The 144,179-nt window shown below is 38.8% G+C and overlaps 1 protein-coding gene across 1 annotated transcript; it reads right to left on the bottom strand.

Moving 5' to 3' along the window:
- Positions 1 to 72,671: 72,671 nt before the first annotated feature.
- On the bottom strand, positions 72,672 to 141,331 carry AEBP2 (AE binding protein 2). Its single transcript, XM_088025932.1, has 9 exons — positions 140,524 to 141,331; positions 118,108 to 118,315; positions 109,647 to 109,754; positions 90,929 to 91,115; positions 86,888 to 87,012; positions 81,309 to 81,376; positions 78,172 to 78,285; positions 75,732 to 75,758; positions 72,672 to 75,183 (listed from the first exon to the last, which is right to left on the bottom strand). Exons 1-9 carry the CDS (start codon positions 141,180 to 141,182, stop codon positions 75,138 to 75,140), a joined length of 1,542 nt encoding a protein of 513 aa, XP_087882058.1. The 5' UTR covers positions 141,183 to 141,331; the 3' UTR covers positions 72,672 to 75,137.
- Positions 141,332 to 144,179: the final 2,848 nt, after the last annotated feature.

Genomic DNA, 144,179 nt, shown 5'->3' with positions numbered 1-144,179 from the left:
GCCAGGTGTCCCTTGGGATACATTTTATAATTTTAATACAAATCTAGAAATAATAGCTAGTTCTCTTTTTTCGTTCTATCTAATGTGAAACTTTATAGAAATGACATCCCGTTGTACATATACTTTTCCCTTAGCCTATGGGTTATTTTAATAACAGTAGTAACGGGCGCCTGGGTGGCTCAGATGGTTAAGCGTCTGCCTTCGGCTCAGGTCACGATTCCAGGGTCCTGGGATCGAGTCCCACATTGGGCTCCCTGCTCCTTGGGAGCCTGCTTCTCCCTCTGCTTCTCTCTCTCTCTCTGTCTCTCATGAATAAATAAATAAAATCTTTTAAAAAAAAAATAACAGTAGTAACAACAAAGTAAACAACTTTGTCCCCCCCACACAGCTTAAGGAAAGAACATCCCCATTACCACGGGCACCCCCTTGATTCCACCCTCCTCCCCGGCTCCCAGAGGTGATTCCTATCCTGAATGCTGTTTATTCCTCTACTTGTGTTACAGTTCCTACCACTTACCACACGTATCCCTAAGACAAGTATTACTCCATTTTGCCAGTTTATTATCTTACGTACTGTTTGTATGTATCCTTCTGTGACTTGCTTCCCGAAATTCTTCCACACTGGTTCACAAAGCAGTACCTCCTTCATGCGCACCGGTCTACACTGCAGACTACACTGTGTGGGAATGATGCGCCACGAGTTCATTCTGTTGTTGTTTTAACCCTTTTTATATCATGTTGACTACACCTGAAATACACATATGAAAGAACCCGCCTGTTATTTTTGGTGACACAAGTTTTCTGGGGAGTCACTTTGTGTTTTCTCAATGTAGATTTGAACTCAGTCAATTCAGGATTTGGGGCTCTGACTTTTTCATCGAAGGGGTAAAATGTAGTCTATGTGGCATCATGAGGAGTCATAATTTTGTACGGCAAGAAGGCTTCTGGTCCAGTCATACTCTGTCTTCCGCGGGCATCCTCTGGAACGGATCTCACACCAGTTTTGTCATTGTTTTGGTTTTGGCAATGTTCTCTGGTGGTACTCTCTGAGAGATGTCATAGATGCCTCCTGGGGGCAGGGGGAGAGACACGTAGCAGATGCCTTCCAGCACCACTCTGTGGCCATGAAAAACTGGAGTGCTGCCTCAGGCCCTCTCTTCCTATATTCACACTGGCCAAGAAACTTTTCGACAAGTTTTTGTCTCCCTTAGGGGGCAGTGAAATTTCAGTCTATCTTGATGGTCTGAGTTAATTAGCTTAATTCTTCTGATTACCTGGAAAGCAAAGACCGTTCCCTCTTGTGGAATAAACTAATGAGATCATCCAAAGGCTCAGTCTCAATCCCATAAACATATACTGCCAACATGGTAGCCACTAGCCACATGTGGAGATTTACATTTAAATTATGAATAATTAAACAGAATTTAAAATTCAGTTCCTCAGTTACACTAGCCATATTTCGAGTACTCAAGTAGTCTAGTGGCTACCCTATTGGACAACACAGACATAGAGCATTTCCATCATCATAGAAAATTCTATTGGACAGCATGGTCTTAGAGGATGCTTACATAAGAGAGAGCCAAGAGGATACTCTAAATAAAAGCATGAGATCCCCAAAGAGCAGAATTTTTTATTTTGGCACCAGGTGTCCAGATTCACAAACTAGAATAACCTCATTTAACCTCAGCATCCAGGACAACTAGAAGCCAGAAGGACTCATACCAGGGATAATCGGCAGTTCTTGAGAGACCCCAGGGATCACTCCTTCCTTGAACTAGAGGGACAGTCTTGGGCAGGTGCTATTGTCAAAGCTCATCATAGGTTGACCTGGGCTATGATGGAATGAGACTATCATAGTCTTTCACCCTCGCTGTTCCTCACACAGCTGACACCTGCTACAAAATGAAAGGAGGAAAATTCTCCTCTGGGAAATGTGTATTCTTTAAATAATATAATATAGGCCCATTTCACCAAGTCTAAATAATATCAAATGAAACTTTCATGTTTTCAATATTTATATTCCTTTTGCCATTCTCTACACTTTGATGTTTAACTAGTCACTGTATATTAATTGGTATACTTTAATTGAAAATCTAAACCCCTCTTCCTCTATGCTCCTTTTTAAACAACTTTATAAAAAGAACTTTGTGTAGTTCTTGGTTATTCAGTTCATTTCCATATTTTCTTCTCTTTCATAGTACCAAGCTTGAACCTGTGAGCCCTCAGAGGCCATTCCACTCCTGTTCCTGGGCCTGCACTGTATAGCAAGGGGGCTGAGCCCACAGGCTACATTTCCAAGGTTCCCCTGTAGTTGAAAGATCTCCAATCAGCCGGGGAGGGTCCAGGAGGGAGCCTGGAGACCTGGAGGAAAAGAGAACCCAGGGGATTCTCCCCTCCTTGTCCATCTTCAGCAGCATCTCCAACAGGGGCTCATTTTCTCCCTCCATAGTGCCAGCTCAGACCAGCCAGGCCTACCATGGCTGCATTTTTCCATGGCATGCCTAGCCTCCAGGCTCCAGTAATGCTAACACTTCCCTCTGTCAACCTGGCCCACAACTGACATTAGCTTGCTGCTATTGCTAGTATTAGGATTGGCTCACCACCTCCTGTTTGACTTCCCGGTAATTCCATTACCTGTGTAACCAATTCCTGCATTCAACTTCTCTAACTACTCAGAGAGGTTTCTGTGTTCCTGCTAGGGTCTGACACACCTCTTTGAAATCTGTTCAAGCTCACATGAGAAAGCTGACAAGTATCTGCCCCAGTTACTACAAAGTGCTCCCATCCCTCCCAGGAGTCTATCAGTCTGTCTATGAAAGCCAAGTTCACAAAATTAAATCCGTCCCCTAAATTGCAGGGACATATGGTTGCATGTGCTGTATCCTGTTTTGTTTTTTAGCTATAATCTTCAAAAGCAAGACTTACAAACACCTACCCCTAGCAGGCCACCATGTTTAATGATTCCGGTTGTGCTCAACAGTCTCCCCTGGCAGGGGCCACTGTGACCAACAACTCCAATCCCACCCTCTGACTCCCAGGCCTGGTGCCCTGCCCAGGGCTGATCTGGCTCACCCAGAGGGATACCTTTTTCTGACTGGTCTTCACAGAAGAGTGGAGAGGCACATTTTGCAATCTATCTGTCAAGAAGGAGTTTTTCTTTCGCATTTGCACAAGGTAATTTGCGCTAGAGTTGGCCCTCCACCTGTGTATCCATTTTCTGATTCAGATACATATGGTACTCTGGAGCTGAGGTCATCTAATTGTGCAAACTTGTAATGAGGAGCCCAAGGGGTCCAGGGATCTTACACTAGGAGGGTCCCTCAATCTTCTAAGTCCATAGCAATTTTTTACCTTCCAGATCAGACCGCATTATAACTATGGGTCCATCTGCCATGCCGAAAGATTGTTAGCTCCCCAGGGGCAAGGACTTTCAGCTCTGTATCTGCAAAGCTTAACAAAGTGCCTTGCACACAGCAGTGCTCAATATGTGTTATCCGAATGAAGACTGAATTCTATTTTACAGTTTACAAAGCACTTTCACATGTTACCACCTTTAGTGCTCACAGAAATACTGTGAGGTAGTCTCAGTGATTTTGTGGATGAGGAAATCAGGACAGAGAAGGCAAGGCCACACTGTTGGTAATGCAGGAAGTACTTAAACTTGGGTCTACATATTTCTAGACCCATGTTCTATCACACCTATCCAAGGACGACTCCTGGTCTTCCTTTATACTAACTCTGCACAGGACTTTGAATAAATTAGGGAAAAGCGCCCCCTCTGGGTGGATGACTTACAAAAACTTCTTTCCTCTGAGTTGACAAATCAGAAAAAGACTCCTTCCCAGCCAGGTGATTCTGTGTGAAGCACATCCCACCCAATCATACATGGGCATACGTACAATGCAATTTGTTATAAGCCATTTAGGAAAATGAAGTTCAGGGTTCAGGAATTCCTTTTGATTTTGCCTTTAAATTACACAGGGCTTCTTTTATTAACGCTACTACATATTTATACTGTAAAAATGCTCTTCGCTTTTTTAACCTTTTATAACATTCTAAGCTCAAAGCATTACTGAGGAAGCTTCTGATGGCAGCAATATTTCTATGGATATCCCAATAAAATAGCTATTTTATGTTAGCTACTTTCTTACCCTTTCTATCACAATGATCTTCAAATGCTTATAGCACTGTGCAAGACAACTTTGAATAGATTTACAACCTCTTTCCCTTAAGTCTTCCCTCCCTCTCACTTGAAAAGGTAATTTCCCTGCTTTGCCTGTTGTTTTTTAACAAGTTGATCCAGAGCTCTAAGAGATGTGAGTACACAGTCTTTTATCAGCTGTCAATTTTCCATAATTTTTATAACTTTAATTCTCGTATTTTCAAACAGAGAATACCAGACTTAACCATTTAGAAAGCAAATCTTATCCATAAACCACACATTATGCCACACCAGGCCTGCATTGCTCTTGTTCCAGGATCATTTAACAGACGTCAGAAAATGCCTTTCCAGTCTCATGAAAATGATGGTGGCTCTCTTGACATTAAACCAACCAAAAAAAAAAAAAACCCTCTGAAAAATTTTTATAACTTTCTTTGGTCTTCCTCTGAACTTCAAAAAAGAACCTCATCATTCCCTGGTGGGTTTTTTTTTTTTTCTAATTTACAATATCAGTTGGGGTTCCTTTCCTTACATCTTTTTAAGGAACTGTTAGAGACACTTCTGGGATTTATGAAATAATTTCCTTCACATTAATGCAAAAATTCTGTTACTTCCCAACTCAACAGAAACAAGTTATGACTCTAATTTTATTTTTCTCTCTTCTCTTTCTAATCTTTACCTCATGTGCCTTTTATCTTACCTTTTCAATTTCTAACCCTCAAGATCAATCTTTTTCCTCTATTTCTCCGTACCACCCTGTAACCCTTGCACAAAACAGGGATTCAGTAATTTCAAACAGGGTCTTGAGCACAACGGCTCTCTCCTCCGTCCACCCTCTGTCACTGACACCTGGTGAACACCGCTCCCCCCTTCCTCGTTTAGAGTGGTCTTTAAAAATTATACATTACTAACACCTTTTCCACTGCATGATATAACCTGGACATTGATCTGGGAAGATTCGTGTTTTTTTCCAGTTTGAGATGTAATTGGCATATATCACTGTATGAGTTTCAGCTGTACGGCATCAAAGTGTGACTTATACGTATCATAAAATGATTACCACATAAGTTAACATCCATCATCTCATACAGATATAATAAAAAGAAATGGGAGGGAAAAAAGGACAAAAAAACTTTCTCCTAGCAGTAAGAACTCTTAGGACTTACTCTCTATGTATATATCACACAGCAGTGATAACTAGACTTATCATGCTGTCCATTACATCCCTAGGACTTACTTGAGACTTGTGTGTTTGTTTGTTTGTTTGTTTTAAATCACTGTGGTCATCAACGATGAATGGGTAAAGAAAGATAAAATAGTAGTTGGGGACCAATTTGGGAGTAATTGCACGGGTCCACAGAAAATATCATCAAAGCCGATTAAGGCAGGAGCAGAAGCAATATACAGAACATGAAGTCAAGAGACCCCTACATGGCAAAACTGACCACTCTGTCTGGGATGTGGGGGTTGAGGGAAGACACACAGAATGACTTGTGAGTTGGGCTTCAGTAGCTGGGCAATGTTGTCCTTTATGAGAAAAGATGACAGGAAGAAGGGCAAGTTGTTTTTTTTTTAAGATTTTATTTATTTATTTGAGGGAGAGGAGCAGACTGAGAGAGGGAAAAGCAGGCTCCCCACTGAGAAGGGAGCCCGATGCAGGACTCGATCTCAGGACCCTGGAATCATGACCTGAGCTGAAGGCATACGCTTAACCAACAAAGCACCCAGGTGCCCCAGAAAGGCAAGTTTGATGAAAACATGATTCATTCAGTTTTGGTAAATATTCTTCACCTGGAAAACAATGCTTTGCTTCTGTTTTCATTCGATTCAAAGTTGACATGTAGTATTTTTTAGATAGAGTGAGTATGGGGAAACAGGTTTATGCTTAGCAGTTAATTTTCTGTGTTTGCTTTTGATATCCCCGAAGACAACCAAAAGGGGATGACTGATAAACAGAAATGCAAGCCTGGAACTCTCAACAAAGATTCTGGGCTAGAAAGATATTTTTTGAATATATTTTATTTATACAAAACATTTTTTAAAATTATATATACCCTTTGTGCCATTTTTTAGCTATTATCCTCCAACTCTAAATCCAATTCTGTACTGCATTTTGTGATGCTTGGGACAAAGATTCTGCAAAATACATTTCCCAGACTCCTTTGCCAGCTGGCTTCCTGTTAAGCCTTGCACTAGAGAGAGACTGGAAGGCAGATCAAGCAGACCAGCAACTTTCTCCCTCCCTTTGCTCAGTGTTCCTGTCAGGGCACTCAGTCCCAGCTGCAACACCTGGTTCTCACTGCAAGCACTGCCAGTACCCATAACCAACCTCCCTCAGGCCATCAGAGTTACTAGCTGCAACCTGGTCATAACCACGCCTCAGAGGCCTGAGCCCCAGCTCTGCAGGTCCCCTACTCTGAGTTCTAGCTTTTAAACAACCCCAACCTCGTCCCTGTCACTTCCTCCAACACCTGTAGAAACAATTCCCTATATGAAATTCTCTGTTAAAAATCTTTAGCATGGTTTCTATTTTCTGACTGGACAGTGACTAATATACTTTGGGCATATAAAAAAGGATAATAAACTTTCCTCTCCCTTCCAGGAGCTCACAAACCTGTTAGGAGATGAAAACAACCAATAAATGTAGTAGTTTCTTTTCAAGATGCGGGACAGCCCATCTTCCTTTCCTCTACATCCCAAAGTTCGGAGGTAAAAGACTTATAACTGATGAAGTAGAGCAGAGAAAAATCACAGCCTGGAATACACACAGAGGGGCTGTGCATAAGGATGGAGACAGTCTGCCCAGCAGAGCCCCAGAAGGGACAGAAACCAGAAACACTGATTACCACAGAGGGCAAAATGGAGGGACCAGGCTGAATTGAACGTGCATAGACTGGCTGCTTCTCCATCCCCACCCCCTTGAGGAGAGTGCTCAGCAGTCAGTCAAACCCCACCCCCCACCTCCAGGAATACAAAAATGATTTATCTCTAGTGAAATAAGATTAACCACCTGGGGTGAACCAGAATAGCCAGTGGCAATGTTGTTGCCCCACAACAAATTCTTCTGGAACTTCGGGAACCCAGCTTAACTACAAGGTCCCTAAGATGAAGCCTGTCAGTAAAGAGGCTTCACTCACATCCACCACTGAAATCAAATTTTTTATGGCATAAGTCTTCATTTAAAAAAAAATAGAAAGCAGGGCGCCTGGGTGGCTCAGTCGTTAAGCGTCTGCCTTCGGCTCAGGTCAAGATCCCAGGGTCCTGGGATCGAGCCCCGCATTGGGATCCCTGCTCAGCAGGAAGCCTGCTTCTCCCTCTCCCACTCCCCCTGCTTGTGTTCCTGCTCTCGCTATGTCTCTGTCAAATAAATAAATAAAATCTTTAAAAAAAAAAATAGAAAACAGTCACATGTTCAGAATCAAAAATCAAATAATACATAAAAAGAATACAGTTTAAATACTCTCACTTTTCCCCACCCACCCCAGTCTCACCTACTCCCAACCCAAAGATAACCTCTCTGATTAGTTTCTTGGATATCCTCCTAGAGTTTTCACATAAACACAAGAAAATATATTTGTATATTCCATTTCTCATTAAAATTAGTATACAATACATATTAGTTATTTGTTCAATATTAGCTATCCCAGTAAGTATGTAGTGGTATCTCATTCTGGTATTAAGTTTCACTTCTCTCATGTCTAATGCTGTTGAGCATTGTATTTTGGCCATTTGTATCGGTCTCTTACGGCTGCTGTTGGGCATTACCGCAAACTCGGTAACATAAAACAACAGAATTGTATTCTTAGTCCTGGAGGCCAGAAGTCCAAAATCAGTAATAACTGAGCCAAAATTAAGGTTCAGCAGGGCTGTGCTCCCTTGGGAAGCTCTAGCAGAGAATCCTTTCCTTGCCTTTTCCAGCTTCTGCAGCTGCATTCCTTACATTCCTTGGCTCCTGGCCCTTCCTCCATCTTCAAAGCATGTGGGTAGTATCTCCTGTTTCCTTCTGCCGCCATCACATGTGAATGAACAAAGCAGAACTTTACAACATTTTTATGACATACCCTCAGAAGCCACATAATATCACTTCCACAATATTCTGCTGGTCAAGGCAGTCAAAAAGGCCCTCCCCAAAGAAGACATACAGGTCACGAGCAGGTACATGAAAAGGTGCTCATCACCAATGATCAGGGAAATGCAAATCAAAACCACAAAGAGATATCATCTCACACCTGCTAGAATGACTATTATCAAAAAGACAAGAGATAACAAGTCCTCAAGGATGTGAAGAAGAGGGAACACTTGTGCATTGCTGGTAGGAAAGTAAATTGGTACAGCCACCATGGACAACAGTACGGAAGTTCCTCAAAAAAATTGGAAACAGAACTACTATATGATCCAGCAATCCCACTTCTGAGTATAGATCCAAAAGAAATGAAATCAGGATCTTGAAGAGATATCTGCACTCCCATGTTTATTGCTGCATTATTCACAAGATTCAGGATATGGAAACAACCTAAGTGTCTGTTAACAGATGAATGGAGAAGAGATTACACACACACACACACACACACACACACGGATTTTATTCCGCCATGAGAATGAAATCTTGCCATTTGCATCAACATGGATGGACTTTGAGGGCATTATGCTAAGTGAATTAAGACAGAGAAAGACAAAATACAGTATGTTCTCATTATATGTGAAATCTAAAAAAAATTTAACTCATAGAAACAAAAAGTAGAGTAACAGTTGCCAGGGAACCAGGAGTGGAGAAATGGGGAGATGTTGGTCAAAGGCTACAAACTTTCAGTTATATGTTCTGTGGATCTAATGTACAACATGGTGACTAATCAGTTAATACTGTATTATATACTAGAAAGTTGCTGAGAGAATAGATTTTAAGTGTTCTCACTACAGAAAAAAAAGGTAATTATGTGAGATGAGGGAGGTGGCAACTAATCCTATTGTGGTAATCATTTTGCAATATGTATGTGTATCAAACCACATTGTACACCGTAAACATATCCAATGTTTTATGTTTTGTGCAGAACTGGAAAAGAGAAAAAGGTCTTATGTATACCCTAAGACCTAGCAATTCACTCCCAGATATATACCCAACAGAAATGCATACATATGTCCCAAAAGACATGCCAAAGAATGCTCATTGCTGCATTATTTGTAATAGCCCAAAGCTGGAAACAATCCAACTATTTTTTAACAGTAGAAAAGGTACATGTCCGTATCATGATAGGTGTAGCCGATCAAATACAGAAGTAAAAAAATGAGCCAAATGCAACTATATGCCTCAACGTGGGTGAATCTCACAAACATACACACTGTACAACTGCATTTCTATGAAGTTCAAAAACAGGGAAATCTAAATGACAATGTTAAGAGTATTTCATTGTTTGCCATGTGTAAGGTGCCATGACTATAACACTGAATAAATTATGGTGTTAGAAATTAGGATAGTGTCTACCTTGGGGAGAAAAGCGGCTATTGACTACAGGGAGCTCTGGGGAGGCTTCTAAGTTGCTAATAATGTTATTTCTTGATCTGAATTGTGGCTACAAAAATGTGGTTGCTCTGGGGTGATTTACTGAGTTTATTGTGTACTTTTTTACACGTAGATCAACAAGCAAGTATTTCTTAAGCACCTAATGTGTGCATATAAGATTGTATGGGGCACTGTGTCTTCACCTCTTTTACCTACTTTGTTGGCATCACCCCACTGAAAGGAGCCCATTCTTACTCACTGGCTCAAGGGACAGGATGGCCAATGAGCGCGGTCAGGCTCTACGGGTCCGTTCTGAGAGGCGCCAGTAGACCCCAGTCAGGCTTAGGCCAGAGGTTCAATCACTTTGATTGGCAGAAGTCACATCAGTACCTCCCAGTTCACGACAACTCCTCTGTGCCACATTTACATTTCCAAAGATAACTGCACTGCTCAGGGCCAGGATACCCCTGTCCCAAAGCTCAAGTGACTCTTGTTGACTCAGGGACGCTTGGGTGGGGGGGAGGCAGAGCCAAATCTGAACTTGTAGAGAACGGTGCTCTGGCTACACACCCACTATGTGACTCATTTTCTCAGCTATAAAGCTGTAAGAATGGTAACACACCTATTAGTATTTGAAAAGGACTTACTTGCATAATTAAATTTTAAGAACATCAGTGTGCTTGACAGTCTTGCCCATACCCAGATGGAAATTTCAGTTATAAACGTAAAGAAATAAACACATTCTGATTTGGAGGAAAAAAGGCCCTCAAACTTCAAGGAGAGGAGACAGAAACTCTACCTCTTGATAGGAGAACGGCAAGTTTCTAGAAAGTTATGTGACTTGAGGAAATGCTAAGTAAAATATGCCAGGCACAGAAAGACAACTACTACATTACTCCACTTACACGAAGCACCGAAAACAGTCAAATCCGCAGAATCAAAGACTGAAATGGTGGCTGCCAGGGCCTAAGGGGAGGAAGACACGAGGAGTTGTTAATCAAAGGGCATATTAGTTGCAGTCAAACAAGATAAGCTCCAGAGATCTGTACCCACAGATCAACAATAGTATACTGTACACTTGAAAATTTAAGAGGGTAAACTTCATGTTAAGTGTTCTTTTCATAATAAAATAAATTTTTTTAAAAAAGAAAGTATGTGAGATAGGAGACCTCTCTTGATCATCTTTAGAAGATATAATCTGCTGCAGTGACCTTAGTATATTATTTGGAGATATTAAGATAACCACCAAAAGAATCAGAAAGAGAATCAGTTTAAAAGAATTAAAAGAGATTAACCCTGGAGGATGGAACTGGGGCTGATCAATAGTAGGATGGGGACCATGATTTTTACCTTACATGTTCTGTAATACTTTTTAATCAAATGCATGTATTAGTTTGATAAATTCTTTTAACACTGTTTTTAGAGGGGCACCCTGCTGGCTCAGCTGGAAGAGCATGCAACTCTTGATCTCGGGGGCTGTGAGTTTGAGCCCCATGTTGGGTGTAGAAATCACTTTAAAAAATAAAAAATCTTTTTTAAAAATTGTATTTAAAAAAAAATACGTATGTACTTAAAATATGAGCCATTCTCTGACCTTTACAAGCTGCCACTTCTGGTCTCACATCAGCCAGCGCTCAGAATGCAGCTTCTTCACTGGTTTCCTTTAAAAAAAAAAAAAGCAAAAATGAATAAAAATAAAATTTTTTAAATGTTTTAAAAATTACTCCAAATTTGGTGATTATTTGAAGTCTTTATGAAGATTTTTAGGACCATGGAAAATGATCACAGGAAATCAACTGTTACACTGAAGTTTTCCTATAGTTTTTTTTAAAAATATATCAAACCATTACACGAATTTGATTTTTTAAATTCAAACACTACAGGCTTGTGGTAAAAAGCAAACTGCCTTGCCCCACCTGCTTTCCATTCCCAGCCCATTCAGGAGGGCCAACCTCTTTTCATTTTCAACTAATTCTGTATTTCGTTCTTCTGGTGGTTTTTGCTTGAAAATCCTCCATTTGAAATTTCTGTCCTCCTTCCAAGTCTCCACTCTCTGTCTTCTCAATTTTGTCTGTCCCCCGTCCCCAAGAGGAACCCGTGCAGAGACTTGTCTGCATCTCAGTCCTGGGGCCTCAGCTGCAGCTCCTAAGCAAGCTTACCAAAGCTACCCCTCTTCAAAGGTTTGGATCTCCCAAGGAATTTGACACCTGCTGCTCGTAAAGGAAAATCTCTCCTTATTTTACACAAATTAGTAAGATATATAGCATAATCAATCATGTAAGTACATTCAATGCTCAGAAAAAACTCCAAGAATGGTTAACTCTAAGGAAATCCAGAAAACACCTTCCAGAAGGAAAAAATAGTTTGCTAAGCAGGGAAGGCTTTTCAGATAGATTGGAAGGACTGGAAATGGTAAAATCACAGTGTCTGAGGAGAACCTGTATTTTTGCAGTATAAAGTTCAAGAGGAGAAAATGTGAGAAATGAGCCTAAAAAAGTTAGTAAGAGTCAGATGGTCCTTATATGTGAGGCTAAGGAGCTGGACTTGAGCCCACAGTCCAGGAGTTGAAAATGTAAATGCCTAAAAAATGCCAAACAGATCATGTAAATGAGCAAAATGAAATCATGTAAATGAGAAAAAAGACAGGAAGTGTACAATCCTGTAGGAAACTAGGGAAACTGTGCCCTTCCAAATGGAACAGTTTAATTATTTTTACACAAAATATAAGGCCAGTGTTGCCAGAGAATCCAGTGTTTTAATAATAGAATATCCAGATTTTTCTGTCAAATTCTCCAATTTTTAAATGTTGGCAACTATTATGTGTTTTCTTTTTTCAGGCTCACCGTATGTGGTCAAAAAAAAAAAAAAATATATATATATATATATATATATATATGCTTAAAAGTTGGTTTCAGCCAACAGACCACAAGTTTCTACCTCTTTTAGAAGCAACAGAAAACCACCATTGTAAAACTTTAAGACAGGGTGGAGCCATGGTCAGATTCACAGGTTTAAAGATGACCCTGGGGGCACCTGGGTGGCTCAGTCGTTAAGCGTCTACCTTTGGCTCGGGTCATGATCCCAGAGTCCTGGGATTGAGCCCCGCATCAGGCTCCCTACTCCGCGGGGAGCCTGCTTCTCCCTCCCCCAACCCCCTGCTTGTGTTCCCTCTCTCACTGTGTCTCTCTCTGTCAAATAAATTAATTAAAAAAAAAAAATCTTTAAAGATGACCCTGGTGGCAGACTGTAGAATGGACTGATTGGGAGAGTGAGAAGTTGAAATTGAACATAGAGGTAAGTTTGAAGGCTCTTGCAATGGATTATTGATAGATGTGCTGACAGCTTAAGGCAGCATGTTTACATAATCACTTACTTTTCAGTGCAAGCAGTGAAATAGTCCTGAGCATTTCCATGAGAATTAGACCCCAAATGATCACAGAGAACTTGATTTCTGTACATCTTGGGTGTTACGCTTTCAGAGTCAGAATGGATTTATCTCTTCATTACTTTCCAGGACTTCCTTTTTTTTCCCCTCATAAAGGTACTTGCCAATAGTAATAAAGAAAAGATTGTACATCTGGCTTTAGAAAGACAGCTTGCTGAACCTCTACCCTCTGCTTCTGTATTATATCAATCGCAGAAGCAACAGAAATATTTTCTGCAAACGGTTCCCATGTGCTCACATCTCTGAATGTAAAATAAACAGTGCAGGCCATGAAAACAGTGTTTTAAACAGAGCATTCCAGCTGGGAAAACTGTCTAAACATCATCTTTATTTTTATAGTCATTTAAAGATGTCCTTCATCTATTAAATTAACTTTTAAAAAAAGGAGAAAATGGGGGAGAGGGAGGGGAGAGGAAAAGGAAAGAGGTTATTCAGCTGTTTTTCGGTGACACCTAATATTTCCATTTCTTTATGCTTAGATGTTAATATATATTTCCAGCACAAAATTATTATATCCAGGCAAAGAGAGAAAGTTTTTAGGTGCTTTCAGTGTATTTTTAAGATTTTTTTAATCAAATCTGTTCAAGACAGATCAAATGCTATCTTTGTCTCATGTTCTAACCAATTTATTTAACCAGTGAGAAGCAATGTTCCCTACTTCTGTGGACGGAATCTTTCAGGTGCTGGCCAAGCTTTCGCCCCCATCCCATGTCATGAATTCACAGAGTATGCCCAGGCGTCAAGTCCATCCCACTTGTTCCCAGAATGAAAAGGAAAGGAGATACTCCATCAGTATCACATTGCATGCCAGGCAGGCTTTGAAGATAGTCTAGGCTTGGGGCGCCTGGGTGGCTCAGTCATTAAGCGTCTGCCTTTGGCTCAGGTCATGGTCCCAGGGTCCTGGGATCGAGCCCCACATCAGGCTCCCTGCTCAGCGGGGAATCTGCTTCTCCCTCTCCCACTCCCCCTGCTTGTGTTCCCTCTCACTCTGTGTGTGTCTCTCTCTGTCAAACAAATAAATAAACAACTCTAAAAAAAAAAGAAGGAGAAGATAGTCTAGGCTTTAGTGACATTATCAACCATTCGCAACCTAAGCAGCACGTAAAGAAGTCAAGGGTTCACATGCGGGAGGAGAGTTCTGGCCTGCTTTCTCACCAAGTCCTGGGTTCTGGGTTCTGTTCCCACATTTCATAAAGATATGTATGGATAGGACCCTGGCATCAGAGGCCCTACTCTCATTGCTGTAAAATTCCCTTTCTCTGTGGAGATAAAAATCAACACTCCCACCCATTTGTTCCTGCTTCTATCTGTGGAGTTTCAGCTTAAAGAGAGTATAGTTCCCATCTTCGAGATCAGAATAGAGAGAAAGTGAAATTCCTGTGAATCTTTCTGGAGTTGTGACAAAGGGAGATGTGTTCCAGATATCCTGAGTTGAAAACTGGAATGCATTTTCTCATAGAAACAATCATCAGCTTCCCAGGCCAGTTCATAAAATCCTACTTAATTATATTCTCAGAATATTCCAGAAATTTCTGTTACCCATCTGCTCTGTTCCCATTCTTACCCAACTTATTTTTCTTTTTTAACTGAGTAGAATGAATATAACCCTGCTTTGCCAAATTCTCCAAGCTTCTCCACTCAAATTTACAAAGTTCCATTTGTGCAACCCACCAGATATTAAAAACCTCTGTAGGCTCTGCTGATGAGTTTTGCAGTTCCAGTCCCGCCTGCCCTACCTCGGGCCAGTGACAGAGTCTAGGTATGTTCCACAGTTCTTTTCTTTCCTTCTATCCTTCAGCTGTCATGGAAAATGCAGGAAAGTTTGAGGCCTGTTATTTTAGATGGTAGCCTGCCAGAGACAGGCCTATTTATATATGTAAATTGTATATGTGATATCAACTTATTAATGGGAAAAAGAATAGCTTACTGGATGGAGATGAGAAAATCATTCAATGTATGGCAAAAAAAAAAAAAATCAGGGGCGCCTGGGTGGCTCAGTTGCTAGGCGTCTGCCTTCAGCTCAGGTCATGATCCCGGAGTCCTGGGATCAAGCCCCGCATCGGCCTCCCTGCTCAGCGGGGGAGTCTGCTTCTCCCTCTCCCGCTCCCCCTGCTTGTGTTCCTTCTCTCACTGTGTCTCTCTCTCTCTGTCAAATAAATAAATAAAAATCTTTAAAAAAAAAATCATTCTTCTGGATCTTAAGATTCCTCTCCCTCACGTCATTGAAGAGAAGAGGGAAAAGTAGGGATAGAGGTGCACTGTCCCAGACTGGACAATTTCAACAAAGCTTATCAAAGCCTCTGAATAGACAGGTGACCTTCTGGTATATAATCCATACCTGGGACCTATGAAGAGGGATGAATGATCTACAAGGATCAGCTTGGCTCCCATTGGCTTCCTCAACTCAGGCACCAGTGAAACTCATCAGGCTCCTAAAGCTGACCCCCAGGTGAGGACCTCTTATCCTCCAACTCTGACCTCCTACAAGTAAGACCCCACCCCTCCCAGCCCAGGTGTCCTCCACTGGTCTCCTCAGGGATAAAGATCAGGAGATCTCATTATTCAAGTTTCTTGCTAATTGTATGACTACAGTATAAATTCTGTATCTAGCTTCTCTCAGGTCCTCATTTTTGACTCTCAAAACCCCACTTGGAGGAAGAAAAAAATCTTAGGGGCACCTAACCGTCTCAGACGGTTAAGTGTTTGCCTTCAGCTGGGGTCGTGATCCCAGGGTCCTGGGATTGAGCCCTGCATTGGGCTCCCTGCTCAGCAGGGAGTCTGCTTCTCTCCCTCTCCGTGTGTGCGCTCTCTCTCTCTCTAGCTCTCATTCTCTCTCAAATAAGATGTTTAAAAAAAAAAAAAGAAAAAAATTGTAAACCCTAAGATTCAGTTATTTCTTGCTCTCTTCTTAAGGCAATGAGAACGCCTTGGAATAACATGTCAATATAGCATAAGGAAGTGGGAAGCAAAGAACACAAAGATCATTGTTTCTAGATATTAAATGACTGCACATGAGTCATCCAGCACTATCCTTAAATAATCATAGAGAAAAGAGAGCTGGAGGTCCCCTCATTAAAAAAAAAAAAAGCTGAGAAAGTCTCTGATTGGTCCAACTAAATTCTCCCATCCCTGATGAAGCACTGGTCAGGTAAACAGGGTTCGGTGAGAAGCCAACCCTGTGGAAGGGAAGGACTTACCAAAACCATATATTTGGGCAAAGGAATCGTCAACAGTTCTCAAAAGGTGAAAGCACTTTTCAAATCAAGTAAGTGTTTACTACACAGGAGACTATTCTGTAAGTCACTGCAGAAATCGTTTCTAAAAGTGTTTAAACAAATGATTAAAGCAGATACTTAAAAAGAATGTCTTCCACAACTAGAGAGAACAAAGCCTATCCAAATACACACACACACACACGATTTGTATATATACATATATCCCTCCTGTGCTATATAAGTGAGATTTTTTTTTAAGATTTTATTTGAGAGAGAGAGAACAAGAGATAGCACGAGAGGGAAGAGGGTCAGAGGGAGAAGCAGACTCCCTGCTGAGCAAGGAGCCCGATGTGGGACTCGATCCCCGGACTCCGGGACCACATGACCTGAGCGGAAGGCAGTCGCTTAACCAACTGAGCCACCCAGGCGCCCTAAGCGAGATCATTCTTGAGAAAGTTTCCGAAGAATGATTTTAGCTCTCAGTGCCCCCGGCAGCACCGCAGATCTGTCCCCTCGCTTCGCCAGTGGACAAAAGAGACTCAGCGACACCCCTTCTTCCAGCCTCTGACCACCCTCCAACCTCTTTTCCAGTCTCAACCTCTAGGACCACCTTCTCTGCCATCCTCTGCCCCCAGGGCCGGCCAACACTGTTTTGAGCTTAGCTCCTCATCGCCGATCATCAATGAGCTCTCCACTTTGTCAGAATTATTCCACTGGTGGAGGCCCCCGTCTACATGCACCTGCCCGCCTCCCACACTTTTACCTCTCTCCGGGCTTCTATCTGCACCGAGACTGTGAGGCTCCAGGGGGCGTGGGCCGCTTCTGCGAATTAGCAGACAAGTTGGAGGGCGTCAGCTTCTCTTGAAAATGTCAAACCAGCGCAGCCCCAGCTGCGGCCTCTCCCAGCAAGTGGAGAAGCCGTTCCAAGATGAGTGGGGTAAAGCCCTGAACTCCACGGAACCTGCCGGAGTCCTGGCGAAGAACCGGAAGCCAGCCCTCTCGCTCCGCGTGCCCGGCTTCCGTCTGCGCAGACGCGCATCTCGGCAACTGCCCGAAGAACCACTTCCTGGGTGAGGAGGTGAAACTCATCAAGAAAGTGGCGAGCACCTGAGTCACCTCTGCAGGCCTGCCGGCACCGAGGCCGGGCTGGGCGGGTATCTCTTCCTCTTGGAAAGCCTCCGGAGCCCAGCGGCCCCTGAGGGGCCCCTCGGGCATCCCGCTGGTGCCAGGGCTCGTGCCGGAGCCCCTCCCTGCAGCCATTAGGCAGCATTCTAACCACCTTGGAGCCCTGTCCCAAGCAATGCGGAAACAAATAAAGCTTTTAGAAGAAAATTTTTTAAAAAGGCTTGCAGGCGGGCACCTGGGTGGCTCAAATGGTTAAGCGTCTACCTTCGGCTCAGGTCATGATCCCAGACTCCTGGGATCGAGTCCCGCATCAGGCTCCCTGTTCAGCGGGGAGCCTGCTTCTCCCTCTGCCTCTCTCTCTCTGTCTCTTATGAATAAATAAATAAAATCTTTAAAAATAAAAATAAAGGCTTGCAGACTATTTGCATCAAGAAATTTCTCTATACAGTATATAATCCAAAATACAATGATTCCACCAAGTTTAGTGACCCTATGACCACATTTAGACTGTTTTCTTGCCCACAGTCAAAGAAGGTACCAGACTTAAAGAGAATCAATCCACCTAGGTCTTAAAATCCCTTAAAATGCACATCAGCCTCACAAATAACCAGAGAGGCCTTGGTCACCCTGCAATTGGAAGAATACTTGGAACTGAACTTATTTCCTGGTAGAGATTCCATCCACACCCCAACCCATAAAATACAGAAGAAGATGGCATTCTGGAACTCTATGATATTATACTGAAATGCCTGAAGCCAAAAGAACCAGCTGATTTTCTTCTCGAGAAAGTCGAGAGAACTTTCTCTATTGTCCATTAAACTGGACAATGTATCTGCTCTAGGAGTCTCTGAATGTTCATTATTCTACTAATATTTTTGCTGGTAAAACTAGCATTTAATTCCCATGATTAACAACCAATAAACAATGGATTATTCTTCGGAAGTTGATTCAAGGTCTTCCTACCAGTCCCTGAACAAACAAGAAAATAAGATCAAGTATTTGCAGCATTAGTGATCTGTGAAAAAGGAATTTGAGGATAGGCTTAACATAAGATTCATAACTATATGCAGCTCTAGTAAGACTTGACAGGATTTACATAGCCCTATGACTATTCAACACAGGTAGTTCAGCTGAGACTTTAGAAGATCTTGTTCTGTAGGCAACATAAAAGGTGCAGTAAATTGCAAAAATGGCCTCAAATGTATTTCCACCAACCAAAAGGTAGAGTGTATATCTTCACTCTTGAATCTGGGTAGGTTATATCATTTGCTTTGGCCAATGTGATACAAGCAAAAGCTTGAAAAGTACGTTCACTTTGGAGTTTGTCACCTGCTGTTCTTAGAACTCTGCCACTGTGAGAAAAAACCTGGACTGTTTTGCTGGAGGATAAAAGACATGTGACCCAGTCACCTTAGATAGACAGCCAACTCATCAAGTGACTGGAGACACATGAGTGAACCCAGCCAAGATTAGCAGAAGAACCATCTAGTTGAGCCCAGCCCCAAACACCAACAATGGAATCGATGAGCTAAATAAATGAGTGTTTAAAGCCCCACAAAACTTAGCATGATTTGTTATGCATCAAATGCTAACTGATACCAAAGAGGTATTTAGGGGCGCCTGGCTGGCTCAGTCAGTTAAGCGTCTGCCTTTGGCTTGGGTAATTATCCCAGGGTCCTGGGATCAAGCCCCATTCATGTTGTCTCTCTCTCTCTCTCTCAAATAAATAAATTAAATCTTTTTAAAAAGAGGTATTTATAGGGCGCCTGGGTGGCTCCGTCATTAAGTGTCTGCCTTTGGCTCAGGTCATGATCCCAGGGTGCTGGGATCGAGCCCCGCATCAGGCTCCCAGCTCCACGGGAAGCTTGCCTCTCCCTCTCCTGCTCCCCCTGCTTGTGTTCCCTCTCTCGCTGTGTCTCTCTCTGTCAAAAATAAATAAATAAATAAAATCTTTAAAAAATAAAAAAAAAAATTTTTAAAGGGTATTTATATACTCTATAGTCTATTTAATTGAGAAGTCTTAGGGATCCTTTGTGAAGGGCTACTTTGGGGCTTTTGTAGGAATTAAAGGGCCAACCATGGGAGGATCATGGGGTCACTATGTTTTGGTATGCAAGGCACAGGCCGGATATCAGTCTTCATTCACTCCCTAGGCAGAATACTCTTATATAGTGAACCTACACATTTGTAAGAAGTCCTGTTCTTATGCCACCAGGGTATGGCTTGAGTTCAAAGACCATGCTCAAAATAATGTACATATGTTATTTTTATTTCCCTATATCCATTTCATTTTTCAAATGGCCCAAGAATATAGCCAAAAAGGACCAATAAGTTTCCTTCCCATAGATTATAGAGGAGAGATAATTTCCTCCTAATGAGAGAGTAAATTGTAGGAACCATGCAAAGCCCCTCCTTGCTAAGCACGAGTTTTCCCACCACAAGGAGAGAGCCTATTAGAGAAGGAAGTTAACACAAAGAAAAACAAAACAAATAAATGAAGAAAGAGTCCTAACAACAAAATTTGAGAAGTTGAATCCAATTCTACCTGAGACCAGGAAAAATTATTATACCAACTCAACTTGGATTCTGTTCTTTGCAATGGAAGTGTTCCGACTATTTTACCTGAGATAAGATAAATGTGGTCCTTGCTACCACTAGTATGGGTGTGCAGAGGCGGAGTCATGAGGTACCCATGACTACTTGCTTAGAGAACGGTGTTTGGAAAATAGTATAAATGCCTGTGGAAATAAAGTAACGATTTTCTGAGGGGCTGTTTTCATCTACTTAATGAGAAACTTTAAACTCTTAAAACATTCTTCTTTTCATTACTCTCTGGCAGCCTTTTTCAGAGTTCTACAAGAGACTAAAGTCCTGCGGTCCTACAGAAAATGATTTGAATAATGATTTTTTAATTCAGTTATCTAAAAGATGGTACACAGCTAGTCCTATTCTAGATAGAGTAGAGGAGGTAATTAATCACATACAAAAATGTCTACATACAAAAATTCTCTAGCAGAAACTCCTGTAAAAAGAGATCTATAGAGCCTTTATCTCATATCTGATATGGTTTGACTATTGTATTTAATGGCCAACCAGTATACTTCCAGATCCTAAAATGAACTTTTTTTCACATTTTAATATATCTTACATTTGATATAATAAGCATTCTCGTGTTTTCTTTCTAAATAATATGTATAAGATAGCAGTGTATCTTACAGTCCATGGCCTCTTGATTTATTGAAACATTTCATAAAATATCTGGTCACTTTTTTTTTTTAAAGATTTTATTTCTTTATTAGAGAGAGAGCATGCACAAGCAGGGGGAGCTGCAGGCAGAGGGAGAGGGAGAAGCAGGCTTCCCGCTGAGCAGGGAGCCTGATGGGGGACTCGATCCCAGGACCCTGGGATCATGACCTGAGCCGAAGGCAGACGCTTGACCCACTGAACCACCAGGCACCCCTGGTCACTCTTAAATGTATACATCTTAAAGGGAGATCTTTTTAAAATCATACTTCTTTTATTTACCATTCTTTCCTCACCACCCACTCATCCCCAACATACACATAATCCACAGCATAGTAACACCATATGGCTGTATTAAATTTTGTAATATGAGTTTTCATAAGATTTTATAATGAACTTCTAAAGCTGCAACGAAATACTTGTGCTTCAACTATCAGGGTCTAGCCTGCTGGAAAAAAATCTTTATTGTCTTGCTAAAAGGAAAGTTCTATGACATTGACTCTGTTGGCATACAAAAGAATGTAATTTTTCATTCTTGTATTTATTTTTGAGTTCATTTTCTTATTAGTCTGCTAGGGCTTGCATAACAATGTGCCACAGACTGCGGGACTTAAACAACAAACATTTATTTTCTCACACCTCTGGAGGCCAGCAGTCTAAGATCAAGGTGCTGTCAGAGTTGGTTTTGGGTGAGGCTTCCCATATTGGCTTGTAGATGGCCACCTTCTCACTATGACCTCACAGGGCCTTGCCTCAGTGTGCACGTGTGAGAGAAGTCTCCAGTATCTCTTCCTCTCCTTATAAGGACACCAGTCCTATCAGATTAGGGCCCCACCATTCGGACCTCATTTACCCTTAATTACCTTCTTAAAGGCTCTATGTCCAAATATAGTCACAATGGGGATTAGGGCTCTGACATATGAATTTTGGGGGACAATATTCAGTCCATAACAGTACTTTTTAAATTTCATTAATTAGTTGTAACAATATTTACTGATTATTTACCATGCATCCTAATCTATGTTAAGTGGTTTACGCATATTATCTCATGCGATATTCACAGCCGACTTCTGAGATAGGTATCCCATTCAAGGTGAGATATCAGAGGCTTAGAAAAGTTAAGACCGAGGGAGCCTGGATGGCCCAGTCAGTTAAGTAGTTAAGTGTCTGACTCTTGATTTCGGCTCAGGTCATGATCTCAGCATCTTGAGATCAAGCCCGGTGTCGGGCTCTGCTCTGAGCGTGGAAACTGCTTAAAGATTCTCCCTTCACCTCTCCCTGCTCACATTCTCTCTCTCTCCCTAAAAAGAAGAAAAAGAAAGTTAAGCCTTGCCCAAAGAGATGCAAATGGCAGATGGTAGACTTGTTCTTAATCCAGGTCTGCCTGAGTCTAGAATTCAAGTTCTCAACTGCTATGCCACACTGCTTCCATTTTGAACTGTTTCCATATACATTCTTCAGACTGGAATACAAAAAGAACAGTAACTTCCTGGAGTATGAAAACATAGAGATGTGTAAATGGTTATGCAAACAAGTAAAACCAACAGATCATGCCAAAAACTTGTGAATCTCTGTTCAATTAAATCCAACCTCTTCAGTCTAGGATTCCAAGTCTTCCAAAATTCACTCAACCCTCCACTTCCAATCATATGCCTCATTACACTTCACTGTCATCACCACCACCACTATCCACCCCACAGAGGCCCCTACATCCCATAGTAGACTCTCTTCCTCATCCTATGGATCCTCTACCTTCTGTTTCCTCTGCCTGAAGTGCCTCTCCGTCCCTCTTCATGTGTCCAAACCCAACGCTGCCTTTTCCAGGAAGCCTGTCTGATCTTCTTTCTCCCTCACATGTCCCAGCATTCTGAACTTGTATTAGAGACAGACTCTTCCTTACTTGCTTTTGTATTTTTCCTCTACATTTTTGGTTCCTTCTACTTGATTTTGGATTTCAGGAAGGGAGGAAATTAGCAAGGTGCTTTTGGAAGTCACTTAATCTTCTAAGTCTCAGCTTCCTCATGTATAAAATGGAGATGATAATACTGCCAGCAAAATGCGACCTCGGGGGGAAAGCTCAGCTCAAGTGTGGCTATAGCAACAATGTGGCTGCAGCTCGAGAGGATTATGCTAAATGAATAAGTCAGTCCAAGAAAGACCAGTACCATAGGATCTGACTCATATGTGGAATTAAGAAACAAAACAAATTAACATGGGAGAAAAAAGAGAGAGGCAGACCAAGAAACAGACTCTTAACTATAGAGAACAAACTGATGGTTATGCTGGGGCGATGGGGGGAATAGGTGATGGGGAGGAAGGAGTGCACTTGTCGTGATGAGCACAGGGTGATGTATGGAAGTGTTGAATCACTATATTGTACACCTGAAACTAATATTACACTGTATGCTAACTATACTGGAATTAAAATAAAATAAAATACCGTGGCTATAAGGCCCTTTGTTAAACCTCAGAAATATTTAAGTTGTTGCCTCATAGCTCCTCTCAGAAAGCCCATAGGAGTACTAAGGATCTTAAAAACATTCCTCCCACAGCACCCTGTGTCTCAGCACAAGGTAGAGGGCTTTGGCAAGTGTGGCTTTTGCCTAAAGGAGCACATTCTAACTTGATACACAAGTTGTGCAGAAACACAAGGAAGTATGTAGGAAGCCTACAAAGTCTTTGAAAGCTTGGGCTAACCAGGTCAAAAACAGTTCAAAATAGGAAGAGGCTCCCGAGCAGAAATCAAGCTGAGCATGCTCCTCAGATGCAAGCACATGCCGTTTCTTGTGGGGAAAAAAAGTGTGACTTAGAGGGTTGACCCAAAACCCAGAAGGCAGAACCAAGAGCCATAGAAAACTACTTTCTAGTAGCAGAAGTGAATCCTAATTAAAGAATATTTCCTGTTTCCAGAGTGAGCAGAAATGGTGGCTTGTACCCAGCTTGCTTCCAAAATTGCTACATGCCTGTCTTCCCCTTTTTGAACAGGCTTGTCTCATGGGTTATCTTGTCCCTCTGCCATTATTATTTGCTGGATCCATGAGTGTCAGACAACTTTTTTTTTTTTAACATGACTTTCCTTCTAAGGAACTACACCAAAGAATCCCAGCCACACCTTGCCTTAGCTCAGGCTGCTATAACAAAACACCATAAACTAGGTGGCTTAGCAACAACAGAGATTTATTTCTCATAGTTCCAGAGGCTAGAAGCCCACAATCAGGATGCCAGCAGGATCAGGTCTTGGGGAGGGCCCTCCTCTGGGTTTCAGACAACTGACTTCTCATTGCATCCTCCCATGGCAGAATGAGGGCAAGCTAGCTCTCTGTCCTCTTCTTATGGAGGCACTAATCCAATTCATGTGGGCTCCACCCTCATGACTTAATTACCTCTCAAATGCCCCAGCTCCAAATCCCATCACTTTGGGGACTGTATTTCAACACAGGAGTATGGAGGGCACACATTCAGTCTGGAGCACATTTGAACCTAATCAAATGGGTATTAAGGAGGGCACGTATTGAATGGAGCACTGAGTGTTATACACAAACAATGAATCATGGAACACTACATCAAATAAATAAATAATTAAAAGAAAGAAAGAAAGAAAGAAAGAAATACCAAAATCTGAGCCAATGCTGTAATAATATGAGACTTTTGAGGGATGCCTGACTCCAAGATCAAGACCTGATCAGGACACTCCAGGAGAGAAAATGTAGGCCACACAGGAAGTTCATGAAGAGATAATTCTAAAACCAATTTCTCCTGCCTTCCAAATCTGTTGAGGCCTTCCAACAGAATGGTTGAACAGACCTGTGTTCTCCAAATCATGGTTACATTTCAGAATTACTCTTGAACATGATATAAAATCCTGTTTTATTCTTTTGAAAAAGAGCAGAGGAAGCAATATGTTAATATAGAGTTTCTGAGAAGGTATTTCTATGACTATGTGGTATGTATGAAGCAATTTTTGATAAATTTACTCAGACAAATGATTTAGAGAATGTCTCTCTTCATATAAAACTTCACAAGAGAAAAGGCTGGTGTTGGAGCAAGAAATATTCATTTAAAAAAATTCTATAAAGAACAGGAAAGATCTGGCTGTTGTTCAGAGTCATTTTTCAGGTGGCAAGGAGGTCTGGAGACCATATGTTGTTTTCAAGGTGAGGAGAATGCTCATGGAAAGTGAAGCCTTAACATGGCTATACTCTCAATGGCAATCCAAACGAAAGATACCCAACATGGAGAGGTCTAGGAAATCATCCCTTTACCCTTTGAAGGACCCTTGAAAGAGGCGCTCTTTTTCTCAAAAATTTTTGATGATTAATTCTCAAGCAGATGGTCAAACATTCCATCAACTGCTCGTCTTGATTTCTGTGACAACTATCTTATTCTTTGGAAGCATAAACCAGTCTTTTAAACCGAATTGTCTTTTAAAATGAATATCGGGGCACCTGGGTGGCTCAGTCAGTTAAATGTCCAACTCTTGATCTCAACTCAGGTCTTCATCAGGTCTTGATCTTGGGGTCATCAGTTCAAGCCCTGCTTTGGGCTCCATGCTGGGTGTGGAGCCTACTTAAATACATACATACATACATACATACATACATAAAATACATAAATCTTAGGGGGAAAAACATTTGACAACAGGAATTTGATTTTATTTTACATGAACAAATGGGACATAAAAGGGAGAATAGTGACCTTTTCACCGTCAGACCATTGCAAGTTCTTTTTTTTTTTAAGATTTATTTATTTATCTAAGAGTGAGAAACAGAGTCCAGTGGGGAGGGGCATAGAAAGAGGGAGAGAGAGAGTCTGAAGCAGACTCCACACTGAGCATAGAGCATGACGTCAGGCTCCATCTCACGACTGTGAGATCACAACCTGAACCACAACAGAGTCAGTCACTCAACCAACTGTGCCACCCAGATGCCCCCATTGCAAGTTCTTAAACAAACTTAACGAAATTCATTATTTCAGTTTAAATGTCACCATGTGTCATATTACACAAATATTCAATTTACTTACTCAGTGTTTCCTGCCAAAGTTTCAAAATTTAGAGAAAAATATAAATGGATAAAAGGATGATACAGCTATCTTTTGGTAATTATGTTACCATTATTTGCACCATAGTAAAAAGACTATGAGCTTTGAACAAACTGCATGTTTTGCTTGGGCCCCTTGCCTTGGAAAACAAGTAAATATTTGATATCAGTTGTTAATTAAGCCAAAATTAAGACTCAATCCACCATTTAAAGGTCTTGAAAAACCTACCCCTTCATTTTTCATAGGCCTTAATGGGTTGTGTTTTATAACCTATTTTTCTTGGTTTCTAGATTTTAGAATCTTTTTTCACATGAGACCTACTTATATAACTTGCTCTGACCCTTTTCTCTTCACAAAAACTCAATAAACTTGTAACTAGCACATTATGCCTTTACAAGTGTCATGGCACTTTTTATCAGATGAAAGGGGGCATGGTTTCCCAACTGGAATCATAGGAAGTTTAATTGTGATTTCCATCAGCAAAACATGAGAACACTGAATATCTAATAAATGAGATACTTGGACACAGACATTACATTTTCCAAATCAGCATTCTTATGAATTAAAAGATGAATCTGAGGTTTGGGTGAACTTTTCTCTAAAATATGCATGGATTAAACAAAAGGAAAAAGAATTGAATAAAAGCATTTTAGGTTTTGTTCACTATTTGGACAGCTATTAATAAGACGCTATCATATCTGTTGACATCAGAATACCTATTTGTTCTTCTCAGGAAGAAAATATCTCCTTCAATTTATCTTTTTAAAAATATGCATTAACGGCAGCTTTTTCTGCCCACAGAGCCTGTCCCCGTGCTTTAATAAAACCACCTTTTTGCACCAAAAAAAGCATGCATTAATATCAAAGTAATAAATCTTTTTAATGAGAGTTTCAGTATTAAAATGTCTTCTAAAAAATTTTACTGATAACCAAGTTATGTAAGCCCTACTGATTACATTTCCATGACCCTTTCAAAATGTATTGTTTTTACATAAACTTAATCTTTATTGATAGAAAATTATCTTTTAATTGTTTTTACTTAAAATTCGTTTGCTACATACATACAAGTCTTTCGTTCTCTGTATATAAAACATATACAGGGGTACCTGGCTGGCTCAGTTGGTGGAGCATGTGATTCTTAATCTCAGGGTTGTAAGTTTTGAGTTCCCTATTGGGTGTAGAGATTACTTAAAAAAAAAAAATCTTAAAAAAAACATACATACAGTCTCCATAACTATTATTTCTAATGATTGCAAAATAGTCCATTAAGTTATCAGAATATAAATTATTTAATTTCCTCCTTTTTTAAAAAAAGATTTTATTTTTAAGTAATCTCTACACACAACATGGGGTCAGAACTCACAACCCTGAGGTCCAGAGTTGTATGCTCTACCAACTGAGCCAGGCACCCCCAACCTTTTTGATGTAGAATTTTTTTCTATAATAAATAGAGAGACTAAGATAATCTCTTTAAGCATAGTTCACTTATTCTTTGGAATTATTTCTATAGAATAAATTCTCAGAATTACAATTACCGGAAAAGAAAGTCTAAAATTTCTGTGGCTCATTGCCAAATTGCTCTTCAAAAAGGTTGAACCAGTTAATAATTCTCCCAAGAAATGGTGATTTGCCACTTTCTCCAAAGTATTATCAATAATTTTTTTAACTTTTGTTTATATTATTCTTAGCTTGCCTTCCTCTCAACAATTTGTAAATGTTAAATTAATATTTGTATATCATTTTATGCAATTTTCTCTACCACAGCCATCATCCATTTTTTTCCATTGTGAACTTAACAATTTCTTTAAAAATATTTTTCTTTAGGGGCACCTGGGTAGCTCAGTTGGTTAAGCATCCAACTCTTGATTTCGGGTCCAGTCATGATCTTCGGGTTGTGGGATTGAGCCCCACATCAGGCTCCACACTCAGCACAGGGTCTGCTTGAGAGTCTCCCTCACCCTCTCCCCTTCCCCCCACTCATGCGTGTGCACATGCACGCACTGTCTCTATCTCTCTCTAAATAAATAAAATCTTTAAAAATATTTTTCTTTAAAAATATTTTTGATAGGGGTCCCTGGGTGGCTCAGTCATTAAGCGTCTGCCTTCAGCTCAGGTCATGATTCCAGGGTCCTGGGATCGAGCCCTGCCTCAAGGCTCCTTGCTCAGCGGGGAACCTGCTTCTCCCTCTGCCTGCTGTTCCCCCTTCTTGTACTCTCTCTCTGTCAAATAAATAAATAAAATCTTTAAGAAAAAAAAAAAGATTCTCTCCTTCTCCCTCTGCCCCTCCCCCTCAGCGGGGAACCTGCTTCTCCCTCTGCCTGCTGTTCGCCCTGCTTGTACTTTCTCTCTGTCAAATAAATAAATAAAATCTTTAAGAAAAAAAAAAGATTCTCTCTCTCCTTCTCCCTCTGCCCCTCCCCCTCCTCCACTTGCGAATGGGTGCACACTGTCTCTCTAAAAACAAACAAAAAAACCTGAATATTATTATTTTAGATGGCTGCCTGGAGATAGTTAAGAGAGAATGGGAGGAGAGGATGTGTACACAATGATTATAAACAACGCTTTCAAGTGTAGACACAATGAATTGAGAAATGACGAAACAGAAGAGAGACCCATGGGGTCAACCAATAGAAGACACTTAGGCAGTTTATATGCTGACAAGAATGGTTCTGGAAGGACAGAGACAGGTGATTCAGGAGAGCCCATGAGAAATGAGAGAGACGGGCATCCAGAATACAGGTGGAGGAGCTGGCTGTGACAGAAGCAGGAGCATTAAAAAGTGAGCAAAGGCAGAGAGCGTGGGCACAGATGGAGGTGGGCTGGTAGATTTGAATGAAGGTAGGAAGATGAAGGAGTTCCTCAAGGGTTTCCCCAAGAGTATTTCTCTCTTACTTGAAACTTCAACTAATTTCCCTTGATTGTATCATAGGAGACCTTTCCTCACTTCTGAGGATGGAGAAACAGTATCCACATCCATCTGAATGTGAACCTGGCTCTGGGTCTTCAAAAACAGCACAAATGGATATAGAGGTTTTTACTGTGGAATCTCTTCTCCCATCAGGACCTTTTTCCTTTTTGCAAATCCCCCAATTTTTCTTTGAGTCAGAGATAGAGACTAACCTATGTAGTAAACTTTTTATCTGAATCATTAGCCAGAGTGGCTTTTCCTTGTTGCCTACTTAAGAAAAGGGCTACATGGATGTTTCCTAAAACTTCCCTAGATCCTGCTAGCCATGGCCTTTACCCTCTATGTTATATTGAATGTTATATCCATCAGGTCAAGTTCATCTCATCTAACATAGATTTAACATAATGAGAAACATATATTTTGATCTCTGTTGCCAGTTCCTGACACAGAGCTCCTAAAACTTTGTAGTTTACTGAGTGATAGGAGCATCTTTTGTTCTAGTGCAGTAACGGTTGGTGGGCTCATGGATAAATTCAGGATGGGAGCGGGTTGCCAGAAAGAGAAGGCCATGATTAGAAGACTGGGATTTTCAGCCCCACTCCCATCCTCTGGAGAGGGGAGAGGAGCTGGAGATTGAGTTAATAATTGATCATGCCTATGTGATGAAACGTCCATAAAAATCCCAAAAACTACAGGGGTGCCTGGGTGGCTCAGTCAGTTAAGTGTCTGACTCTTGATCTTAGCTCAGATCTTGATCTCAGGGCCATGAGTTCGGGCCCCACATCGAGTTCCATGCTGGGCATGGAACCTACTTAAAAAAAAAAAAAATCCCAAAAGTACAGGGCTCAGAGAGCTTCTGGGTTAATGAACACATCTGTGTGCCAAGAAGGTGGCGCACCCCCCCAACTCCAAGGGGAAGGAGCCCTCATGCTCAGGACCCTTCCAGACTTTCCCCTATGTATCCCTTCTCTTCTCCTTCCTTCCATCCTTCAGACCACCAATTCACATTTTCTTTACAAAGGAAATTTCCTCCTGACATAAGTAAAAGAGAATGCAGCTAAATTCGAGAGCCATCATTTTTGCCAAGTTATTTGGTGCAAATTAAATAAATACAGGCAAACCTGCCATTCACTCCCCAGTAAAATAAGCCGAGGAAAGACCAAGAAATGAAGGGTCCTCTCCTCCACGATTTCGAACAATGATTATGTCAGCCCCTGGGAGTTTAGAATCAGGACCTGGATGAGGGGAAAGGAGAAAATCTTGAGAAGGGTCTCCACCAGAATTGTTTAAACTGAAGCCGGCATAGACATGATGAGATCAGACAGAGGAAAAAGAAAAGGATGGAACTAGCTTGGACTAGACCAAGCAAGACCTTTAGGCAGGCTGAGAGCCCAGGCAGGTGGGAATCAGTCATTATACATTGGAACTATTTTTAAAGTGTCATTAAAAACACCAACTTTGAAAACACTGGAGACCACCATCATATTAACTTCTACTCAGGTTTCCTCGTTTTTATGCGGACCTTGAACTATAGCTTTTTTTTAAGCTATCTTTGAGACACATATAATACCCTGAATAGCTATAATTCTGCACCTTTTTTTTTAATTCAGACTTGCATGTGGCCTCTCCCATACAATTACACAGGGGAGTAAACTTACCTCAGCACACATTAATCAAATCTGCCAAATGCCTGATGAGGCTCAGATGCTTCTGCCCTTTGCTTGCTCTTGTCAGGAAGCCGCAGAAAGCCATGCAGCAAACAGGTAACACATGTCATGATAATTATTTAAGCTATTTTCTGTTTAAATTTTTTTTAAAAATTTCTGGTGAGATGAATTACCTTTAGAAGTAGAAATGAGTCATTAGTTTAAAAAATTAAGTTTAGTGAGAAAACATGATAAGATTGTGTCTCGTCATGAAAAGGGCCAATTTGACACTAAGTGATATTTAACGAATCGTCAATGAAATGAAAATAAGTGCCTATATATGTTTCACATGAAATCTTGTAAAGGCAAGAAAGTACAATGAGAGCAGTCCCCCAGTCTCATTTTAGTGAGACTAAAATTTCTCAACTTCCTATAATTCATGCAGTGAAATCTTCCAATCTTTAGTCCGGCTAAATTACATGATTTTGCAACAAAACACAAAAGGTCCAAAAAATAAGCAACTCAGACATTCCTGATTAATTGAACTACTTAGTGTCATCAACTAAAATTTTATATGAACAAAACTGAAATCTGACAATGAAAACTCCCTAACAGGCCCATCCAAAGTTACAAATGAGGAAAAGACAAATTCTACCCAAAAGAGCTTGTTGAAGTCCAAGTTACATTAAATAAGCAGATAGTTACAAAAACATAATCCCCCTTCTTTTCTGCTGGCATTTCAAGTGAGACAAGTGTGAGTCACTTAGCTTCCTTGGCTCGAGGAAACCAAGTGTCAGGTGTGCCTTTAGGTACTGAGACAACCCAAACTGCCCCCACATATTTCCAAATACCTTTGAGGGCCCATACCAATGCTGGTTCCCATCACTGATCTAACCCCCAAATACACAAAGTACGTATCTGCTGGATTCCTTCAAAGTTCAGGTTTTAAGATTCAGATAAATGAAAATATGGATTTTCAGTTGTCTGTGTTTTGCTTGTTTTTATACAGAGTCACACAAATGAACACAAGGAATACTCTAAAAACACTGGGGTACCTGGCTGGCTCAGTCAGTTAAGCGTCTGCCTTCGGCTCAGGACATGGCCCCAGGGTGCCGGGATCGAGCCCCACCTCGGGTTCACTGCTCAGCGGGGAGTCCGCTTCTTCCTCTCGCACTCCCCCTGCTGGTGATCTCTCTCTGTCACTCTCTCTAAAATAAATAAATAAAATTAAAACAACAACCAAAACAGGGGGCACCTGGCTGGCTCAGTCAGTGGAGCCTGCATGCGACTCTTGATCTTGGGGTTGTGACTTCGAGCCCCACGTCAGGAGCAGAGATTACTTTTTTAAAAATGAACACAAGGAAGACTTACTAGATAATACACAACTGGAGAAAAAAAATTAGGTTTTTAGGTTAGACTATATCATTGAATAACTTGTCAAAAAATGTAGCTACTCTGATGACATAAAAAGAGTTGCTCATATAAAAGCAGTGGCTGAGATATGCTTGTGGTCATCGCACATGTGCCAAATAGTTGTCTACCCCGCATTGCGAAAGAAGTTTGATAAGCTGTAAAAATTGTCAAATTTATTAAGGCATTAATAAGTCTTTTTTTATTTTATTTATTTATCTGAGAGAGAGAGAGATAGAGAGCATGAGAGGGAAGAGGGTCAGAGGGAGAAGCAGACTCCCTGCTGAGCAGGGAGCCAAATGTGGGACTCGAACCTGGGACTCCAGGATCATGACCTGAGCCGAAGGCAGTCGCTTAACCAACTGAGCCACCCAGGTGCCCTAAGGCATTAGTCTTTAAACTGGGGACTTTTCAGTTATTTTAATGATAAGGATGGTAAGTTCCAGAATGTATGTTTTTACACTGAAGTTTTCAGGAGTTCCAAGATAAGGTTCTGCTACAGATATTTCTAATTAAAATGTAAATAATTTCTGTGCTTTAAAAACAAAAACAAAAACCTCCATTAATTAAACGTCTCTCAAATGTGATTTAGTTGTAACCAGCTGGAGTATGTAGATGCTATTTTTAACCAGCTGAATGGGTTCATGCTGGTAATTCATGTCTCCATGTTCCTGTTCACAGCAGCAGAAAAAGTGTCAGCAACAAAACTGAAACCAAATTTAAGACTCAATACAATGTAACACTATTTTTACTCTTTTGCAATTTTAAGGAAATGTCGGAATATGCCACTAAGGAGATGTTTTGAAACGGCACCACTGAATAACTCAGGGTCTTATGACATTTGAAAACATAGTTTCAGCTAAATACAGTGATGATTTAAGCGACCTCAGGAATCCAATCATCAAGTCCTTTTAAAAAGTGAACCCTCGTTAGTTAAGGAAGGTGAGTCTTTTTAGGATATTTTCAGTAATTTAACATTGATATGTCAATTTCCTAATGTGGCTCTTTGAGACCTCTGGATCAGTTGAAGTGAAGAGATGGAGATTGGGATTGCAAGGTGACATGTTAAAAAAAAATTACAATTAGCGTGGACCAGTATTTTTCTCAATACTGTGCTACTAAACAAAATAAACACATTAATATAACTATATACTATATTCTATAACTCTTCCCCAGAATATGTTGAAATTCTAACCCCCGGTACCTGTGAATGTGACAGTATTTAAAAATACAGTTTTGCAGATGTAATCAAATTAAGATAACGTTCTACTCTCTTAACCCAAAGACTGGTGTCCTTATAAGAAGAGAAAACAGATATGAGAGGAGAACGCCAGGTGAAGACACAGAGCCGCACACAGAGGGAAGGCGGCCATGGGAAGATGAGGCAGGTGGGAGTTAGTTTACCTCGAGCCAAGGAGGGCCAAGGGGCTACCAGACGCTGCAAGAAGCAAGGAAGGATCCTGCCCTGGAGACTTCATTGGGAGCATGGCCCTGCCAGCACCTTGATTTTGGACTTCTAGCCTCCAGAGCTATGTGAGAATAAATTTCTGTTGTTTAAAGCCACTGGTTTTTGGTAGTTTGTGATGGCAGCCCCAGGAAACTACTACAACTCCCATTTCAATCACCTACAAACACCAAAATGGCATCCTCATTGCCTAACTTTTTAATAAAGGTTATAATTTAGAATTCATAAATGATCTAATAAAATATAGCTTTTATCTATATTACGTACTAGAGTTTGTGTAAGATTGCATTTGAAAAGAGGACACTGATGTGAAAAACATAAAGTAAAAAAAGAAAGTTCAAATTCACTGCCTCAGTTCAACCACATCATTCCACTCATCATTCCACCAAGGTGCAGAGGGAGGGAAAATGATGTGCTCAAGATGACAAAGCAAGTCTGCAGCAGAGATGGAGCTAGGACTTTTACATCTCTTGATTTCTAACCCAGTATTTTTCTCCTGCCTCTCAGGATGAAGCTTCACTCTCCAGGGCTGGAAGGCAAGAATGATTTGAAAAAGACAGGCTTTCCAGCATAAAAATATTTAAACAGCATGGTTCCCACACAATGCTCTCAAAGGATTGCCTCTACACATTCTTTACCATAGGCAGGTCTAGGGTTTGTCATAATCTACAAACAATTCTTATGTGTTTGGGTAGAGGACTAAATTCTGCCCTTTACAATGGCAGAAGCAAACAAACTTCAAACAATTGTGTTCTACTGAGTCAGAAAAAGAAAAAAGAACGAGAGAAAGGGGGACTTAGGATGGCTACCACTTCCCATGTGAACAAAATAATTACTTTTTTTCCACCCTAGGAGATTCCTGATTAAAAAGAAAAATAAAAAAGTAATAACATCCTCATATTGCCTGTCATGCTTGTGCTGCTGAGGGAAGTAACTTTTAGGGGTTGCTGAGGGAAGTAATTATTTGGGCCCTTATTCAGGAAGATAGATGCCCCAATATTGTGTTTTGTACACTCTTCAGAAGTTTGATAGTTTAATTTCTTGGCTGAGTTCTTGCCTTGGTTGAATTCCCTCCAAAGGTCAAGGTCAGAGGGGCTTCACAAATGACAGGCTGCCATTTCTCCAAATGGAGAAAAGACCCACATTGGAAAAAAGAATGCAGAGGCTGCAGTGCCTTCTTTGTGTCTACAAATCATCAGTGATATGGAAGGTCAAGAAAGCAGGGCTGAGTTGGAAACAATGTATTTCCGTGTTAAAGAGGAATGTTCACGGATGGGAAAAACTTGCAAATATGAAGACCAGTGGACTTTTACTGAGGCTTGGGAACAGAAGGGTGCAAGTTCGGGCACTTCCAACAGCATCGAGATGTCCTAAACAAAACATTACTTGTAAATGGAGCCACTGGTTAAGAAAAAGTTACGGAGCCAAACATAATAAAGAAAAGAAGTTCAGGGGCACCTGGGTGGCTCAGTCGTTAAGCGTCCGCCCTCGGCTCAAGTCGTGATCCCGGGGTCCTGGGATGGAGCCCCACGTCAGGCTCCGGGCTCCGTGGGAAGCCTGCTGCTCCCTCTCCCACTCCCCCTGCTTGTGTTCCCTCTCTCACTGTGTCTCTCTGTCAAATAAATAAATAAAAATCTTTAAAAAAAAAAAAAAGAAAAGAAAAGAAAAGAAGTTCAGTTCTTGGCTGTAGAGAAAAGAAAAACCCCCAAAGGAGACTGCTTTCCTCAATGCTGAACTGCCTACCTTTGTAGTTCTGAACTCAGAACATCATTACTCTGGGCAGCAAGGGCCGGTTACTCCCAGGCCAGGAGTACTCACGCCTCGTTTTTCCAAATGTGCTGTGTCTCTAGTCAGATCTAAAACTCGCCATAAATCTAAAAATCATCACCACCACTGGAAAGCAATCCAAATTAGCCAGAACGGGTATTACACACCATTTTGGCTGCATGAAAGAAGAGCTGCAAGGGACGAGTTTGTGTTTTTAGACCAGCTTTGCAAACTCCATTCGAAGGGTTGAGGGTGACTGCCACGAACAAAATTTTAAGTCATTTCATTCTTCCTTCAAGCTTCCAAAAAAAGCTTGCCACCAGATTTGTTTAAAAGAATTCCATCTAACATGAGCGACTTCTTGGCACAAAGAACCTTTCCTTTCATGTTATATTAAGAGCGTGTGCACCACATTCCTTCAAAAGGCAAGTTTTCCTTTCACGAACAGAAGGCAAGCTCATAGAACCTATGGCAATCCTAAATAAAGCTACATTTGGGTATTCCAATTCCCTAGACTTAGGAAAGCCTGCAGTATATCTACCACAAAGCCTGAAGTCTATCTTCCTTGCCTGGCCTGAATCAGTCAGGATTTTGTAATGGTACTTTGCTTTTTCTTCTTTCTTCTTCTCCTCCTTCTCCTTCTTCTTCTTCTTCATCTTCTTCTTCTTCTTCTTCGCCTGAATCAGTCAGGATTTTGTAATGGTACTTTTCTTCTCCTTCTTCTTCTTCTTCTTCTTCTTCTTCTTCTTCTTCTTCTTCTTCTTCTTCTTCTTCTTCATCATCATCATCTTCTTCTTCATCTTCTTCTTCTTCATCTTCATCTTCTTCATCTTCTTCATCTTCTTCTTCTTCTTCTTCTTCATCTTCATCTTCTTCATCTTCTTCTTCATCTTCTTCATCTTCTTCTTCTTCTTCATCTTCTTCTTCTTCTTCATCTTCTTCTTCATCATCTTCTTCTTCCTCTTCCCCTTCTTTTTCTTCCTCTTCCTCTTTCTCTCCTCCTCCTTCCACAAAAAAGGAAACAATTTTCTTTGCTTCTTGGTGCTAAAATCATAAATAGGCTTTCTTGCTGCATTGGAAAATACAACTATATCATTAAAAACAATGTTTACTGTCCAGCAAACATGCATGCCCCGATAGTCTGGAGAAGAAATCAAAGGCACTTCATGGCGTCCGCTGCCTGCTGCTGGACTCTCTCTCCAGCCAAACAAGAAGGTGGAGACACAGAGCAGGTCCTCAGGCAGTTTTCTGTTGATGCGAAGTGAGTTGATTTGTGAGTGGAAATAAAAATTGCTATCTTGCCCCCACACCACAGGCCATATTCCCTGTCTACTCACCTACTTACTGATGTGCACTGAGATCCGGAGAAATCAGCAGCCAACTCACAGCCACACAGATGCATCACTGTCCTGTTTGTTTTTGTTTTTGTTTTTGTTTTTTACCTGAACTCCTTAGTAGGCTCTGGAGGTCAAACAAAAGATTTGACGCAAAACACGGAGCAATGCAGCTCTCCAGGGATTTTTCAGACTCAGTGGTTTGAAATTAATTTTACTCCTCCACAAAAGATTGTGAGGCAAATGGTATATTATTCCATTTACTGTATCTGGTGTGGACAGAGAAGGAGAACATTTTTATTTATGAACCTGCTTTCTCCTCTCTACCTGCTTTTTCCAGAAGAAGGCTTAGCACATTAAGTACATAAGTAACCAGATCATATTTCACTTTTCTTTTAATGTATGCCAAAAATGAGCTGTGTGATTATCGAGGACTTCAAAGTAGAAGATCTTGCACCCTCTGTTTTTAGGACAAAAGAGGTAGCAAAATAGGGGACTTGTCAGATGGGACGGGGCTCAAATCATGGCTCACTCACAGACTTGCTGAGCTATCATGGACCCACTACCCAAACTCCAGCGACTTCTCTGTAAAATGGATCTTATACCACCTTCCTTTCAAGGTTGTTGCGAGAATTAAGTATAATGCATTACGTAAAGGGCCTATTACATTATTCTTGTCATTATTGCCCAAACTACTAATGCCTAATAAAAATTACATGCTTAAAAGATATTTGTTTTGTGGCTGGATGAATATTTACAAATGGTTCTGCTTAAAGCCCCTCAATTGTCTGTGATGTAATTAAATCCTAAGCAGTGCCTCTCGTACTTTGAGGGACTTACCAGTCACCTGGGAATCATGTAAAAATGCACATTCCGGGTCGGAAGTCTACGGGGGCATCTGAAACTCTGCATTTCTAACAAGCTCCCAATCCATGCTGACACTTTGACTTTTAAATTCCTAGATAATTCCATGATGGAGGAATAGACCAACCAGTTCTTTAAAAATACTCACATGACACCAAAATACATTCTATCCGAAGAAAAACTCAACACCAATTAGACACAATTGTTTTTTCCCCACCAGGGCAACTAATGATGGATTCTCAACAGTATGATTATCTTGGCTCAAGTGATCAAGGAGTTCAGCTCCTGTTCTCCCATCAATGAAATTATCACATGCAATGAGCTAAAACTCAAATTGCAGCTCATCCTTCTTAATAAGAGTTGGGTCACACCTACTCCCCCAGCTTTGTCTTAGAAGTCAGAAAACATCTGCTATTTTTCGTGGTAACTAGGAACTGAGTTTTGAACGTCTCCATAACAAAAGCCAAGAATACATGTGAGAATAACATTTATTTGTAATTCCACATCAGGTGGGTTTGTGCCCATTAGGTGCCAGGCAACATAAACACCAGAACGGGGGAAGGGGAGGACGTGAGAAATAAGGTTCCTGGTTCCAGGGAGCCAACAGTCTAGTGAAGAAGACACAGTGACACAGATGGACCCAAATATGATCAATCCTTTGGTGCTCCAGGACCCTAAGGTAAAACAGGGAAGCCTAAGTGAGATTGAGAGGCACCAAGAAAGGGTGCTATGATGCTCAAGCCAAGATCAGAAGGATGAATGATCAAAGCCAGGTATTCAAGAGGAAAGCTGTGGACAGTGCTCCAGGTCGAAGGAATAGCATGCTTAAAGGCACCAAAAAACAGGAGGGCAGGGACTGCTGGAAGAATAGAAATCAGAAACCACCAGCTAAATATTCCCATAGGGAGAATAAAAGGGTAGAAAAGCAAGAGTCTCCACATAATCCATATGCCAAGACCTGTCAGAGTTTTAATAAGCTGTTATTTATAAATGCTTACTGGCTTTATGTGGCCTATAATAAGTGCTATAAAAGTGCAAATAAGTAAATAAATAAATACCTAAACACATAAATGCATTGTGGGTAGGCTTCATTCTACCAGGGCACTTGAGATCACCTGGCAAATGAACATGCCAGAGAGACCTCTCCATCCAAAGATAGAGGAAAAAAATAAAGAGAACAGAATAATCTTGTTTCACTATAAGGCTGGAAATTACTGAATGAATACATTATATACTTGGGAGTGGGATTTTTTTTTCTTAATTAGAGAGTGAGAGAAAGTAATTAATCGTTGAAAAATAATACTTCAAAAGGAAAGTGCTTTGTAAAACATTGTTTGCAAAGCGATTTTTCATTTAACTCCCATAGGTTTTAATTATAAAGAGGTGAGTAGGTATGAATTTGCTTCAGGAGGTTCAGTAACAAGACTTAAAGTTTCATTTTTTTAAAAATTTTTATAAATCAAATTAATTTGGTTTTGCTCCCAACCTACCTTCACCTAGTAGGATTAGTGGACAATTCAATGTAACATGGTTTAGACGGAAGGCGGGTATTTGGGGGAAATATTCCCATCTGTTTCCCTAAGATCATACAAGAATTCCTGGAGATGATACGGGGTTTGGCAAAAGAGGGGAGGGGCTTTAGTCTGTAGTGGTTGCTGTGGTGACCATGTTCCTTCTACACTGACAATGCTGACAAACTGGTCACCATCACCTCCAGGCAGCTCTGAGATACAATCCCAGCTGTCCTTTCCTCTTACCTCAGGCTCACCTGGAGAGATAGTCAGTGATGCTCTCAAAACCAGGAGCCTCACTGTCCAATCTCCACACACAGTCTGGGGTGCTGCAGGCTGACTCTTCCCAAAGTCAAGGGAGTTTCTTCCCAGAGTCAGCCTTCAACTAACCCTGCCACCCTCTTCTTATTCTCTGAGTCGTCCAGTTTTTTCACCATCAATGGCCCTGAAATACAAAAACCTGGGGCATCTGGGCAGCACAGTCAGCTGAGTGCCTGACTCTTGGTTTGGTCTCAGGTCGTGATCTCAGGGTCATGAGATTGAGCCCCGTGGCCCGCTCCACGGTCAGTGGGGAGTCTGCATGAGATTCTCTCTCCCTTTCCTCCTCTCCCTCCTTCCCCCTCACCGGGTGCTCACATGCTCTCTCTCTTTCTCTCTCTCTCAAATAAATAACCTTTAAAAAATAATACAAAAACCCAACACTTTCCCTATGGCACTGTGAGGTAAAAGCAAGTTGCAGAACCACTCAGACCTTTAAGAAACAATGCTAAGCTCATTTTCTGAGTAGGAGTGGTAATCAGAGATATTTTATGCATCCTGGTAGCAAAATTAAAACCCAAGGCATCAATTACTTTTTCCTTAACAATTCACAACTGAGAGAGAAGTATTTAAAAAATTCTCTCTACTTAGGGCGCCTGGGGGGCTCAGTCGGTTCAGCGTCTGCCTTCAGCTCGGGTCATGGTCCCAGGGTCCTGGGATCAAGCCCCGCGTCGGGCTCCCTGCTCGGCGGGGAGCCTGCTTCTCCCTCTCCCACTCCCCCTGCTGGTGCTCCCTCTCTCGCCGTGTCTCTCTCTCTGTCACATAAATAAATAAAATCTTAAAAAAAAATTCTCTCTACCAAATAATTTCTCTACAAACCACAATCTATTTTCACAAGCGTATGGTCACAATTTAGTTCAACAAAGATCAACTCATCTTCATTTCCTCTCCATCTCAGCAGCCACAGCTATTGTACTCAATTCTTCCCACTGACGCCTCATTTGAGCAGATTTCATTCATCCTTTGAGACTTCTCTCCAGATACCTTTAGGAGTCCTGTTTTGATGCAGGGATCTCATTTCTAACTCCCTGACTCACCTAGGCTGAGTCTTCATCTCCTACACCCTTCATGAATGGGAGAAATCAAGCGTCTTGTCTACATCGTCAAGAATGACTCGCATCCCATCCCACTTATGCTAAGAAGGATATTCACATCAGTCTAAATCCTCATAATGCTGGAACCAATATTCATTTTCTCTGTTTACTCCCTTAACTGATACATGAGACCCATTTAGTGGGAGGAAAATGGGACCTCTCATATTTCTTAAGAAATAACCACTCAAGCAGGAGATCAAAACCCAAAATTCTGTACGATGAAATTCTTACGATTGTGAAAGGAGAAGAAATAAAAGAAAAAAGCACAGGCACTTAAAAACCACAAACTTTGATGCCAAGAGAGGGGAGCTTTGACTAACCCGGAATAAAAAGACTTCTGAGAAGAGAGCAGCCTTTCTGACAAAGATGGGCAGTTTTACAAAAACTTCTAGGGGCAGACAGCTTTAAAGACAGGGACTGGGTGGTCCTGGCCTATGTGAGAGAACACTGGTTTTTCCTGGCTAGCTCTCACGCTCAATCTCTCCAAATTTCCACACTTCCTCCATCAGTAGCAGCTCGGGAGTTGTTATAAGAGGGATTTAGGAGCAGCAATGCGATTGGTAAAGAGGCTAAAAGAATGATCTTGAGCTTGAATTTGCAGAGTCTCACAATTCATACTTAGGTTGTAGGTTACGTGTTGACTAAAGTCACAAAGCTATTCAAAGGTATTTTCATTTATAATATACGTAAGTTTCAAAAAATATCCATTGTCTTAGTCAAATATGTATTTTTTTAAATGTGAAGTAGTTTTAGGAGTGAGGGTGGATGGATTTTGGAAAAGCTATTCCTGTTGCACCTCTACCTTCAACCTCAGCAGATGACCTACCTCACCCTTAACTTCTAAGACAAAGTGAATTCACCTATCAAGAACTTCTTTAGTTTCCTCAACTGTAGGACGGCAATAAGAATATCTCTCACAGGGCGCCTGGGTAGCTCAGTCGGTTAAGCGTCTGCCTTCGGCTCAGGTCATGATCCCGGGGTCCTGGGATCAAGTCCCGCATCGGGCTCCTTGCTCAGAGGGAAGACTGCCTCTCCCTCTATTCCTCCCCACTGCTCATGATCTCTCTCACTCCCACCCTCTCTCTCTCTCTTTCAAATAAATAAATAAAATCAATAAAAAATAAAAATAAAAGAATATCTATCACATAGAAGTGTTGTGAGGAGGACTGAACGAGTTATAATTTGTGAAGCGCTTGGATCAGCAGCTGGGGTGGGAAGCATTAAGGTTTAGCAATTGTAACTATTATCCTTCAAGCTCCCCCAGCAGATCTATAAACCTACCTGTGTCTGCACCTACCAATTTTCCTTTCCTCCTCCTGTCTAAGCCCCTTGTGCTCTGGAGACCCCATCTTTTCCAGCCTTCTACAGGACATATTAGCCATTATTTTCCCTCATTTCCATATCTTCAACTTTGTCCTCTCCATAGGCTCCTTCCCATCACAAGAAACTAAACTCATTTACGTTTCCACAGCAATAAATCCATATTATAATACCTTTTTTCACTTTTTAGGCAGATTGTTGCTAATTCTTAGCTCTGGCCCCAAACTGAACTTGTGATCTCCCCATCTATCTGTTCTTGGAGACCCTTGGTTCAGTTTCTCTGAAGCCCCCAACCTCCAATATCCACCATGAAATTAATAAATTTCTCCTGTATTAGTCAGGAAAAAGTAGGTTACGCTGCAGCAAGAAATAACACCTATTGTCGGTAGCCTAAAATGATTGAGGTTTATTTCTTACTCAAATTATATACCTGTTGCCTGTCAGTGGGGTCTCTGCTCCATGCTTCCTCGATCAGGGACCCAGGCTGACACAGAGGTTCCAGCATCTGAAACATGCAAGTCATAGCAGCAGGGGGAAGGAGATAGAAAGGGAAATTTGGCTCCAGCCCTTAAATGTTTCCTTGAAACATCTCCTTAAATGTTTACTTGAAAGTATATGTTATTTCCACTCATATTTCACATGGCTGTAATTTAAGGAGATGAGATATAATCCACTATGCATGCAGGAGAACAGGAGAAACAGTGATGAGTAGCCCATATGTCTACAAAATTGGAAATGATGTGTCACCCTTATGTCTACTACATCTCCTTGTGGCTAACAAACAGGATGAATAAACTATTGTTGTTGTCTTTTGACCTTATCCAATTTTTTTCTAATAATTTTTTCTAATATTTCCAATTTTTACTAATATTTTCCTAAAGGACAAATCATATATACATTATACCCACAGGGAATACATTCCAAGACCCCCAGTGAATGCCTGAAAGCATGGATAGTACTGAACCCTATATATACCATGTTTTGTCCTATACATATGTACTTATGATCTAGTTTAATTACACGTGAGACACAGTAAGAGATTAACAACAACAATAATAATAAAATAGAACAATTATAATATTCAGTAATAAAAGTTCTATGAATGTGGTCTCTTTCCAAATTTCCTATTGAACTGTACTTACATTTCTTGTGATGATGTTAGATGATAAAATGCCTACATGATGAGATGAAATGAGGTGAAGGACGTAGGTGCTGTGATGTAGTGTTAGGCTACCACTGACCTTCTGACCACATCTCAGAAGGAGGATCATCTGCTTCCAGATCCTGGTTGACCACCGCTAACCAAACCCTTGGAAAGTGGAACCATGGATAAGAAGGGACTACCATATTTACACTGGCAATAAGCATGAAAACATAAAATGCTTGCTAAAGTCCTGTAGGACATCTCTCTCACCAGAAATTATGTTCACCTACTATGTAATATATGTTTTAGGAAAAGCCTGTTTTTTGAACCTGCCACTATGGGTCATCACCTCTACCTCCAGGGAAAAATGAAAGGTGTCAGAACCCCTACCCCATTTTCTAACAAGCTATATGTTGACTCTAAAATGTCTGCCCTCCAAAACCAAGTGAGCTATGCCAGACTATAGTTTCTAGAGTGTTTGGACTTTCAGAGTAATTCTACCTCAAAGATTGAAACAGAAACTAATAAAATTGTATATAGGCAGTGGATGAGAAAGAGGAACAAGGGCAAGAGATAGAACAGGACTGCTAAGTACACCTTTTTAATATCTAGTTTTGACCTCTGAATGATATTAAATTTTATATATTCAAAATAATAAAAATAAATGAGTAGGCAAAAAAAAAACCCAAACAACTGGAAATAGTAATTTTTAAAAAGTATCACTTACAATAGCATCAAAAACATCAAATACTTAGGGATAAATTTAAACATATACATAACTTAGCCAAAGAAAACCATAAAATTTAACCAAAAGAAATTTTAAAAACACCCACCCCAAAAAAGGAAATTTATGTTATATGCATCAGTTGGAAGCCAATACCGTTAACTGGCCATTTTCCCCCAATTGATCTATAGTTTCGAGACTATCCCCATCAAAATCTTAGCAAGCCTATTTGTAGAAACTAACAAGCTGACTCTAAGATGTATATGGAAATGCAAAAAAAAAAACCCACAAAAAATAAAAACAAAAACACCACAAAAACCCATACACACACCAAAAAAAATAAAACAGCCAAAAACAATCTTGAAAAAGAGGAACAAAATTGGAAGACTTCCACCACCTGATTTCAGAACTTACTTTAAAGTTACCATGATCAGGGCGCCTGGGTGGCTCAGTCAGTGAAGCATCTGCCTTCGGCTCAGGTCATGATCCCAGGCTCCTGGGATAGAGCCCCGAGTTGGGCTCCCTGCTCAGTGGGGAGCCTGCTTCTCTCTCTGCCCTTCTACCGCCTCCCCCCACCGCTTGGACACTCGCACACACACTCTCTTTCTCTCTCACTCACAAAAATAAATGAAATCCTTAAAAAAAATAAAGTTACTGTGATCAAGAGAATGAGATGTTGGGATAGGGATAAACATGGAGATCAATGGAACAGAAGAAAGAGTACAGTAATAGGTTCACTCATACAAGATCAACTGAGTTTTTACAAAGGGGTCAAGGTAATCCAATGGGGGAAAATAGTGTTTGCAACAAATGGTGCTGGAACAACTGGGTATTAAATAGAAAAAATGAACTCAGACTTCATGCCATACACAAAACTTAACTTGAAATGGCACAGAGAACTAAATATAAAAGCTAAAACTATAAAACTTCAGGAGAAAATCTTTACTATCCTGAGGTAGGCAAAAATATTTTTGGCTAGGACACAAAACACAAACCATCAAAAAAAAAAAAAAGAATCCATTGGACTTTAAAAAAATTAAACATTTCTATTTTTCAAAAGATATTATTAAAAAATTAAAAAGCAAACTGCATTACATATATATACATCTATCTGAACAATAAGAAAGTATATCCAGGATATATAGTAAACTCTTACAATCTAATAATTAAGAAACAGCCAAAAAAGCTAATTTAAAAATAAGCAAAAGATTTGCACACAAACATCAGAGAAACATACAAATGGTCAATGCATATATGAAAAGACGCTCGACATCATTAGTCATCAGAGAAATACAAAATAAAAGCAGAGATAACACAACACGACACACCAGACACCAGTTAGAATGATTAAATTAAAAATGCAAACAATACCAAGTGTTGATGAAGATACGGAACATCCGAACTTTCATTCACTGATGGTAGACATTCACTCATGGTGCAACCACTTTGGAAAACAGTTTGGCTATTTCTTCTTCTTATAAAATTAAACATACTTACACTTACCATATGACCCACCGATTCCACATGTTGTATTTACCCTAGAGAAATGAAAACCTATGTCCACACAAGACTTTGACACAAATCTTCATAGCAGCTTTATTTATAATAGCCAAAAAATGGAAGCAATCCCAATGTCCATTTCAGGTGAATAGCAGTATATCCGTGCAATGGAATACTACACAACAGTACACAGGGACAAATTATTAACAAGCTGAGCAAAAGAAGCCTGACACCAAAGAGAACATACAACATGATTCCAATTATATGAAACCCTGGGAAAGAATTCTACCTAACCTATGGTGACAGAAATGTGATAAGGATTTGCTTGGGACTGAAGTGAGGGTAAGGGACTAGACTTGAATGGGACATAAGAAAACTTGGGATGATGGAAATATTCTACATCCAGGCCTATGGTTTCTAAATACTCTCTCCCTTAAAAGGAACCAGGGCTCCTTGGATAAACAGTCAGGGAAAGTACAAAGTGAACAAAGTATAAATTGAGTCTTGAACAATTCCTTGTGCCATGAAGGAAGTGCTCAGCAAATGGGGACATGTCAAAAAAGAAAGGGAAGAGAGAAGACAGAAGAATGCCAACAAATAAATATATAAAGATGACGGAAATAGAGAACTGTCATTTTATAACTACCATAGTCATAACTGACTCAGGCCATAATTATGAATGGATATTAAAACCACTGGATGAAAGACTGATGGAAAACAGAATTTAATGAAACACAGCAGACAACAGCTTGCCAGATGATTAAACTCCAAAAATACCTGGACAAACTGCTATCATGTACCCCTTCGTGTATGGCACTGAAATGGCCAAAACATCACGTATGTATTACTGTATGTATTGCTGTAGGTAAATGTTCCAGCTGAATCTCAAGAAAACTGTTGGACAAATCTAAATTGAGGGACATTTTGTAAGATAACTGACCTGGACACTTCAAAACTTGTCAGTGTCATGAAAGGCAAAATAATAATAATAATAATTAAGCTACTAAACTATACTGGCTAGCCTAAAGGAGATTTAAAGAGACATAAACAAAGGGGTGCCTGGATGGCTCAGGTGGTTAGGTGCCCAACTCTGTTTCAGCTCAGGTCATAATCTCAGCATCGTGGGATCAACCCCCAAATCAGGCTCTGTGCTTGGGCAGAGTCTGCTTAGGATTCTCTCTCCCTCTCCCTCTGCCCCTCCCCGTTTGCATGCACATGCACGCACTCTCTCTCAAATAAATAAATGAATCTTTAAAAATAAACAAATAAAAGTAAAGAGACATAACAAGTAAATGCACTGCTTGCTCCTTGGTTGGGTCCTTGTTTTTAAAAACAGCTATAAAATTCACCAGGACAACTGGGGGAAATTGAACACAATTAGATAATAGTGTTGCATTAATATTAAATTTCTTGAATGTGATTAATTGTATCTTCTTAGGAGATATAGGCTGAAGTATTTAGGGGTGATGTCTACAAATAGCACTCAAATGGTTCAGCAAAGTGGTGTCTGGGTCGCTCAGTTGGTTAAGTGTTTGCCCTTGGCTCAGGTCATGATCCCTGGGTCCTGGGATCGAGCCCCGCTTTGAGCTCTCTGCTCAGCAGGGAGTCTGTTTCTCCCTCTCCCACTCCTCCTGCTTGTGTTCCCTTTTTCACTGTCTCTCTCTCTGTCAAATAAATAAAATCTTTAAAAAAAAAAATGGTTCAGCAAAATATATGTATATGAAGCCAGGGTGGACACAGAGAAGCAAATGGGACAAAATGCAAAAAAAAACAAAAAAACAAAACTGAAGAAAAAACAAAACTTCATTGTGAGAAACAAAAGAACATTTGTGGGGCACCTGGGTGGCTCAGTTGGTTAAGCATCTGCCTTCTGCTCAGGTCATGATCCCAGGGTCCTGGGATGGAGCCCTGCATGGGCTCCCTGCTCCACGGAGAGCCTCTTCTCCCTCTGCTTGCCACTCCCCCTGCTTGTGCTCTTTCTCTTTCTGTAAAAAAAATAAATAAAATCTTTAAAAAACAAAACAAACAAACAAAAAAAGAATACTTGTATAAATGAAAAAGATACAACATGTTCCTGGGTAGGAAAACTCAATATTGTCAAGATGTCAATCCTGCACAAATTAATATATTTATTACAACTCCAATTAAAACACTAATGGATTTTTTTATTATTATGTTATGTTAATCACCATACATCATTAGTTTTTGATGTAATGTTCCATGATTCATTGTTTGCATATAACACCCAGTGCTCCATGCAGAACGTGCCCTCCTTAATACCCATCACCAGGCTAACCCATCCCCCACCCCCTCCCCTCTAGAACCCTCAGTTTTCCCAATGGATTTTTACATAGTAAGAATTCTGTATTTCTCAATTAATGTGAAATGTCACTTTTCTTATATACTTTCTATATGATAAAAGTGGCACTTCAATGAAGAATTTAAGTTTATATTTTATTTATTTAAGATTTTATTTTAAATGATACTGGTTAACTGTTAGAAGCAGGGGACAAGAGGTGGACCCCAGCTTCAAAATATACATTAAAAAAAATCAATTGCATTACAGAGTAAAAAAAAATTTTTTTTAGAATTTATTTATTTATTTATTTGCTTTACTTTAGAGAGAGAGAGCATCAGCAGGAGGAGAAGCAGAGGGGGAGGGAGAGGGAGAGAGATTCTGAAGCTGACTCCAGGCTGAGAGCAGAACCCACTGGGGAGCTCAATGCCACAACCAAGAGTCAGATACTTAACTGACTGAGCCACCCAGGCTCCCCCAAAGTCAAAAAAATTTTAAATCCATTTCTTCAACAAAAAATGAGTGAAGGAGCAATCAGACAACAAAAAGAAATCAAAGGCATCCAAATTGGCAAAGAAGAAGTCAAACTCTCACTGTTTGCAGATGATATGATACTTTATGTGGAAAACCCAAAAGATTCTACCCCCAAACTGCTAGAACTCATACAGGAATTCAGTAAAGTGGCAGGATATAAAATGAATGCACAGAAATCAGTGGCATTCCTATACACCAACAAGACAGAAGAGAGAGAAATTAAGGAATCGATCCCATTTACAATTGCACCCAAAACCATAAGATACCTAAGAATAAATCTAACCAAAGAGGCAAAGGATCTGTACTCAGAAAACTATAAAATACTCATGAAAGAAATTGAGGAAAACACAAAGAAATGAAAAAACGTTCCATGCTCATGGATTGGAAGAATAAATATCATGAAGATGTCAATGTTACCTAGAGCAATCTACACATTCAATGCAATCCCCATCAAAATACCATCCACTTTTTTCAAAGAAATAGAACAAATAATCCTAAAATTTGTATGGAACCAAAAAAGACCCCAAATAGCCAGAGGAATGTTGAAAAAGAAAGCAAAGCTGACGGCATCACAATTCAGGACTTCCAGCTCTATTACAAAGCTGTCATCATCAAGACAGTATGGTACTGGCACAAAAACAGACACATGGATCAATGGAACAGAATAGAGAGCCCAGAAATGGACCCTCAACTCTATGGTCAACTCATCTTCGACAAAACAGGAAAGAATGACCAACGGGAAAAAGACAGTCTCTTCAACAAATGGTGTTGGGAAAATTGGACAGCCACATGCAGAAGAATGAAACTGGACCGTTTCCTTACACCACACATGAAAATAGACTCAAAATGGATGAAAGACCTAAATGTAAGACAGGAATCCATCAAAATCCTTGAGGAGAACACAGGCAGCAACCTCTTCAACCTCAGCCGCAGCAACTTCTTCCTAGAAACATCACCAAAGGCAAGGAAAGCAAGGGCAAAAATGAACTATTGGAACTTCATCAAGATAAGAAGCTTTTGCACGGCAAAGGAAACAGTCAACAAAACCAAAACACAACCGACAGAATGGGAGAAGATATTTGCAAATGACATATCAGATAAAGGGCTAGTATCCAAAATCTATAAAGAACTTATCAAACTCAACAGCCAAAGAACAAATAATCCAATCAAGAAATGGGCAAAAGACATGAACAGACATTTTTCCGAAGAAGACATTCAAATGGCCAACAGACACATGAAAAAGTGCTCAACATCACTCGGCATCAGGGAAATCCAAATCAAAACCTCAGTGAGATACCACCTCACACTAGTCAGAATGGCTAAAATTAACAAGTCAGGAAACAACAGATGTTGGCAAGGATGTGGAGAAAGGGGAACCCTCCTACACTGTTGGAGGGAAGGCAAGCTGGTGCAACCACTCTGGAAAACAGTATGGAGGTTCCTCAAAAAGTTGAAAATAGAGCTACCATACGATCCAGCAATTGCACTACTGGGTATTTACCCCAAAGATACAAATGTAGGGATTCGAAGGGGTATGTGCACCCCGATGTTTATAGCAGCAATGTCCACAATAGCCAAACTGTGGAAAGGGCCAAGATGTCCATCGACAGATGAATGGATAAAGAAGATGTGGTATATATATATACATATATATATATATATATATATATATATATATATATATATATATGTATATACACAATGGAATATTATGCAGCCATCAAAAGGAAGGAGATCTTGCCATTTGCAATGATGTGGATGGAACAGGAGGGTGTTATGCTGAGTGAAATAAGTCAATCAGAGAAAGACATGTATCATATGACCTCACTGGTATGAGGAATTCTTAATCTCAGGAAACAAACTGAGGGTTGCTGGAGTGGGGGGGTGGGAGGGATGGGGTGGCTGGGTGATAGACATTGGGGAGGTTATGTGCTATGGTGAGCACTGTGAATTGTGCAAGACTGTTGAATCACAGATCTGAACCTCTGAAAGAAATAATGCAATATATGCTAAGAAAAAAAAAGAAGAAGATAGCAGGAGGGGAAAATGAAGGGGGGGAAATTGGAGGGGGAGACGAACCATGAGAGAGGATGGACTCTGAGAAACAAACTGAGGGTTCTGGAGGGGAAGGGGGTGGGGGGATGGGTTAGCCTGGTGATGGGTATTAAAGTGGGCACATTCTGCGTGGAGCACTGGGTGTTATGCACAAACAATGAATCATGGAACACTACATCCAAAACTAATGATGTAATGTATGGTGATTAACATAACATAATAAAATTTAAAGAAAAAAAAAGATCAGTCAGAACATCTCTGCAATAATCTAGGCCTTATTTTCAACGGTTCTGAAGTTGTGATAATTTCAAAAAAGTTTTGGCTGAAGTGTCCCTTTATTTTATCTATAAAAGTGGAGTTCCATGAACTTTGATACTATCAACAAAATTGTAAGAGACAGCTTTAACTATTATAAAATACAAAATAGTTTAAATACTTTGGAAGCAATCATGTTCCCATGACAAATGTGCTAGTTACAATTACTTATTTTTTAAAGAACATTCTTGAAAGACTTTGTGCAACAATTTGTCCAGGAGTACAAGTATGTGCAATACCTGGCACATGCTATATACTCAATAAATATTTACTAAGTAAAAAAAAAAAAAAATTGAGTGGAGGAAGGAAAGGGAGGACATGGAGGGGAAACCTACAGATTAAAAGAAACTTCAATATATATCAACCAAAGCAATGTATGGATCTTACTCAATTCCTAATTTCAAGCTTTTGAAAATAATTATAAGTCAATTAGGAAAATGACACTGAATGACGGATATTAGAATTCTTTACCTAAACTCTTTACATGTGATAATGGTCTTGTGGTTATGTCTTAAAAAGTGAAGCCCTTATCTTTTAGAGATACAACCCTAAATATCAGTAGATTAAATGATATTAAGATGTCTGAAATCTGCTTCAAAATGTGCCAAGAGGGTCTGGAGGCAGCTATAGATGGAATAAGATTGGCCACATATTGATATATCCTAAAGCTGAGGGATGGGTGCCACAGATTCATTATGCCTCTCCCTGTACTCTTAAATATGCTTGAAATTTTACACAACTGTTTTTTTAAAAATGAAACCAAGAAAGAACCTGAAGAAAACAACTTACTCTGATGTTGGATGGGAAAGGACTTTCTACACATTAACAAGAAAAGATCCATAATGAAAAGGATTGAGATTTGATTAAAAATCTGTATAAAAATAACAAAACTTAGACACACACTGCCTGCAATATACAAGAGAAAAGGATGATTATTCTTACATAAATGAGTAATGAAATAAGAAATATAATTGATCAACAGGCACAATAATATACCCAGCATTTATTGGAGTAAAATAAATATAAATTAAGACAATGAGCTGTCCTTCACACTTAATTTTTTAAAATTTTAATGACAATATTCATGATTAGAAGGGCACTTAAAAAACAATGCCACATACCATTTTGAGAATGCAAATAACAAGATACCAGGACTAAAATATGTGTCTACGCTTTGAGATAATAATTCCCATTGTAGGAATTTAATTTAGGGAAGTAACCAAATACACAAAGTTTTCAGTTCAAGGATGTTTATGAAAGCATTCTTTATAGTGGGGTGACACTAGAATACTCGACAGCAGGTGACCTGCTAACTGAAGCACAGCACACATTTACAATGGGATATTCCATCAGCACTAGGAGTCCAATAATGTGAAGGTGCTCAACATAGCCAGGATCGTTTACTAACCTAATGTGGGGGGGGGGGAATCTGTGTAGATAGGAGTGCCTGGGTGGCTCAGTCGGTTAAGCATCTGAGTCTTGATTTTGGCTCAGGTCATGATCTCAGGGTCCTTAGATCAAGCCCTGTGTTGGATTCCACGCTGAGCATGGATCCTGCTTAAGATTCTCTCTCCCTGGGCCTAGGTGGCTCAGTTGGTTAAGCGACTGTCTTCAGCTCAGGTCATGATCCCAGAGTCCCGGGATCGAGTCCCGCATCGGGCTCCCTGCTCAGCGGGGAGTCTGCTTCTCCCTCTGACCCTCCCCCCTCTCATGCTCTTTCTCTCTCTATCTCATTCTCTCTCTCAAATAAATAAATAAAATCTTTAAAAAAAAAAGATTCTTTCTCCCTCTCTCTCTCTCTGTCCCTCTACCACTCACGTTCACACTCTCTAAAAAATTTTTTTTAATTTAATTTAAAAACATGATTAGATTATAAATTTTTGCTTATTTTTCTGTATTTTATGTTACTTTCATACTGAGAAAATTTTCAAGGAAATTATTTCATACTTTGGAAAATGTACTTTATTGGCTAGGAATTACTCTAATTTTTTGTTCTCTTACAAAGGGGTTCAAGTAAAAAGAAATATAGTGAGCGCTACTGAAAATGAAATCACCATTTTCCCTTGTATGTTATCCAGTTGCTATTTTAAGTAAAGATGTAACTATTTGGAGTGTTAGAGTTTTTTGAAATGTGGATCTGTTTTCTCCCCCCAAAGTAAAGCCAACACAACTTAAATTCAGATTTGATACATACTTCCTCTTTATGAATTAGATAATCCTGTAAACCAAAAAGGAAATCTTCCTTCACACATGATAAACTGTCTCCTGTGGGATCAACCAGTCTGGCTGAGTCTTGTCCCTGAAACAATCATTGATTTAGGACCAAAACCCTCCTCTTCAATACTCTGTACACATAAGACTGCAAACGACTTAGGTTTCTTCACCAATTTTCCAAGTATTATCCTAAGTTTTCTTCCTACTTCTCTCTGGCTGTGCATGGGTGAAAAACACAAGCTATCCCAATTTCTCCTCTTAATCGTGGCCAAGGGAACATTTCTCAACTAGTTGTATGGCACCTACTAAAAATCAGTTCAGGTATGTTCCATTAGATAAAGAGTAAAAATATACAACCGCAAAATTGAAGCAGTTTGCGCAAAACTGTGGCTGTAAATGAAAGTTGTTTAAGCCAAGTAAGCAAGTAAAATTTGTCAAAAACATTAGCCTTTCCAAAGCCAGCCACACTCCAGTGTTGTTTTCACAGGTAAACTGTCTCCATCCTTGATCACGAAGGCCCTTAATGGGTTCTTACGAGATCTGTAAATTTGAAAAGAATCTAGGGCACCTGGGTGGCTCAGTCAGTTAAGCGACTGCCTTCGGCTCAGGTCATGATCCTGGAGTCCCGGGATGGAGTCCCGCATCAGGCTCCCTGCTCAGCAGGGAGTCTGCTTCTCCCTCTGACCCAACCCCCTCTCATGCTCTCGCTCTCTCTCTCTCTCTCTCTCTCTCTCCTTCTCTCTCTCAAATAAATAAATAAAATCTTTTAAAAATTTTTTTAAAAGAATCTAGAAACAAAGTCTAACATTATCACAGCACCATCATTCACTTAACATATACTTCGTGAACGCTTGCTATGGGCCACAAACTATCAGTCAGGAGAAGGAGTACTTGTAGATAAAGGATTTTTTTTTCCCCTGCTGCCTTCTAAATGTTCTATAAACTCAATATACCTCTATATACACTCTAGGCCTTCACTTATTCCTGGATTGATTTTTTTTTATGGAAATAAATTGATACTTCTACATTTTTAATGAAAAGTGAGCATCATGATTAGCGAATACTCCTTTACAGATCACGTTTCAGGAGCTGCTTAAAGGAAAACGAGAAATACCTGTATCTGAGACTATGAAATCCTGAAAGAGAGAAGATCAAATTGCAAACCTTACCAGAAATGAATTCATTTTCCTGCTTCCTTCTGACCCAATTGAGTTTTAAATAAGGCTGATCATATCTTATTTTATTTTATTTTTTTAAAGATTTTATTTATTTATTTGACAGAGAGAGACACAGCGAGAGAGGGAACACAGCAGGGGGAGAAGGAGAGGGAGAAGCAGGCTTCCCGCTGAGCAGGGATCCTGATGTGGGGCTCGATCCCAGGACCCTGGGACCATGACCTGAGCCGAAGGCAGATGCCCAACGACTAAGCCATCCAGGCACCCCATATATTATTTTAAATATACTTTAGCTGGGGTGCCTGGGTGGCTCAGTCAGTTAAGTGACTGACTCTTGATTTTGGTTCAGGTCATGATCTCAGGGTTGTGAGACTGAGCCCTGCATCAGGCTCTGTGCTGAGTGTGGAGCCTGCTTAATTTTCTCTCCCTTTCCCTCTGCCCCTCCTGCCCTGCTCACGCCCATTCTTTCTCTCTCTCTCTAAAAAAAAAAATATATATATATATATATACACACACATATATATTTAGCTATAACACACACTGGTTGTTCAGTATTACAGATTACATAATACTTATAAACAGAAAGACTTTACACCCTTTAGAGTCATTTACACATAAAAAAAAATCAGGAGGCACCTGGGTGGCTTAGTCAGTTGAGTGTCCGACTCTTGGTTCAGGTCATGATCACATGGGTTGTGAGTTTGAGCCCCACCTCAGGCTCCGTGCTTAGCGGGGGAGTCTGCTTGAAGGTTCTCTTCCCCCTCCTACTGCACGTGCACATGCTCGTGTTCTCTCTCTCTCTCTCTAAAATAAATAAATCTTTTTAAAAATTAGTAAATGGGGACACCTGGGTGGCTCAGTCGGTTAAGCATCTGCCTTCGGCTCAGGTCGTGATCCCAGGGTCCTGGGATCAAGTTCCACATCCAGCTCCTTGCTCAGCAGGGATTCTGCTTGTCCTGCCTGCCGCTCCCCCTGCTTGCGCGCTCTCTTGCGCTCTCTCTCTCTGACAAATAAATAAATTTTTAAAAAGTCTTCTGGGGCGCCTGGGTGGCTCAGTCGGTTAAGCGTCTGCCTTCGGCTCAGGTCATGATCCCAGGGTACTGGGATCAAGCCCCACTTGGGGCTCCCTGCTCAGAGGGAAACCTGCTTCTCCCTCTCCCTCTGCCTGCCGCTCTGCCTACTTGTGCTCGCTCTCTCTGACAAATAAATAAAATCTTTTTTTAAAAAAAGTTAATTTTAGGAAGTCTTTTGTATTCATTCAATAACAATTTATTAACATTTTAAAATATAAAACACTATGGTAGAAACTGAAAAATATAGACAAATAAATCACAAGATACAAAAGTCAGTTATAATAACAGAGCATTTATGATTTTGGCTTCCTGATTTTGTTGACAACTTTGTGACTGTTTCACTGAAGAATGTTCTGGATCCGTTGATTCATTAAACTCAGGCTTGCAGTGAGTGATGCTCAAAGATAATCATTGCACTAGGAGGAAACTTCCATTCTTCCCCTTCCGAGCCCTTAATCTGCTATCGTGCAGGTCACGGATCCATCATTACAAACAGAAGTAGACAGACATCAAGGGGTTAACTGATGGTGCAAAGTCAAAGCTGATGGGAATTAGCAGTTACAACTATCTTCCAGCTAACTCCCCTTCATTCACATTCACTAAAGAGTCTGCACTTTGCCTCCAAGCATAGTCTAGATCTCCACTACTACTCTTATGATCATTCTGATTCCAAAATGCATGTAAGGGATTAGCGGCACACTCTAGCCTCTCAGTGGCTCAACTTCCTTACATCCAGTGATCACATCCTCACTCTCTCTTCAATCACCCACTCTCTGAGTGATCTTTTGGATATTTTTAATGTAGCAATTAATGTATCATGAGCAAAGTCTTAATTTCAAGCATCCCACTCTGACCAGACTCCTGCCTTTCCGGTTCATTTCCACTAGAGACAATGAGTCCAGTAGTTCTTCAACCCCACCAGAACCTACGATCTCTTGATTTTTCACTCCCCACCCAAATCAAATTCCATAGACCACGTATCTTCCTGGGAATCTCTTCCTCCATTCTACCTGCCTAATAAAATCCAAGTTCTCGTTAGAACCAACCCTCCACTAATTCCATGACAGCACCCACATAGCTCACCACGGCTGGGGGGAAATGTACACAGTAATGGTATCTGCTCTCACTTGAAAGTTAGGCTAACAAACCTCATGTTACTTCCGTGCTGTCCAGTATTTCTATTACATTTCCTTATTCCATTCATTCTTCACACCTTCACCTCTCTTCCTAGAAGAGAGAAGTATGGAATATATCCAACTGCCTACTCTCTTCTGGCACTGACATGTCTAACAGGCATCTCAAATTTAACCAAACTCAATTTCTTCACCAAATCTCATGCTTGTTAACTCTTCCCCAACCTTTAACTCAGCTGCTCAAACAGGCTTAGAGTCACCCCCTACACACACACACACACACACACACACACACACACACACACACTCTATCTCCTACCCCCTCTTGCCAACCTCAGTGCTACTACCTCAGGTGAAGCCACCATTTCTTTCCTCAACTCATATAAAACCCCCAACAGCTTTCCCTGCTTCCACGTGTGAACAATACACTCTGTTCCCCAGGAAGCAACCAGTAATCCTTTTAAGGTAAGTCCTTTCACTTTATTCGCCTGTTCAACACCCTCCAGTGACTCTGGTCATCTTTAGAATAAAACTCAAAGCACTCTCTCTAATGGCTTAATGAGACCCTAAATTACCAGTTAGCAAACTAGGACCAACATGCAAAATCTGGCCCATGTTTTTGTAAAAAAGGCTTTTCTGGAACACAGCCATGCCCTTTCATCTTTGTAACATGTCTGGCTACTTTCCTGCTACAAGGTCAAAGATGAGCAGCTATGACAGAGACCTGAAAGCACCCAACTATTCCTTACAGAACAAAGGTTGACGTGCCTCTGGTCTCCTCTCACGCGCTGGGTTCCCGCCACACTGGCCGGCTTTCTCTGCATGCAGTGGGCCAAGCCCGCTCCCGTCTCAGGCCTGGAACTTCCACCCTCTACCCAGAACGTGCTTCTCCCACACATCCCATGTCCCACATCCCACATCCCATGTTAGCCAGGCCTCTCTACTCAAATGTTACCACCACGAAAAGAACTTCCCTGTGCTCACTAAAACAGCACCTACCTTTCTGGTTCCTCAGGCTGCTTCACTTCTCTGCCTGGCCTTCAGCACTGACCTCATATATGTCGTTGGCTTATCCCTTACCTCCCCACAGAATGTTAAGTTCTATGAGGGCAGGCCTTCTGCTCTGTTCATTCTTGTATTCCCGGAACACTGCACATAGTAGGAATTCAATAAGTACTGAACAACTGGATTTTCTTGGTCCTCATTTGAGCCTTCCTTGTTGCTCACTTGATTCCTCCTTTTTCTTCAAGTTCCTCTACTTTGAATAGATTGTAGAGGAAAAACAAAACTTTAAAATCATAAAAAGAGAATACTGTACTTTAATTTTGCCTGAGAATGCTTAATGTAAGATGATATAAATTACATAACATGCAATCTGAAAACACATCTCTGACCCTTGTATATACTTAACTCTCATTTACAGTAATGACACCAGAGCAATGGATAAATCAACAACAGATGACTATTTATTTCTAACAGTTTGAACTTCTGGTTTCTATTCTGGTGTGTAAGGAGTTTGGAAGTCATCACCCTGTCCTAACAAGTGAAAAAGCTGAAATGTAAATCAACAACTCTTCTTAGATCCATCAGAGTATTGGGATCACAGGGCAAGACACTGCTCCCAAAACTGGAGAGACAAACAGGTGGATAAAGAGAATCACAACTTACCTGGAGCAGAAACCTCCATGGGAACCAGCACTGGAGTAGAAACACCTAAACCATAACTGGCAAATTGCTAAGGCGGAGTGTGGGTAAGTCTGAGAGGTAAAAACTGCAAGGGCACGCAGTCTTAGGGAAGGCCCTCCTACAGTTTTCTAACTTTTATCTCCAGGAATTCTAAGAGCTTTGTGGAGTGAAGACAGAAAAAAGTCCTCTCCTGCTTTTGGCAGAAGGAGGGGGAGAGTGACATTTTGAAATACACCCAACACATTCTTCAATTTTTAACAGGACCTGTCCTCAAGAGCCTAAACTTATATAGTTTTATGAGAGCCTCACTGACCTGGGAGAAGTCTTCCAGGTGGGATAAGGTCAATACCCAACTCCAGCCTCCGCTAGCCATCCTGCCCCAGCTGAGGAGGGAGAAAGAGGAAGCACTTGTGAACGTCACAGCCTGGGAGTACACGCTCTCCCAACAGCTGGACTATAACACCCTTCCCCTCCGCCTACCTCACCACTATGTTGCTAACACCAAATACCACAGTTCTTTGTACCAGGCACATCACGTCCAGCTTTCAGCAACTACATGGAGGCTAAAAGGCAAAAAGCACATTTTAAAGAGACTGAGCAAGCATCAGAACCAGACTCAGATACAGCAAGCCTGTTGGAATTATCTGATTGAGAAATTTAAAAAATGAATATGGTAAGAGAAGAAGTATTAATATGCTAATGAAAATAAGCAGGCAACATTCAAGAACAGATGGGTAATGTAAGCGGAGACAGAAATTAAGAGAATCAAAAAGAAATGCTAGAAATCAAAAACACCGTAAGAGAAATGCAGAATGACTTTGATGGGCTCATTAGCAGACTAAACACAGTTGAGGAAAGCATCTGTGAGCTTGGGGATCTATCAGTAGAAACTTCCAAAACTAGAAAAGCAAAGGAAAAAAGAAAAGAAAAAGGGAACAGAATATCCAAGGACTGTGGGACAGCTACATGCAATGGGAAGACAAGGAGAGAGAAATGAGCAGAAGAAATATTTGAAGCAATGGAGACAGAGAATTTCCTAAAATTAATGTCAGACAGCAAACCACAGTCACAGGAAGCTCAAAGAACAAGCAGGATAAAAATGCCAAAAATATTTACAACTAGGCATGTCATATTCAAACTACTGAAAATCAAAGATAAAGAAAAATTCTGGAAAGAAGCCTGAGGCAAAAAATACCACCTTCTCCATAGAGGAGCAAGGATAAGAATAACATCAGACATCTCAAAAACCACACAATTAAGGAAAGTGGAATGAAATATTTAAAGTGTTGAGAGAAAAAAAATAATAATAAAGTGTTGAGAGAAAAAAAAAAGCTAAAATTCTGTATCCTGTGAAATTATCCTTCAAAAGTGAAGGAGAGAGACATATACCATATGATTTCACTTTATATGTGGAATCTAAAAAACAAAATAAATGAACAAAACAGAAACAGACTCATAGATATAGAGAACAATCTGGTTGCCAGAGGGGAGGTGGGGTGCGAAGAGGGGCAAAATGGAGGGAATTAAAAAGTACAAGCTTCTAGTTATAAAATAAGTAAGTGACAGGGGTGCAATGTCCAGCATGGAGAATATGCTAACAATTTTGTGTGGTGACATATGGTGGCTAGATTTATCCTGATCACTTCATAATGTGTGTGTGTGTGTGTGTGTGTGTGTGTGTGTGTGTGTGTGTGTATATAGAAGCACTGTGTTGTATACCTGATACTAATGTAATATTGTATGTCAATGACACTTCAATTAAAAAAATGTAAAGGAGAAATGCTTTCTCGGGCAAACGAAAATTGAGAGAATTTGTAGCCAGTAACCTGCCTTGCAAGAAATATTAAAAGAAGTTCTTCAGGGGCACCTGACTGGCTAAGTCAATAGAGCATGTGACTCTTGATCTTGAGGTCCTGAGTTCAAGCCCCATGTTGGGTGTAGAGCCTACTTAAAAATAAATTAAATATTAAAAAAAGAAAAGAAGTTCTTCAGAGAGAAGGAAATGATATAGGTCAGAAACTCAGATCTGCATAAAGGAAGAACATTAGACAAGAAATAAGTGAAGATAAAATACTTCCACTGTTGCTTTTTTTTTTACCCTATTTACCTTGTTATATGTTATAAATTAAAAGTAATTTCAAAAAAAATTTTTAAGGGGCACCTGGGTGGCTCAGTCGTTAATCCTCTGCCTTCAGCTCAGGTCATGATCCCAGGGTCCTGGGATCGAGCCCCGCATCGGGCTCCCTGCTCCGCAGGAAGCCTGCTTCTTCCTCTCCCACTCCCCCTGCTTGTGTTCCCTCTCTCGCTGTGTCTTTCTCTCTCTGTCAAAAAAATAAAATATCAAAAAAAATTTTAAGTAATTTCAATCCCTAGGCAATCAGAGTTGCATTAATAAGTGGAAATAGTTTAGAAGCAGACAAAAAGATGAGGAAAACTTGGTTAAGATTTCCTTGACACTAATTGATTTCTTCCTGAGATGCTTATTTAAGGCTTTCAACACAGCCTTGACAAATACATTCAAATAACTTACCACTTATGAAAAAGGCATAGTAGGGGGGCACCAGGTGGCTCCGTCAGTTAAGCATCTGACTCCCGGTTTCAGCTCAGCTCATGACCTCAGGGTCAAGAGATGAGCTCAGCCCTGGGTGTGGAACCTGCTTAGGATTCTCTCTCTCCCTCTTCCTCCGCCCACGTCCTTATTCCCCCTACCCCCCTAAAAAAAGCATAGTACTAAGGTCTCTGGGTTTAGAATTAGGCTCAGCAACCTGCTGGCTGTAAAGTATTGGGAAAGTTACCTAAGTAATTCATCTATAAAACAAAAATAGTGAAACCCGTATTTCATATGTTAATTGTCAAGATTAAATATGAAGGATATGGAAATTCACCCAGCTCTCTGTCCAGCCAATTCTAATACTTAATGACAGAGTATAAACACTATGAATCAGGTAACTTTCTCTTTACACTAGCTTCATAAATTAGCTAACAAGTTTATAGACAATCTTTAGTAAATGTATACAATTCCAGAGCATGCATTTTGTAGACATCACCCCAGCTGTACCTTACTTTCCTGTATCTCAGGGCGCCTGGGTGGCTCAGTCGGTTAAGCATCTGCCTTTGGCTCAGGTCATGATCCCAGGGTCCTGGGATCGAGCCCCGCATCGGGCTCCCTGATCAGCGGGGAGCCTGCTTCTCCCTCTCCCTCTGCCACTCCCCCTGCTTGTGCTCTCTCTCTTTCAAATAAAATCTTAAAAAAAAAAAATCCCCTGTATCTTATATTTATTTTTACTTTTTTTAAAGATTTTATTTATTTATTTGTCAGAGAGAGGGAGCAAAGCAGGGGGAGCGGCAGGCAGAACAGGCAGAGGAGGGAGCCTGCTAGCAGGGAGTCTGATGCGAGGCTTGATCCCAGGACCCTGGGATCACGAGCTGAGCCGAAGGCAGCCACTTAACTGATTGAGCCACCCTAGTTTTTTAAACAATAATATCTTGCTTCATCATAATAGTACAAAACCTTTAAAACATGAGGGGATGGGGCACCTGGGTGGCTCAGTCAGTTAGGTGTCTGACTCTTGATTTCAGCTCAGGTCATGATCTCTGGGTGATGAGATCAAGCCCTGAGTCAGGCTTGAACTGGGCATGGAGACTGCTTAAGATTCTCTCGCCCTCTCCCTCTGCCCAGCCCCCTGCTTGCACGCATACACATGCGCACACACACATTCTCAAAAAAAAAAAGTAAAAAATAAATAAATAAAACAAGAGGGGAAATAAAAAGGTAAAGAACAAACGATTAGTTTTCCATTTTCTCGAAGGGATGGATGAAATGATCCTAGGAGAGCATTTTAAAAGTACCTCAACCTCCAATCTTCATAATATGGCACCTAACAGGAAATGCCTACTACACACATCTCTGTTGCTCACTATGATTCACTTCTGTATTTTCATTTTCCCTTTTTTTCCTAGCAAAGAAGACAAAATTTGAACTGATATTAACTAAATTTGCTTTGAATTTCTGTCTCATGTTCAAATTTCTTTGTAACTATACATAGTAACTACTTTTTCCATACTAAATATTGTTCTCTATTTTAGGAAGTAATCCCTATGTTGCTAAGTTCCTAAGGGATTTGCACAATGTCACAAAATAAGCCATGATGCTGAACACAAAAAACAATTTTTCGCTCAGTCCCACAGTAATGAGGTTATATATTTTCCCTATTTGGAAATACATCCAGGTAGGACTTGTCTGCCAGTTTGAATATGACATACCATAAAGGCAAGACTACTTTTTTAAACATTTATTTATTTGAGAGAGAGAGTGCATGCACAGGGCCGGGGGAGGGAGGGGGGAGAGGGAGAGGGAGAGAATCTCAAGCAGATTCTCCACTGAGCGCAGAGACTGACACAGGCTCAATCTCACGACCCCAGCCAAAATCAAGAGTCGGTCGCTCAACCAACTGAGCCACCCAGGCGCCACAAGGCAAGACCACTTTTAAGGACTTTAAGGGCATTTTTGATGTTTTATCTCTCACAAAGATAAAATGAGCCATGTCCTATATTCTGTATCACTCCATTACTTTTTTATATCCCATTTTAAAAGAAAACATGTAATGGTACAGATCATCAGAGCAAAAAGGACACTTGTTTTTTTTTTTAAGATTTTATTTATTTGAGAGAGAGTGTGAGTGAGAGCAAGAGAGGGAGCTCGAGTGGGGGGGAGGGGCAGAGGCAGAGGGAGAAGCAGGCTCCCCGCTGAGCAGGGAGCCCCACGTGGAACTCGATCCCAGGACCCCGGGATCATGACCTGAGCCAAAGGCAGATGCTTAACCAACTGAGTCACCCAAGCGCTCCAAAAAGGACACTTATTCTAGTCCCTCACCTCATACCAAAGCAAATCTGAATTTGATAGTATATTTGATTAAAATCAATATGATATTAAATTTCCCAGTAATGAATTCCATTATTTTCAAACCTTGGGAAATTACTTTTCAGTAAAACTTAAACATCTTTGAAAATTGATTTACTCCTTTTATTTTTTTTTAGTTTTTATTTTTTAAAGATTTTATTTTTTTGTCAGAGAGAGAGAGAGCACAAGCAGGGGGAGTGGCAGGCAGAGGCAGAACCAGGCTCCCTGAGCAAGGAGCCCGATGTAGGACTCAATTCCAGGACCCTAAGATCATGACCTGAGCCGAAGGCAGACGCTTAACCGACTGAGCCACCCAGGTGCCCCTGATTTGCTCCTTTTATTTTCCACTCTCTGGACAACAAGGCACAGTAGCAGCCTTTGGATGAGTCTTCGCATCGCTGCTTCACCAAACCCAGCTTCTTATCTACTCCTAGGCATGGTGGCCAAAACAAATCTGACCAACAGTTCCCTTCCTGCAACCTTAAATTGCTCCCATCAATCTTTCACATAGAGCCTAAACCGTGACACATGGAGGGAAGGTCCTCAGCAGGGGACCCTATCTCTGTGGACTTCCCACCCACCCACCACTACCACTGGCCCTGACCCCCGACCCCAGGCTGTTCCTTGCTGTGGCACATGGAGATCCTCCTAGGTTAAACCAGTCCATCTCCCCCTCCATTCTCCAGCACTAAGCCGGTCATTATCTTTAAAAGGTAACTGAATGCTGCCTGTCTACTGCTTCAGGACTGGCCAAATGCTCGCTGTGCTCCACAATAGCCCAGGCATAACTCCAACACAGCACTTCACACCATACAGAAATTATGTTACTGCCATCTTCCCCTACTCTCAAGTCTGTGAAGTACGAACAGAAAATATTCATTTTAGTTCAAAGTAGTTTCTGTAGGTGTTGAGTACTACATATTTACACAATTGTACTAAACGTTTTGTCTTCTTTGAACATGCCGTTTCCTCTGGCAAATTCCACCTGGCCCTTCTACATCCAGGTTGAAAGTCACTTCCTCTGGGATTATTCTGGGAGAATTCACAAATTCTCCAAGAAACTTCTCCAAATATTTACTATTTATGTGATCTTGGAAATATCATTTAACCTCTCTGCACCTGTTTCCTCCACCATAAAAGGAGTGATACCAACTTCACAGAGTTATTGTAGGGATTAAATGAGTTAATGTATCTGAGGTACTCAGAACAGAGTCTGGCACTTAGTATTTGATAACTGTTCACTATTCCTACTATTTGAAGTGGTAGTGTTAATGCCTACTTAACCCACATTACTAAGGAAAAGATTTAATATGATTCACATAATTGCAAATGATATCCAATAAGGGGTTAATATCCACAATATATAAAGAACTCCTACAACTAAAAAAATAATAATCCAATTAAAAAATGGCAGATGACCTGAATAGAAATTTTTCCAAAGACACACAGATGACCAGCAGACACAAGATGCTCATTTATCACTAATCATCAGGGAAATGCAAATCAAAACCACAATGATGTATCACCTCACATCAGTCACAATGGCTAGTATCAAAAAGACAAGAAATAACAAGTGTTGGTGAGGATGTAGAGAAAAGGGAACCCTTGTGCACTGTTGGTAGGAATGCAAATTTGTGCAGCCACTGTGGAAAACAGTATGGAGGTTCCTCAAAAAGTTAAAAATAGAACTACCATATGACCCAGTAATTCTACTGCTAGGTATTTAACCCAAGGAAAATAAAACCACTAATTCTAAAATATATATGCATCCCTATGTTTATTGCAGAATTACTTACAATAGCCAAGATATGGAAGCCACCTAAGTGTCCATCAGTAAATAAATGAAGTTGTGGTGTGTATGTGTACATATATATGTAAAAATGATGGAATATTACTCAGCCATAAAAAAGAGACCATCCTTTGCAAGATGGATGGACTTAGGGAGTATTACACTAAGTGAAATAAGTCAAAGTCACAGGGATGAAAAGCACAGCGTAGAGAATACAGTATTTTGTAATGTACAGAATTGTTGAGTCACTATGTTGTATACCTGAAACTAATGTAACATTATACGTCAACTAAATTTCAACTTTAAAAAATTTCTGGCTGGGGGCGCTTGGGTGGCTCAGTTCCTGGGCATCTGCCTTCGGCTCAGGTCGTGATCCTGGGGTCCTGGGATCGAGCCCCATATCGGGCTCCCTGCTCCACAGGAAGCCTGCTTCTCCCTCCCCCTCTCCCCCTGCGTGTGTTCCCTCTCTCGCTGTGTCTCTCTCTGTCAAATAAATAAAATTTAAAAATCTTAAAAAAAAAATTTGACTGAAATCCAAAATAAAAAATAAAATGATCCCAGAGTGTCTGTGTGGCTCTGTCGCTGAGCATCCAACTCTTTTGATTTCAGCTCAGGTCATGATTTCAGGGTGTTGAGATCAAGCCCCGAGTCCAGCTCCACACTCAGCAGGGAGACTGCTTTCCTCCCTCTCTCTAAAATAAATAAATCTGGGCGCCTGGGTGGCTCAGTTGGTTAAGCAACTGCCTTCGGCTCAGGTCATGATCCTGGAGTCCCAGGATCGAGTCCTGCATCAGGGGTCCCTGCTCGGCAGGGAGTCTGCTTCTCCCTCTGACCCTACCCCCTCTTGGGCTCTCTCTCTCAAATAGATAAATAAAATCTTGAAAAAATCAATCAATCAATCAATCTTAAAATAAAATAAAATGGAAGCACCTGGGTGGCTCAGTCAGTTAAGCGTCTGCCTTCGGCTCAGGTCATGATCCCAGGGTCCTGGGATCGAGTCCTGCATCGGGCTCCCTGCTCAGAAGGGAGTCTGCTTCTCCCTTGCCTCTGCCCCTCCTCCCCTATTCATGCTTTCGCTCCTGCTCTCTCAAATAAATAAACTCTTCAAAAAACAAAACAAAATAAAACATTCCCACGTTAAAAAAAAAGTGATTTAATTGGGTTTTGGTACACAGGATGTAAGGATAAGCAGTTGTCTTACTATACCCCAATTTTTATCACAATCAACTTGAACCATTGATGATTCTTCACCATTTGGCGGCTGGTATGCGTATCAAGTAGTATCTGTTTCTACCAGGCCTTAGGTGGAATTACTGCGGCTCGATGCTTGTTCGGAAAGTGCCCAGGGTCCTGCTCTTGCTCAAGCCGACTCAAGGAATTTATAAACTCTTCATTGGAGGTGAAATGATAAACTCATCTTTATGAATGTCTAACAACTTCACCTAGATTTTCAAAGAAAGTATGTAAATTGCATTCACCGGTCTTCTACCTTAAATCATTTCCACTATAAATTCCTCTAAGTTGGGGCGCCTGGGTGGCTCAGTTGGTTTCAACTCAGATCATGATCTCAGGGTCCTGAGATCAAGCCCCGTGTCGGGCTCAGCCCTCGGCGTGGAGTCCACTTGTCCCTCTCCCTCTGCTCCTCCCACTGCATGCGCTCTCAAATAATTAAGTAAAATCTTTTATTTTATTTTTTTTTTTTAAGATTTTATTTATTTATTTGAGATAGAGAGCACGAGAGGGAAGAGGGTCAGAGGGAGAGGCAGACTCCCCGCCGAGCAGGGAACCCGATGTGGGACTCGATCCCAGGACTCCAGGACTATGACCTGAGCCGAAGGCAGTCGATCAACCAACTGAGCCACCCAGGCGCCCCAAAATCTTTTTTTTTTTAAAGAAAAAAATAAATTCCTCTAACTCATGATACCTCTGCCTTGGCTGTCTGATAAGCAGCCCAATATAAACCATTCAAAGCTTAATTCAGCTCTCCCCAAACCCTGTCCATCTTGCAGTCTTTCCCATCACTACTGAGGATGGCAGTTCTAGCCTTCCAATATTTCACACCAAAGTAACCTGGAGTCATTCTTAACTCTCATACCACATCTGAAGCCTCAGCAAATCTACCTCCAAATGGATTTCCAAGTTCCAACTTGTTACCACCACACATTCTGGTTCCAGATTATACTTACAGCCTTTTAAATGCTCATCCAGCCTCTGTCATTGCTCCCTTAAAGTCAATTCTTCAGTCATTAGAATGACCCCTTAAAAACAATGCAGAACATAACTTTTCTCTGTTCAAATAGTTCCAATGACTTCCCATCTCCTCAAAGATAAAATTACTTTTTAATGTTTTTTAATGTTGTTAAATGCAGCATCACCAATACCTGGAGTCATGCTATGACAACGTAAGAAACGAATGTATAACTGTTGGTGTGAATGCAAGCTGGTGCAACCACTCTGGAAAACAGTATGGAGGTTCCTCAAAAAGTTGAAAATAGAGCTACCATACGATCCAGCAATTGCACTACTGGGTATTTACCACAAAGATACAAATGTAGGGATCCGAAGGGGTACGTGCACCCTGATGTTTATAGCAGCAATGTCCACAATAGCCAAACTGTGGAAAGAGCCAAGATGTCCATCGACAGATGAATGGATAAAGATGTGGTATATATATATATATATATATATATATATATATATATATATATATACACACACAATAGAATATTATGCAGCCATCAAAAGGAAGGAGATCTTGCCATTTGCAACGATGTGGATGGAACTGGAGGGTGTTATGCTGTGTGAAATAAGTCAATCAGAGAAAGACATGTATCATATGACCTCACTGATATGAGGAATTCTTAATCTCAGGAAACAAACTGAGGGTTGCTGGAGTGGGGGTGGGATGGGAGGGATGGGGTGGCTGGGTGATAGACATTGGGGAGGGTATGTGCTATGGTGAGCGCTGTGAATTGTGGAAGACTGTTGAATCACAGATCTGAACCTCTGAAACAAATAATGCAATATATGTTAAGAAAAAAACAAAAGATAGCAGGAGGGGGAGAATGAAGGGGGTAAATTGGAGGGGGAGACGAACCATGAGAGAGGATGGACTCTGAAAAACAAACTGAGGGTTCTAGAGGGGAAGGGGGTGGGGGGATGGGTTAGCCTGGTGATGGGTATTAAAGAGGGCACGTTCTGCGTGGAGCACTGGGTGTTATGCACAAACAATGAATCATGGAACACTACATCCAAAACTAATGATGTAATGTATGGTGATTAACATAACAATAAAAAATTTAAAGGAAAATAAACGAAACGAATGTATATTTAAATAAATGATCTTGCCTCAAGGGTTTTTATACTTGCTCTTCTCTCTGCCAGGAATGCTCATCCATGACTTCCCACTCAGCTCCTCCAAGGCTTTGCTCAAGTATCACCCATCAATAAGGCCTTAATGAACTATCCTACTTAAATTGCATCACAAATTCTCTATCCCTCCCTCCATTTTGTTTTCCTTCATAGAACTTATACCACCTCACTCCCTCTGTACGTATTACTCATTTACATATTGCCTGTCATCTCCCATCCACACACTTTTAAGTTCCATGAGATCAAGAACATTTATTTTGTTCATTGCTGAACCCCTAGTATCCAGAGCAGCGCCTTACACTTTCAGAGACTCTTAAGATTCTCCGTTCCATTAATATTTTATTAAATTTGAAGGCTAACAGTTAACTTCAAGACATCCCTAGTACAACAGCAACAAATTTCTTTGCTGGAAGTACTTGCTCTAACATCTCCGGTATAAATAAAGACTTCCATCTTAGGCCACACAACTACCTTAAAATCTGGTAATAAGTTATGATTAAACAGGCAACTGATTTTTAAAAACTGCCTTAAAAATATCTTTAACAGTGCCTAATCACATCCCAGAGATCTTTTCTATTTAATAAATCTGAAGTAATGATCTGGAATAATAATCTCAAGTCCGAAGAGTTCAGATAATTTTGTGCCCCCACTACCTACTTAAAATACAAATAGAAAACACAGAAAAAATGTGATCACTAGATAAGCAGAAAATGTAAATATTTAGAGTATTTATTGTTCCATTTCAAAATCATTATGCTGAGTGAAAGTCAAACACCATAGAGTACATTCTGTATGATTCTATTTATTTAAATTTCAGAAAATGCACACCAATCTACATTAAGAGACTATAGCTCAGTGGTTGGCTGGGCTGGGCTGCAGAGGACACGCTACAGACAAGAGGAAACTTATGGGTGGCAATAAAAATGTTGTGTCTTAATTGTTGATTTCATGGTTATGTGCATCTGTCAAAACTCACCTAATTGTACAATTAAAACTGATTCAAAGATAAAATACTTATTGAAGTTAATAAGATGAAAATGAGCTTATTTTTGTGATTACACATGATTGGAGAGCTTCTTATTCCCCAAGAATAATCAGAAAGATGAAGGAACTTACATGAGATTTCTTCCAATGACAAGAAAAGATGTATCTAGAGTGGGTTTAACGGGATATGAAGATATAGGGGCATCTGGGTGGCTCAGTCATTTAAGACTCTTGATTTTGGCTCAGGTCATGATCTCAGGGTCATAGGACAGAGCCCCAAGTTGGGCTCCACACTCAGGAGGGAGTCTGCTTGTATCCCCCTTTCTGCCCCTCCCCCCATTCGCTCCCATGCTCTAAAATAAATCTTTTTGGGGCACCTGGGTGGCTCAGTCGTTAAGCGTCTGCCTTCGGTTGAGGTCATGATCCCAGGGTCCTGGGATCGAGCCCCACATCTGGCTCCCTACTCAGCAGGAAGCCTCCTTCTCCCTCTCCCACTCCCCCTGCTTGTGTTCCCTCTCTCGCTGTGTCTGTGTCAAATAAATAAAATCTTTAAAAAAAATAAAAAATAAATCTTTTTTAAAAAAGCGGGTAAGAAGATATAAAGATTAAGACTGTACTCGTTTCAGGGGACCTGGGTGGCTCAGTTGGTTGAGCGACTGCCTTCGGCTCAGGTCATGATCCTGGAGTCCCGGGATCGAGTTCCACATCGGGCTCCCTTTCTCCCTCTGACCCTCTTCCCTCTCATGCTGTCTCTCATTCTTTCTCTCTCAAATAAATAAACAAAATCTTTAAAAAAAAAAAAAAAGACTGTACTCTTTCAAACCATGCTCATCAAAACAAGGAGTATAAAATCCTATCAAGTAATAACAGCATGCCATTTTACAAATGAAAAAACAGACACAAGGAGTTCAACTTCTCCAAAGCCACAAAGTCAGTTTTCAGTTGAACTGAGAATCAAATCCAGGAAACTCTCATAACCCACTTTTCCACCTCAGACTGACTAAAATTTAAAGGTTGATAATATTTAAGTATTGGTACACTGCAGGGGAAAAACACATTCACATCCAGTTGACAGGAGTTTATGTTGGCACCACCTTTTCAGGAAAACATTTTGGCAATACCAAAACTTAAATAGAAACTCACTTAACTCTTTAAATCAGCTAATCATCCCTCCCAGGAGACTACAATACAGAAATCTCTCCAACTATATTTTCAAGGATGCTGCTGTATTAATCAGCAAATCTGTAAACAATGTGAACCAGTAGGGAAAGACTAGATAATTTATGGAACATCATACCTGGCCATAAAAAAGAATAAAGATCTATACAGAGGTCTTGAGTAAAAGCCAAATTCTAGAACTGAGTGTGTAACAATTTAAGAAGCAAGCACATAAGTAGTTGGGGAAGGATTCAACAAAATATTTATCTGGAGACCAGGAAAAGTGTGGTCAGTTGAAAGTGAGGATTTTCACTATTACCACTATTTCCTACACTATTAATTTCATTTTGGCAATTATAAATAACAAACTAAAATATATTTTTTAACTACTACTGACGTTGAAGACAAATTTTGAATGAAGTGCTGACTATTCTGAATTATATTTAAATAGAAAACTAGGTATTCTGGTTGATTTAGGGAAGCACATACACGGAGGAGATACACAGAAACTTAAATAAGTTTCTTAATTTCTATAAAGAATGACATTATGACACTACACTCTTTTAAAGCTATTATGCAGGTATTAAGAAAATATTTAAGTATTAAGAAGATAACCAATTAGGCTCTCTTAATTTATGAAATTCAGGGAAGACCTAACCTAGGAATCTTTTGACCTACTCTTCTGCAACGCTTGATGATGTTTATACTAAACTACTTACACTGGGCCCAGCTGTCAAGAGTAAATGCCCACATTTTACAATCTATTATTATTCCCTTGCTACACAGTCTCTAAGAAAACTGTTTTTCTAAAAGGAAAAAGGCCCAAAATGTAATAATCTTATGTAAGACGTATTAGGCATAAATGAATTCCTGAAATGGTTTTAATAGGAACATGTAAGTCCTTGGCAATTTCTTAATAAATTCCTAAAATTTGTAACACAGAGATTTTTCTTTAGCAGAAGCATATAAATACTGAAGAGGAAAACAGGTCCTTTGGGGGACAATGATCTGGGACCATGACAAAATATTTAAATAAAGAAATCAAATACTGAGTAACTCCTTCAAAGTAGTGTTATTACTTAAAAATGTTACTCATAGCACTGGGTGTTATACTCAACTGACTACTAAACACTACATCTGAAACTAAGTATATACTATACGTTGGCTAATTGAATTTAAATTTTTTAAAAAATGTTATTCCTATCATAAATTGAGGTCTTACTATATAAAAAAAGTTCTACCAAAAACTAAATGGAGCCCCTTTTTAATAAACCCAAAATGGTTAATTACAACTGAATATGTAAAAATATAACATCAATAATCCTTTGAGAATGTTCTGACAAACTGAAGTACAGCTCCCTTTATAGGTTCATAAATAAAGGTACATAAACATTACCACAGTGTGGTTTAAGCCGGGTTGTTTCAACCCTACTGGCGTTTTATGGACATAATTCTCCAAAATATGTTCCTGTAACAAGTACTCACCTATAACACTCTTTCAACAGACAATTTTACAGACTATTTTGTGCCATGTATCATGCTAGGGACCGGCTATGGCAGAAACACTGAAAACCACTTTACAGTGGTATTACAATGTACATTTATTTCCTCTCACACATTGCAAAAAGCAAGTTTGGTATAGTGAAAAGAATACTGACCTAGAAAAAAATATGGTAATTACTGCTGCAGCTACTTACAACTCCTTTTTAATTTTCAGAGTAACAGAACCATGTATATAATAATATACAACCAAACCTGATTCAGAAAATAAATTGGACTATGTAAATATTTTAAGTTTTTTTAATTAAAAATAAAAATACAGTGTTTCATTACATTTTTAAGGCTCCCGAGGCTCATAACCACCATTAGAAATAACAAAACACTTTTAACCTAAAAAGAAAAAAAGAATGCTGCAGACCTTATTTATATTAAAGCTGTTGGGGTGCCTAAATGGCACAGTCGGTTAAGCATTCGACTCAGTTTCGGCTCAGGTTGTGATCGGGGTGGTGATGAGGGTCGCGAGATTGAGCCCCACGTTTGGCTCTGCGTTCAGCGCAGTCTGTTTCAGACTCTCTCTCCTACTCCCTGCCCCTCCCCCCAAAATAAATAAATCTTAAAAAAATAATATAAAACTGTTAGTGCTGGAATTATAAAATCCTCCACCAAGTCACAGATTCTTTAAGAATTAAAAAAAAAGGGGGTGCCTCAGTTGTTGGGCGTCTGCCTTCGGCTCAGGTCATGATCCCGGGGTCCTGGGATCGAGCCCCACATCGGGCTCCCTGCTCAGCGGGAAGCCTGCTTCTCCCTCTCCCACTCCCCCTGCTTGTGTTCCCTCTCTCACTGTCTCCCTCTGTGTCAAATAAAATAAAATCTTAAAAAGAAAAAAAAATTTTTAAAAAGTACAAAATTTTCTAATAAATTTTAGCCTTTTAAGAAATAGTCTCTACATCTTCTAGAAGAGTATTTTTCGTTTTCAAAATGTACCATTACCTCTCCCAAAAAACCCAAAACATTCGGGGTGCCTGGCTCAGTCAGTGGAGCATGCAACCCTTGATCTCAGGATTGTGAGTTCAAGGCCCGTGCTGGGTGTAGAGATTACTTAAAAATAAAGTCTTAAAACTCCAAAACATTCAAATGATATACAGGATTTAACTGCCTTTCTAAGAAAGACTATATGTTTATTAGCATCTCCTTGTAGGTCTGCAACCCTAGGTCTTCTTTTACAGATAAATATCAGTTTTTCATACTGAGAAGCTACCTAAACTAAGAATTTGTGTTTGCCTTTTAAGAACTCTGCAGAGGTATTAAAGACTTAAAAAAAAAAAAATTAAGCACATAGAAAGCCCCCACCAACTATTTTACAGACTTCAATCATATTTTCCCATTTTAAATTTTATCTGAGTATCTAATATTTCTGTTAATCATATATTATTAAAACAAGAATTCAAATACCAAACGATAAAAGATGTTTTAAATAACTGTGGCAAATTCTAATCCTTTTAAGAGTACTTGTATATTTAAAACATTTTATTAAGGTGTGAAAGGGAAAAAAGTTTTACAGTCAAAGATTTACTGACATGATTATCAATGCTTTCAATCAGAGTAAAACAAATCTTAAAATATGCATTGAGAGTTAATTACTCTTCATCTTAATTTCCTTTCATCTGAAATCCAGAAGTCATGTGTGTCCACTTTAGGGAAGATTTATATAGGAAAAAGTTTATTAGAAAAATAAACAATTTTAAATTTTACAATATTTTCCACTTCCAAAATTCTTTTATATAGAGGAGATGTGCCTTATGATTTAAACATAATCTGATTTACAAAATCTCATTTAGTCCTAAGGATACAAAAACACAAATGGTGAAATGTTGGTAACTATTAAGAAATTCAATGTAAAATTTTTTTAAAAACACCATTTGTTGCAGGTACCTAATATAGCAATATTTACTGAAAAGTATAAATGACTTTCACTGAAATTTACTGTACTGGCTTATTACCAAATTAGTACTATAAGATTAAAATGTAGATTAATTTGTGTGGCCTAGGTTTATTTTTCAAAAATTTTATCGACTATACCGGGAACTGGCAAATTTTTCCTTAAAAGGTCAGAGATTAAGTATTTTGGGTTTGTAGGCCTTACATTCTATTCTCACTACTCAACTCTGCCACTACAGGGAGAAAGCAGTCACAGACAACACGGACATGAATGGATATGCCTGTGGGCTGCAATTTGCCTGCTGCTGAACTATACAATGGATTCTGAATAAGAGACTGATAATTTCAGGTGCCATATTTCAAATATGTCATATATGGGGGTTAGGAGGAAGAATATAAATGGTAAACATCACTAAATGAACTATTTTTGGTTAAAATTTTCACACTTATTTCCCAATCTTAATTGCATGTGTGTATACATGTATATATACAAGTTATAAAACTATTTCATTTTAATTCCATATTCTTTTTGGTGTGTTAATATATAGTATCAGACCAAAGTCAGATAAGCAGCAAAGTACCATGACTGATTGAGTACTCAGAGGCTAGCTAATCAATAACCATGAAATTTGACTCTAACATCTAAATATTTCCAAACAATGAAAAAACTATTTGCTGTGCCCTTAAAGAAAATGAGATGTGTATTTCAGATGTCGTTTTAAAATTTAATTGAATTGTTACAATTTTGAAGCTAAATGTGATTTGCTTTGTTTTATTAGAAAAAATACTCAGGCAAGGTCTACAATCATCGGTCAATTAAGAATGACTTACAAGAACATGAGGCAATAAAATAAAAAATACAGGTACAAACTATATATCTGAAACACTTCTATTTGGCAATTTTATAACAAATCAAAATTTTAAAAGAACAAAGGAGATTGCAGATTACTTTGTAGATACAGAATAAAGCAATTGATGAAGTGCTTAAGCAAAAGAAAACAAAAAAAAAGTAAAACACACTGCTTTTCTTTTCTTTTCAAAAATAAAATCACATTTGCTACAGATCAAATGGATAATACCCTTATTAAACAACCATTCCAGAATGTCTTCTAGTAGCAGTGCTTTTATTTGCACTTCATTTAATTTTATATGACTCATTTCATGTATATAGCTCTTTAACCCCACTGTTAACGAATAAAGTCTCCCATAATTATTCTTTTTAAAATTTTTTAAAGTAAATGAGAAATGATTTATGTGTCATGGAACCTTTCCCATTTTGGAACCAAAGGCTTAATTCTATATTTTTGTCTATTCTTTTCTTTAAAAAATTTAGTGTAAAAATTGCTGGTTTTTCTATCACTGTAGTAAAGTGAAAACTCCTCAATTAGGAGTATTTTCTGCAGTTTGACTGCATATAACCACATATACTTTACAATATGTCCTTCCAACAGTAAGGAAATAATTGATTTCACGGTCACTGTCAGAAATGAGTGCCATAATTCTATTATGGGTATAGGTCCTCCCTCAAAGACTTTCTGGAAGGATGTTCAATGTGTTTTGTTCTTATAGATATTAACAGTAGTACATAGTCCCTTAAGTCTGCAAAGACATTTATTGTTAAAGAAGGTGCTTTATTAACAATTCCTCTGGCAGCACTAGTGAATTACAATATCCTTCAATATTATTTCTACCCATAATATATACATTTAACTTTCATGCCTCTAGAAAAACATCTACAGTACATTTCATAATATAAAAATATATTACAAATCTGCTGAATTATTTACAAGCAATGTTCTATTATCTCTATGCAACATTTGTTTGATACAATACTAACAAGTTACACATATTTCCATTTCTGTAAGTTAAAAAAAAATCCATATGGCTTCTTGCTTACCAAGCAAGAAAGTGATTTTATTTTCCTTTTCAAAACCAACTTTGGTGCATAAAGGATTCAGTTTGAAAAAACTTAAAAAAAAAAAATACAATTTTTCTTACGTTAAGAAAAAACAACTCATAAACCAAATGCTTTCCTCAGAAAAAAAAAAAATTAGAGGCTTATATAGGTTAAAATGAAAATATGAGGATTATTCAAATAATTTGAAATAGAGGTTTTTCAAAAACCGTTAACAGATTAGTTATATAGGTAAATATTAACATACTGTACTCCATGAGAAAACCCTAGTCCTGAAAAGGGAGCCACCAGACATACTGCAACACTCTTTAACAGAAATTTTCAGCCCTAATTCGATAGACGAATTTTTAGTTGATTGCAAATGTCGTTCACTGTTTGCTTAAATACAAATTGAACACTTTTCTTATCAGAGTTCTGCAAAAGAACACAAATGGCAACCAATCACATCTATTTATCATAATTGAAAGGTAAATTATCTCCTGATAATTTTCATTGTCTAAATATTTCCTAATATGACTTCAAATCAATAGACACTGTCAAGACAAATATCCTTACAGTGCTTTTGGTATTTTTAAGGGCACATGTTGTAATTGTTTTCTTTCCAATATAAACTACTATAATCGCTAAAGGGGGGAAAAAAAAGCAGCTTAAAGCAGCAAGCATGCAAAGCCTTTAAGAAGCTGTTCCACTAAGTTGCCAGAAGAGTGTTTGCTCAGTCTCCCACAGTACCATTCCATGAAAATGTGGATATACAGTAATATATTAATATATTCCACAGAAGAGCCTACTTCATTCACAGAATGTTTACACTAAGCATAAATATTATTCTAAATACTGGATTTAAGAAAAAAAAAAGGAAAGGGGTTGACTCTAATGTGCAACTTTTACTAAACCCATTGTCAGTGACTAAGACTGCAGGTGTCCCCGCTTGTTTGCTTTTTATGTATTTATTTATTTTTTACCTCTTCAACCTCTTCTGCGGCATTGTTCTAAAAAAAGAGAAAAGGAATATTTTTTTATTCAACTGAATCGAAACACATTAAGTATTACAAAAGAGACATTAAAAACATTAAATAAGATATAGGCAATGTGATAATCACTGATCATTAAAATTTACTTCCAAAGCATTCACACTTTAATGGATGCAAACTCAGTTACATAATACAGCTTTTTAATAAATCCTTTTTATGTAACCTGATTCTGAAAGAGATTCTCATGCTTAACACATGCACTTTAACTAGGACTTTAAAACTGATGCTTAAATCTTAAATAAATTATGTTCTTTTTAGTTTCATTTTGAAGTTAATATGTTTTTGGAAGGTTTGTCATGCTTTCATTTTGGGATGTGTATAAGCCACAAAGTAATTCTCCTAAAACAAGTTAGAACAACTGCTTTTTTACCTAATTTCACAGGTTTTCAAAATCAAAACACAGCCCTTGCTCACATGTTACACCACAGCAAATGTAGCCAGTTCTATTAATCTGTACCACTTGAGGAAAGACTCAATTCTAATTTCCGGAACAGTAGAAGCATGAAAGTTTGAACTTAAAATTAAATGTTAAGACCCGGGCAGGGATTGGAGGAGGAGGGTGAAATACAGTTAAAGAACATTAACTCCACAGATGCATTTAATATGTCTTAAGAACATGTTCATTACCCAAAAATGAAATCCATAAGAACTGTAGATGTACACTTTTGAGAACATGCAATGGAATTCCTACGCCCTTTTGGACAGTAGTTCTGCACCTGAATTTTTTTTTTTTTTTAAGTCACTAAGAATATTCACTAAAATATCTAATTTGCTTCCTATATACACAAGAATTACAAAAATAAGCTGGTCTGTGAAAAAGGAAGACCCTTAGAGAGGGGGAAGTAGAATGCAGGGCAGAAACACAGAAGTTAGTCTGAATCTTATAATTAAGATTCATGCCCCTTTGTCAACCCCTGCCTAAGGGATGTTTACAACCAGTTCTAATAGCAGGGTGGCTTTCCCAAAATATCACTCTTTTAGAATGCTAATTTTAATTACTACCTTCAAAGAGTAATCAGAAATAAACCCTAAATTAAGTACCAGTAAATAAAGAATATTCAATTATTTTTCTTATAAAGAGAAAGGTAAATCATGACTTTCCTGTATTTTTGGTAGTGGATTTTCTTCAATCTTCTCCTTTAAGGTAATTTCACTGTTTACTATGTTAGTTAACCTCTTGTTAACATCGTTCATCCCACAAAACAACAAGTTTTTATGGTACTTATTATTAGCACCTTCATCAGAAGATGTTTAAAATAAATTTGGGAGGGGAGTAGGGAAAACTCAAGAGTCTCAATGTTTCCACATGGCAAGGCCCATTATGTTAAAATTTCATTCTCAGAAGATATCTCCAATTATAAGAAATCCTATTATACTGAATAACATTCCAAAAAATTGAGTCATAGAATGAACAGAACCTTCAAAGTGTTTAACTGCTTCAGAATTTGGCATAGGTCACAGTCTCTTTATGATAGCTAAAATTCATATCTGGGATTATCAATTACTATATGCTATCTTATTCAACCTATCCCTATGCAAAATATGTATCAAATGAAAATTGACTTTAAAAACACAGGAAGCTTGCTCATGAAGAGTGCTTTTTAAGCATTTTCACCACTTTCTGAATTACCCTAGTATATGTCATTCGGATGGAGGCAGCAAGGAGAGTTCAGTCACATACTATCTGTGTAACCTTGGGCAAGCTACTTAAACTCTTGCCTCAGTTTTCCAATCTGTAAAACAGAGATAGTAACACCTACTTCACAGGCTGCTGTGAGGATGAAGTATATGTAAAGCACCTAGCAAAGTGACTCAGCACATAGTCAGAAATGTTGGTCTCTTCTCCTTCCCCCCCTATACCTTCATAAGCACAGCACACTAAAACAAAGGTCAGATCAGAAAGTTATTAGCAATGTGAACACTGAGCTACCTCTTAAAAACAAACACAACAATATTTAAACTGCTCTACTAAAAAGTTTGGGTGGAGTATAAGTTTAAAGATTCAACTATTTATGGTATTTTAGGGCAATTGGGATATATTCCCAGACCCACAGAAGTCTGGTATTATAGAAAGAATTACATACTTAAAAAAAAAGGCACTTATTTTCAAAATACTATATATATTACAATCTAAGCTACATAAGATAAATCGGGAAGTGGCATATAAACTTTACCAAAATATTATCTTTCTGGATCCTACAAATTTATAAACACTTGTGATGGAATTTCCATATACAAAGCTCCAGAAAGCAAACTATGCTTAGTACTGAAATTCAGTACTTAAAAATAAGTCCTAACCTTATATACAAAATTTAGGGAGATTTAAGATTACAATTCAAAAAGTAAAACATCAAATCAAGAATTAAATTACCTGTATATGTTTGGATCCAAAAGCAAGGCAGTATCTTTGGGTAGCTTTGATAAATGAACTACTTTAGTTTTTAATTGATGTCGTTCACTTTCATTCACCCACACGTCAGGCAGACTATGAATTTAAAAAAAAGGTCATAAATGAAATAACATTAACCTTAAGCTTACTCTTCATATAACTTCATATTACCCAGACTTTTCTGCTGGGTTAACAAGCTTTTCAGGAGCCAATAACAGCAATGGGATGCAGAGCCTCAGCTAAAAAATGGCAGTGAAATTTCAGGCATGAATTTGGGAATGAGTCAGGAATTTTTGGTGGCAAAGCCATATCAAACTTAGAAACACACATTATAAAACACTGTCTTTTAATTCACTGAGTAAAATTCATATTTGAGCTTGATGACATTTTGACAATGAGCTTTTTATTTTTATTTTTTTATTGAATTACAGTTGACTTACAATGTTATACTAGTTTCAGGTGTACTACATAATAATTCAACAATTCTAGACATTACTCTGTCACTGTATCACATTATTATAGTACCACTGACTATATTCCTTATGCTGCCACCAAGTTTTTTAATGAAGAAATAAGTAAACACTTCACTAGATTAAACCCCATGTAAAAAAATGCACATGTGATCATATCTTGAATTCAAAGAAAGCTAATCCTACCAGGAAATTCAAATAAAAGCATTCTGATATTTGGACTGATCAATTTCCAAAATATTAAGAATACACATATATTTCAATATATCTTAAAGGAACTATGTTTATAACCTTAATATAAAAAGAGCTCTTACAAATCAGTATGAAACAGGTGAATACTCATTGGGGAAAAAGGGACAGGGGAGACAAAGGACACAACCCAAAAATTCACCAAAGATTAAAAAGTTTAAAAATTATATGTAATCATAGAAATACAAAATTTGTGATAATAATGTATTAATAGTAAGCCAGAGAAATAAGTTCTCTAATGTAGTAGGTGGGATTATAATTGACACAAACTTTCAGGAAGGCAATGTGTATCGAAAACCATTAACATTTTGCAGTTTGAGTATTGATTTTAATAGCTCTTAACAGTAGAGAAAAATGGGTAACTTTGTTTCAGCCAAAAAGCAGCTCATTAAATAAATTTTACAAAGCCATTTCAAAATATTTTACCGTAGCATTTCCACAAAACCTGGGTGGGGACGGGGGAAAGTGGTGGAAAATAGGTTCTACATTAATAGCAGTTTGACAGTCACAGATTAAAAAAAAAAAAGCTAGATTTCTTTACCAATACGCTAGCATGTATTGTAAACTCCCAAATCTACTTAAGAACTTTTTTTTTGTTTAAATATATCCTATCTCATGGGTAAATACGTTTTGTTTTGTTTTTTTAAAGATTTTATTTATTTGACAGAGAGAAACAGCAAGAGAGGGAACACAAGCAGGGGGAGTGGGAGAGGGAGAAGCGGGCCTCCCGTGGAGCAGGGAGCCTGATGCGGGGCTCGATCCCAGGACCCTGGGATCATGACCTGAGCCAAAGGCAGTCGCTTAACCGCCTGAGCCACCCAGGCACCCCTATTTAAGAACTCTTAATTCATGGGCCACCAGTGACTCAGCCCGTTAAGCATCTGACTCTTGATTTCGGCTCAGGTCATGATCTCAGGGTTTTGAGACAAAGCCCCACGCTGGACTCCACACCCAACGTGGAGCCTGCTTAAGATTCTCTCTCTCCGGGGCGCCTGGGTGGCTCAGTTGGTTAAGCGACTGCCTTCGGCTCAGGTCATGATCCTGGAGTCCCTGGATGGAGTCCCGCATCGGGCTCTCTGCTCAGCAGGGAGTCTGCTTCTCCCTCTGACCCTTCCCCCCCTCATGTGCTTTCTCTCTCTCTCAAATAAATAAAATCTTTAAAAAAAAAAAAAAAAAAAGATTCTCTCTCTCCCTCGGCCCCTCTTTCCACCCCCTCTCTCTCCCTTCTCTTAAAAAAAAAAAAAAAGAATAAGAACACTTAATTCACATCACATTCATTAACATCTCCTTAGAATGAGAAATGACAGAAAGGTATTTAATAACAAAGGCAAATGTTAACCACATACTATTGATTTCTGAAAAACCAAGCATACACAAGATTCCACCCACTTAACTTTATTCTATTCTTGGTATTTACTTTATCCAAAATTTCTATGATAAACTTTCATTACCTTTTCTAACAAGAAAAAAAAAATTTTAATGAAAAGATAAAAGGAAAATTGAACATGAAATGTCTGATTAAGGGATGCCTTGGGTTGCTCAGTTGGTTAAGCATCTGTCTTCAGCTCAGGTCATGATCCCAGGATCCTGGGATGGAGCCCCACCATCAGGCTCTCTGCTCAGTGGGGAGCCTGCTTCTCCCTTGCCCTTTGCCCCTCCCCTTGCTTGTGCTCTCTCTCTCTCTCTGTTAAATAAATAAAATCTTTGGGGAAAAAAAAAAAGAAAGAAATGTCTAATTAAGGAGCATCTGGGCCAGAAAAACATAACCTGCTAGAAAACTAGCCAATTGATTTTTCTTTAAAATATCATTGTGTGGGGGCGCCTGGGTGGCTCAGTTGGTTAAGCGACTGCCTTCGGCTCAGGTCATGATCCTGGAGTCCCGGGATCGAGTCCCACATCGGGCTCCCTGCTCAGCAGGGAGTCTGCTTCTCCCTCTGACCCTCCCCCCTCTCATGTGCTCTCTCTCTCTCATTCTCGCTCTCTCAAATAAATAAATAAAATCTTTAAAAAAAAAATAAATAAAAAATAAATAAATAAAATATCATTGTGTGTTAGAAAACGTTTAGAATTTTTTAAATACACAGTTCAAACAAAGGCACAACTAAGGATGCTTGCATACCACCTAAGGGTCATTGAAAAATCCTAAAAATAATCACATCCTAAAAATGATGCTATTACAACTTTTATTAAGAACAGTAAAAAAGTCTAGTTGTAAAGCTTATACCTTGACCCAGGTACTTACACAGATTATCTTTTTAATAATGACAAGGCAAAATGTTTTGCAGTTTAATTTCTGTAATTCTTTTATGATATTCGAATCTAATAACTTAAGTAATTTTTTAGCATAAAATTTCAATAAAAATAAGTCTATTCATTATACATAGTATTCCAAATACTTACATGTCTTCAGGCATCCAATGAAGCAAAAGTTTTATCTTTCCAGAATCCTCTTTTCTCTTAGCTATTACCTAAGTAATGATATAAAAGAGATCATAAAAATGATTTGTAGAACATTATTTTAATATATTAATAAAAAGCACTTTTGATCCTAATCAAGATTTTTTAAGTGTTCATATCCTAGACCATTTATTACTACAATATTTTGTTCTGAGCTGCTTTGAGAAGTTTCACCTTTAATAATGTATTTTCACAAAAGAAAAAGAGAAAAAAGGAGTTGAAGTTTTGCATTGCCAAATACTAACACCATGTTAACTTTATTAAGGGACTGAAAATGCTATTTATTTTACTATCAATTAAAGTCTGAAGATTAGCTAGATTGCCAACCAAAAATCCGTATTGGCTGGAATATTCTTTTTTTTTTTCCTAAAGATTTTATTTGTTTATTTGACAGAGAGAGACACAGCAGAGAGGGAACACAAGCAGGGGGAGTGGGAGAGGGAGAAGCAGACTTCCCGTGGAGCAGAGAGCCCGATGAGGGGCTCGATCCCAGGACCCTGGGATCATGACCTGAGCCGAAGGCAGAGGCTTAACAACTGAGCCACCCAGGCGCCCCTGGCTGGAATATTCATAAAAGAGTAAAGAAAAAATAACGACAGCTGAGATAGGAAAAGTCTCTAATTTATGACTAAGATATTTATTGTTTGCTTGGATGTATCTGTTTGCTTTGGTCAGTGTTATTTTAAATGAAACATTAGCCTATCAGTGTTTAGGTTCAGTTATAAGGAATCTACAGATCAAAGTTAAATGGTGGATCAACCTGAATAAAAAGACCAAATAATATAAAACGTAAAAAAGGCAACATACTTAACATTCATTACCAGATTCTGAAAATTTAAGGATAACTGACCAAATTTGTTATTTTATAACTCTTACAACCTCCATATTAACAAAATTAGCACTTTAGTGTTCTCATAATCTAAATCTCAGTATTTTTACCAAGTTTAAGCAGGAGCCACCTCAAACTATATTAGAACTAAGTAAAAACAGCACTTTATAAAAAAACACCTCTATCCCCATTATTTAAAAACGAACTCTAACTCTAGATTTGGCAATGAGATTAATTTAAGAGCCCCAAGACAGATCTGAAGATGCTGAAACAAAATACCTCTACATAAAAATAAGATATGAAAACAATGCAAACCTATCAAGCACAGCAAGCCAACTGACTGGTAACTAGGATTCTGCTGACCTCTTCTGGAGAAGGCTCAAAAGAAAACGTTTCAATTAAAAGAAGACAAAATAGACCAACTGCACAGTATGTACCTCACAACCTATTTTTCTGTAAACTGTTTCATTATCAGTATGGTTATTTCCCGTAATTGCTTATTTGGTTGCTAGGAAACCTAAATTTGCAGTTAGTATTGAATAGTCTGCCTACTAAACGAAGTGATTCTATTTAACACATACCACCTCCATCAAAACCTTCCTAGTCATGGAATTTGGGAGGTCCACCTAACCCCTTTCTTTTCTATTGTGTCCAATGAAGTACCTTTTCCCATACTGTTACCTCTTCCTTCCACTTTCCTCAGGAAAAAGCACTCCTCAGATTAAACTCTACCTTTGTGGCTCTTCCTCAGTTCAAGGTATTCATGCATCCCTGATGTGACTTCAGGGTGCAAATCACTCTTATTCGTTAGTTTTTTATTGTATGGCAAACATTAAGTATCATGTTCTTAAAACCTCTCAGATATTCTGTACAGCTAAAAAACTGATTTTCATGTTCACAGACAATGTTGACGCAGTGAATTAAAAAAAAATTTTTTCCAGACTCCTAATATCACCATTGTTTTTAGTTCCTTCATTCTTTTGATCATCTCTATTCCTCCCATGGTGAACCTAAAGATTTCATCACAAGAAGTTGCTGTAATGAAAGCATGTGAACACTGGTGCTTCATTTTCAAAACACAAGCTTATTCACTGTCACCACCATTATTCCTTAATATTCATGATACTTGCTCATTACTAAACCATTATTTCATCAGATCTATTGCCTTTTAAAATCAGTGATAAGCCCCAAACCTCATCCCTTACACTTCCTTCTCTATTTATACTTAGTTCCTAGGTGATCATATCCAGTCTGATTCCTTTAAATACCACTAATATGCCGAAAATGTCCATATTTGTATCTGTAGCCACACCTCTCCTCTGGGCTCAAACTCTTACATCCATCTGGCTAAGTGAAAGAGGCAATAGATTCTCTATTGAACGTGTCAAAAATTAAGCTCTTGACACTCCCCTCTCCCTCAATCTGCTCTCTCCAAATTCTCTGTTAGATGGCAACTCCATTCTTTTGTCCAGTTGCCCAGGCCAAAAACAGTGGAGTAATCCTTTACTTTCATTATCAAACCCAACATCTGATCCATGCATAATTCTGGTCAGTACTTTTTTTTTTACTTTTTTTTTTTTTTTTAATTAGAGAGAGAGTATGAGCAGGGGGAGCAGTAGGCAGAGGGAGAGGGAGGAGGAGCCCGATGCGGGGCTCAATTCCAGGACCCTGAGATCATGACCCAAGCCGAAGGCAGATGCTTAACAGTCTGAGCCATCCAGGCGCCCCATGGTGAGTAGTACTTTCTAAAGATATTCAGAATCTAACAATTCCTAGCATCTCCACTGTAACCATTCTGGCCTTTTCTCACCTCAGATACTAAAAAGACTGATCCTCTTTTCCCCATCCTAACCTACATTCTGTTTTTAACACAGAAACCCAAGTGAGCACATTAACATCCACATGAGAGGAAAGAGATCAGTGAAGTTTTACACTAGAAAACTTTTGAGTGATGGAAATGTTCTATATCTTAACTGTGGCAGTGGTGGTGGTTTCATAGATCAACTGTCAAAACTCATAAAACTGTATACTTTAAATGGGTGCAGTTTATATTTATTATACCTCAACAAAAAAAAAAAATCACATCAGATCATGGCTACTCAAACTTCTTCAATGGCTTCCCATCACACAAAGAATAAAAACCAAAGTCTTAGTCCAACAAGATTCTCCCCCTATTACCTCTCTGACTTAACTCCTACTCTCTGCCTTCTCGCATACTTGGCATATTTTCAAACATACTTAGCATATTCCTATTATTCAATTTTTATATTTGCTTTTCCCTCTAGCTATGACGTTCATCCCCCTAATAACTGAATGGCTCATACCCCCACTTCCTGTAAGTTTTTGCAATTTACTATTTCATCTTGTTTAACATGTCTCTTCCACTAGACAGTTGTTTTAATGGTTTTTCTCACTGTTGTATCATTAGTATACAGTAGGTGCTCAATATTTAAGCAAATGAACAAATGGGTACTAATGCCATACTTTGGGTCTGGTGACCACATCTTACTTACTGACCTTTGAAAAAAAGAACAATTACAGACCTACCAAATCATAAACCTATGTTATCAAACTTCAAAAGAGGATTTCAGGGGTGCCTGGGTGTTCAGTTGGTTAAGCATCTGCCTTCAGCTCAGTCATAATCCCAGGGTTCTGGGATGGAGCCCTGTGTCGGGCTCCCTGCTCAGCGAGGAATGTGTTTCTCCCTCTCCCTTTGCCCCTCCGCCCACTTGTGCTCTCTCTCTCCCTCTCTCAAATAAATAAATAAAATCTTTTAAAAAACAGTAACAACAACAACAAGGGAGGACTTTAACCATTACTGCTGAACAAGCACCTGATCTTGCTGAATCCCAACAGAATTCCCAATACAGCCATTTTAACTTTGTCTTCTCAAACTCTAATTTTCCTTTCAACCCTTTCATTCTTATTTAGATAACTGTATTTCCAATTTTTTTTTTAAAGATTTTTTATTTATTTGAGAGAGAGAGAGAATGAGAGAGAGCACGAGAGGGAAGAGGGTCAGAAGGAGAAGCAGACTCCCCGCCGAGCAGGGAGCCCGATGTGGGACTCGATCCCGGGACTCCAGGATCATGACCTGAGCCGAAGGCAGTCGCTTAAACAACTGAGCCACCCAGGCGCCCTCCAATGTTTTTTTTAATCCAATGTTCTTTAAAAGAGAATAAATATGGTGCACCTTTCCTCAAACCCAAACTCACATCACATGCTCCAATCTCAGAAAAGGTACCCTTGCTTTCAGTCTAATCTTTACATTTCTTGCCCTTCATTCTGGCAATCAATCAAAATTGGGAATATTTCACTGGAAGTAGACATAAAAGAAAAAGTGAAAATGCAATGCAATAGAGTTATAGGAGATGTTATAGGAGATGGAAAAAATATTCAAACCAGTAGAGAAACTGGTATCAATACTGATTTTTTTAGGCAGCTCTTTCTGCCCACGGGTCCTGTCTCCGTGCTATACTAAAACCACATTTTTGCACCAATAATAGTAATAAGAGATCTTTTGTATTTAATTCTTGTGCATTCTAATATAAAAAAATAAAACCTAAATTTAGTATATTTTATATTTCAACAGTCAAAATTAAACAATCTCTTTCTCCAGGGATTCAAATCACCAAGGTCTGGTCTAAAATTTATCTCTAATAACTTACCTACACCAAAATACACCAATTTAAGGATGACTGGATAATAAAATGGCAAGGGGCATGGGAATAAAGAACAACTCTCTGTTATCTCCTAGCTAACCAAAAATAAAAGTATTTATTGCTTTTTCAAAATTGACACTTGAAATTTGAATTTGATACTGAACATAGTCTTTCAAACAAATATACAGACTGCCTACTATGTGTCAAGGCACAATTACAGAAATTTGGGATACATCAGTAGAATAAACAAATAACTCCCTCCTTCACAAATCTTTAATCTGATGGCCGTTATCTTATTTAATTCCAACTTTAGATGTATTCTGGGGGGCGAGGGGGGAGCATGTAAGCACTTATGGCTATGAGTTAAAAAGAGTCTAATATTCTAATTTTACAAATGAGGAAACCAGAAAAGACACCTAGTTATGGTTAGAGCCTGATCTTCAAATGCCCACAAGCCCAAATGTCACCCCAATATTCCTAAATAGCTCAAATTAAAGGCTAAAATATTCAATTTAATCAACAAAATGTTGAATTGTGGAAAATACAGTTGACTCTTGAACAATGCAGAGGTTAGGACTGCCAACCACCCATACTATCAAAAATCCACATTTCACTTTTGACTCCCCCAAAACTTTACAACAGTCTATTGATCAGAAGCCTTACTCATAAACAGTCGATTAATATATTTTACACATTATATGTATTATATACCATATCTTACAATAAACTAGAAGAAAATATTAAGAAAATCATGAAGAAAAATACATTTACAGTACTTTACTATATTTATTGAAAAAAATCTGTATTAAGTGGACCTGTGCAGTTGAAACCCATGTTAAGAGTTAACTGTATTTGCTTTCTAACCAACAATACATGTAATTTTTAAGATACTGATAAAGCAGAACTTTTTGTGATTTTGTTAAATTATATTTTCTTAGATTTTGAGTTTAGAAATATGATTGTGAAAATCAAAATACATGTTCTTGCAAACCTACATTGATAATTAAAAAAAAACAATAACAAATACTTACAGTACTATGAAAAACAACACTGTGTCCCTTCCCTAAACTTTCTATATGAGCTGAGAGGTTAAAGCATATGGCTCGATGTCTTATCGCATCCAGTGTTTGTGCATCGAAGAAATCATGTGGTCGTGCTAAAAGTCAATACAAAAAGGTAAAGAATATTTAGAAAAATGTAACAATCTGCCAAGATTTTCCACAAAAATATGTAATAAGGATTGAAACAATTAACATATGTATCTGGTATTTAAAAAATTTTATTTTGCTTTCAGAACATGCGGTCTAGCTGACAAGAAGGATACACAAAAGTAGACTTCCAACTAATGAGTGAATGTGGGTTTAACTATGCCCACTGGTGTGTGAGGTTCTAACCTTAAGCCTCATGATTCCACACTGCAGCTACTATCTTTTCCATATAATTTCATATTTTATTTCAGTACCTCCCCTGAGCACCAGTCCTGTATTTTCAACAATCTATCAGTATGCTGAGATATAATTCACCACAGCCAAATATATAAAATACATGTTATGAATAGTCTATATTAACATGTGATCAAAAATTTTCCAAATTTGGGGCACCTGGCTGGCTCAGCTGGAGGAGCATAGGACTCTTGATTTCAGGACTGTGAGTTTGAGCCCCACGCTGGGTGTAGAGATTACTTAAATAAATTTTAAAAAATCTTTTTTTTCCAAATCTGAAAAACCTGTAATATTATTCTGGAGTTTTTGGCACATATTTTCTTGAATATAAATAACTCTTCTGGGGCTCCTGAGTGGTAGAGATGGTTGAGCATCTGACTCAGTTTTTGGCTCAGGTCCTGATCAGTGTCCTGAGATCGAGCCCTGTATCAGCTCCACGCTTAGTGGGCATTCTGCTTGGGATTTGCTCTCCCTCTCTCAAATAAATAAATATTCAAAGAAAAAAAATAACTCTAACAACAATCTAAGAAAATTATAAATACAGTTTTCAGTGCCAATGAGTCTGCCAAAATTCTAACTCCCAACTCCACCAATTATTAGCTGTGTGACTTTCGGCAACTGCTTAATCTATTTAACCTGTTTCCTTATTTGTGAAATGGAGATACAACAGCTATAGACTATGATTAAGTAAAACAAATGCATATGAAAAATGTCTTAAATCACAAAGCAGTTTATATTAATAAGCTTATACTAATTTTTAAAATAAGTTCACAAACCTGGAGTAAGCAATCTCTTAGTGTAATCACAACAAAACTATACACTGAAGATTTAATTTGGTAAGAACATTTTTTAAATTTCTATTTTCATCCCACTAGTATTATTATAAATTATGCTCTTTTTATTCCTAATAAGAATGTTGCTCAAAATAAGGAAAGTGAATTTCATATTTTACAATTGTGGAGCTTACTAATACATGAAAATTTTCAAGATCATCTGTAATTAAGAATTAAATTTTATTGAGAATAAATGAAATGGCCTGATTTCCTGGTACAGTATATTCTGAATTACATGTATGCTGATTTACCACACTATTCTGATTTACTACGTGAGGTGGATTTGCCTCTACTAATCATGGAGTTCTCAGAACATCTACACAAATCCACCAGAGCTTTTGTGGGAAATGTTTTCACCAGTTGGCATACTCAATAATGAATAGCTATTTTTTCACTGGACTTTTCTTCAAAAGGAAATAAGCAAAACATCAAGTAATAAACTAGCAGAACCGACAAGACTAGGAATGCAACAGTAAATCAGAAAAAAATATTTGATGTTTATGGGACCCCCCCCAAAAAAAAATCAAAAGGAAAAACAAATCCCCTTCCTATCAGATTTGTGCCTACTGGGAGGAAAAAAAAGTGTACTCTACTCTGTCCATGCTCTCCAAATACACTTTTTCCTGAGCAGGATAAGCACTTAAGTGGAAATAGAGAAACTAAAAGCAGGTCTGTGTCATGACCCATTAGGGTAAGGGAAGAAAATACTATCACTACTTTTGTTTTGCATCTTGATGTTTTTCAATATACCCTTCTTGGTAACTGCTTTATAATGTGTATCAGTAGCATTATCTGTGTGCACTATATAAGCACAGATGTTGAGAGTGGGTGCTCAAGCATTTTTTTTAACTGATGAGCTATACAATCAAAAAACCTTTGGAGACCACAAAAATAAAGACTGTGGCTCAAAACTATACATGTTACCTGATTTCTTTTTGCCTTTTTGGTATGGTATTATGGGTATCTCAGCAAGAATGGTATTATGGCCATGTAAAAGAGTATCTTTATTCTTAGGAGATGCATTCTTGTATGTCGGAATCAGGACAAAAAAGTATGTATGTAGGGAGATAAAGCAAATATGGCATATTCTCGAAATGAAAGATATACAATTATTTATTGTACTATTCTTTCCACTTTAAAGTACGTCAAAATAGAAAAACTTTAAGATAAATTTTAGAAATTGTAGCAAACAGTAACAGCTACAGTTCTATTTGTTAATGTACTCCTCACCCAGTTAAGTGAAAATGACCTCTCTGAATTACGTGAAAAAGGTACTATCAAAGTGATTTTAGTACTCTACTATAGACTTGTATATTTTTAAGGAAGGAATGGACTGCAATGGCAGCAGCTCTGCCATTCAAATCACAGCACTTAATAGTGGCTAATCACAGTGAAAGGTCTTGGATCTTTTGAAGTTCATATATTCAGGATTATCCTCATTCTACCCCATTAAACAGGAAACAAGATTTTTTTTTTACCCACTACAAGACCTCCCTCCCCACCACTCTCCCTACGTAGCCCGTTTTATTAGTTAATATTGGAAAAAACATTCTCAAAAGAGGCCATAGACTTAAGCAGCCACGGGTCCCTCCATTTCTAGTGAGGACTGGATACTTAACTGAACCGTTCTCTTTAGGAGAACTAGCACACTGTACAGGCATTACCAAGCAAATAATGTGAAAAAGTCAGTAAGTTTAGATGATTACTATGTATACACTCAGAAGAAAAGAATGAGGTTATTAAGTGGAATAGGTGGGAAAGTTATTCTCAGTTTTGAATACCATAATATATATTTAGCAATTTTCTGTGATTGCAAGCTACCCAAATCAATAGTCAAATAAAATAAACAGATGTCATTTCTGTTTTTATAAAATGGAAGGCAAAAGGAAAATGGATCCATAACCTAAATGCAATAGCCAACTTTGAAAAATACACTTGTTTATTTCAACAAGAAACTTAAGAGTTTAGAAAAGTTTGTCACCTATGATTTGTTCATTTGTCCACTGTAGCTTTGTAGTAACAAAAAAATGTTAACGTTCTAGAGACAAACCTTCTAGTCTGGTTTAGTGTCTGGAGTGTCTTCTATACCCTAATCAAATCCCAAGAGAAAGGAGGGTACAGCGCAATCTATTTTTTTCTTTCTAGTTCACCCTTGCAGTGGACTCCCTTTCAATGACAGCTGCAGTCAATCCTATTTCTTCATTTAGGACATATTTATTTGCCGGTTGACACTAAGAACCAGGGCCACTGCTAGGCTCTGGAGGTTCTAAGTCAATTCCTGCTCCCTGCATTTGTAAGCCTTACCATCTCGTGTTCTATCCTAAATATTGAGGGTACATTTCATAATCTGGTAATTGAGCACATAAGAGGTGTTACAATAGACTTAAGTACTGAGACACATACTACAAATGGTTTTTGCTATTCACACATACCACTTTGGAGCAGACTAGTTACTTTTATTTCATTATTACCTTTAACATGTCCAAATTTTCTAAAATACCAACACTGCCATATTTTAAATTTTCTTATTTTAGAACAGAATCAAAGGAGCCGTCAAAATGTAATTCTATACAGATTGTATATTCTAAGGCCACATATACTTACCCTCCCTTAACCAAGATAAAACATACATCACACTGAACTCTCACACTGACACCCAAGGGATCCTATCTGTTTATTATTATTGACAAAAACATACAAGCAGAGTTAAAGAACAGTAAAACCTGAATTCCATGAATGCCCAAGATATAAACAAAAGCTATCTAATACACATACAGATTTTCAGTGAAACACTTACGTAATGAGCGTCGTCTTTTGTTCTTTAATTTTCTCCTTTTGTTCATCCCAGCTTTAGAAGGAGATTCTTCTTTGGCCTTTGGCTGGCTAGAAACCTTTGAGGAGTTCTGCTGACTGAAGTGTGTGGGCACATGGCGAGCTAGCCCTCCCTGAGAAGCAAAGCTGGCGTTGCAGCCACCAACAACACACTAAATAAAAATAAAAAAGGCTGTCAGGGATGCCATGTAGGGCACAAGTATAGTAGGAATGAGGGAATATTTTGTCATTTCAGAAGTAAATCGGTAACACTACAGAACTATTCCAGATAGGAATTATGAGAGACTACTACATCCTTTCTTTTTGTAAGTTGCCCAAAATAATACACACTAGGCAGTGGCAGAGCTGGAAAAGAAAACTCTATAGTTTCACAACTCTCCAGTTTACTGTGCTTCCCACAATCCACAAGACAAAAATAGTGAGATGTTCTTCCCAGAAAAAATATGGGTTTTCAATTAATCACTCTCCTAAGAGAAACAGTAAGTTGTTTTTATTTATTTTTTTTTAAGATTTCATTTGTTTATTTGTCGGGGTGGGGGGACGGCGGGGGAGAAACAGCCTCCCTGCCAAGCAAGGACCCTGATGCGGGACTCGATCCTGGAACCCTGGGATCATGACCTGAGCCAAAGGCAGAAGCTCAGCCAACTGAGCAACCCAGGTGTCCTAGTAAGTTGTTTTTGGCTTGTTTTTTTTTTTTTAAGATTTTATTTATTCATTTGAGACAGAGATAGAGAGAGAGAGCATGAGCAGGGGGAGAGGGAGAGGGAGAAGCAGGCTCCCCGCTGAGCCAGGAGCCCGATGTGGGGCTTGATCCCAGGACTGTGGGATCATAACATGAGCCAAAGGCAGACGCTTAACCATCTGAGCCACCCAGGCACCCCAAAGTTGTTTTTAAATCAAAGAATTAGATATCCTGGGGTGCCTGGGTGGCTCAGCTGGTAATGGCTCATGACCTCATGGGTAGTGGGATCAAGCTCCACATCAGCTCCGCGCTCAGCTTGGGATTCTCTCCCTCTCTGCCCCTCCGGCCAAACACATGCTTTCTCTAAAATAAATAAAGCTTAGGAAAAAAAAAAGAATTAGATATCCTAACAACTACTTAGGACTCTTAGATTTTTAAAATTATTTTTTTATCTTAATGATATATACTACTTCAAGACCTTCGGCAGCCTCCCTACTGTTCTACACTGTTTTAACAGGGAAGATAGACAGTAATACTGATTTTTTTTAAGATTTTATTAATTTATTTAAAAAAAAGATTTTTATTTATTTATTTGACAGAGAGAGACACAGTGAGAGAGGGAACACAAGCAGGGGGAGTGGGGGAGGGAGAAGCAGACTCTCCGCCGAGCAGGGAGCACGATGTGGGACTCGATCCCAGGACCCTGAGATCATGACCTGAGCCGAAGGCAGACGCTTAACGACTGAGCCACCCAGGCGCCCGATACTGACTTTTAAACTACTAGATCCAATTGCTCAGAGAAGACTTATGCCCAGGGTTGGTCTTATGCAACTCTCTATAAGTTCCATTAAATAATGCTCTTTAGCCTTCTGCACTTGCCAAATTGAGAAAACAAAAGGTTAACTCTCCAAGTCCCCTGGCAGAGCACTATCCCACAATGAATGCAGAATGTTTGAATATCACTAAAAACATAGTACACAAATTAGCTATAGTACAAGTGTGTGACTTCTAACAAATAAATGTTACTAATTAAAACAAACACCATTTTCAAAATGATCCCCAAACAGCAAAATCCACAGCTGGATTTCTGGTGGCTTTTCTAGTAATAACTCATCCAATTTACTTAGCTTCTGACTTAACAACCAAACTCCAAGCATGCACATCGGTCCTGCTGAATACCAAATAAGTCCATCACATTAGTCCTAAGTGGTTCAACTTATATTAGAATTTATCTAGATAATACCACAAAAAATCTACGTTTCCAGGCTCTTTCTTTCAATCCAGGCACCTTTACCATTTTAAACTTTTAAAAAAAAACACAGTACAACTCTGTTGGTAGAACTCTGTTGGTAGAGATCGTACCTTTATTCACAAAGTCCCTCTAAATCTACCCAACTTTAAAAAAGCTCATCTTCCTGTGAGGATATCCTGACACTTTACTGCTTACCTAGATACTTATCCCAACTCATCCTTTCTCCAAGCATTCTGAAGGCAACAATATACTTTTACGAATATATATATATATATATATATATATATATATATATATCCAGAAGCACCTTACAAATCATAGCTATTTCTAAATATATCTGAAGAACTAAACTACTTAGAGATTCTGATAAAACTGATGCTGGCTGAAATATTTCACAGCAAGCTCCTTATACAGTGCCATTCATAATTATTCTATTTATTTTGATAGACAAGAGACATTTTATGGGCTCTAATGGTACTCAGCATTACTAATAAAAATCTTTGCCCATTCTAAGGTGCACACTAAGAGGCAGAGGAATGAGTCAACGTTTTAGTTCAAATATTTATCTATTCTATGTACTATGTAAGATGCTAAAAGTAGGGGCGCCTGGGTGGCTCAAATGGTTAAGCATCTGCTTTCGGCTGGGGTCGTGATCCCAGGGTCCTGGGATGGAGCCCCACATCAGGCTCTTGGCTCAGCGGGGAGGCTGCTTCTGCCTCTGCCCCTGCTCATGCTATCTCAAATGAATAAAGTCTTTTAAAAAAAAATTCTACAAGTATAAGAATGAATACTTAAGTTCCCACCCTTAAAGTGCTTACATGTGGTCAGTAAACATATGTAATGACAACTTCAACTACATTCAGGGGTAAAGGACAGAAAGGAGCAATCACCCCTATCCAGTGTTTTATTTTTTGTTTATTTGAGAGAGAAAGAGAAAGAGAGAGTGCACGAGAGGGGGTAGGGTCAGAGGGAGAAGCAGACTCCCCACCGAGCAGGGAGTCCAAGGCAGTACTCGATCCCAGGACTCCAGGATCATGACCTGAGCCGAAGGCAGTCGCTCAACCAACTGAGCCACCCAGGCGCCCCCTATCCAGTGTTTTAAAATTAGTATTCCATTTAATTCTTACAATGACCCTATCAATAGTGTCCTCAGAGAGCCTGCATCAAGAATGTTCAGCCACAGATTGACAATGAAAAGTTTAGCAACTAATGGTTACTGAATTCTCAGAATTTAAAAATTTACTATGTATATGTTGAGTGCCAAGAAATAATTGCTTTAAAAATTTCCATCTCCTATGGGGCACCTGGGTGGCTCAGTCGTTAAGCGTCTACCTTCGGCTCAGGTCATGATCCCAGGGTTCTGGGATCGAGTCCCACATCAGGCTCCCTGCTCCGCAGGAAGCCTGCTTCTCCCTCTCCCACTCCCCCTGCTGTGTTCCTGCTCTCGCTATGTCTCTGTAAAATAAATAAATAAAATCTTTAAAAAAAAAAAACTTCCATCTCCTATAGATTACCAATAGAACACTGTCTACTACAAAATCCACTACGCAAATGTTGCTAAACACTTTAAGAATACTCTAACCAAGAAACAAAACTTTAATTTTATTTAATTTTTATTAATTGAGGTGAAATTCACAGAACATACCATTTTTTTTTAAGATTTTATTTATTTATTTGAGAGAGAGAATGAGATAGAGAGGGAGCATGAGAGGGGGGAGGGTCCGCCTCTCCCTAACCAACTGAGCCACTCAGGTGCCCAAACATACCATTTTAAAGTGTACAATTCAGTGGTCTTTAGTGCATTCACAATGTTGTATAACCACGAGCTAGCTCCACATCCTTGCCAACACTTGTTATTTTCAGTTTATTTTATTAAAATCATCCTAGTATGAAGTAGTAACTCACTGTGGTTTTTATTTGTATTTCCTTAATAACCATTTAATTAAAAAAAAAAAGAATGTCTTTTTACTGTAACAGTTAAGACCAGCCCTTCCACTTTAACTTTCAATTTAATACCTGATACTCAATTTCACTACTGAAAAACTCTTAAGTATATCTGAACAGCCTGGTATGTGAATCTACCTCTCCAATTGCAAATTCTGTGAAATTTAAATAAAGATGAAATGTTTAGCATCTGAACTGAGAATGCTTAAGTAGAATTACCCTAATGGGTTAGTTTTACACTGTCCAATACATTTTAGGCATTGGACACATATAGTTAGTGAGCACTTGAAATGTGGCTATTCCAAATTGTAAAGAATTTTAAGTATAAAATACACACTGAGGGTACCTGGGTGGCTTGTAGGTTAAGCGTCTGCCTTGGGCTCAGGTCATGATCCCTGGGTCCTGGGATCAACTCCCTGCTCTGCGGGGAGTCTGCTTCTCCTTCTCCCTCTGCCCCTCCCCCTCGCTTATGCCCGCTCGCTCTCTTTCAAAATAAATAAATAAAATCTTAAAAAAATAAAACACACACTGAATTTTGAAGATTTAGTACCCAAAAAAGCAAAAAATTTCACTAACTTTGTATACTGCTAAGATGTTGAAATAATAATAAAATGAGTTAAGTCAAAAATACTGCTTAAATTATTTTCATCTATTTCAATTATTTTAATGAAGCACTGGAAAATCTAAAACGATATACTTGGTTCACACATATTTCTATTATACAGTACTGCCACAGAATAAAGCCATACAGTATTTATTTCTCTTACTTTTCAATTTTAGAAAATATCATCCCTGTATTTCCTAACACCTAGTTAAAAACATACATTGTCCTCTGTGGCCCCTGTGTCATGTGATTTAAGGAATACAAATTTGTTGAAAAACTCTACTACAATTAAGGCAGACATGACAGTTCACATCCAAGCCCTCAGGTTTAAATTCAGGACTTTGTGATATAACTCCACCCAGGAATATCCTTAAATATAAGAGTCCCAGTAGGGTAGCCAATTCATTTTGTCCCAGAATCCTTCAATACTTCAACGAACAGGCCCTCATAGCATCTAGAACTGAATAAATATTACAAGTGTATTTTAATCAGCAATGCTTCAATGTTCTGGAAATTAATAATGAGAATTCTAAAAGAAAACAGTTTTGATTTTAACCATTCATCCATCAAGAATCATAAATAAATCTAAACAAGAAAACACAAAAGTACGAGAATTCAGAATAAGTACTTTAAAAAAGAAATAACAGAATTACACACATTTCACTTAAATACAAATTCTTTTACCCGAGAAGAGAAAATAATTTTAAGCATCATCTAATGAATATTCCATTCATTAGGTATGTATCACAGAGAACAAGGGGAGAGACATTTGAGCTATTGCCTCAAATGGCCTTTCATTCCTCTCAACATGAGCATCTCACGGTCCTGAGTATGATTTTAATGTTCAAATAAGTCATGTTTTAACCAACACATAAAATGACCCCTTAATTCAAGCCACCACTCTGATGTTCTGATTTCAACAATCAGGGAAAAATCTGGTTGTTGGACACCCAATGTTTTAAATGACCTATCTTCCCAAATCCATGAAATACTCATGTTGGCTACTGTTGTGGTCAAGTAGCTGTTCTAAAATGTGAAACATGGAATCGCTGGCTTTGTTTTTTTTCCAAATGTGTTTGAATGTAGTAATAATGAGACTATCTTTGCTAGTACTGTCTTATTCATACATTCCGAGAAGTGCTATGAAAATCTAGGAGGGGCTACTGAAACACAGAGCAGAAAACATCAGTTTCACAGAAGATAGATTAGTATTTATTAGCAGGTGATCTAAAGAAAAATAAAAATTCCTGATAGAAATGTTGGTTTCTTAGTTGTGACAAATGTACCACAGTACTCTGAGGTAACACCCAGGGAAACAAAGTAGGTGAAGGTATATGGAAACTCTCTGTACTATCTTTTCTTTGCAACTTACTTTCCTGTAAATCTAAAATTTTTCCAAAATAGAAAGCTTTTAAAAATTACAAGCCGGGGCGCTTGGGTGGCTCAGTAGGTTAAGCATCTGACTTCGGCTCCGGTCATGATCTCAGGGTCTTGGAATGGAGCCCTGCATTGGGCTCCCTGCTCAGCAAGGAGACTGTTTGTCCCTCTGCACGCCCCCACTCGTGCTCACGCTCTCTTAAATAAATAAAATCTTAAAAAAAAAAAAAAAATTCCAGGCAGAAAGCACAGCCTATACAAAGCCACAATGATGGGGTGCCTGGGTGGCTCAGTCGTTAAGCATCTGCCTTTGGCTCAGGTCATGATCCCAGGCCCCTGGGATCAAGCCCTGCATCCGGCTCCCTGCTCCACGGGAAACCTGCTTCTCCCTCTCCCATTCCTCCTGCTTGTGTTCCCTCTCTCGCTGTGTCTCTTTCTGTCAAATAAATAAATAAAATCTTTAAAAAAAAATTCTTAAAAAAAAAAAAACACAATAAGCGTGATCCACTTGAGACCTACAAGTAGTATATAGTATAGCTACATCATTATAGTAAGGGAATGAATAGAGTTAAGGAGGTAAATAACAGATATGAAGACCCCATTATGCATCATGCTAGGAAATAGGGATTTTAATTTGGAGAGAGTGAGAAGTTACCATCTATTTAAAACTGAGTGACTAGGGGTGCCTGGGTGGCTCAGTTAAGCTTCTGCCTTTGGCTCAAGTCATGATCTCAAGGTCCTGGGATTGAGCCCCACAGCAGACTCTCTGCTTCTCCCTCTCCCTCTGCCGCTTTCCCCACTCTTGTGCACTGGGCTCTCTCTCTCTCTAATAAATAAATAAAATCTTAAAAAAGAAAAAAAAAACATGGGTGACTAATAGAATCACAAAAGATAAACTGGGGGTAAAAAAGTAGGGAGAGGGGCGCCTGGGTGGCTCAGTCATTAAGCATCTGCCTTCAGCTTGGGTCATGATCCCAGAGTCCTGGGTTAGAGCCCCACATCAGGCTTCCTGCTCCGTGGGAAGCCTGCTTCTCCCCTCTCCCACTCCCCCTGCTTGTGTTCCCTTTCTCGCTGTCAAATAAATAAATAAAATCTTTAAAAAAAAAAAAAAGAGTAGGGAGAGAAGTAGCAGTCATATTCAAAATACACTGAGGGTCAAATTGACAGGATTTGCTAATGCATTTATGGGAGTACAGGAGAAGTTCTTTAAGAGAGGAATCAAGAATGACACAGGGCTCTTAAAGCCAGAGCCCTTGATGATCTTACTATTTACTGAGTCTAGAGTAGAATCATGTCTGCAATGAAAAACCTCATGATTTTCTACATGTAAATTTCAAAATACTCTATTATACATCCAAGCCAAATATTCCATTCTGGAATCCAAGAGGGAATATTGTTAGGGCTAGAGATAAACATCTGAGAGTAATCAGAATATAGATAATATTTAATAGTATTTAAAACCAAAGGACACCTAGGGTAAGAACTTTAAGAAAAGAGAGCACTCTCCAACATTTAGAAGTCAGGTAGAGCAGAAGCCAGCAAAGGTGACTAGACAGAGCAGCCAGTGAGTTTGGAAATAGGGGTGGGAAGGATGAAGAACAGGCAAGTGTAGCATCAAGGAGGCCTGGAAAAGAAAGTTTACATCAATAAAAACAAGATCCCAAATGCAACATGCACACAGTATACACAGAATAACTTTTTGTCCTTCTATTTTTTTCTCCCTTTTCAAGGACCACTGAACTGGTAGCTGCATTTACCATAGCAATGCTATTAGTACAAGGTACCCCATAAGAGAAATACCTTGTAGAACAGTGGTTCTTAAGCCTAGGTGCACATCCAAGTCGCCCAATTTTTTTCATTATAGCAAAATGCCTGGCTGCATGCTCCAGATTCTAATTTAATTGGTCACAGATGCAACTCAAGCACAGGATTTGGACATCCAGTGGCAGCACAGTTCACACAGTAAAGGAAAAACTACTTGATTCTTACCACCTTTCTAAATAATGAGATCACGATCATCCTCCAATGGTGACCAATTAAGTTTTTCTTTTGGAGGAAGAAAGGGAATCATTTTTTGTCTTTTAGAATCATGGTGATCACTGCAGTTATTATTCTTATTTATAGTCAAATATTACCATGTTTGGTCAGCAGGAGCATCCTAAACACTGGCTGCCAAGGCTAGGGAACACGAGAGCTTCAAATACAGACACACAAACATACAAAATGTCAAAGACAAATTAAAGAAAGACAGCACAGGGTATTTAAAGCTTCGTGTTACTACAGAGAATGTCTGTTGAAAATCAAAAGATTCGGGATGCTGGGTGGCTCAATTGGTTAAGCGTCTGCCTTCAGCTCAGTCATGATCCCAGGGTCCTGGGATCAAGTCCCACATCAGGCTCCTTGCTCAACGGGAAGCCTGCTTCTCCCTCTGCCTGCCGCTCCCCCTGCTTGTGCACTAGCAAGCTCTCTCTCTGACAATAAAATCTTAAAAAAAAAAAATCAAAAGATTCTTACCAAAAAAAAGCTATATATATGAGGTGATGGATGTGTTAATTAATCAGATGGAGAAAATCCTTTCATCACAACTGTATATACATATCAAATCATCATGATGTATAATTTAAATATCTTACAATTTCATTTATCAATTATACCTCAAAAAGCTGGGGGGCCCCCTCAGGCAGTATAATAAATAAATACATACATACATACATAAAATTATCGGCATCAACTACTACTATCATAAAGGAATAAGAGAAGGAAATTATTTCATCATCCATCACAGTGATGGTGCAATAACAGTATCTTTCACTACACAACAAATTACCAGAATTAACCTGTATGCACAACTATAAGGATATCATAGTTTAAGTCCGATTTGATAAAATTTCTTTTCTCTTTATCAACAATTTAGGCTAGGATCTTGATTCCAAAACACCTAAAAAGATAGGCTATTTAATGTACCAACCTTGAAAGTAAGTTTGAGTTTTTCAAGCACTACTCCAACACAACAAGAAGTCATTCAAATATGTCGATATTATGAACATAATCAATCATGCTGAGCTATAGTAGACTAGTTGCTGAGGAAAAGTTACAATAAATAAATTAACCCAAGACAAGTAAATAACTGTACTATGTTCAAAGTAAACAAATACTGGAGGAGGGGAGAAATGTGTGTGCAAAGTAAAAGTACATATTAATAAGCTTATCTAATAAAAAGTACAACTATGTAATTTCTAACATATACAAATTTACCAAGACAAACCAATGCCTCATTAGCAATAAAGGAAATCAAAACAATCACTAAACATATTGTATATAACTACTTTTTCTTTTCCTCAGTTAAGTAATATACATATTTCTAAGCATGGTAGGGTTAAAGTCACTTAGCTATCATAAAGCTTAACACCAGATAACTAACAAGAATCAAAATTAAAATTGAGAAGGGAAAAAAAAGGCCAAGAATAGTTTAAAATATTCCCATACCCTACTACTGTAAACACATGTAATTATTTTCTCTTAAAGATTTTAAGTAATCTCCACACCCAATGTGGAGCTCCAACTTAAAACCCCAAAAGATCAAGAGTCCTACCCCCTCTACCGACTGAGCCAGCCGGGCATCCCAAAACATGTAATGTTTTCCAAACCCTTAATTATGAAAATGTTTCACTAATTTAACAAAATGGAAGCAGCAACTCCCCTTCCCACAAACCCTAAATGTATATATTATGCAGATGTATATATATATATGATAAAGTGAACATAAGGGTGGGGCAATCTTACCCAGGAATAATCTTTGCACTTTAATTATCAAAGATAAATATTACAAAAACCCTTGGCAAAAAAGCTATTATTTACATTTAGTAGTTGATTTTACAAAACTAAAATTCATAATGAGCTAACATGATCAATTATTTTCATAGGATACATATAAAAGCCAATTCCATCAAGTGATCTAGGTAACATCATCTATAATGGAACAAATTGTCATCAGGTACCCCTTAAAGTGATACAGTGAGAATTTTGTTCTATTTTCTCCAAAACTGCATTAACCAAATCTCATCATTACAAAAAACCAAACAAGCCCAAAATGGGAGTATACAAAATAAAAGGTTTCTACTCTTCAAAACTATCAGTGACATAAAAGATAAAAAAAAAAAAGGTTGAGGAAACTTTAAGATTAAAGGAGTCATGAAAACTAAATGCAATGCATGATCCCCAATTGGATTCTAAGCAGAGGAAAAAAAACTACTACAAAGGATATTATTGGGACTTAGTGCAACTTCAATACTAATAGCATCAATGTTAAATTTCTGGGTCTTGATAATTATACTAAGGTTATGTAAATTAATATCCTTGTTCTTAGGAAATGCACACACTGAAGTATTTAGGGATTCTGTTCCTCTCAACTGTTCTCCAAAAAGTGGGGGCGGGGGGGTAGGCAGGCAGGGAAGGAAGGAGAAAGAGGGAGAGACTGGGGTAGGAAGGTAGACAGATGGAGAGACAAATGATGGATAGATATGAGCAAATGTAGCAAAATGACAACTGGTAAATCGGGGTTACGGTATATGGCATTTTATACATTAATGTATGACAAAGAAAATGTATGAGAGTTTTCCATCTTCTCTGGAAGCTGAAATTATTTCAAAATTCAGTTTAAAAATTCTGCCTTTCAAAAAAAAAAAAACACCATAAAAAAAGTCAAGAAAAACAATGTCAAAATGGGGGAAATTAACTCCTATCACAGCAGGGAAATGATGTTTTTCCTACTTAATAAAGATGAATAGGTTAACAAGATTTCCATTCTAAAAATAACAAAATCGGGGCGCCTGAGTGGCTCAGTCGGTTAGCATCTGACTTGATTTTGGCTCACGTCATGATCCCAGGGTCATGAGATCGAGCCCCGCATCAAACTCCATGCTCAGTATGGGGTCTGCTGGGGATTCTCTCTCTCTCCCTCTGCTCATACTAAATAAATAAATAAATAAAATCTTTTAAAAATAAAAATACAAAAACAATACAGGAAAAAGAGTAATGCAAATATATAAAAATATATTTACATTGTTTTTACACTGCATATATCTACATATATATGTAGAAATATATGGTAGTATCACTACACAGAAACTTCTTGATGGCAGAATAAACAAAAGCTTATGAGAAATGACAAGTTAGACCAAGTATCTATTACATGCAGGAAATGTGTACATTTAATATTAAGGTTTATATAAATCAGGAAGAAAAACTCCCAATAGAAGGGCAAAGCAACCAAATAATCAATTTAGAGGAAAAAATACCAATAGCCAGAACATGTAAAGATACTCAAATCTTGCTAGTAATCAAAAAAATGTGTTTGGTAAATTGGCAAAGATAAAATAATGCCAATTATTGTCAATAATTATTGCCAAGCTTCAGGAAGACTAGAGAAACAGCACTATATTATATACACTGCTAGGTGGACTATAAATTGGTATGGTTTTCTGGAGGGGGAATTTAATAATACCTATCAAAAGCAAGTCTATATATGTACTCTTCGAACTAGTGAAATAGCTTCTAGGAATTTATATTAGCTCCCAAAAGGAGTTTATAAAAATATGTTCATTGATTACATTGTTCTTTATATTGGGGATAACTGGACCAAAAAAGATCCATCAAGAAAGGACTAATTAGGGATGCCTAGGTGGCTCAGTCGGTTAAGCATCTGCCTTCATCTCGGGTCATAATCCCAGGGTCCTGGGATCGAGTCCTGCATCAGGTTCCCTGCAGCAGGGAGCCGGCTTTTCCCTCCCACTCTGCCTGCCACTGCCCTTGCTCATGTGCACTCTCTCTCTCTCTCTCTGACAAATAAATAAATCTTAAAAAAAAAAAGAAACAAAGACAGAAAAAAGAAAGGACTAATTAAGAGCACCTGGGTGGCTGTTGGTTAAGCCTCCTACTCTTAATTTCTGCTCAGGGTCATGAGATCAAGTCCCGTGTTGGGCACCATGGTCAGTGGGGAATCTGCTTGAAATTCTTTCTCTCCCTCTCCCCCCACTCTCTTTCAAATAAATAAATCTTTAAAAAAAAAAAAAGGACTGATTTAAATATAATAAACTATCACATAGGAATAGCATACAACCAGGGGTGCCTGGGTGGCTCAGTTGGTTAAGCGTCTGACTTCGGCTCAGATCATGATCCCAGGGTCCTGGGATTGAGCCCCGCATTGGGATCCCTGCTCAGTGTGGGGGGGGCTGCTTCTCCCTCACCACCTGCCCCTCCCCACCACTCATGCTCTCTCTCAAATAAATAAAATCTTAAAAAAAAAAAAGTATACAACCATTAAAAAGTAATATTCATTGATGTGAAACAATGCCCAATATAGAACTGAAGACGTAAGCTACATGTAGGTGCAAAATGATTCAATTTATTTATTTCATACATATCTTAAGAAATCCAGTATGTACTACAGAATAAACAATGGTTTTCTATAGATGTTATAGTACCACTATCTTCCTGAAGGTTTTTAGTATCAAATCTTTAAAATAGTAGCTGGTATTACATTTATAACATTTATTTCCATGTGACAAAGTGGAAGAGCTAGACTCTACTAGGAATTAAGAAAAAACTTTGTTGGCTGTGAAATTTCAAAGTCTGTCATAATCAGGCAACATTAGGTGCTGTACTAAGCCCTTCCTTTCCCTATTCTCCATCCCTTTTCTTTATTCAGACTTCATCCTGAAGAATTAACAACTTTAAATATTTTCAGTAAAGACAGTGCACATTTTTAAAAATTCATCATCAAGATGATTTTATCAATTATCCACACCAAAGCACCACTATAAAGCAGCCACATTATTTTTTTAAGGTATGAATAAAACTGAACTCTTAGGTGAATGCTTGAAGCATATTGTAAATATAATGAGAAAGGCCCCAAAATACAATGCAAACTCCGTAGGATAATCAAATTCCAGGGTAAGATATAGTAAAAGATAGTAACAGTAATCGAAACACAGTACACAATACATATATTGCACAGGGGCTATTCTGCATTATAAATTATTGAGAGGCACCAGAGCATGAGTGGTTAAGGACTAAGACCCTGAATTTATACTGCCTCCGAAGTACTCAATCTACCACCAACTAGCCATGACCGTATAAAATATTTAATCTCGGGGCGCCTGGGTGGCTCAGTTGGTTAAGCCACTGCCTTCAGCTCAGGTCATGATATTGAGCCCTGCAGTCAGCCTCTCTGTTCAGCAGGGAGCCTGCTTCTCCCTCTCCCTCTGCCTCTGCCTCCAGCTCTAACTACAAGTGCTCTCTCTCCCCCCGTCAAATAAATAAAATCTTTAAAAAAAAAAAAAAAAGGAAAAGAAAAGAAAAAATATTTAATCTCTTCTTACCTCAGTCTCCTCATATCTAAAATGAGAGCAAAAGTAATTACTTCAAAGAATATTTTAAGAATTAAATTAGTTAAAATAGGTAATGCAATAAAATATATGGGTAATGTGCAAGGCACAAAATAGCAGTATTAAAGCCTTTGCTAATCATGATTATTTCTGACCCCTACGTTCCCCTTATCCATTACACAATACTGTAACAGTCAATATGAAAAACTTTTTGAAGTCAACTGCTTATACATTTAATTTCTAGATAGTCCAAGCTCACCAAGCTACAGAAATAGTTCTAAAAATATTTCAAACTGTCACAATAAAACATCACATACATATACGAAACATGCTACTCACGGACACCTGAGTAGCTCAGTCGGTTAGGTGTCCGACAATTGATTTCGACTCCGGTCCTATCTCAGGATTATGGGATGGAGCCCTGCAGAGTGCTCCACACTCAGTGGGGAGAGATGCTTGAGATTCTCTCTCTCCCTTCTCCTCTGCCCCTCCCCCCTACACGCTCTTGCTCTCTAATAAGTAAATCTTAAAAAAATAAGAAGAAAGAAATGCTACTCCCTAAATAGTCCACTCATTCTTTTACGCTTCCTTTTCTTTCTCTCAAAAGCTCTTAATTCTGTAAGTAAATAGTGGTGATGGTTGCAGAACACTATGAATACACTAAAAAACTGCTGAACCGTACACTTGGTAAACCTTATAGTATGCAAATTATATTTAAATATTAGCCTCAAATGATTTCCCTACAACCATTAACACAAAACTCTTAGATTTTCTATAATAACCTCATCTTTTTTTTTTTTAGGATTTTATTTGAAAGAGAGAAAGAGAGAGAGAGAGAAAGTACAAGCAGGGGGAGGGGCAGAGGGAGAGGGAGAAGCAGGCTCCCGGCTGAGCAGGGAGCCCAATGCGGGACTCAATCCCAGGACCCTGAAATCATGACCTGCGCCGAAGGCAGACACTTAACCAACTGAGCCATCCAGGCGCCCCAACCCTCATCTTCATATACTAAGGGTAGGCAAAAATTTCTTAAAACAGAATACAAAAAGCATTATTTAAAAAAAAAAAGTTGGTAAATTAGGTTTCACTGAAATTAGAAACTATTCTTCAAAAGATCCCATTAGAAAACCAAAGACAGGAGTGCCTGGCTGGCTCAGTTGGTGGAGCACGTGACTCTTGATCTCTGGGTTGTGAGTTTGAGCCCCACACTGGGTGTAGAGATTACTTAAAAAAAAAAATAAACAAGGGGCACCTGGGTGGCTCAGTCGTTAAGCGTCTGCCTTCGGCTCGGGTCATGATCCCAGGGTCCTGGGATCGAGTCCCGCATCGGGCTCCCTGCTCAGTGGGGAGCCTGCTTCTCCCTCTCCCACTCCCCCTGCTTGTGTTCCCTCTCTCGCTGTCTCTCTGTCAAAGAAATAAATAAAATCTTTAAAATAAATAAACAAATAAACAAAATAGGAAACCAAAGACAGATTGGGAGAAGGTATTTGCAATACATATAGATGACAAAGAAATTATATCCAAAATATATTAAAAATATATATAATAAAAGACAAGCCAGGGACACCTGGGTGGCTCAGTCGTTAAGTATCTGCCTTCAGCTCAGGTCATGATCCCAACGGTCCTGGGATTGAGCCCCACACTGGGCTCCCCGCTCAGCGGGAAGCCTGCTTCTCCCTCTCCCACTCCCCCTGCTTGTGTTCCCTCACTGTTATCTCTGTCAAATGAATAAATAAAATCTTAAAAAAAAATTAAATTAAAATAAATGCTCATGTTATTTAAAAAAAAAAAAGGAGAGAGAGACAAGCCATTCAATAAAATAAGAGGAAAAGGCTTAAAAAGGCACTTCCCCAAAACAGGAAATTCAAATAGCCATAAACACATGAAAATGTGCTCAACACCTCATTTCTCATCAGGGAAGTACAATTAAAGCCAAAATGAGATACCACTACAGATCTACCAGAATGGCTAAAATTAAAAGACTGATAATACCAAGATATAGAGCAACTAAAACTCTAATTCACTGCCGGTGTGAATGTAAAATGATACAAGCAATTTGGGTAAGAGTTGTAGTTTCCAAAGCTAAAAATGCCCTATTCTATGACTTGGTAATTCCACTTATAAGGTAAACAGCCAAGAGAAATTAGGTTAAATAAAATGCTACAACCAGAACTAAGCCAGATTGACTGAAATCATAATAGAGCCAGGGGAGATGAGAGGACAGAAGAACAGACTGGAAAGGGAATTAAGAAATTCCATTTTACTGAAAGTATTTTTCATCAGGGTGGTGGTGGCACGGGTGCATACACACATATGAAACAAACGAACACTTAAGGATACTTTAGACACTTCATTGTACATTATAACTAAAATATTTTTTCAAAACAAGAGAATCCCTCAAATATCATCACCTCATGACCCTCTCTCTATAGTTGACTCCCACTTACTTTCTACTACTCTTCCCAGTCCTTATAGTATTTTTAATTGATCCCTAATCCCTGTTTCCAGAGAACCTTTCAAAGGTCACTATTAAAGCATTTAAAACATTTCATTACTTAGGGGCGCCTGGGTGGCTCAGTTGGTTAAACCGCTGCCTTCAGCTCAGGCCATGATCCCAGGGTCCTGGGATCGAGCCCCACATCGGGCTCCCTGCTCATGCAGGAAGCCTGCTTCTCCCTCTGCCTGCCGCTCCCCCTGCTTGTGCTCTCTCCCTCCCTCTCTCTCTGTGTCAAATAAATAAATAAAATCTTTAAAAAAAAAATTTCATTACTTAAATCTATTTAGATCTGTATACATCTGAAGAAATGTTAAGTTCCCTGAAGAGCTGAGTCCTGGCTTTCTTATTCACCTTGCTTCCAAGGTGCCTAGCACACCGCCATGTACTGGAGATATCAATAAATGTTTTCTGGATTTAAATAACTCCTATGGGGATGCCTGGGTGGCTCAGTTGGTTAAGCGTCAGCCTTCAGCTCAGGTCATGATCCCAGAGTCCTGGGATGGAGTCCCACATTGTGCTTCCTGCTGAGCAGGAAGCCTGCTTCTCCCTCTTCCTCTGCCTGCCGCTCCCCCTGCTTGTGCTCACTCTCTCTCTGACAAATAAATACAATCTTTTAAAAAAAAATCAATAAATAAATTAATTAAACGATGCCTATGACTTATAGAACAATCCCTCACTAAATCATTCCCCTTAACTTCTGTCTTTTAAAGACAATTTGTTTCCCCCTCTCCAATGGCAATCTTCTACCATTTCTAAAAAGAGGATTTGGGAGAAAAAAATGCATCTGAAATGAATCTGCACATCATAATCAACCCCAGCAGGATTGCTTCTCTAAATAAAAATGTATGGAAATACACACGAGAAAGTAAATGATTCTTCTACTTTAAAAACAAAAAGCTCCTACATTTATTGGATACATATTGTACAGCTCTATGAGGTAACTATTCTTACCAGCTACACCTTAGATGGGAAGTTTAAAAACTGTCCCAGATCAGGCGCCTGGGTGGCTCAGTTGGTTAAGCGACTGCCTTCGGCTCAGGTCATGATCCCGGAGTCCCGGGATCGAGTCCCACATCGGGCTCCCTGCTCGGCAGGGAATCTGCTCCTCCCTCTGACCCTCTTCCCTCTCGTGCTCTCTATCTCTCATTCTCTCTCTCTCAAATAAATAAATAAAATCTTTAAAAAAAAAAAAACCTAACAAATCACCTTATTAAAAAAAAAAAAAAGAAAAGAAAAAGAAACCCAAATAGTTAAACATATGAAAAGATGCCCAAATTCCCTCATAATGAAAGAAAAGTAAACTCAAACTACATTAGGATGCAATTTCTCATCTATTAGACTGGCAAAAATCCAAAAATTTGACACCACCTTCTTAGTAGTGCTATTGAGAAGGCAGATGCTCTAATGATGATGAGGACACAACCCCTAGGGTGGTCAATTTGGCAATATTTATCAAAATCACCAATACTTACATAACCTTTGGTCCACCCTCTCTTATCATTTTTAGGAATTTTTCCTACATATATAATTATACATGTACAAAATGACATTATGGTCAAAGATCTATCACTGCAGCACTATTTAAAATAGCCAAAGACTAGAAATAACCCAAGTGTTTATACAAGTTTGGTTAAATAAACTGAAAGAACATTCTCTATGAACAAATATAGAAAGATCTCTAGCATAAAGTAAAAGAACAAGGTACACATACATGCAACAAAGATATTAACAGTGGGGGAAACTTGGTATAGGGTATAAGGGAGCTCTGTAATCTTTATAATATTACTGTAAACCTAAAACTGCTTTAAAATAAAAAGCTCAGGGGCACCTGGGTGGCTCAGTCAGATAAGCATCTGCCTTTGGCTCAGGTCATGATCCTGGGGTCCTGGGATTGAGCCCTGCGTCCGGCTCCCTGCTCAATGGGGAATCTGCTTCTCCCTCTCCCTCTACCCCTCCTTGCCAATCATGCACTCTCTCTCAAATAAATAAAATCTTTAAAATAAAACAAAATGAGAAATTTACAAAAATAAGGTATAGACAGTGTACAGTTCACTAGATTACGTGTAAGAAAGGAGAATGAAACTACATATTTACCTGCTTATACTTTCATAAAGAAATACTAGAAGAATTCGCTAGAAACTACTAACAGTGATACATATTTGGCGAAGAAGGAACAAGAAAATGGGGCAATATTTCTCAATATAAGCTATTATTTTTTTTTAACTTGTTAAAGATTGTCTTTCCCAAAAGAAAACGGAGTAATTTTTAAAAAGCAGCTCCACAAGAATTATCTCCTTCTATAATGAAACCCAAGGAAAGTTTCTGGCACAGTATTTACATACCAGTAGATTATGAGTTTAACAACTATTAAACTTCTCTAAACATAAACTTTTAACCTCTATGGTATATGCTTTCCATAATTAAAAACCAAAATATTTTGTTCAATTTTGAATGAAGATAAATAGAAAAATGGTTTTTATAGACACTTGCTCTTCATACAATTTCTCAGAATACACCTATTTGACACAGTAATTTACAACAAAGCTCAGTAATATGATCTCAAAACTAGTGAAAACAAACCCCTTAATGTTGTACAAGTTCACTTTTTTGTATAATAATCAGTGTTGTTTGCTAATAAAAAGACTGAAACCTATGGCAGTGAAAAAACAAAGAGCACAAAGTATTAAATGCCACCAATTTTAAAGACATGTATTCACATTGGTCTGCTCATTAGCTATTTTGAAGACCCTAAACTCACTTTTTTTCTGTTCTCCAAATTTTAAGAATTGGATTAATTTATCTTTATCTCCACCTATTTTTTAAATTCCATGTATCCACAGGAATGTCTAAACAAGAACTTATTTTTAATTTTAAGAAGGGCAAAAGTATGCCCATTAAGAAATACATCAACTAAAAGTTAAAACAACTCACATATGCTTACTTACCTTGAAAGGTTTGTCTCCACTGTGTGTCAGCATATGCCTCTGTAACCAACTCTGACTGGTTGACGGAGTGTTATACACTTTGCAACCTTTCCATAAGCAAACAAATACCTGTTAAAAGAAGAGCCATAATAATTTTCATCACTCATTTCAACAGAGTTTTATTCCTTGTAAATTCAAATGAACACGTTGCAAGTCTTTAATTGACAAAAAGAGCCATTAATGTATGAGTCAGTCAAAATGCTTAAAGTTTTGAACTTCCAGTATGAGAGGCATGGTTTTAACCTTTTCCCCTTAAGGCTGCTGTCCAATTCCTTAAATGGGGACTGACAAACCAATCCCAAAGTGTCACTGAGAAGGAAATATACAAAATATTAACAATATATCCCTAAGGAACCAGGACTATACACCATTATTTTTATATTTACTACATGAGGGAACAAGCATGTATTAATCATAAATATCAGGAAAATACAAGGGTATAAAGAAACAATAAAAATAAATCAAAATAATCAAATATTAATTTTTAAAGATGAACTTAAAAAATTAGTAAAGCAATTAAATTACCAAATTAAATTTTTCTGCTCTTGATTCCTTATTCTCACATACATACTAATACTCAATTTTACAATGTTCTATTCATTAAAAATTATTTCTAATTATCTTGATTATGAAGCAAAATCTAATACAAAATATTAAATTAATACAATTGCAAAAGCAATGGGCATAAACTGTCCTATCATCCATGATAGATCCACATTCCTGGATTCACGTAATTGAGTATAACTGGGCTTGGAAAGTATTAATCTAACAACTAACAATCTAATCTTTATCATCTTCCCACTAATGAGAGATCAGTTTTCTAACATTATATTTCCATCAAACTGAACACTGAAAACTGTCCCCCAACATCAGTAAAAGTACGAATCCACTGTAATCATAACCTTCAAAGAATCATTTATAGGCTCTGCTCTTTTCTAAGAGCAATTATAAAAAGAACATTTTGAAGACTTTATGTAGAAAAGAATAAACTTACAGAACTGAAGAAGCAATCATTAAACAGTTTAAAATAAACTTTTTTTAAAGCCTAGAAAAATCAACAGCCTAAAATAACTTTTTTACTGAAAACCAAAACCATTTTATATCAGATAGGTCTAACAAGGCAATACTGCTTTTGCTGTTTGACACACTGTTTGGATACATATCCTGACTCCTGTACAGATTGGCTAATTTCTGTTAGTTACTTTTAGTTAAACAGATATAGAAATCCTAACATTTCCTCCTTCATACCTAAAATCCCCGACCCTAGTGTAGGTTTATAAAATGATTCCTGAAGTTCCCAGAATTAAAAGCTACTTTTTAAATAAATGTGTAAAAAAGAAAGAAGTTCTTAAAACTATACGTATTATCTTGTGGAAATTAATTCAATAATGTTTACTAATCACATGCAGATGTGGGGCGCCTGGGTGGCTCAGTTGGTTAAGCGACTGCCTTCGGCTCAGGTCATGATCCTGGAGTCCCGGGATCGAGTCCTGCATCGGGCTCCCCGCTCGGCGGGGAGTCTGCTTCTCCCTCTGACCCTCTTCCCTCTCGTGCTATCTCTCATTCTCTCTCAAATAAATAAATAAAAAATCTTTAAAAAAAAAAAAATAATCACATGCAGATGATCAGTGCTATCTATCAATTTCCTCACTCAAGACTACTACATTCTAAGTCTTGAATATTCAATTCAAGTAATAAACAGGACTCAGAGGTTGGTTTACAATTCTCTCACAAGTCATACCACATAAAGAAAAATGCCTCAAAGCAAGTAATTGGAAAAAAAAATTAACGTCATTTATGCAATGATTTTTTTAACAGTGAAGACTGCTGTCTTAACTCTTAAGCAAGCTCTGTGCTGAGTTACTTTCAAACAATTAAGGTAAATACTCAAACACTGCCCCTATCTAACATTAGCCAACCACTACATTTGAGAGCAACAACAATCTCTGACTTCTAATTTTTCCCCTGGTAATAAACATGAATATGGAGACAACAGCAGACTGTAATTCCACTCGATAATAGCCTTCACTCTGAGTAGGTATGGGCTAGACTCTACATGGAATATTGTCTAGTAACATTATTAGAGAAACACCTTCAGGTTCAAAGAAAAACCATAACCTTCAACCTAACGAATTTTATAGGAAATGAAGTGTAAAGAGACCAAAGTTAACTATGTTTAGCTATAACGGGGTGAAATATTCGGAAAATAATTCCTGGGCGTGGGAGGTAGGAGAAGAGGAAGCACTAAAGTTGCACAAAGACAAAAGAGGCACCACAACACCACACCAAGGATCCATAAAAACCACAAAACTGTTGAGGCGCCTGGGTGGCTCAGTTGGTTGAGCGACTGCCTTCGGCTCAGGTCATGATCTCAGGGTCCTGGGATCGAGCCCCACATCAGGCTCCCTGCTCCGTGGGAAGCCTGCTTCTCCCTCTCCCACTCCCCCTGCTTGTGTTCCCTCTCTCGCTGTCTCTCTCTGTCAAATAAATAAATAAAATCTTAAAAAAAAAAAAACCACAAAACTCTTTAAAAGCTGAATTTTTTTCCTAATCTATGTTAGGAAGACACTTCAATAAAAAAAGTTCAAAATCTGACAAAAGGGTCTTCTAACGTGAGTTTTTAGATACACAGTATCTGAAAAATGTTTTCATACCCAATTTTTAGAAACTTTCTCATTGTAAAAATTAACCCTGAAAACCAACCAAACACCATAGGAATCCAATCCAAATGTGAAAGGAATTATTCAAGAATAAAATCTGTCATGCTTCCTCTATACCATCTTAAAACAAATTAAGATCTAGCTGTATTAATTAGAATGCTGAGGCACAGAGGTACATAGTGTAGTATCTCATGATAGGCAGACTTATATAAGGTTTATTATTAGATGTAATATAAATAGGGGCGCCTGGGTGGCTCATTTAAGTGTCCAACTCTTGATTTTGGAGCAGGTCATGATCTCAGGGTGCGCTCAGCATGGAGTCTGCTTGAGAGATTCCCTCTCTCCCTCTGCTCCTCCCCCTGCTTGTGCTCTTTCCCTCTCTCAAATATATAAATAAAATATTTTAAAAAAAGAAAAGTAACAGAAATAGCACAAAAGTAAATGACCTGAATTCTACCCAGAGCTTTCACACTTCGCAGCAATGCTGGAAGAATACTTATCTAAACCTCTATTTCCTTTTTCATCAAACACTGTGAGCACACATTTGCTAACTCCAAAATATGATGAAAATGCAAGATTATATATTATATGTTCTCTCAGAAGGACTACTGAACAGAAAAATTGGGTTTATAATAGACACTGGCGGTCCTTTCTCAAAATAACTGCCACCCAACTTTTCTGCCAGACTGTCTTAAGAAAAAAGAAAAGAAACCCCACACAGTTATTAAAAGAATATTTCTGGACTACCAAAGAATCTTCAAATTTATAACGACCTAACTTAAAAGATGTAGAGGTCTAAAATTTCAATGTTACAGGGAGGTTTGGGCTTTCTGCTGAGAGGTCTTCTGGAAAACCTTCCTCATTACTATCAGAACAGGTCAGTTTTACCTCAAGGGAACGCCTCCAAAATGCCCCAAATTAAAAAGAATGGTACAAACCTGGGGACCAAGGCTAGTGTAAATCTCCTTCACTTTCATCAGTTTCTTTGACCAAATGTAACAAGGGTATTTTTCTGACTGTATTTATGGCTTACTCTTTTGACAGTTTGTGTGACAGTATAAAGATACATGCACTTAAACCTATCTGGCCACTAACATTTCACACTTGGAAGTGTACAAATGAATCCAACAAAATTTTAAGTAAATTGTAAAATCTACTGCAAAAGAATACAACGCAACGTGACAGAATCTAAGTATGTGTAAGGAAAATTCAGTTAGTAGTAAGGTAAATTAAAACCCAGCCAAGTACGGGGCGTCTGGGTGGCTCAGTCGTTAAGCGTCTGCCTTCAGCTCAGGTCATGGGCCCAGGGTCCTGGGATCGAGCCCCACATTGGGCTCCCTGCTCAGAGGGAAGCCTGCTCCTCCCTCTCCCATTTCCTCTGCTTCTGTTCCCTCTCTCACTGTGTCTCTGTCAAATAAATAAAATCTTTAATAAAATAATAATTAAAAAAATCAGCCAAGTATATTCTAAGTAGAGCCAGTAGGCAATATAATTTATATGGAGGGGTAGGGAAAGGGGCTAGTTTACCAAGGAATTAGATTCCTTTTGCAGTAAAATGATACAGAAAGATTTTATATAAAGCAAAAGATACACCATCTACAGTCAGGAAAGGGTTGGATGATTTCATGGATCCCTTAAGCTTTAATATTTCTCAGGAAAAAACCCAGCTCACTGTTTTACAAGATTTGAACAAACAGAAAAGAAACAAAGTATTTTTATATGTAATTATTTTGTCTCAAATTCAGTTTGCTCTTCCAAGACCTAAAATGACAGCTATAATATTTTGTATCTTATTATTTTTAGCCACATTAAATGAACATTTTCAATTTTCTCTATTAAAAGATATTTAATAAAAGAGAGGACAAAAATACTTAATGGAACACTCAAATTACAAGAATTAAGTATTTCTCCTTTATTACAAAAGATATGACCAATTTCAGGTTGTGTTCAGGAGATACCAGATAGGCAATCAAAACTCAAAGTGACCTCCTAATGATTTCACTTCTAGGAGCATTCCAATTTAACCCTGACTGTCTACAAATGTCATTTTATATAGCATATAAAGGTAACTGATCTCATTCAAATCTTTGAATATCATCCCTCCCCCGCAAATCTCCCGTGGGACCTCTGCCCTCAAACACCCAAGAACATATACAAAAATGAACTTAATAAAATGACACATGTAAAATAACTCCTGCATCAAGAAACAGATTTCTTGGGGCGCCTGGGTGGCTCAGTCGTTAGGCATCTGCCTTCGGCTCGGGTCATGATCCTGGGGTCCTGGGATCGAGCCCCACATCGGGCTCCCTGCTCAGCGGGAAGCCTGCTTCTCCCTCTCCCGCTCCCCCTGCTTGTGTTCCCTCTCTCGCTGTCTGTCAAATAAATAAATAAAATCTTTAAAAAAAAAAAGAAACAGATTTCTTTCTGGCAACTGTTTTTTAAAGTGAGAAATAGTTAAAACAGAAAGAAGAGAACACTAATGGATGAACCACTGAAATCCTACAAGACGAAGTTTCCCACCTACCAAGACTTCAGTGTATATTGAGGATACTGGAATTTGAAATTTGATTAGTAAAATAGTTCAGTCCAGTTTTTGAAATCCAGTCATGCATCGAAGTATGAACCCAAGAACACAATTCTACCATACCTAACCAAAAAAGGTTAACTTTTTTTTTAAGCTTGTTTTTATATTTTAAATAAGAGCACTTTCATAAATGTTCTTTAAAAGGTACATTTCAGGTGCCTGAGTGGTGGAGGTGGTTAAGTATCTGACTCTTGGGTTGGGCTCAGGTAGTGATCTCAGAATCGTGAGATCGAGGCCCTCATCAGGCTCTGTGCTCAGCAGAGTCTGCTTGAGACTCTCTCCTGCTCCCTGTGTGCTGCCCCCAATTAAATAATCTTTAAAAAAAAAAAAGTTACATTCATTAATTTGGTATTTAAGTGGTTAGTTTAACTTTTGAAATAGAAGAATCTACCTACTTTGATATATGAAAAGGTCAGGAAAAGCTACTCTACCCAATTTCAGCCTCCAAATATAATTACAGTCCATGTGACATGGCAACATAAAAAGCTTAAAGGGGGGGGGAAGAAGTTTCTAAGCTGTTACATGATGGTTTTATTTTCCCAGGGTGACAATCAGAATGGGATGAGAAAAAGAACAGGATTAATATAGTATTTAGGGCGCCTGGGTGGCTCAGACGGTTGGGCGTCTGCCTTCGGCCCGGTCGTGATCCCAGGGTCCTGGGATCGAGTCCCCCATCGGGCTCCCTGCTCGGAGGGGGGCCTGCTTCTCCCTCTCCCTCTGCTGCTCTTTCACTCTCTCTGTCAAATAAATAAATGGAACCTTTAAAAATATATATAGTATTTAGATCTTGCTAACTTATTGCTCCAATAAAACTCATCTTTTAATAATCAGAAGCATAAAATCCTCTCGAGGTACCAATTTTTTCATTTGTTTCTGTTCCATCAAGACGGTTTAACACTTGGGGTAGAAAGAAGAGAAATAAAAAATCTAAAAAAATAAAATTATGTCATGAAAATCAGCTGTTTCCCACATATATAAAGTATCTAGAACAAAGTTATGAAGACAAAGTTCAATAGTGGTTACTAGGTGCTGGGGAAAGGGAGGATTAGGGATTTACTGCTGAATGGGTATAGATTTGTTTTGAGATACTGAAAAAATTCTGGAAATGGATAGTGTTGATGGTTGTACAACAATGTGAATATACTTAATGCCACTGAACTGTATGCTTAAAAACAGTTACAATGATTTTTTTAAAGTTCCCTTCAAAGAGGCCATTCAAAAAAAAAAGTCCCAGCCAACACCCACTTTATTTTAAGCACAAAACCAGATCAAGATTTCCTGTTACATAGCTGTGTCTAGTTTTCAAAGTTTCATTCATACTTTCATTCTGAAAGCTTAAGTCTATGTACCAATGACAGGTATGTAAAAAATAATTTGAACGTATTTTCTCCACTGCTGATTCTTTAACATTTGTAGTTCAGCAATTAATGTCCTTCAAAGATCAGGCCTCCTTTCTGTGGTCAAAACAGCATTAGTCTTAAAAATTATGAATATGCATTCAAGAAATGGCATGGGGGCAGGGAGGTTCATTTTAGCAAGTTTATACTTATAGAAATACCAAGACTTCATGCTTAGCTCTTTGATATCAATTAAGTAAATATAGCTGCAGTGATTACATGATACATTCAGTCTGCATCTCCATTTTTTCTACAGATCCTTAAAGGGCTAAAAACTTTCTCATAAGGCTGTGTACCAACTCCTCAACATGTAGGATCCAACACTTAGGAATGTGAAATTCTCCCACACCTACTAAGAGAAGCCCAGTAATCCATGATCCTATATATAGTTGCTAAAAAAGCTAAAAACTAAAAAAGCATCATGCCATGGCTCAAAATGCTATCTTAGTGACATATACCAAGTGACATCAAGCACTGGCTCACAAAAGGCAACTCTGTAATAAATAGGAAACCAACTCAGTTGATAGTTCACACTAAAAATCTGAAATATGTGAGAAGGGAAAAAGGCTATTACAAAATATATTACAAAAATAACCTAACCACTGAGCTGGGCTGGATTAGAAGGTGAAAATACCATATGACGGGCAAAGTTCATTAATATACCATCTGTTGTCAAAATCAAATCTATTAAGACAAATCTTTACTTATCAAATTTAAGTAATCAAAAGATGGACACATTACAACATATTGTGACAATGGCAAAGATTTCTTAAAAGAAATTTCAATGCACAAATACCACCAGTTAAAATGTTAGAGATGCTTATATGATTGCATGTTTTTTTTTTTAAAGATCAATAATGCAATCTAAATATCAATGCAACCCTGGAAATAGTTACCCACTCACTTAAACCATAATGACCTTAACCACTTTAATATCAGTATTATCTCAACAGTGGTGGGAGGTTGATAGGAAATTATGTGGCCTAAAGATTATCTGTACTTACAATGTGACATTAATTTCTGGAAAATGCACTAAAGTGTGGTAACTATTCAAGACAAACAATAGTAAAGTTGAAAAAAATTTTAAGTAACATTATAATACTTTGATCCATTACACTTTGACTCACCTAATTTACTTAGCTCTTAATTCACTATCCAATAAAAATTACCTAAACTGACACAATTAAATGTATTCCTAAAAGGGTACAGGTCAATACTCACTAATCATAACTTCCTATCTAAGCCAGCTCTGCTAAGACCTGGGAAAAGACAATCAGTTCTCATTCACAAATAAGAATGCAAGTTGTCATTTAACAGAACTCTATATATTAATCCTGGTACCAACAGTCTCTCCAGTTAATTTCAGCATCAGAGATAATTTAGGACCATTCTAACAAAAGAAATCCTAAATAGTGCCAACTCCTAAATGTCCTCAACTCAAAACATGAGAAACTTGGAATAGGCTGCATTCATTTATTATATTCCCACTATATTCTAGAAAGTCTAGTATTACCACTATATTTTAAAAAATTGAATTTCTTCCCACTATATTTTAGAAAGTCTAATTTCTTCTAAAGGCAAATTAAAATCCAACACATAATATGCCCTCTATTTGATTCCATCAAGTATGTGCGAAATAAACAAAAGAAAAAAACTGTGAAAAAATAAAGCCTGTGTAAAAACAATCCCAAATTACTTTGAGAAAAAAAGCCTAACTAGCAATTATAAATTAATAAAACTAATGAAAACAGGGAGTGAAAAAAAGAAATGACAAAACCAACCCCTCCTCGCTGACCATCTACATGTATGGAACGGATGTGATCTGCCAGATCTGGACTAGAGTTGAAGCAAGCCTGGCACTGGTCCCAACAACAATTATAGGCAATATTTTTGCTTGAAGAAGTAGTGCTTCCTTGTCCATTCATCATTGCTGGAGTTGAACGCCCACTGGAAATTGTGCTGTCTACATCCATTATAGTACTGCTTATGCTACAAAAGAAGAAAAAAGGCTGTGTTATTCCTAGAAATTCACTAACATGAATATGATCTTATAATTAAGATTACTACTTGACATTCTGCTCCATACAAAGCATACTAACCATATTTTCTATTAGAAAACAACACTGCTTTGAAATTATTTAGTTGGCAATAAAGTGCAAATCAAGGCAAAAAACACTAGTACCTCAAAACCAGATATGGGATAATTTAAGCAACTTTTGGCAGACATGAACTCCCCAATACTAAAACCTACAGAAAACACACACACACACAGCTCAACGCATTTCATCCCTTCCATAGTTCTAAGAAGCACAATAAAGTAACAGAGTAATAGCTACTCTAGCTATAAATAAGAATCAAGAGTATCTTTACAGTTCTGCAAATCACTTGTTAATCCAAAATCTTATCTTCTATTCACTAATCTGAGGATTAGTGCTTGTCATAGCCTACCTCTCTCCGTCTCAAAGAAGTTTGGGAAATTGTGTTGTATTTTCCCTTCTAAAAAGCAGGGACACCTGGGTGGCTCAACTGGTTAAGCATCTGCCTTTGCTCAGGTCATGATCCCAGGGTCCTGGGATCAAGTCCCACATTGGACTCCTTGCTCAGCAGGGAGCCTGCTTCGCCTTCTGCCTGCTGCTCCCCCTGCTTGTGCTCTCTGACAAATAAAGTCTTTTTAAAAAATTAAATAAATAAATAAGCAGAAGAGAGAAAACTGGGTTTTCTACAATCAAAGTTTCCCTGATTTTACTGAAGTCCAAATAAAATGTCTTTTCCTGGCCTTCATTTTTTTTTTAAACTAGTCTCAATCCACAAAAAGGACTGAAAAGCCAATCAATCCTTTTTACTTTTTATTTACTAAACAAAGTATAACATATTAGTAACCCTTTTATTAAGAAAATCACATATTAGTAGAAATAAAAGTAATAGAAGTAATTCTGAATGCCCAAAATTTCATATCTTAATAAAATGAACACACTTTTGCTTCCTTTTAAAAGCCATCAATTTAGGGGAACCTGGCTGGCTCAGTCAAGAGAGTATGTGACTCATCAAATAAATAAATAAAATCTTAAAAAAAAATCTTTAGAGGTGCCTGGGTGGCTCAGTCAGTTAAGCATCCGACTTGGCTCAGGTCATGATCTCAGAGCTGTGATATCAAGCACTCCATCAGGCTCCATGGTAGGCAGAGTCTGCTTAAGGTTCTCTCCCTCTCCCTTTGCCCCTCCCCTTGTGCTCATTCTTTCTCTCTCTCTTAAAAAAATAAATAAAATTTAAAAAAAATTAAAAGCAATTCATTAAAAAAAATTTTTATTATCTTCCCAATACAGAAACTACAGGGAAGTAGCTTCAACCACAGAGGGGTCAACAGTAAGAATGTTTGCAGGCTAAAATCCATCAAAAGCTATGTATCTGCTTGCAATTTAACAAAAATTATGAAAGTTATATTAACTCTTAAGGGGTATGCTTCCCTACTCCCAAGTTTTTAATTACAGAAAATTTCAAAAACACAGAAAAGTGTATCTAAATCTTAACTTCACAATTTACATTTTATCCTTTTGGCTGTAATTTTTTTTCTCAATCATCTGCAAGTTGCAAACACGATACTTCAACCACAATTATTTCAGGACACACCTTCTAAAAATAAGAACATTCACCTAAAACCACAACCTTATTTGCTCATATATAAAAGTCAAAATAAATTTTAACTTATTCAATAAGCTTTCTGTTGTTTTTCCCTGCCCCCTTATTAAGTAAGCTTAATAATAATTTGTGTCTAACATCCTATGCACCCATTTAAAAAAACTAGCAAAAATGTTTTTGTATGCTTCAGACATGAAAAATATCTCAGATTTCCCTTTAAAGAATATTCACGTAAGTTCATGTGGCTATCTACCATTCAATATATATGTTCTAAATTTAAACTCTAAAACTTCATTCTAAAACTTTGTAATTGGCAGGCTCAATCAGTAGAGCATGTGACTCTTGATCTTGGGGTTGTAAGTTCCAGCCCTACACTGGGTGTAGAGATTTGGTTTTTTTCCTTTGTAATCTCTATTCAACTCTCAAATGCAAATCACCTCTTGAATACCTAAACATTTATTCATATTTTTTTGTTTTTTGCAGGAATAAACTGTGAGTATGGCAGTTTTTCTAAAATGCATATTTTAATTTGAGCCTTAGAAATTTCAAGTTTCATGACCACAAAATGGTTGGTTACCTATTTTCCTTATTGTGGTTTCATATATTTTGACTATAAAACTCAACTTTTGTAAATCATACTAATTAACTCCAAAGGCAAATAAAATACTAATAGTTTTAAGTGAACAACCAACCATACTCAAATTATAAACAATCTTAGGGAAAGAGATAAATTTCAATGACCTACTATGACACAATCTCTAAGGTACAGCAAAGCGTAAAGATGCACACATGCACGCACGCACACACGGTAGTAATGCTCTAATTTCCACACCTAGGTCGGGAAGGGAGATATAGACACAGCTATCCTCTAAAGGCAAAACTTGTTTTGAAGGATACACAAAACACTGTCCATGTTTTTTTGGAGGGGGGAAGGGAGGGTCAGTAGGAGAGAAACCTTTTGTATAATTTTTAATCTTATACATGTACTACTTTCATGTAAAAGTCCACAATTAGTTGAAAATGAAACCAATTTTCTTCTTAAATTGGACAGAGTAAAGGTCAAGAGACTCCTACTCGTAACATATCCAACTAGCAATATAAAGACTATCTACACAGTGCTTAATGTACTTTTGCTTATTAATTTTACCATAGAAAGGGAACCCTGTAAGTCCAAATATCCATAAACACTAAGCACTGGGTAATCAGTCTATGTGCAGTATCGTTCACTTGAAACACAGTACTTCATGTGGATACAGATCCTCATAAAAAGATGGCGTAATGCTGATGTTAAGAGCGTGAACTGTGTCTATCGATGGCAACTAAGCTGCAAACGCAATGGCAGAGGAGGTAAGGGACAGGTCCCATGCCCTAGAAGACTCAAGAGACGTTCACACATGTGCAGCATACCCAGAGAGTCTCCCATTCCCTAGCAGGGCCAACTGGAGTCCTACCAAATAGCCCTTTTAGGTTCCTCCAACTTCTAGGCAGTGCCCAAATCCTAAGCCTCCGGGCTCCCTTTTGGCCCCAGACCCATGCTGAAATCAGTGGTTCTCTCCATTCCTAAGACTGATAAAGGGCAACAGTCCTGCTGCAGGAGAGCACAGGAGACAAGTTGTAGTTAATTTCGATTTTGACAGGACACTGAGCTAGATATAGATCTCATAGAAAACAGTCTTCCTCCTTCCTATAATAAGATATCAAGATGATCTGAACTAGACGGGGACATTCCTTTCACTTGATCCTGTAATATTCCAGGATAGTAAATACATTAAAAGTTTCACTCAGTTCTCCTTCCCAATGAACACCTATTGATTCTGTAAAATGTGAACAAAAGCAGCCTAGTATTTGGACAAAAACCAAAGGCAGAAAAAGCACTCTTACTATTTAGATAATTATAATAATCTAAATAAAGCAGTGCTTCTCAATATTATATGAATTACCTGGAATCTTATTAAATGCAGATACTGATTTGGTAGATTTTGGGGTAGAACCTGAGATATCGTATTTTTAACAAGCACCTACTTGTTGAGACTACTGCTACAACAGTGTAAGTAGCAAGACTCTAAAAGATCTTTTACCATTATTACCCAAATAAGACTGATCGGACTATGTAAGGAAGTGTTTCCCACTGCAAAATGATAAACCAAACCATACACAAAAACACACAGACACACACGCACACCCTGTGACAACAGATAATCCCTAAGTTTCAAAAAAAACACGCTGGAAATTCAAATGCAATATTCAGAGAAGGACATGAGACATTTTCAACATAACAACATTCCCTTTACCCTCTTTTCCATGGGCCCTTTGCCTCTTAAGAAACTACCCAGCACACCAGACTTTTTAACCCCAACATCTAAAGTACATAGATTTTATGAAAATGATTTCCTCTGAGAATTCAAAGGCCAACTCACTATAAGAACAGAATCTTCTTTGAGAACTCAAATACTATCAAGCAAAACATCTGTGTGGTGGCTATGACCACAGCTGACCGGGTTGCCAACACTGAAAAGTAAAGAGCAGCTTGCCAAATGACAAGATAACAGGAAAAGAGGAAGCAATACATGGATGCTATATTATCATGATGGAGGACAAGACCATGGTCTTCATGTAACAGAGTAAGTTCACTGATATGGTTTCAGATTCTACATTGCAAACACTGTAAAACAAAACAAAAAACTATCCCTTGTATCAAATAGCCATACAATTAACCTTAAAAGGCTATTAAAATATCCTTCCTTTTCTAACTAAATACCTGTACGAGGCCAAGTAGTCTTCATATAGTTTAACCAAACAATTCATTGCAACAGACTGAATGTAAAAGTAGATATGAAAAACTAGCTGTTAAGCCAGACATTAAAGACACTAAATATAAAACATCACTCTTCAATTTTTTTTAACTGGAAAAGTTATTCTACACTAAGAAAGTACTATTTAGGGGAGCCTGGCTGGCTCAGGCAGTAGAGCATGTGACTCCTGATCTCAGGGTCATGAGTTCAAGCCCCACATTGGGCAGGGAGCCTCCTAAAAAAAAAAAAAAAAATACATATACATATTGGTTTATTCTTAATGTTTCTAAAGTTCTTGGTATTAATTTCTGCTCCTGTAATAGTGATAAATGTAACCCACATAAACAAAAGCTCTTTAATTTTTTCAATAACTTTTTTAATAGCTTTTCTGAGATCTAAGTCATAGTCCTCAATATTTAAGAAAGCAAAGGGGTTTTTAAAAGCAAAATGTTTGAGAACCACTGTCCTGGAGGAAAGCTTAAATGACACTCTAAAAAAAATTGGAAAGAGTATGTTTCTGAGCTGGAATATTTTTACTTTATTCTGAGTGTAATTGCTGAACCTGAAATTGAATCCGAGGCCGAGTAGAAGGCTTATCAGGAGGCTTTTCAGTTACCTATGAGGAAATTCATTTGTATTGTGGATTTTCCTTGGTAAGATACCAAGAATACTTTTCTTCTCCCTGCTCTTAGTTTCTAGTTACTGAAATGTCTAACTTTATTTTTAAGATTTTATTTATTTGACAGAGAGAGAGAGAGCATGAGCAGGGGGAGCGGCAGGCAGAGGGAGAGGGAGAAACAGGCTCTATCCCAGAACCCTGGGATCATGACCTGAGCCAAAGGCAGATGGCTTAACCAAATGAGCCACCCAGGTGCCCCTGAAATGTCTCATTTTAAGGAGGGTTGAGAACAGGGGCCTGAAGGTATATGGGTGTATAATTTGAATTCAAGTATAATTTACTCTTGTCACTCAAAACACTTAAAATATCAGAATTTCCTATAAATATGTCACTGATTAGCAAAGTTGCAGATCTGTACTGCAGATCTAATTTAGGCCTCCACACGTCCATTTACATAAAATTAGATCTGCAAATCACATCCTTATGCCTTACCTAGTAAACACCTTCTAAGAAGACTCACAGTTACTTGCTCCATGCTCTCCCCTCCTAGGGAGCTAGTAACAAATTAAAGGGCTGACATAAAACAATACTAAGAGTTTTACTGCTTAAGTTTGAGGTTCTAGTCACTTTTGCATTTGTGATATAAACACAATTAAGATCATTAAGTGGGGCATCTGGGTGGCTCAGTTGTTAAGCATCTGCCTTCGGCTCAGGTCATGATCCTGGGGTCCTAGGATCGAGCCCCGCATCGGGCTCTCTGCTCAGCAGGAAGCCTGCTTCTCCCTCTCTCACTTCCCCTGCTTGTGTTCCCTCTCTCGCTCTCTGTCAAAACAAATAATAAAATCTTAAAAAAAAAAAAAAAAATCATTAAGTAATGGTATTTTTCAAACAAAACTTCCCTACTAGTAATCCCCTTTCATAGCTCTTCATCAGTAGAACTAAATAGTATATGGAGACTGAAAGACAAGCTGCCCATATCTGCAAGTCAAATTTTCAAGACTAAGCAGCCAAAATAGAACAAGGTGGGGCACTTGGTGGCTCAGTCAGTTGAGTATCTACCTTAAGCTCAGGTCATGATCCCAGGGTCCTGTGATCCAGCCCCAAGTTGGCCCCCCACTTCTCCCTCTCCTCCCTTCTCGCTATCTCTGCCTCTCTCTCAAATAAGAAAAATCTTAAAAAAAAAAAAGGGGGGGGGGACCTGGGTGGCTCAGTTAATTGGGTTAAGCTCAGGTCATGATCCCAGGGACCTGGGATCCAGTCCTACATTGGGCTCTTGCTCAGTGGGGAGCCTGCTTCTCCCTCTGCCTGCTGCTCCCCCTGCTTGTGCATGCTCACTCCAGACAAATAAATAAATAAATAAAATCTTAAAAAAAAAAAGCTGAAAATCTCTGGTGAGACTGACAAAAAAAAGAATTTAAAAAATAGAATAAGGAAATTTTGTTTGAATACTAAAACTGACATAAACATGTAACATTGATTTACAAAACCTACTTCGAATTTAAATTCACTTAAGTTTTACTGTTCTGACTTTATAAATTAATGTAAAATTTGTGACCTTATAAAAAATAAATACTAATAAAATATTTTAATATGTCTTAGGCATTGGGGTTCCACACAAAAATTCATTTGGGGGAAAAATGTCATCCACTACTCAGTCTGTAAATTGTTTTTACATTGTTTATTTTCTCAGCAATAGTCCTCAAAACTGTCAAACTACAAGTTATGAAATGGATAGTACTTTTATATTAAAAAGTTAGAAACAACAACAAAAAAACAGAAAACATGGAGCTGGGACGCCTGGGTGGCTCAGTCAGTTAAGCGTCTGCCTTCAGCTCAGGTCATGATCCCAGGGTCCTGGGATCGAGTCCTGCATCGGGCTCCCTGCTCGGCGGGGAGACTGCTTCTCCCTCTGCCTCTGCCTCTCTCTCTCTCTGTCTCTCATGAATAAATAAATAAAATCTTTAGGAAAAAAAAAAAGAAAACATGGAGCTGTATCATATACAGAGTAAGTGACAGAGAGGATAAAAAGTGCCATAAACTTAAAGAATTTAGTAGGAAGGGGCACCTGACTGGCTCAGTCAGTGGAACATGCAACTCTTGATCTGGGGATTGTGAATTCAAGCTCCACATTGGGTGTAGAGATTACTTAAAAATAAAATCTAAAAAAAAGAATATAGTAGGAAAACAAGATGATCAAGGCATCTAACCACTTCCTTCAGGATCTCGAAGTTATTGATTGAGGTTCCACAAAAGAACCTTCCTAATCTCTAAAGAATCAAGGCTGTTTTATTTTTGTTCTTCAATGAAAACCATATAATCTTTAGAAAGTCTTAGGTTCATAAGCTTCTATCTGACTTACTATAAAACAAATATTCTATAATTCTTATTTTAAAAGAATGAACATGGTCCTCCATATGGACTGAAGAAAGTGACATGAGATAAATGGAAATAAAAATTCTACTGATTTATAAAGTTACATTTAAAAGGGTCAGAGCAAACATTATAAATTTAGCTTAATGCTAACTGGTAATAGCTTTACATAAAAATATGTAAACTATACATAGTTTTCAAGGTATTTATCAAATTGTAGGTAAACAGCATTATATCCATATTAGATGCCTAATCTAATCACAGAACGAGGTAAGTTGTTATTTGGCTAACAGGTGATGTTCCTGTCATCTACAAAATTGCTACTCACTACTAGAATGATTACTCTATGTCTCTCCCATGCTTATAATCAAAATTAAAGGCTAAAATTCAAGAGTGCCAAGCATTTAAGACAAGCCTGTATTCTTGACAAGTGTGAAGTTGTATTCCTGATATTATATGAATATACAACTCTAAGAGTGAAATTCTACTATTTCTCACCTCCGTTTGTTGGAATGGACTATAATTTTATGCCCTGCTCTTTATTCTAGGCATTGAAAATGGGATTGCAAGTCAAAACTAAACCAGTTAAAAGAAACAGGCACTTCAAGAATATTACCAACTGCCTGCCTGTTACATTTTATGACTTTCTCCTAAGAAAAAAAAAAATCATATAACCTACTGAATCAAAATTTGCATCACAAAAGGTGCTCTATTTAAATCTGTACTCCTATTCTTTATCATAACAGCTAAAACTTACTGAGTTTATTTCCCAAAGATGGCCACACCATATACACTTTCCCATATCCTTTTCTTACAATATGGCATCAAAGTGCTGGGGGGGTCATTATTACCTCCTCTTGAATGTGAACAAGCCAGAGACTACTGCAAAAGTGATACTGCAAGACTTACAAGGCGAGGTCATAAAAGGCAATACTACAGCTTCAGCCTGACTCACTCTTGGGACACACGGCTTGGGAGACCAGAACTACCACATAAAGAAATCTGGCTCCCTTAAAGCCACCATGCTCAAGATAACTCATGAAAAAAGTACACAGAGCTAGAGAGAGATGCCAGGGAGTCCCAGCTGTTTCAGTCTTCTCAGCCCAGGCACTACACATGTGACAGATAGGTGAGTGGGTAAGTTTTCTGGTGATTACAGTTCCCAGCCTTTATGCTGTTCTAAACTGACACCAACTAGAGCAGGAATGATCTAACCCTACCCAGCCCGGCTCAGATCTTAGATTTGTAAGCGAAGTAATTGTTTTAAATCATTAAATGTTGGAGTTGGTTGTCATGGAGCCATAGTAATTGGAAGAATGCTTGACATGTATTAACTCATTTAATGTTTACAACAACCACATGAGATAGGTACATCAGTATCCTCATCTTAACAGATAAGAGACTTGAGACACAGAAATTATGTGACTTGCCCAAAGTCACACAAATACAAAACACCAATGCCAAACAACTCAGCTGCTACATTTATACAAAGGAAAAATATGGGCAAACCACAGATTTGAGAAATACTGAAATGCAGCCCATATCACATGTCAAAATAAGTTTCACTTGGTGTGCTCATACAAAAAGTTGTTTCTTTGCTTTTGTACATCTATAACACACACAACACAAAAGATATTTAACACTACATATAATTTGATTCTTTGAGGCATACAGTTTTGCTAACAAGATAAACTATTAAATTTGATTCCTGGGGCGCCTGGGTGGCTCAGTCGGTGGCTCAGTTGGTTAAACGCCCCACTCTTGATTTTGGCTCAGGTCATGATCTCAGGGTTATGAGATCGAGCCCTACATCTGCCTCTGAGCTGGGCAGGGAGCCTGCTTAAGATTCTCTCCCTCTGCCCCTCCTCTCTCTCTTAAAACAAAAAAAACGAAAAAAAAAAAAAGGGAGTGCCTGGGTGGCTCAGTCTTTGAGCATCTGCCTTCAGCTCGGGTCATGATCCCAGGGTCCTGGGATCAAGCCCCGCATCAGGCTCCCTGCTCAGTGGGAAGCCTGCTTCTCCCTCTCCCACTCCCCCTGCTTGTGTTCCCTCTCTCGCTGTGTCTCTGTAAAATAAATAAATAAAATATTTAAAAAAAAAAGATTCCTACAAGCCAATTAGCTTCATAAAAAAATTAATTCAAAGTCATAGAAAGCAACACTATCCTCAGATAGAACTTGTCCCAAATTCAGAACCTAGGCCACTAAAACAGATAGGAACCTAACAGTGCCAACATAAAATTCAACTCCAAATATTCATTTGTCTAGGGACAGGGGCAGTCACTTTGATCTTTCTTTACCAAGAACAAATAGTAAATTATGAAACTGGGTTTTAAATGGGATTAAGGAATTTAGATCACATCAGATTTCTGTAAGGCTGCCTCGTTTTGCCTTCCAAACTGCTATGGTGCTGAAGGCTTTTAGATCTTTAAGCTCAGAAGCAATCAGAAGAAATAAGTAAAGGGACTCCTCGGTGGCTCAGTCAGTTAAGCATCTGCCTTCAGCTCAGGTCATGATCCGAGGGTCCTTGCTCAGCAGGGAGCCTGCTTCTCCCTCTGCCTGCAGGCTCCCCCTGCCTCTGCGCACGTGCTCTCTCTCACAAATAAATAAATAAAATCTTTAAAAAAAAAAAAGTAAAAAAGAAAAAAGAAGTAAAGACAAGTGCTTGTTTTATTACATCTGTTATATATGCTCAAGTCACATTTCCTTAAGGCCCTCCCTACTCACCCAAGGTGGAAAGAATTCTGCTCCTTCTGATCTACTTGATTTGTACTATGAATCACCTAAAAGTCTCTCATTTAGAGTAAACTCCTAAGCCTAGGTAGTGTAGTGCCTTGCACACAGTAAATGCTCACATACTTTTAGTGACAAATTTAAGTAGGATTTTTAAGGCAAGTAAAATGTATGGCTTTGTCCTACTGAGATAATCATAAAAATTAATTGGAGACACACTAAAAATCATTAGCCAAAACCAAGATATTATTATTACTATTGTTACTGTAATTACAAGCTATTATCACTGTAATTTAAAAAGCTAAAATGGGTTTTTCTAATCAAGAAAAAGACTACTCTCCATCCCTACAATTATTTCTCTGAATAAAAACAAAAGATTTTTTCCCCAAGACCAAGCAGCATTCACTAAATTGGTCAAAAGGGACTTTATGCAACAATGATGAAATACAGCTTATGGAAAACAAGTAGGCTGCATTCTTATATTGCCACTGTGCACATCATTTTAAATCTGCTTCTCATTTCTAGTCTACTGCTCTTTAAGATTACTCCACCCACATTTTTCACGCAGTTTAAGACCAGATCAGCAAGCAATTACCTTCAAAAACACTGTATTACTAGAAACATTCTATTCCAATGTAATTACATTATAAGGAGTTATCTTTTACCTTTTTTTTAATCTTTTACCTTCAAAGATTTCCAGGAAAATGCCTATATGCAAAGACGGTATGTAAAAAAAACCTGCTAAGAAGACTAACACCCATTTTATAAGAAACAATCACATTTACTCATTTTTTTTAAGTTAGTGTTAAATCATAAAAATGATTTTATCAGATGATTTCTGTACACACATTTCTGCCAAAAATGCCTACAGGAGTCCTCAACACCTCAAAAGACATATTCAAATGACTGCCAACATGAACGTAAAGCACTAAAAAATCTGCTGATTCATCCACTCTCGGTACTTTAACAAATATTTATAAAAAGTAATGACAAAAATTTTATAATTTAGCAATGATATAGTAAATGTATTTACTGAGAAATACAAATACCCTTCTACAGTCTCTATATTTTCTCTAATTAGTAACACTTCATCTTTCTAGAAATTTGAAATATAAATGGAAACCAGAAAGCAAGACGGACTTCGAAAAGCATTAAACTTAAATAAAATGCCAATAAAGACTCTCTATTCCCATAAAGACTGAATAATTACAACACTTAAAAACCACCTTTTATACTTCATAGTCTTAAAAGGGATCTAGGCTATGTATATTATAATTACCAATGAAAATGAGGCCCAGAAAGGTAAATGAATTCAAGCTCCTAAGTTATTCTTTGCAAAAGAGGCAGTTGAAATTTAAACTAGCGGGGCGCCTGGGTGGCTCAGTCATTAAGCATCTGCCTTCGGCTCGGGTCATGATCCCAGGGTGCTGGGATCGAGCCCCGCATCGGGCTCCCTGCTCCGCGGGAAGCCTGCTTCTCCCTCTCCCACTCCCCCTGCTTGTGTTCCCTCTCTCGCTGTGTCTCTGTCAAATAAATAAATAAAATCTTTAAAAAAAAAAAAGAAAATTAAACTAGCCACTGACTTAATAGTATATTAATTAAACTTTCCCAGTCAAGGTTGGTTACAAGAGTTGTCTAGGCAGTATAGTAGCTAAGAGCACATCCGGAGCCAGGACTGCCCGCATTCTCAAGGAGCAGTGTCAGTTTGGGCAAGTTCTAATGTCTGCACTTCCTTGCCTCATTAGTTTGTGAGGACGCAAAGAACTGAACTTCATAAAATCCTTCCAATAAGCTCAAGAATCTCAGATTCATAAGCAAAGTACAGAATAGTTTTCTCCTAAAATAATATCTAAATTTATTTTTTTGTTGGGAAACAAAGTATTAGTTGGGGAAGTCTGCTTTTTTTAATTTTTCAAATATCACAACTTTTTTCAAATACTGTTTCCACATATGCTGTTAAAAAGAATTGGGAGAAGGGGTGCCTGGTGGCTCAGTCACAAGAGCATGAGGACTCTTGATCTTGGGGTTGTGAGTTTGAGCGCCACATTGAGAGATTACTTAAATAAGTAAACCAACTTTAAAAAAAAGAACGGGGGAAGATATAAGGCACAGAACGGTTCTCCTTCCTGTTTCATACAGTTATGATAGTGAGAAAGAAGAAATATGTATCAGATACATCCACATTCAGTTGAATTCAACCAATTATTGAGTTCTGAATATAGGCAGTGCAAATAGGTTAAGTATAGCTGGTAGGTAATGTAAGTATAAAAATAAAGAGAACCAGATTTTAAATTCTTAAAAATGTTATAGCCTAGAAAAGACAAACACAAATGGATATTTCAATATGACACCATAAATTATGGTGATTTTTGAACCCAGAAGGACCTATGTAAAGTATCTTTGAGATCCTGGATATAGCAAAGCCACGCTTCCAATATTCTGGATTATCAAAAGGATAAAATAGAGCATTTGCCAAGTCTACAACAGAATCACCAAATTTGAGCTCCAAATTATTTTATATTGTTTAAAACCCTCACTTTTATGAAGAAGAATCAATCTGAAGTTCAGAGAAATGATTTGCAAGCAGTCTCTAGTAAAGCCAGTACTATAATACCAATTACTCTCAAACAGTTTTCTTTCCACATCTATCTGCATAAGAAATGGAAGTATAAATGACTCTATGAATTAAATATAGCCCTAGGCCCTTTACATATTCCATCTCATTTAATCACAACACTAAGATATTCTATTTTACGGGCAGAGAAACAACTTCTGAGAAGTTAAATTATAATTCCTTCTAGGTTAAGGTTAACTTTTCCTTGAGTTATTTGTGATGGATGTGTCTGGAAAAATAAGCAAGCTATTGTTCCAATGAAATCCTCAAGAAAAAAACATTTTACTCAGAAATAGTAACATATTTTTCTTATAAGCCACTCAGGAAATTAGTTTTTCTTTCCTTTGATTTAGTTTCCCAAGCATGATTTTTTTCCCCAACTTGTACCCTAGTTCAAATCTCTTCATTTCACACCTGTAACTATTCCTACCACTTCCTAATTGGTCTCCCAACTCCCAAAATTTCCTCTCTACTTTTGCCACATTCTCCTGTAACAAAGAATTTTCATCCTTCATCCAAAATACACTTAAGAATACCTAAGGGGTGCCTGGATGGCTCAGTCGGTAGAGCATGCAACTCTTGATCTTAGGGTTGTAAATTTGAGCCCCACATCGGGTGGAGAGATTACTTAAAAATAAAATCTTTTTTTGAAGATTTTATTTATTTATTTGACAGAGAGAGACACAGCGAGAGAGGGAACACAAGCAGGGGGAGTGGGAGAGGGAGAAGCAGGCTTCCCGCCAAGCAAGGAGCCCGATGCGGGGCTCAATCCCAGGACCCTGGGATCATGACCTGAGCCAAACGCAGCCGCTTAACGACTGAGCCACCCAGGCGCCCAAAAATAAAATCTTAAAAAAAAAAAAAAGTACCTAAAATAAGCATCAGGCACTGTACTAGGTGCTCTGGATAGAACCATGATCAGAAGAGACATGATCCTGTTCTCAGGGAGCATAAACTCTAGCAGGAGAGATAAACAGTAAATAATACTCAAATTGTAACAAGGGCATTGAAGAACTTGGGAGTGCTAGCATTGTGTCTAACAAAGAAATCAGGGATAGTCGGCCTGTGAAAATGTTTGAGATAAAACCTGAATGGGATTACGAGTTACAAAGAGAAGTTGGAGAGAGGCAAAAAAAAAAAAAAAAAAAAAAAACTGACGCACAGACCTACACTGACAAAAATGCCAACATCTGTTATTGGCATGAAAAATCCCACTTTAGCCATTCTTATTTCTCAGTTCCAATGTGAATCCTCTGACCTAGGCAGGAAGTCTCCTGAATATGGTGGGCTCTATTCTTCCTGTTTCATTTAGGCTTTCTAAAAATTTCTCCTCCCCTCACCTGGGTGGCTCAGTCCGTTATGGCTCTGCCTTCAGCTCAGGTCATGATCCCAGGGTCCCACTCCCTGCTCAGTGGGGGAGGGGGGTCTGCTTCTCTCTCTCTCTCCCTCTGCCCCTCCTCCCTGTTTGTGTTCTCTCTCTCTCCCAAATAAATAAATCTTTTTAAAAATTTTCTCATCACTCACCTAACCCTAAACTCCAACCCCCTCCCCACCAAAACTTTAACCATTGACTACAATACTTGCCAGTTTTTATTTTTTTTTAAAGATTTTGTTTATTTGACAGAGAGAGACACAGCGAGAGAGGGAACACAAGCAGGGGGAGTGGGAGAGGGAGAAGCAGGCTCTCCGCCGAGCAGGGAGCCCGACGTGGGACTCGATCCCAGGACCCTGGGACCATGACCTGAACCGAAGGCAGACGCTTAACGACTGAGCCACCCAGGTGCCCCAATTTTTATTTTAATGTACTGTGTCACAAACACTTTACAGAAAAACTAAAGAACGGTGGAATCATCTTTTTACTCTTCTCATTAAAAACTAGCTATCTGGGGGCACCTGGCTGGCTTAGTCTGTAAAGAGCATGTGACTCTTAATCTTGGGGTAGTGAGTTCAAGCCCCACATTGGGCATGGAGCCTACTTTAAAAAAATAAAAACTGGGGAGGAACCATCACATTTCTTAATACGAGACAGGGCACCATGCTAACCATCAAAGTAAATGCTCAAAATGTGTTTTTTTAAACATCCATACATCCCTCTCATCTCCTCGGATGCCCAAAATTGTCCACATTTAGTTCCAAGGTCAATATAACCATGATTTTTCACAAATGCAAACTACCCATCATAAAAATGAATTCAACATGTGATTAGATCACTGTAAATCCATTAATATTACTAGAGAATATACTCCAAAGATTTTTACTAATAGAACAGTAGCTTCACTTACATATTAAAAACTATTATATGACCTTTTAGGTCAACCATTGAGTATGTGTGTGTGTGTGTGTGTGTGTGTGTGTATATGTATGTTAAAAAACCATTAAAATGTAGATTTTGCAATGAAGTATTTGGCCTGGCATATCCTTTTGCAAGTTTCTGCAGCACTCATTTACAGATACTTGCCACACATTTAACAGTTGGCCTAGTACATTCTGGCGTTCAGATCTGATATTGCTTCATAACAACAATAGATAATTACTAACTATTTCTAGTTCATTTGTACAGTCTGTCTGCCCACCCATGAAGTCAGGGGCTTTGTTTTACTCACTGCTCTTTACCCTGCACCTAGACTACTACCTGGCACAAAACAAAGGGGTTCTATGTACGCAGTAAACATTTAAAATACACTGTGTGCTGCTGGGACGTCTGGGAGACTCAGTCGGTTAAGCATCTGTCTCTGGTTCAGGTCATGATCCCAGGGTCCTGGGATCAAGTCCCACATCAGTCCCAAATCAGTCCCGCCATCAGGCTCCTTGCTGGGTGGGGAGCCTGCTTCACCCTCGGCCTGCCACTCCCCCTGCTTGTGCCCTCTCTCTCTCTGACAAATAAATAAATAAAATCTTTAATCAAATAAAACAGATTGTGTGCCAAATACTCTACATATAATCCCCATAACAATCTTACAGGATAGTTAACTATTACTGACCCCTTTACAGATGAGAAACCTGAATAGTAAGATGGTAAGTAATTTAAATAACTGTCCCATAGTCACCCAGTTTAAGTGAGAGCCAGAATTCAAACCACACATTCTGACTCAAATCAGTCTTAAAACAACTGCTCTCCCTACAATTTCTCCCTCCTTAACTTCAAAATTTCCACTTAACTTTGATAAAATGTTATGCATTTTTATACAGTAAATGCTTCTTAACAATGATTTAGGAGGGGCACCTGGGTGGCTCAGTCAGTTAAGCATCTGCCTTCTGCCTTCAGCTCAGGTCATGATCCCGGGGTCCTGGGATTGAGCCTGGCATTGGGCTCCCTGCTCGGTGGAGAGCCTGCTTCTCCCTCTCCCTCTGCTGCTCCCCTGCTTGTGCTGTCTCTCACTCTCTCACTCGCTGTCAAATAAATAAATAATATCTTTTAAAGAACAAACAATGATTTAGGAAAAAAACCCTGTGGTGATTATCCATTTCAGATTTTTCATACCCAAACTCATTTATAAAAATATGTATACAGAAATTCACAATTTCAGAATTGTTCCAACATTTTTTAATAGACTTGTCCACAACCATTTAATAAATATTTATTATGCACCTCTGGATCTCCTCTAAATTGGTAAATTGTTTCTGTTTTGTTCTAAGACTTTACTTATTTGAGGGAGGGCACATGCATGTGAGCAGGGGGAGGGACAGAGGCAAGAGAAAAAGAATCTCAAGCAGACTCCATGCTCAGAGCCCCACATATGGCTGGATCCCACAACCCTGAGATCATGATCTGGGCGGAAACCAGCAGTCAAGAGTAGGACACTTACCGAATGAGCCACCCAGGCGCCCCATGTTTTGTTTTGTTTTTTTATGTAAACTCTATTCTCAACATGGGGCTTGAACTCATGAGCCCGAGATCGAGTCATAAGCTCTACCAACTGAGCCAGCCAGGCGCCCCTAAATAGGTAGTTCTTAACTTAGACCAAACTCTTGAAAATCTGATAGTTGTTGACATCTTCTCAGAGAAATCACATGAAATTTTGCATAGGATCTCACGGGCTTTATTGGAGTACACGGACCCAATAACTTTAAACTTACCAATACCAAATACAATGATCCAACCAAAGGCACTAATTCCTGGCCCCCAATTTACAGCCTCCTTTATTTATATAAATGCTACTGTCGGTGTTTCAATTTAATTCTAATAATTAATTAAGTACTCACATATCCAAGGTACTGTGTTTAGATCTAAATGAGCTAAACTGTCCCTGCTCTCAAAAATACCACTGTACAACAAAAAGGATGAAGCAAGCATTCAAATAACATGGATTCTTCAGAGAAATTCATAGGACTCGAATAGAAATTCATTTGGACTTTAGAATACCTTCATGGTAAAACCTAACTCTTTTTCACAGTTAAGGAACTAAGGCTCAAAGATTTAACTTAAAATCATAATACAGGCAGCAATACAAAGATCTGAATTCAGATTGACTCAGATTACATGCTCTGTATACAGATGTAGATATTCTACATCCCACCACCTACAGAAAAGAGCCATAAGCAGGGAGGAAAAGAACAAAAATACATCTATGGGAATTAAAAGGAAAAAGAAATTAAAGCCAGGATTTACTGTGGCATTCTGACAGGCTTTGAAAGGTGGCCTTAGTGAACGAAATCTGAAGAAATTATTGTCTAACAGGGTATGAATGAAAAGAAAAACAGGAAAAACTCATCCGCTTAATGAAAACATTGGAAGAATAGGGGCGCCTGGGTGGCTCAGTCGTTAAGCGTCTGCCTTCGGCTCGGGTCATGATCCCAGGGTCCTGGGATCGAGCCCCACATTGGGCTCCAGCCCCACATTGGGCTCCCTGCTCCGCAGGAAGCCTGCTTCTCCCTCTCCCACTCCCCCTGCTTGTGTTCCTGCTCTTGCTATGTCTATCTCTGTCAAATAAATAAATAAAAATCTTAAAAAAAAAAAACCATAGGAATTAAAAAAAAAGCAAATATTTTAGGTCATAAAAAGACTTTGCGGCTTCTTCCTTGCTCTCTCAAATCACTTGCTCTAAGGGGCAATAGCTGCTATGTTATGAGGACACACAAACAAACATTGACTTGGTGAGAAACTGAAGTATCCTGCCAAGAGCTACAATAAGTAAACCATTTTGGAAACACATTTCTAGCCCCAGTCAAGTCTTCAGATGACTGCAGGGCTAGCTAACTTTTTCACCGCAACCTCATGAAACCCTGAGCCAGAACCACCCAGCTAAGCCTATCCACTCCTGACTTTCAGAATTAACAAATGTCTGTTCCTTTAAGTTGCTAAATTTGAAAGAAATTTATTACACAGCAATAAATAGCTAATACAATTGGCAAAGTGTGAAATTTGACTTTGTTTACATTAGAGTCAATGCAGTTTTGTGCTAGGAACTAGGGCAAAACCTAACCTTGGAATAAAAAGTCTCACAGTAATATGCAAGATGGATGAAGTGGGAGGCGTTTTTTCTTCCCATCTTCCACAATACCCAGTAAAGAGTTCAGCACACAGAAAATACCTGTGTTTGGTTAGCAAATCAACTTACACACAGGATTCTCTAATCGACTCAACATAGTAGTCTTAATTTTTCTTAAAGTAAAATGACCCCCTAGAATCTCTCCATAAATTCAATCCTGAAGTCTGTCAGTTTTTTCATGATTTTGTTTTGGGCACAGAGCCATGCCTTCCTTAACTGGGAGTTACAGGTCGTCAATGAAAACTGAGACCTACTAAAAGCTCTTTTCCCTCAAAAACTAATGATGTGAAATATGGTGATTAACATAATAAAAAAAATTAAAAGCTCTTTTCCCTAAATTTAATCAAAAGGGTAGCCTAAAAGAATGATTTTAGAGACTATAGACAGCTGCTTCAGAATTGAAGAGGTTAAGTACTGAGTTTATCATGAAGTATAAGCAAAAATTACTTTACATAGTTGTATTGCCTCAACCATACAAATCCTTAATAAATCTTGATAACTTCAGCAACCAGCCTTCTGGCATTAATAGGATTTAGAAATTTGGCCTCCGTATTAGATCTTCCAAATCATACTACTAAGAAATTGGGCAATATAAGCCTGTTTTCCCAGCATCAGAGCAATGTCAGTTACACCTCAAAGTTTGCAACTCCTAAGACTGGGTTTCCAAATTTTGATCCACAAAATGGTAAGGGCCTGTGGCCTTTCCTGATCATCAAGTTTCGTACTATATGCCTTTCCCTATCACCGCATCCTTACACATGCACTTTTCACCTGACATCTGAATTTACCCAGAAAGGCTGATAAAAGTGGCTAAAAGTGGTCTTGGCTTTTCAAAACAAGTCTTGGCTTCTATTCTAGTTGGGGCGGGGGGGGGGGGGGGGGGAGGAGAATATATGTGTATGTGTGTATATATATATGTATATATATATGTGAGACAAGCACAAAAGAAATTATCAATTCACTTATACAGAAAAGGTAAGAATACTTTCAATGTATAAACTGATTCAATAACTAGAATTTGTAAACTAAAAAATTTTCAAAAATATTTTAAATTCTAAAATTCTATTCAAAAATTAATTAGTCTCAGAAATTAATTTTAAAAAGGTGGTAATTATTTTTTTAAAGGCAGTAATTTTTTAAAAAGTAGTTAAGCTTAAGTTTGAAGTAAAAAAAAAAAAGTAGTTTATAGTGGTCTCGAGTAGGTAAATATCCCCCTAAAGAAAATAAATTACACATCAACATTAAGGTTTTCTAACTTTACCAAAATGAACACACTAATACCCTTACTCTGGTTTGAATAACTTTCTCATGGGGAAAATAATCAATGTTTTTGTACCAAGTGTCATTTATTCATTTCATAAATTAGTCTCTTTTGACCACACAACACTTCCAATACATGTTTGTAAACTGACACCTTGGATCATGAGCTTTAATACCTAAGCCTTTATGTCTAAATGTTTCTTAAAAAGAAGCACTTATAGTTAAAATAAGACATTTCAACAAATTCTAAAGTATGTTAACTCAAAAGTATGATCTACTTTCAAAGTAAGAGAAAAACTGAATAGGCATTCTAAAAAAAAAAAAAACAGTAAATTCTAATAAAATCACTTTGATAGGAATGCCCCAAGTTTTTTAAAAGCACTTTAAAATCATGATATCCTTCCATCAGTCACAAAAATAAAAGCCTCCTACCATGAAATCAATTTATAAAATCCACACAGATTAGTGTAATCTGCAGGACAGTCCATAAGAACTATGAATCCTTTCCAAATTTAAAAGAACTCTTAAAAAAAAAAAAAACTTAAAGGCAACAAGGGGTCATTTAAGAATGAAGATTATTAAAATCACCATATCCAGTTTCACCCGTAAAGCTTTTTCATACAAGTGATAAATCTATTACCCTGAAACAGTAAAATGATTACAGTATTTTATAGTCTCTAATGTTTAAGAATTAAGAAAAGCAAGTGTGTTTGACTATCAAGTTTTAACCTTATTTGGACTTGTGGCACTAATATCTTACTCTGAAAGATGATGTAAAAGTTAGATATTCCAGTAAATATCTTAAAATATGCAATGAAGCCAAAACTCCACTTCCTGAAATATTACTTGACTAATAGTTCATCATCTCGTAAAGGGATGTAGCATAGATATTAACTCAAAAAAAAAAAAAAAAAAAGAAAAATCCTGACACAGCTTGTTATTTAGGGTGAAGTATTCTAACTCTTGTGAAGTGGAAATAGCAGGGGGCTTGAGAACCTTTGTTCAGATCCAGCTCTATCCCACTTCCATTCTAGACTTACTGTCTTGAGTAAGACACTCAACTTGCTTCATCTGTTAAATGGAAGTCAAAATTAATTCCTATATTGCACCAGAGTTCTGAGAATGGGAAAGACATTTAAACTATGCAGTGCTAAGCGTCTGTGTGCCCGCACACGCTAGGTAAATGGAAGAACTGTGGTAGATGCTAACGTTATAAACTGATGTCAACTTTCAAATATCTACTGGTACCAATGAAGGAGGATATAATAAAATGATAAATAACATATGCTTCATTTGTGGTTCACATCAATTTTAAATTGTCTTGAAGACTCTCCTTCCTGCCATGACTATACAGTTCAGCACAATTTCTCTAGGGTTTGTACAGTCTATTTTATCCCATCCAAAATATTTTCTTCACTAGATATTAAAGTAAACGTCAAACAGAATCTAATGCTGTATTTTCATAATATTTAGAGATTTGTATTCCTTATAACATCAAACATAAACCAAAGTTTTCTTTTTATTAGTTACCAATCAGAATTCCTAGAACTTTAGAATACTTAAACTTTTAAAGCCCAGTCAATACCGATGGTTAAAAGTCTGTTCATCGAAACACTGATAGTCAAAATAAATGCTAGAAGCAGCATAAAATTCATGACGTGGTTCTCTGTGTTTAAAAAAGTACATTAAAAACCAATTAGTTAAAATACAAAGTTTCCCAAAGTGATCAGAAGTAATGATAACAAATAAAACGTACTGATGCAATAAATTTTAATGTCTCGGAAAAAATGAAGTGTATTTTTGTCAGTATCCACGTTATTTCTAACAAGCTTTAGAAAAAAGCTAATTCCTTGAGATCTCTCCAATACATGACTTTAAATATTATCATCTAAAATTATGACATTCATGCTAAAACCTTATTATATGATTATAAACCACATGCTATCATGATGTACCTTCCAGACCGTATTTTATTACGATTCCAATTCTTTGATTCCGTAAAATTATCTTAAAGGACATCAATTCATTATTCTTTTCTAATTTATACCTGTTTTAAACTTTCTCCCAGATTTGATCACACACACACACCAAAACAGAAGTTATTAAAATCACTTTGGAGAGTATCTTAATGACTACACAGGAGGAATTTTAGAAGCACTGATTAAATATAATAGACTAGTCTTTTCCTTAAGTAGTGAAAAGTGATAGTTGGGGGTCTCCTCCCTGAACAAGGAAGTTCTGTTAAATCCAGGCGAGACCAGCCATGTTGGAAAACACTTGTCAATTATAGTTCTGACAAGTGTTCGCGAACACGGTTGGATGAAGCTAACCCTGTATACCGAGGTGTGTACATCAAGGCTCTCTTAAGCTCCGCCAGAGGATCTGGGCCTACTTTGAGGTTTGTTTCTGAGTTAGAGCTGTCCGTAGGTCCGTAAAGAGTGCAGAGCCGAGGGGAAAGAGGGCGGGGAAAGGAGAGTTGGGGGGGAATTGGTTTTGAGAGTTGGAAGCGGCTTTCCGCAGCGAGAGGGGCGCGGCGACCAGGAGAGATTTCCGAGTTGAGAGCCTGGGGGAGGGGCCGAAGATTCGGGGAGCCGGGGGATCTCAGCAAAAAGTCCCCTTGGCCCCCTCTGAGGGGCACACGAGTGTAAAAAGAAGAAAGGAAGGGAAAACGCTTCAGTGCACTGACCTGTCCTCCGAGTCCATGCGGCTCAGGGGTTCCCCATCCGACGACATCTCCAAGCTGCCTCGCCGGCCCCCGGAGGTCGCGCTGCTTCCGCCTCCCCCGGTCCCGTAGCCCTCGTCGCCGCCACTAGAGACGACGCTGCTGCTACTGCTGCCGCCCCCGCCGCCGCCCTGGCTGCCCCGCGGTCCCTTGGGTTCCTCCAGGCCCTCCTTGCCGTCCCCATCCCCGCTGCTGCTGCTGGCGGCGCCGGGGCTCAGCGAGCGCGTCTCGTCGCTGCTGCTCCCGCCGCTGCTGCCCACCAGGCTCTCGGCGCTACTCTCCTCCTCGCCTCCGCCGCTGCTGCTGCTCTCGTCCTCCTCCTCCTCGTCCTCGTCCTCGTCCTCGTCCTCCCCGGCCTGGCTGGCGCTCTCGGGGCTCGGCTCCGACATCGTCTCCGCCTCGCCGCCCCCCACTCCGCCGCCGCCGCCCCCACCGCCGCCGCCGTTCAGCAGCAGCGCTGCCACCGCCTCGGCCTCGGCCTCCTCCTCCTCCTCCTCCTCTTCCTCCTCCTCCTCGGGGGGCTCAGCCCGGCCCCGCGCCGCCGGGCCAGGGCTGCCGGGGGGCAGAGGGCTCAGGCGAGAGAGCTCCTCCAGGTCGGCCATGTCGGTGATAGCGGCGGCCATGGCGGCGCCTGCTCCTCCTCCTCCTCCTCCCCGCCGCCGCCTCCCTCTCCTGACTCTAGCTCCCTCGCCCCCTCCCAAACGCCCAAAACTCCAGCGACGCCGCTGCAGAGCAGGAGGAGGGCCCGCGAGCTGCGTCAGCCTGCACACGCGCTACGGAGCCCGCGCGGGGACAGGCGCGCGACTGCGCGCACTCACGCGGAGACGGTTGCGCGCCTGCGCGGCGGCACGAGGTAGCGCCTCCCCCGAGCCGCGGATTCCGCGCCCGCGCCCGCGCCCGCGCCCGCGCCCCCACCCGTGTCCCCGCCCGGCCCCCGCCCAGACCCGCCGAGTGCTCAGAGTTTCCTTGGGGCCTGCCCACGCCTTCCCCCGCCTCGCAGCCGCCGGAACACGCAGAACGAAAGCTTGAGTGCTAGCCGGGGATTTTAACAGCCCTCCGAGTTCTCACGATAAAGTCATTCATTCCGGGGATGTTTGGGGAGTGTCCCCCCGTGTACGGGCAATGAGCCAGGAATCGAACAAGTCCCTGGTCTTCTGAGAGCTTGCAATCTACGAGGAGAGATGATTAAAATGAGTAAAAATAAATAATACAATGCAAGGTATTAAGTCCACACACGTAGCACAGAGCCACAAGTTTCAATCCAACCTTCGTTTGAATACCCCAAGAAACGGTTAAGTCAGTCTCAGAGCAAACGTGTCTTATGTTCAACATCTTCAAACTTTTTAGCTCATGAGTCCTCTAAATTCTGTACATCCTTGTACAGTTTAAAAAGACATCTACATTTCTCTCCAGCATGTTATCAATATTTTGTAATTGTCACCCTTGTAAATATAGCCAATGAACTCTACCGCAGGGATTTAATACCCACCAATATCCACTTTTTAAAATACAATTTTTTATATTTGGTCAATTTCCATCCTTCCTTTATCTTCTGGAACCCATATTTACATTCCATATCCCCTCCAGAATTTTATCCTAATAATAGATTTTATATTTGAACTGTTTTATTGATCATCTGTTATCTATCCTTGTAATAAAATGAAATAAATTGAAATTTATTTTTTTTTAAAGATTTTATTTATTTGAGAGAGAGAGAGAGCACATGAGAGGGGGGAGGGTCAGAGGGAGAAGCAGACTCCCTGCTGAGCAGGGAGACCCACGTGGGACTGGATCCCGGGACTCCAGGATCATGACCTGAGCCGAAGGCAGTTGCTCAACCAACTGAGCCACCCAGGCGCCCAATAAATTGAAATTTAAAGGTCGTCTTTGAATTTCCTGTAATCACAGGAAAACTTGAAGTCTTATTTCAATTGATCAAAACATATTTTAAATAGTTATATAAGTGGGGCCTCTGGGTGGCTCTGTCCGTCAAGCCTCCGACTCTTATTTTCTGCTCAGGTCATGATCCCAGGGTCCTCAGATTGAGCCCCAGGTAGGGCTGTGTGCTCAGCAGGGAGTATGCTTGAGATTCTTTCTCTCCCTCCCCCTCTTACCCTGCCCACCCCTGCATGCACACTCTCCCTCTCTCTGTCTCTCTCTAAAACAATAAGTCTTTGGGTGCCTGGGTGGCTCAGTTTGTTAAGCGACTGCCTTCGGCTCAGGTCATGATCCTGGAGTCCCGGGATCGAGTCCCACATCGGGCTCCCTGCTCGGCAGGGAGTCTGCTTCTCCCTCTGACCCTCTTCCCTCTCGTGCTCTCTATCTCTCATTCTCTCTCACTCAAATAAATAAATAAAATCTTTAAAAAAAAATAAAAATAAAAAATAAAACAATAAGTCTTTAAATACTTATATAAGTATTAAAAACACAAAAGTAAATTTTTGTTGGAAATGCATCTTACAGAGATAGAACTGCTAGTTCCAACCAGTTTTTTGCTTGTTTGTTTTTCAAGTAGGCTCCACACTCAGCATGGAGCCCAAGGCAGGACTTGAACTCAAGACCCTGAGATCAAGACCTGAGCTGAGATCAAGAGTTGGACCTTTTTATACTTGAGCTTTTTTTTTAAAGATTTTATTTATTTGACACAGAGAGGGAGAGAGCAAGCACAAGTAGGAGGAGGAGCAGAGGGAGAGGGGGAAGCAGGCTCCCCACTGAGCAAGGAGCCAGATGCGGGACTCGATCCCAGGACCCTGGGATCGTGACCTGAGCCGAAGGCAGCTCCTTAACCGACTAAGACACCCAGGCACCCCCAACTAGTTTATCGGTAGATGAGTAGAATGAGAACAAGTTCAGTATCACTTCTATTCCTAGTTTTCAATGCATGGATGTACACAATGAGCAAACTTGTTCACATAAATAAGTAGATGAAAATGAATGGAGTTTTTAGTAATGCCACTTGATTCTTTGAACTCCTTCCAAATTATATACCAAAAAAAAAAAAAAATCACATAAAGAACTAACAAAAAAATACTTTTCATGATCTATCAGCTGACAACTCTGATTAGGTTCTCTTTCAACTTTGCAGAAAGCAAGTAACAGAAAACCGCCTGACTTCTAAAGGATGTGTTACCCATTCTCATTCACTAGTCAATTGTTCCTTTTTTGGCATCCTGGAGATTTTTTTTTTAAGATTTTATTTATTTATTTGTTGGAGAGAGAGAGAGAAACAGAGAAAGAGAGTACAAGGCAGGGGGAGTGGCAGGCAGAGGGAGAAGCAGGCTCTTTGCTGAGCAAGGAGCCAGACACGGGACTTGATCCCAGGACCCCGGGATCATGACCCAAGCCAAAGGCAGATGCTGAAACCAACTGAGCCACCCAGACATCCCCATCCTGGAGATTTTTGCTTCCCCCCCAACCCACCCCTAAGATTTGGGATGGGGAAGAATTATGCTTTTCTTTTGTAAAACAGGGGAGGGGTAATTGGGATAAAGAAGGCTGGAAAGAACTTTACACTCTGACCCCAGAGGTGAATCTTTAGGCAGATCACTTTTAGGGACAGCCACCTAAGGGAAGTGAGGATATTAGAACTGCTTACATTAAAACAGAGTGTCCTGGGGCGC

This window comes from Eumetopias jubatus, unplaced genomic scaffold (assembly GCF_037043125.1).
Source record: "Eumetopias jubatus isolate StellerSeaLion01/CBP00866 unplaced genomic scaffold, mEumJub1_p1.0 scaffold_8, whole genome shotgun sequence".
Classification (NCBI taxonomy): domain Eukaryota; kingdom Metazoa; phylum Chordata; class Mammalia; order Carnivora; family Otariidae; genus Eumetopias; species Eumetopias jubatus.
This window is presented reverse-complemented; position numbering and strand designations above follow the sequence as displayed.

Coding starts and splice junctions, on each gene's coding strand:
- AEBP2 (XM_088025932.1), bottom strand. CDS start 141,182: ATGGCCGCCGCTATCACCGACATGGCCGACCTGGAGGAGCTCTCTCGC. Junction 91,116..109,646: donor GTGGAGACAAACCTTTCAAG/GTAAGTAAGCAT, acceptor ATTTTTATTTAG/TGTGTTGTTGGTGGCTGCAA. Junction 78,286..81,308: donor CATTGGATGCCTGAAGACAT/GTAAGTATTTGG, acceptor TTAAATTCATAG/TCTGCCTGACGTGTGGGTGA.